Raw genomic sequence first — 144,179 nt, 5'->3', positions numbered from 1 at the left:
ATGCCATGTGCAATAATTAGGTTCAAACTTGCGTGTTGATTGCTATATGCAGATATGAAAAAAGTTTGCACAAGATATATAAGTTGTCTCTCAAACTAACATGATGACTTGCATGTGCTACTGAAGGAACCTAGATATTTAAAAAACAGTAGGCTAATATATTACAATAAGGAACTCCATGCTTTTTTCAAAGGATTGTCTTAAAATAATCCAGTGTTTGCTGCAGAGTGTTTTATGAGGCTGACAGCTCCATGCAATCCCTTGAACATCTGGCCCCACTCGAATACTGATTCACTGAAGCGTATCTTACACTGATAGTTGGAACAGCTATTCAAACACACTGGAAGAACAAAGGGGAGCTTTTCTCAAAGTATATTTGTTATCTATCTGTAAAATACAAATTCTCAATCCATATAATCAGCAACAGCAGCAGGCCTGGTCTATAGGAGTCCACATATTGGGAAAAGGCCTCCCTTATAGGAGACAAGTCGTCCCAGTCCTCCGTTTGACACACACATGCTATTTCTGCACAGTTCTTTACACAGCATACCAAAACAACATGTACAGTGAGGGAAAAAAGTATTTGATCCCCTGCTGATTTTGTACGTTTGCCCACTGACACAGAAATGATCAGTCTATAATTTTAATGGTAGGTGTATTTTAACAGTGAGAGACAGAATAACAACAACAAAATCCAGAAAAACGCACTTCAAAAAAGTTATAAATTGATTTGCATGTTAATGAGGGAAATAAGTATTTGATCCCCTATCAATCAGCAAGATTTCTGGCTCCCAGGTGTCTTTTATACAGGTAACGAGCTGAGATTAGGAGCACTCTCTTAAAGGGAGTACTCCTAATCTCAGCTCGTTACCTGTATAAAAGACACCTGTCCACAGAAGGAATCAAACAATCAGATTCCAAACTCTCCACCATGGCCAAGACCAAAGAGCTGTCCAAGGATGTCAGGGACAAGATTGTAGACCTACACAAGGCTGGAATGGGCTACAAGAGAAGGTGACAACAGTTGGTGCGATTATTCGCAAATGGAAGAAACACAAAATAACTGTCAGTCTCCCTCGGTCTGGGGCTCCATGCAAGATCTCACCTCGTGGAGTTTCAATGATCATGAGAACGGTGAGGAATCAGCCCAGAACTACACGGGAGGATCTTGTTAATGATCTCAAGGCAGCTGGGACCATAGTCACCAAGAAAACAATTGGTAACACACTACGCCATGAAGGACTGAAATCCTGCAGCACCCGCAAGGTCCCCCTGCTCAAGAAAGCACATGTACAGGCCTGTCTGAAGTTTGCCAATGAACATCTGAATGATTCAGAGGAGAACTGGGTGAAAGTGTTGTGGTCAGATGAGACCAAAGTCGAGCTCTTTGGCATCAACTCAACTTGCCATGTTTGGAGGAGGAGGAATGACCCCAAGAACACCATCCCCACCGTCAAACATGGAGGTGGAAACATTATGCTATGGGGGTGTTTTTCTGCTAAGGGGACAGGACAACTGCACCGCATCAAAGGGACGATGGACGGGGCCATGTACCATCAAATCTTGGGTGAGAACCTCCTTCCCTCAGCCAGGGCATTGAAAATGGGTCGTGGATGGGTATTCCAGCATGACAATGACCCAAAACACACAGCCAAGGCAACAAAGGAGTGGCTCAAGAAGAAGCACATTAAGGTCCTGGAGTGGCCTAGCCAGTCTCCAGACCTTAATCCCATAGAAAATCTGTGGAGGGAGCTGAAGGTTCGAGTTGCCAAACGTCAGCCTCGAAACCTTAATGACTTGGAGAGGATCTGCAAAGAGGAGTGGGACAAAATCCCTCCTGAGATGTGTGCAAACCTGGTGGCCAACTACAAGAAACGTCTGACCTCTGTGATTGCCAACAAGGGTTTTGCCACCAAGTACTAAGTCGAAGGGGTCAAATACTTATTTCCCTCATTAACATGCAAATCAATTTATAACTTTTGCGTTTTTCTGGATTTTTTTGTTGTTATTCTGTCTCTCACTGCTAAAATACACCTACCATTAAAATTATAGACTGATCATTTCTTTGTCAGTGGGCAAACGTACAAAATCAGCAGGGGATCAAATACTTTTTTCCCTCACTGTATCTAGCTTTTACAGTTTGGGAAATCCAAGCCACTTCAGTGTAAGCTTCTTTATGAGCTTTCTGTAAGGAAACGAAGAAGGTTGCTTCTCAAAAATAAGTATTTCCATGTCAAACTTAAATGGCTCTTAAGGATTCTATGCATTTGAAACATGCTGCAAATAAACTACTTAACCCTAATACGGGCTTCCTTTTTAGTTGTTACAGCAATGAATCAACAGCTGTCAGTGCTTCCCCTGGCCAGAATATAATGACTGAGTATAGAGAGAACACAGAGAAAGATAGTTTAAGATGGTTACAGGGGGTCATTGAGGCTGTTGTGGTTTTCTGGGTCAACCACTCAGTTTGTGGCGGTTGATACCCTATTAGATATTTAACATGGACAGAGATTCACTGCACTGCTGTTCTATTTGACCTTACTGAGCTCTGGGTGCTGCATTTTATTTATAGCAAGTTAAAACGTTGAGCAATCTCTGGCTCTGCAGTAGTTGTGCTCACCATGCTATAGTTTGGATCCTGTAATGTAAACTGCAGAACTATTGTTTTAACTGGAGGACTGACCCAAATCTTACTGGGAACATTTTCTCCTGCAGACATCCACATCCAAACAAAATCTGGGGTTCAATGCTGTGCAATAAATCGATAATCACCAAGGCAACGTCCCTCCTTCCAGCCCGACAGTGCTCAGGCAATTAGGCACTCTACATGGGAGCCCCCAGCCTCAGTCAATGAGCAGCCCGGGGTAAATCAGAATCAGTCACATCCAGGCTTATCTCATTTTCTCTGGGCACAGTGTCTCAGGAACTGCTGTAACCTTTACGTCCCGTGCAATTCAGAAAATGGTGCAGTTCACATACGTTGCATGTGTGTGGCGTTCTAAATACAACAGTTAAACTATGGTATGTGGTCGGCAATGTCTACACGTTCATGTCTCCAGTTAGAGTTTACTCATACCTGCTTAAGAGACTGATAATGCATGACACAGAGTATGATAGATGAATGTTAAGGGTGCTCCCCAAGTAGGGGGTTGAAGTTAATTGAAAATGGACAATCAGTCTGTCAGTTGTAGTGGCAACAGGTGCCTGCTTGTGTTGCTATTTATTCACAGTTGACTGGCATTCCATTTCAACAACACAAAGATCCCGGGTCTTGATATGTTTTCAGGGTTAAGAGGAAGTTGACTTACAAAGAAATCTGATGCTTTGCTTGACTAGAGAGGAACTGAAGTCTGATGCTATTACCAGAGCCCAGCTGGAGTCTCATTCCGCTGCTATGCTGCGTGTCATTTTTTTTTTCTCCCAGTGTCAAGTCTGCTGCCGTAATCTGCTTTGCTCAAGTTTGAAGCCCCATAGTTTGAGTGCAGCTATCGTCTGACTCCTGCCAAATTGTGAATGCAGCACAAGGAGACATTTAACAATGAAAGTTAGGACTTACTAAGGAATGTAACTGACGTGATATTTTTATTGTAAGTAAAAGGCATGGAATCCAACAATTATAGCTACTGATAAAACGCACATCGGTTGAAAAAAGAAGGAAGAAAAGTTGCCATGTGAATACAAACCCTTTCGTAATATTCTAATTGGAGCTGGAAAATGGATGACAAGATGTTTAAACTATTGTGAACACCAACACTGTTCACAGTGTAGGTCTTGATATACTCCTGATGGGTTATTTTTCAATCATCCTTGAGGACAGCAAAATGTTCTTGGGATGGAGTACCTCAAAAAGCCATCATCAGTCTTCTCCGTCTGTGACATGCTGAATGTTTACAACATGCTCTCATGTTAGACTGTTTAAATATGTCCTCATTTCATCAACATGTCATCCTCTCCAACCCACACTTCACAGCAGGATCAATTTTAATGCATCAGTTAAAGTTGAAATACTTTAAATCGCCTCTTTTTATTTACTGTTCTCATAATGTTCTCCCCTGCGAACTGTTGTTGGGCAGATTACATTATGTATATGTTAAGTCCTTATAAGATATGCAAAAATGAATGTTGATGGAAAAAATAATAAATGACAGCTTTGAAATGTATTCTGGAGGTTGACACATGACAGAGATTTCTGGTTTCCAGTTTTTCTTTTCTTCATCTTGAACTTTAGAAAGTGGCATTTTACAAATAAATTAAGCCGCCCATGAGTACAGGTTCGCATTTTTGTATTAGTGGATTGGTCAAAGTTTTAATTTGATCCCAGCCTTAGACTTTAAACCTATCCCAAACCCTGACCCTAACCCAGTTATACATGTGATTAACAGCAGAACTCAGATGAAGTGCATAAAGTATCATTCCTGTGGTATTCATACATCGATTTATTAATAATTGGTGGCCATTATTATATAATGTGACTGTTTAAATGTATTGTTTTTTATTATCGATACCTGACAGTGCCATGAGACAATTATTGGAAAACCACATGTGTAAATGAAAAAGAACAATGAAAATATTAATTAATTGGTATCAACAGGCACTAAATTAAATTAAAGTATTTAATGCTTTTCTGAGTCACTAGTAGTGGTCCCATCAATATTATGTATAGTTATACCAAATGGCACAACTTTATTGCTGACACCAGCAGACATCTCTAATCTATGCTTTGTCCTTCCTAAGAAAAAATATCAGCTACTTCTTTCTCTTTTCCCATCATTTTTCATAGTTGAACATTTCTTAGCATAACACGAAATAATACCTGCTGAGAATTGCTTTCAATTACTTTTCCTATGATCTGACAAATGACTTGTGTGATTCAACTGAAAAGACGAAAAGCACTTATTGTTTTGTGTAATAGTGTAAACGAATTATCTGAGAAGTTGCACCTTAGATCCTATTTTCGGTTCTTGAGTCAGCACTGGTTCTCGCCGAACACTTCCACGAATACAATCTGCAGTTTTCACAGTCCATTCCATAAAACAGATGGCCAGAATGGGTGTATACCAGACAAGTCATATTAACTCAATATATATAAAATACATCAGCGTTTTAGCATTTGCATGCTCAGGGGTTCTCTCCAGATGTTACGTGTACCAGAATGATTGTGGATTTTCTTTTTGACTGTGTCCATTTCCCTGAAGAAGCCAATGGAATTAGCTCCTGAAGGAAATCCAGCAGGCACTATTGAATTATTTTGGATCAACAAAACAAACACACAAAAACAATACTCGATTTGAATTGATTTGAGAGAGAGCAGGATTCAAAGGAGAATAAATGGGGAAAAACAACAGCAGGAGTGAAGAGCATTTGGGAGATTGTATGTTACCTAAATTGTTAATCATGATGTCCCTCGACTCAAAAATATCCCTTTACATCTGTTTAAGCTATTGAGGAAAACACTTAAATATGTCTAAGCTTCAGTGATAAGTGAATGAGAGGTATTCACTCTCATTTTTGAAACTGTTATTCAGTTAATCATTTAGTTTAATAAATATTGTTAGTTTAAGCTTTTTGTAAATCATATATTTCTGTGGCGTGGCAGTCAAAAACTTAAGTACCACTGAATCCTTTACAGTCTTCAGATTCAATATGTGCTCAACTATCTCTGAAGATATATCAATGATGCACATATGTTAAACTAAATGAATCTGTGAGTAACATTGTTTCCAATGAAGGGTGTGAATACATTCAACTACAACTTCACCAATTCTAATCACATAATTAAAAAAAATACATTCTGGAAAATGCCTGTATTTTCATATATTTGTGACGTATTGGATTTGCAGAAATCTTTTGTTTTATGTTTGTTATATATGAACTGTTACTGTGTCTGTGTTTTTGTTTCTTTATTGTTATATTCATTATTAAAGATGTTTTATGGCAAACTATGCAAACTTTCATAAAGTTGAAGACGCGTGGTGTGAGGTGACCTAATTCTGCAGTAATAATCATCTAACAGAGTTATCTAAGTGGGGCGACTCAAGGCAATGGCAGTAAAGCAAACCAGCACATGAAAATGGCTCATTTCCAAGGAAATAAACTCCACCTCTTTGTTTTAGTAGTGCAATTTTCTTGATTTTGACTGGTTTATCTCCCACTTCTCGAGGTTGTCAAATATACTGTGTGTCTGAAGACGTTGGAGATGTTGTGGTAAGAGTAACCTCAATATGAAATATGTTTGGTTTGTAAGACTTGATGATGTGCATTTGAAGTGCCATAAAACATCCCGAAACCCTCTGAGTGATTGAACATCACTCGGACATATCAGCTGAACAGCAGGAAATCTTTAAATGATTCAAAAACAAACTATGCTGAACTGTGTTTGTGTGGTGCCAACAGCTATCCACTATTTAACCCTGTCATGGGCTTTTCTAAAGTTTATGCAGTTATATACTGATTATATCTGCTTCTTAGGTATACAGCATAAAACATTGTCTTTGAAATCCCCCACCAAGGAGTCTGCAGTATGGGCCTCGTGTTGGCGTTTGGCTAGGTTTTGCACAGAGATTAATCTAATTGATAAAGTTTTACGTAGTTCCAAGGAATCAACACTTTAAGCGTGGACAGCCTGAGTAATGAATCCCACAGAAGTAAAACATTGAATACCATACACAAATCCTCTATATAATTAATTACATGTATAACAAGGTTAGGGATAGGGTTAGGGGTAGGGTTACTGACTAAGTTTGTGGTTAGAGCATCAGAACTCAGTGGAAGTGCAAGAGGTGTTCATGTTATTCCTGTGGGATTCACACATTCATTATTTAAGAAATAGTGTCCATTATTGTTAAGTGTTACCAACAGTTCTACTGAAGAGTGTCTTATTGGAAAGGCCAATACAATTAAATGTATTCCTCAGTATTAACAGTGTGGAAAAGGACAAAGCATACACAGAGCATACCCTTAGATAATATTTGTAATAATAATACATTTGTATTCTTCAGTCCCTCCTGTTACCCAGGCTGACTGCAGGTCACCGAAGCCACAAACCCCTTCTAAAATATAGAACTCTCCTACAGGATGATCAAGGGCCTTTTGCCAATTCTTTGGAGATAACAATCTCTCTCTCTCACCCCTTCAGCAGGGTGCTGGGACCAGGTGGCTGCAGCATCCATAAGAAAAAGAGTGTGGGCAGGCAGACACTAAACTAATATTTGTAATAATAATACATTTGGGTTCTTCGCTACAATTATTCCAGAATGACTGAAGTATATCTGAATGGCCTGCTATGAGATTTCGCCAGGAAAATACAGAATGTTGAAGGTGTGTCTTTCTCTATTTATTTACTGGTAACCGGATGTTCCATCAATAATCCTCCTGTAACCCATCCACTGCTCCCAACTAAATATTGTGACATGGATGACAAATTGCTAAATGAACTGGTGACTAAAGGCATCTAGCAACTCGCCCAGCACACTGCAGCAGAATGTCTTAGTGGTATCTGAGTTGCTGTGTTAGATGGGAATGTGATTGTTGGCCAGATTTATCACACAGGTACCACACATACATTTTTCAAAATAAAGAGACATAGAGACAGGCTGCTATTTATATTGTAGTGATTGCATAGATGAGATTATGTTCGCCTGAAAAAATACTTTCAATGGTATCTATTGATGAACTAACCTTTATTCGATTACACAGTTTGTTTTTATTATGATTTTTATGGGTAAGTAAGAAAAATATATAGGCTAACTTGTAATCAAGTACTTATTTTGCTTTCTTATAGCTTTTCTAATTAATGTTGTTTATACCCTGTAAACCAGGAAGAGATCATTAAAAAGATGCAAAGCTTAGTAAACAAGACCAAACTCTGCATATTGGAAATAAATACTTATTATTTCTATAAGGTTTCAGCATTGCCATGGCATGTCCAAAACTGTATTAACTGGATACCATAAAAAAATGTACAATTTCCCCAAACAGCAATAAAGTTTGATTAATGGTTCTTAACCGTTTTAAATTAAAATAACCTGTGAACTGTTAAACAGTTAAATGTGCTATTCTGTTGTACATTTATATTAAAAACTGCAAATACCATTCCCATGTTGATCATCTCTGCTTTACCATCACAATGTGAAATTACTATAATTTGTTCAATTGAGCAATATGGGATCTTAAAACAGAAATGTTTTAAAATGAAGCACTTTCCTTTACATAACATAAACTTCACTTTCCTTTTAACAGTTCTTAACTATGGTTAAGTGGGTGTCACATCAGTGCATAGAGACAAAGAGAATCCTTCATTCGGTACTTGTATGAAGTCAGTTGCATTCAAGTCTGCTTCAGTGTAAAAACATGTTTCCTCTATTTTATTTAAATGGTTTTTAGAAGCCTTAGAAGATAAACGAGTTATCTTTTAGAAATGTATAGAATACAGTTCATTGTTACATTGAAGATGTGTTCATCTCATGAATAGTAAAAGTAGGCATCTTTCCATACCTTAATCTGGTCTTTGTAAAGTAACATTTGTTAACGTGTTATTAACATGTCGTTACCATTGAGTAATGCTTAAACACCATGTTAATCTATTGTATCTGCTTTGTTATAAGACTGTAAATCCAAGATCCAATGAGACCTTACAATTCTGTTCATATTACCTATGCTGCAGTCATTGGAAACCAACAAACACAAATATTGTTACTTGCAGCACAACGACTGACTAACAGTGCAATCTCTTGGTTTTATTTTGGGGATATTGATGAAAAATGGTCATGAAAGATGTTTGTTTTGTTTATAATACCTGAAGGTCAGCATGAGCCGGCAATATGTTGCGCCTAGAAACTGATATCCCACTGATGACTCCCTGAAGCTATTCTTCAACACAGTTGTTTTAGAGCTCAAGAGGGATTCAGTTCATACCCTGTAATAAGTAGCTCACAAATTATTTTAATCAGTCTCCTTGTGTCTCTTTTTTCTTTAGGAAGGAAATCAGAGGCAGCGAAGTGTTAGTGTCTGAGCGCTCAGGTGTACAAATTAATTCAGAAAGTGTGAATGAAACTGAATTTCCCCACTGAGAAGCAATTCTCATGCCAGTGCCAGTGACTGAGCAATGGAAGAGTAAAAACAACAGATTACCATACATATTCACCATGTTAAACTTGATGTGGGTAATTAAGAGAAACTGACTCCCTACGATTATGTTTTCTTTGAGGAAAGAAAACTGTTTTCAACTAGTTGCAGCTTGTGTTGTGTTCGGCTAACTGAACAGATGCATTTTCTCACCTGAATAAATTTCATTACGTACATTTTTATCATTCCACTATTTTCTGGGAAAAAAAAGTTTCTGCATCAATTGTTAATTGTCAAGTTAATTTCCACAGTAAAATATAATATATGCGGTTTAATGGAGAAACTTCAATGCTTCCAGGATATGAAGCCAAATTCAATTGCAATGCCAGAGATTTGCAGCTTTTAATGTATCCAACCCCTTCATTGTGAGATTCTGTACAATTGAATTAAATTCCAAAATAATGTAATAATAAACAGAAAATTAATGAATATGGATTTGTCTGCAATCTACTCTTCTTAATCACAAAGTACACATATGCCATTCTTATGATATAATATAATATGTGTATGTGTCTGTCTATCTTGATACACAATACACAAGTATACAAGAGTTTCACTCTATTAAGAAGAAAATCTATCTTTCTCCATGATAATCTGGGATGATTGTAAAGGATAATGAATTAAAGTTATGAACTAAGAAAATATGTCTAAATAACCTTTCAGATATCAAAATGGAAACCCAGTTGAGATGTGTGTGAGCTGACATTTTGTTCAGTCATATTTAATCCTCTGGGTGCCTGCAGGTTTGTTCTTTTCCTGAAACCAGGCAGAGCTCTTGCTGTCTTGTCGGGCTGTCTAGAGACTGGCTTTCTTGAGCAAGCATGTAGTTTAACTGAAGAGACAGACCTCCATTTCAATTGATAAACAACAAAAATATCGCATTGAAGGACGGTCTGTCAAGCAAAAGGTCAATCTGGAAACTAAATGTGTCACTTCTTCCTAAACTTTAAGGAGTGCCACTTCATCAGTGGTATAAAAGAAAAAAAGAAAGAATGAAAGCACACAGACATATAAATAGATAGATATAAAATTTTATATTTTTCAATTACCCATGATGAGTAACTTTCAACAAAGTGTGAATTATGTGATCAATGATCTATAATTAAAAAGGTATGAATATATATCAATAGTGGTGAATGCACATATACAGTAAATGACAATATGTATATCCCACACAGGGTTAAAATTTGTCATTAGTGGTATACTGAAGCTCCTAGTGTGTGATCACCCATTAAACATAAGGATTTGCATGTTTAGTTTATAGTGACTGCCTTATATATATATATATATATATATATATGTGTCACTACATTAATATTTTATAGTAACACAACTGTCCAGACCTTCCTGAACCTGTCGTGTGAAATATTTCTTCACTCTTCAGTTGTACTCCATGCCATGGGTCTGGTAAGCCCCTCACTTTTCCCTCCAATCTAATATGTTATTCATTTTCATGTTTAAATTAGTAAGCACGTTGTGTAATGATTTTGATTAATGTATCAACTGTTGGAGAATGACGCGATTAAATAATACTTTCCCCATTTCAATGTATAACCTATTTTAAATTATTCCTATACTACACAATTTTTATTACCCAGAGATGAGTTTAATTACAATAAAGGTTTTAAGTATGAGTTCACTTGCTTCAGGACATGTTTGAAAGGTAGTTCATGAACTGACTCCAAGAATTAGAAATGTATGGCCTCCTTTTGTATTTTAATTGTAACAGCTTATAAACCTTTCAGCCACTTTATTATACCTTTGGTATGAGCACATTAAAAAATGAAAAATGAAAGATGTTTTAAACTGAGCCTGATTTTTACAAGTGAGTTCATATTTTATTTAAAATAATTTAAATAAAATGTTTTGAGTATTTTCCTCCATGTTACTTTACACTTGTTTTATAAAATACATTTACATTTAAATCACATTGTAGGTAGAATTATGAGAGACTGAAATAATGCAAGGTCACATTACACTAGCAGAGTGTTTCCACTGCTGCTTAAACATTACTTAATCATACTTTGGGTGCCAATTAACACATTTAGAAATGCTATACATTTATGTTTTTCTTATAAGTCTGGCATTTCTCCCGAACATGATATTTTGCATTGCGTGAGTTAGCATCCAGAGTTTCAAACACTAATGCTTGAAAAGGATTATTGAAGTCTTTGCAGTTGATGTGCACTTATGAAACTGATGAACAGCTACTCTGCATTCATATTATGTTGATGATAAAATAGCTTCAAATTAAAAAAAAAAAACATTGAAATTAATGTTTTGTACCCCAAGGCATTCCTTTATGTGCTGTCTAGTGAATGTTTACCTAAGTAATGTTTGCCTTAACAGTATTTGTTTTGACAACCACAAAATTAATCCTCACTATCTTGAAATGATCTGATTTGTACTGAAACACAGTTTTCACATTGAATTATAACAGCATTATCTCTTGTTACTTTGACGGATTTTTTATTTGGATCATATGAAAGCATACTTGAAAAAGTATCCATTTCCAAGCCACCTTAAAGCATGTTCATTGTCTCTTGAGAGGAGGGGGAAATTAAAAGGTTTGAATTATTTTATTTTATGTAACATAGTGGTAGAAGACAGTAGGTATAATCTTTATGTGGAGACAGTAAGCTTTAAAACGATGCATGTTGCAACTGAACAGCCAGAGGATCCATTAGTCAATTGACTAATGAACAGTATTCCCCATCTGCTCAGATAATAAGAGAGGCCCATTTGGAGGTATATTCTTCACATTAGCTATGATGTGCATAGTCACATTAGATATTAATGTATCCTTTTCATGTCAGAACTTATAAATATTTTTGTGGCAAAGACAAGCAAACCTAAACATATTAACGATCTGGTTTCAGTAAAACACCTAGACTCAGAACTCCTGCTGTTTATCACCAAGGAAACACAGTTGAAACTTTTCTACAATTAAAGATAATAATGTGCGAATAAAGTGGTTTCTAGTACTTCTAGAATCTGTGTTTAAGCCGCGTTCAACACCTGGCTGGATGTCTGCCACTAGCTCATATCAGATCAGTGGTACAGCAGTGTGAAATTACTATAATATGTGCTTTTACTATTGTGTAACAAAGCTGAGAAAAGTCTTGACATTTAATTTATTGCTCTTGATTTAGAAAAAATAGGAAATAAGTAAACAAACATTCCAAAAGCACACTTTGACAGTATTCAATTAATACAGTTTACTATATATAATATAGTTTACTGATTATAAGTAACAAGAAATAATATCAAGGATGCAAAAACAATTCTAAAAGTCTCAGCACTGACAACACATGTGGTTGTAATTTATATATATGTGGAATGGAAGCATGAAGCACAAATTAAATCATTGTTTGGATATTATATTGCCACTGGGACAATTGTTTGCATCTTGGTCCCCTAGATACTGCTGGGTAAGAAACGATTGCCTTGAGCTCTGACTGTACTCCCTTTGAAAATAGGCAGAGAAAGCTTGCCTGCCTACAGTACTGCACTGCTAAATGTTGAGGGAATTGGCAGGAGAGAGAAAATGCTCATTTCAATCCCCATATCTCTCCAGCTAGAGTTTGAATTGCCTCCAACTTTACATAAGGTCTTTCTTGAACCTAAAGTTACCATTGGAATGCTTTTATTTTTCACTCCCACCACAAACCCTAAGAGGTTCTCAAAGCAAATACACTCCTGCAAGAAGGACCCTGTTTCACTTGAAGGATTAATCCTCACATGTTTTGAGAAGCTACTGAATGGAAGACAGAAGGTCGTGTCAAATTCCACCAAAACTCTGAGAGCACGATCTTTGCTTCTTATACTTTTATGTGTGATGGATTATATTCCTTTTAAGATTGGCTTAAATTTATCCCATTAAAAAATCATGAAAATCTTGTGCACGTTGACCAAAGTGGTCACATTTTCAATAATATTAATTATTTCTATGTAAGAAATAAAATGTAATTGTTTGTGTAAAGGCAGTATCAACATACAAAGTGTCAACAACTCAGCCTAGTTGTTTTTGTAGACTTTTGCAATGTACAGTATATCTTTGTGTGTCAATACCTACATCAATATCCAAGCTTCAGTATCTTTTTGTCAAGGCCTACACTGATGGAAACGTACCCCAGCGCTCATGCATATGATTTCTAAAAGGTTAGCAAAATGGGAATATTTGATAATGAAAATGGGTTCATTATTTGGTTAATATGCTGATTTTAAATGTGCACACAACTTCCAGTAGACACACCATTAAACACACGAAACAACCAAGGTATCTGAATATTATGCTACATTTCCCCTCAGCGTGAATTGTTCTAAATCATAACTTTTTTATTGTATTTCATTTTGTACGAAGGGCAGTTGTGAAATGATATTGTGTCATTAAAGATTCTGAGAGAACAGACATGGGTTTTGTGGAAATGTGGTAGTCCTGTGACACCGCAGTTTAAATGTGTATCAATTATTTATCCCTGTGCTGCCAGGCTCCTGTGTATATGCAAAAGACTGAAATCCCACTGGAATTACTAAGAAACAGCAGGGAGTTTTGAGAGCCTGTGAAGATTTGTGTTATTCTAATAATGCCTCCCTGTTTACTCAGATGATAGAATATTTGTTCAGCTAAGAATGGCAAAAAAGAGAGAGATTTAAGTCCACATGGCGACAAAGCAGTTTCATTTATTTTGTTTGGTCTGTCTTTGAAAACGAACGTATATTGTACATTAATACTCAATAAAATATATGTATTTTTAACGGTAATATACATAGTTGTCTGTATGTCCTAAGGTCTCGTTTACATTTCATTAATACTGTAAGTATTTAGAACATTTCAGCAGCCTACTCTAGGTTTAGCGTTAAAAATCAAGCGTAATGCTACCAAACATATACAAACTCGAATCTGAACCAGGAGAGAGTGATGAAGAATGAAAGAGTCTGTAAACCTAAGCTTCATGGCAATATCCTGTCCCATAATGTCACCTCACACAACCATCTTCATTACTGCCAGCTATTCAGAGGGACTTCTAATATGCTGATATTTTAGTGTTAGAGAAATGGGCCTTAAAATTGAAATTATCCTGGATAAGAAATACATAATCTAATGAGGGAACAAACTTGTGAACAATCTGCCAAAAAACAGTTGCTAAAGTTGCTATAATTGATTTAATCATGTGTTGGGTGCTGCTTGTTTGAGAGCATGTAGGATTATTGATTTAATTCTTCCTGGTCTTCCTAGATCCTTTTCCTGTCCGACTTCAGAGTGGTTCCAGCTCTCAGTGAATTTGATTAGTCTGAAGCTGTGAATTATTTACGTAACCAGCATATTCATAGCACCCTCTGCCCTGGTCCCAAGCAATCCAACACCTAAAGATGGAGGTTCATACCGTTTCAGGTAATTGACCATGACTCGCCATTTGTGTTGGTGAATTCCCTTCCATTTAAGCCAAGTTTGTTGTATGTCCCATTGTATTTCTTTTCTGGACACCTCTGGTCACCAATATGAGGCAAAGGAAGTAGGATTTGGGGGGATTTATTTATGCCAATAATGCATTTCTGCATATCCAGTAATTCAGTAGCATTCTTTAATGCATCATCCAGCATTAATATTATTGGTTTTAGTTCATTAGTTCTGGGCCATTAAATCCTCACAAGCAAGGACTCCAGAATTAATGGATTCGTTAAATCTGCTGTTCATAATTAAAACTTCAATCCCATGAAGGAAACTGATAAAAGGTTTTAATCTTTGCTCTTCTGAAAAAGGCTACAATACACTCACAAATAAAGGGAAGTAATTACAGGGTTGTGCAAGCAAAGCAACACGCATGCATCCTTAGAGACTATATAAACAAGTTGGTCTGTTTCTTTTTTGTAATGGTCCATTCTGCATTAGTTATCAGTTGATAAAGCTGATTTACCATTAATAGAAGATTTGAAGATATAATGCATTCTCGTACAGTGTTTTTTTTTATGAGATCCATGACAAAAAAACACATTATTATACTATCCTCAGATCCATCTCCTGTGTTATGGATCCATTCCCTGAAAATACGAATCCCTTTGGAAACTCTTGGTACATCTTACGAGCAACCCTTGTGCTAAAACAAGCTTCTGATTATATATTTTGTCAAGACAGGTACTTCTGTTTGTTGTACTGGAGGGCTGCAACATATTTATTTGACATTGAGAATTCTCATATACAGGAGTTGGCACAAATAGGATAATTTGGAAGAGAATTGGTACATTTGCAGTATGTCCTCTGAAATATAAAGTGTTTTAACAGAAACCTCTCCTGGTGGTAATTGTTGACTGCATCACACAATCATTTCCTTTTAGACAGATTGCTTAACATGAAACAAATTAGAAAGCAGAGCTGAAACACTCAGGTTAGACATACTTCTCAGTTGTTTCAATTTCAGATATTGAGTGGAACACACCTCTTCAAATAATGTCCGTAATGTGCAATATCACACTGGAAACCATTTTTGTTAAATACCAGGATAAGAATTAAGTTATTCAGCTGGTATTGCCTTTCCCAAAGAAATGAGACAACACTTTTTTCCTCAAATTATTAATAGCCTGAAGCTGCCTAGACAACCAACAACAAGGTGATTGCAAGAGTTGCCTGAGTTCAAGAGCGGTGCGGCCATGACTGCTGATTGGCTATGCTTCAGAAATGATGTTTAGTGGGAAAGTGAAAACTTTGCCTGCTAGGAAAGCAGTGACAGCCAAGATGCTGTCATCAGCTCTGTTTTCCACACCTGAGTAGGCTGCTCCGCAGGGATTATTGATAGGCCGGAGCCGGAGCCGCAGGGAATTTGCTCAAAGGAAGCCATCAGTGTAATATCCGAGTACAGTCAGAGAGAAGGGACAAGACTTTTTTCATTATTTTACTAAAATATCAATATGTTTCAGAATAGGAGAGCTGGCAGTAAGGTGACCGAATTATGGTTATATATATATACCTTTTTTTTCCAGCTATAATAATTAACTTTTAAACTCCAATAATGAATAATCAAGTCAGTGGGGAATTGTATCAACTTTTTTAATGGATTAAATCTGGTTTCCGACAATTTTATTTCAAGTTTTTATCGTATACAATAAAACTGAGAAGAAAAAAATAAAAAGAAGAAATACATGCCCTTGTCAACTGTAGAGAAGCAGTCCCAGCACTATAAATGGTATTATAATTCACAGGAATTTGCCTGCTTGAGATTATGTACAGCATCTCTTTTAATTGCTCTATATAACAGTTTCAATATTTTATCACTGCTTCCCTTTGAAAGCTTTCTGGGCAATACAAATTAAGGGTAACGGACAAACTGTAAATCCTTTCTTCCTTAAAAACTAATGCATCAAAGAAGCTCCCTTTGGAGGCTGTAGCTAATTAGAGATGTGTGACAGCTAAGAGCAGTTTTAATTCTTCCCTGCCAGCTGCCTTATGATGCCCTCAGATGTCATAACCAGGGAGCTGATTTGTAATCTGCCCAGAGTCCCTGAAACCAGCAGATGCAGAGCTATTTTTAAAATGCAGTCACCAGAGTGAAAGGGTTAAATCAATAAATAAAACATCTCAGGAGCCAAAAGCTCTCCTTCCAGAAAGTCTATGGACATTGAGCATTTGCATCATATGGCAAGCACCGCTTTGCATTCTCTAATCAATAATCATTCTGGATGAAACCCAGGAAGCAATACTTGTGCGAGCCATGAATGATTCAGGAAACTTGGATAAAGCCTCCGATTCTGAAAATCGTTCAAATGCTGGGGTAACTGCAATAAAAGTAATGCTCTGCGCTTTTCCTGCTTATTTGGAAATCCATAGTCCAATGCTTTCTGGACGGATGATGTTCTCTTAGAAAAACGTCAGTGCCGTGGTCTTCCAAGGCAAGCAGCTGCGATGAAAACGTCTGAAGAGATAAGAGTCACACTGTAAAATAAGGGCTGCATATTTCTGTGTATGAATCCCACAGGAAAAACATCATACATGTAAAAGTTTACATTAGGGTTCGGGATAGGGTTACACTAGAGTATATACATCTGATTAATATGAGAACATCAGAGGCACACAGGTGTTGTTCGTGTGGTTTTATATACATTTATGTATTATTCATTGGAGGCCATTCTTTCAAAGTGTGACCCTTATCTCTTTAGAAGTGTTACAAAGCTAAGAATCTGTTATTGTTTCTTTAAATATTATTTGCAGTGACATGCTGTACTAACAATATCAGGGGAAATTCCAAGAAACAAAAATGTCATGAAGATTATTATTTTTGGAATGAAAAGATAAAATAAAAACAGAAATTTATTACTGAGGGACTGAATGCCGAAGGACATCTACATCCTCATCTTGATTGTCTTCTTATTTTTCTTATTTTCACACAATGTTGGGGATTATATTTGGAGGTTAAGAAGCTTTGGGGAACACCCACTGTTAACACAACACTTTGCAGTTTGTTTTCTCTTCTCAACTTGAAAAAGACTATCAGTCACCTGTTTACATTTGTGTGCTTTCTAATGCTTTGTGTCACCGTACATCTGACTGTGCTTAGTGTGTATTATCCCTGACTTCTATTGTGATGGCCCAGGTGGCTAATTGGTATATCGACAGATTGGAACACAAACCCTGACTTCCTTGGCCCGTACACAACCACATTACTGCATAGCTGAAGAACTAGCACAGAATCCCAGAGATTAACAGTTTGGCTTTTACTGATCTCGGCATCAGTTGTGAGTGGGATTCCAAAGCACAGCCCCCCCAGACACCCCCGGCACACACACGCATACATTTACATTTCAAGAGCTTCTTCTAACCGTAGTAGGAGAAACACAAACCTGAGTGAGAGGAGCCCAGAGAGAACATGACTTTCGTTACAACAATTCATTCCTGTCTTTGAGCCAAATGGGGTCGTGTTTGTTGTCCCAGAGGATCACGGTATGTTGGGTGAGCCACACATGGCACATGGAGTCAATGTTAAACCACAGACAAGATTAGGACCTTGTTCCCTATTTTGTGTGACAAATCGCCTCATCAGTTGGGTAAACATCCCACATTTGTTATCCCTGTGTCTTAAAAACTGCAAGCAGGAGTCTGTCATAACAACTCGACATATAACTATCTCTCTCTCTCTCTCTCTCTCTCTCTCTCTCTCTCTCTCTCTCTCTCTCTCTCTCTCTCTCGCTTGCTATAAAAATATAGCTAAAAATATTCTCACAGTGAGTAATTGATTAATTTGAGACATTATGGAGCATTACAACACAGCCAAATGTACATTTATTGGTACATGACTGCAGCAACAACTTTACTAATACCAGTACAAACTACAGCAGGTTTCTGTCTACCCTTCCACAACTACCTCTAATTGCACATCTGTGTTTTCGAGTGCTGGTAGGAGAAGCTCTTTCCAGCTTGTATGTTGGTGTCAGCCAGCATAAATATGAACGGATTTGTGACATATACAAATCATAATATATCATATGCCTAGCTGAAACTCTGCTGACATAGTTTAGGATAGTTAACAGGAACAGATACAGTACAGAGAACGGATATTGCTCTACCAGACGCAAATCAATATGCTTTTCTGTGAAGAAAAAATATATTTGGAATAAAACATTTGGAAGAAATCCAGACATCTGCTGCTGCAGCAGTCTCAGGGCCAGAAAGGTATATTTAATAAGGTAAGGCTAATAGACATTAACCTTTTTAGTGTCAGAAAAAGATGGCTTGAGGGTCTTTCAAATGAGGTCTTTAAAATCCTCAAGAGACCTGATCTCCAGCCACTACTTCAAGATCTGCACAGAGACCTGGAGCAGATCATAGATGTGTAAGTCTTTATATCCAAAGGTATAACACACTTCTTTTAACAGGAAAGGGTGAACTTTATACATCTGGTACAAAGCCATGTGATTTTGTGGGACTTTATGAAGCCATCCTAATGGAGCTTGGAGTAACTAGCTATTAATAATCTAGGACTTCATTAATAGGGCAAATGTCGACAACTCATTTAAATGCTAAGATTGTTAAATAGAGTAAAATACTCCATTCAGACAAGAAAAATCCTCTTGTAAGATAAAAAAAATGATGTTAGCAATAATATATCGAAGCTTTACCTTGCTTTGGTAAACATCTATAATAGTGTCAGCTTCAGAAAGGACTCTTGAAGTTGAATGTGAGTGATGTTAATTTTAAATGAAAGTAAAGGAGATCATTATAAATCAAAGAGCAAGGCAAAGTACTGATTGGGCCTGTGATCATTTTAAAAACTGCATCAAAACAGAACTTTCCCAATAAGAAAGAAAGGGAAATTGGAATAGTGTTGCCTGGACTAAAGTGGGATTCCGTGTGTTTTGCTGTTTATTTTTAGTTTACAAAGAACAGCAAAATGTACCTCCAGATGTGCTGAAAAGCATATTCTGCCTTTACTTCCTCCAGTGGGCATCACATACATAATTCAAATTCCCTTATTCGCCTGCTTTTTCTTGCCAGCTTTTCAAAGACAAAAAAAAAACACTTGACATGTGAAGTCTGGACACAACAAGTGAAAGGTTGCAGATGTTTTGTGTGGAGGTCATCAACCGAGCCCAGGAGACGGGAGAATACTGCGAGATACAAAGTGGTCTTGTAATGCAAATAACTCTTGAGTTACATAACATATTAACCCTCTACATTATCATGAACTAAACCAACATGTATTAGACTAAGACTAAAACATTTTCTTATACATACATACTTAAAAGACAGAATAGAACAGAATGACGTTAGACATAATTAAACCCTGACTTGAGATTTTACATTTATTTCCAATTCACTGGTGAAGACAGAGTACTGTCATCTTGTGAACTGTGCCAATTGAAGAGATAATCTTGGGTTAAGGTATGTAGGCTAGGCGATCATTTTGTCACCTGCTTTTTACTTGCCAGTAAAATATCTCATGATTCATCAAATTTGTGATTCCAGGAGCTCAGCAACGAAAAAAAAAAACTACTGTATAAATTTGCTAAAATTGGCTGCCCTTTTTTTTTAAGGTATATAATGTATGAGGAAGTAATAGAAATATTTCAGCTGACAAGTGCTGGTATCATAAAACATGCACTAAGCATCACTCACATCTTATAATAATATAATAAGATGCACTGATTTAGTTGGACATTCAGAATCAAACATTTAATACCCAAAAGATTACATTAGTCATCCCATTAGTTTATTACAAATTATTAAGAGAAAGACATTTGTTTTTATTGCTACCTGAAGTGCAATTAAAATGAAAGCTAGATGAAGAAGTGGATTGTTCTTGGACAATGGCGCCCCCTATTGATTCAGTTACACTAGAGTAATGCTCAGTGATTTTGAACATTATATATCCCCTCCTTTCCGCAGTTAAATTAGATGTATAATATAGAATGTCAGCTTTGAACAGGTTGTAACATACAAGATGCATTAACTATGCTGTGTGGTAGTCGTTATAATAATAATAATAATAATAATAATAATAATAATAATAATAATACACTTTCTGTAAATGCCCACATATCTGGATTTATTTCAAAATGTATTTGTTTGAGAACAGTTATGTGACACTAACAGAGTACCTCGCTCTGCATGTCATCTCCTGTGCTTCTGCTGCCACCTCTTCATATGTAATATCCTTTGAATGCCTGCTCCCCATGCAATTGTGGCGAGATCTTAATTGAGATCGTAATGTGAATCGCTGCTGTTTCTTACACACACACAGAAAATGCCTCATAAATTACTGGATCATTTCCCTGTGTCTACACAGAACACATGCGCTGAGCTTTATAAGATAATGCTCTCCAGTTTCAAGGGCCCATATAATTGCTAGAGCACAAATGCATGAATTGGTCACAGGGAGGTGCATTTTATAATGGCAAAGTAGCACAACGAAGGGAGTTTTTAATGCCCTAAACAAAACAAACAAAAAAGTACCTACTAGGGAATTAGCAGATTTATGTGTGTTCCCAATTTCTTAGTAAATTGAATTACTGAATTAAATCAAGTAAAAAAACTTTCAGTACACAAATGACAGTTCATAAGCAGCAGTGCATTAATAAAGATTTAATAGCACATTAATGGGTAATCTGTCTTGTATAAGCAGGCTTATCAAAAGCAAACATGCAACTTACAATGAGCATGTGAAGCTTATCTGAGCAATTTTGATGGGGATACCTGATACTGTATACAGCGGTTTACCTCAGAAAATGCACTGAAGTATTGTAATCTTAATTAAAAGCAAAAGTCTTTATGTGCAGCTTTGGAAGCTGGTTAGGGAATGCATCCAAATTAATTACATTTACCAGTATATTCAAAGGGAGGATATGGTGTTCTAGACTGGAATCCAACAGAGGGTTTCTGAAGTATTTGAAGGATTTCCAGTACATTACAAGAAACTGTTTCACTAGTTAGTAAATTAGTTGTGGAAACAAAAGAATAGCATAAGTTAGGATAATTAAACATTCACTTTCTATTCCCTAGCCATTTCTATTACTTGGAAAACATATCAATTGTAGGATATAGGTCTACATATGACAGTCAATATTCAAATGCCAAGACTAAACCGCTTGATCACTGCATAATCCCTCTTTATCCCATCCACCAGTATATCCAAGCACAGACACACACACAATTACCTCATCAGTGTTTAAGCATGATTTAGAATGTATTTACGAGACAGTTTGAGTAGGTCTCCAAACTACAACCACGCAACTGGTACCCTTGCATGATGTGTGTTGTGAGAATTATAAGAGATATTATCAGCCGTGTCGAAATATAAAGCTAGCAAAATATCATCTGTTTTTCATACATATTTGTCAGGATTAGTTAGGCCTTGACATGCTTTCAGGAGATGTATTGGTGTCACGGTTAAATTTAGTTCAGGTCAATTAAACCCAACACGCCTACACTCCCCTATAAACCAATTAATATTGCTGAGCATGTTTGGAGCTCTGTGATGCTGAAAGATGCTCTGAATCTCAGCAGAAATATGAGCGATGTTGCTTGTGACTTCCTGTGCCTTCTCCACAAGCCTTAAATACTAATAACAACTGATATATTACGGTCTTAAAACAAAAGGATATAATCACATAGCATCCAATTTATACCCGAACCATTGCATTCAAGCATTTGTTTGCACTTTCTTGGCAACCTTCCTGCAAAACGTGTTGACACATCACATCTAAGCTGCAAAAATGGAAGTAATGCACGTACTATAGTCTACTAACAGCTATAACATCAAGTTGCTTAACCGCATTTGATTACCGGACAGCATGTGCGCATCACATTCTCTCCATAACGGTTCCTCGTGAGCATCTTGTACTCTCTTAAAGCTTTGAAATGCATCGCAGCTCACTCTGCGCTTGTATGTGTCCGTGCAGACGTGGGAGAATCATATCATATAAATCCTCTTGTCGTATTAGTATACAATACAGAGATGCTTGGTTGGCCTGGGGTACCACAGCAGTCGTGTGTTTGTTGAGTCCAGGCTGTTTATTATTAGACCGGTCATTCGTTGCGTTTGACCAAAGAACTGAGATATTTGACTCTGTTGTGAATCTAAACCTCCCCCTGAGCGCAGTGCTGTAATCAGGAAGCTTCTGTTCTTGGCAGTGTTTCCAGGCGTATATTTCTTTTTGACAACAGAGCATTCAGATGCATGTCTCGGGCTCGTAGGCTGTAAGAACGTTCTTTGGATGTAGCCACAGTGCCGTCTCTTATTTATATCAGCACAGTTACCAGGCTTTCATAAATCTACCTGAGCTGATGATCCAGCGTTCACTTTGTGAGGTGCTGACCCATTGCAGAGCTTATCGGCACAACACATGTATCGTAGAGCACCTCTTCCTGGGGCCTGGAAAATCACCCTTTGCCCCTGCTTGCGTCTCTTTCTTCTAAGCCCCTCCGTGACCACACACTTCTGTATCTCTCAGACATGGGAGACAAAGGATTTCTGAAGTGCTGGCTGTGAGGAGGACCACCATTGTGTTTCTTGTCTCTCTAACTCTGCTTTAGTAATAGCCCGAGGACTTTCGAGTAGTCCGCGCCTAAGCATGGGAAAAGATGAAGCCTATATGTCTGAATTCTGAGTGCAGAGGGAAATTGTACGTCTTTAAATCAGATGGCTTTTAATTTCCAAGTGGCTTTGGCTGCGTGTTTGTTTTTTAAACCTTGCTGTGATTAATTCAGCGCACAAGGACTATGTGAATGTGATGTCTGCAACAGCACTTCAAATAAAATGATTGTTTCTCTACGATTAGCAAACAAGACTGACATGTCTCTGTATTTCTCTCCTAGTAGGATTGCACTAACTTTCAAATAATGTGTGCCACAAACTGTCAGCGTTATACTGTGCTAAACCAAGATAAGGCTTTTCTCATTAGAGGGGTTTCTACAAGGAAAGCAGAAGTCCCCAGAGTTTAGAAACCACGCTGTGTGTGGGGGGATGCTAAGGAATTGTGTAATTTCCAGAATATATTAGAATAAACCTGTTCTCAAATAGAAACTGTGTTCCAGACCTTTATGTATGTTTCATTAAGCGTTTGACTGTTAATGGATTGTACGGTAAATGCCAAAATAATCCCTCACTCTCCACTCTCCTTTCCAATAAAGACACCCTGGAGTTTCTGAAGTAAACACCTGGCGAATGTGAGCAGATCTTCATAGTGCCGTTACGGGTTTACAGCAGTCATTCGGAGACACGTCAGAAAAAATGAATCAATAGGAAAAGAAGCTAAGGAGGTTGATAAGTAATCAAGACTTTCCTTCTACCTCCTTTCCATGTGGGGAAAGAAAACAGGTCTGTGGGTAATGGTGTCTGCAGGAGCACAAATGGATTCTTATTAATCTGCTTTTCGGTATGAAACCTTATCTAGTGAGAAAGCATCAATTTTTGTGTTGTTTTTGTTGTCTCATTCTCTTGAGTAATTTAGCTGCCATTGAACTGACACCTGAATTATACCAGCTTTGATCTGGGTTGTCAGTTGCGACATAATTCCACCATGCAAGCCTTGCCATCCAGCTGCACCAAATTTTACTCATCACTAGCTTTCAGAGATTCAATAATGAACCTGCCAGGCATGGGGAAACAGACATGAGAGGTTTAACCAAGTAGGACATAATGGTTAATGGGTAATTGTTCTTCAATTGTTTGCTTGCACTCTGCCAATCTTTTTAAAACACGAAAATTGTTTGGGTTAAATAAATGATCGTGCCAAGCTTGGCTACTGCATTTTCAACAAAGGTGTCACTTTAAAATAGACTGCATCTGTTACAACCACAATTATACTAGCTTACTTTACACACAAATGTATTATCACGCCAGTTTGAGGTCAAATAGCCATTTCCACCAAAAGAATCGTTTTTTTTGTCAACAAATGTCTGCAGGTTTTCCACTTATATATTATATATGGGTGTATATGAGCTTCATACATTTTATTTTGAATTCAGCTCTTCATGTGCAGTAAGCTTTGGGGAATGTTTCCAATTACAATTACAAAGATGATGAGTCTTTTCATTTATTAATATTATTAGAATAAGATTTATGGCTAGGCCTTCTCAGAGGAAATACTTCATATGAGTGTTGAATGAAAATGACACAACTGACAAATGCGGGGAAGTGAGTGCGAATCAGGAACATAAACTGTTACTTCATTAGAAAGCAACATCTGATGTCTACGCCAGAGAGTCTAAATTAACATATTGAATTTGTTTCCTCCATTAGGCGTTTAAAGAATAATAGCTTCTTCTCACCTTGCAAAACAGAAAACAGTGAGGCAGAGCAGAGTAGCCCACTTAAGTCCAATTGGAAGCGAGTCATCAAACTGACAGTAATTAGCAATATTAATTTATTTGCCCATTGGATATTTTGGCCAGAGGAACGCTAGTTAACTGCATTAAACCTTGAACCAGCATGACTGGAATAGCAACACAAAGTATAAGCCAATGAAATGAATGAGATAACCACTCTATATGTATGGTAGCAGAGGACTATAGGGATTGCAGTTACTATCTCCATTTATGTGTGTGTGTGTGTATATGTATATATATATATATATATATATATATATACATATACACACACATATGCACATATAAGTGGAGATAGTAACTGCAATTATTATTAGCTATTATTCTTTAAACGCCTAATGGAGGAAACAAATTCAAGATATAAATATACAGTGAGGGAAAAAAGTATTTGATCCCCTGCTGATTTTGTACGTTTGCCCACTGACAAAGAAATGATCAGTCTATAATTTTAATGGTAGGTGTATTTTAACAGTGAGAGACAGAATAACAACAACAAAATCCAGAAAAATGCATTTCAAAAAAGTTATAAATTGATTTGCATGTTAATGAGGGAAATAAGTATTTGATCCCCTATCAATCAGCAAGATTTCTGGCTCCCAGGTGTCTTTTATACAGGTAACGAGCTGAGATTAGGAGCACTCTCTTAAAAGGAGTGCTCCTAAGCTCAGCTCGTTACCTGTATAAAAGACACCTGTCCACAGAAGCAATCAATCAATCAGATTCCAAACTCTCCACCATGGCCGAGACCAAAGAGCTGACCAAGGATGTCAGGGACAAGATTGTAGACCTACACAAGGCTGGAATGGGCTACAAGACCATCGCCAAGCAGCTTGGTGAGAAGGTGACAACAGTTGGTGCGATTATTCGCAAATGGAAGAAACACAAAATAACTGTCAGTCTCCCTCGGTCTGGGGCTCCATGCAAGATCTCACCTCATGGAGTTTCAATGATCATGAGAACGGTGAGGAATCAGCCCAGAACTACACAGGAGGATCTTGTTAATGATCTCAAGGCAGCTGGGACCATAGTCACCAAGAAAACAATTGGTAACACACTACGCCGTGAAGGACTGAAATCCTGCAGCGCCCGCAAGGTCCCCCTGCTCAAGAAAGCACATGTACAGGCCTGTCTGAAGTTTGCCAGTGAACATCTGAATGATTCAGAGGAGAACTGGGTGAAAGTGTTGTGGTCAGATGAGACCAAAATCGAGCTCTTTGGCATCAACTCAACTCGCCGTGTTTGGAGGAGGAGGAATGACCCCAAGAACACCATCCCCACCGTCAAACATGGAGGTGGAAACATTATGCTTTGGGGGTGTTTTTCTGCTAAGGGGACAGGACAACTGCACCGCATCAAAGGGACGATGGACGGGGCCATGTACCATCAAATCTTGGGTGAGAACCTCCTTCCCTCAGCCAGGGCATTGAAAATGGGTCGTGGATGGGTATTCCAGCATGACAATGACCCAAAACACACAGCCAAGGCAACGAAGGAGTGGCTCAAGAAGAAGCACATTAAGGTCCTGGAGTGGCCTAGCCAGTCTCCAGACCTTAATCCCATAGATAATCTGTGGAGGGAGCTGAAGGTTCGAGTTGCCAAACGTCAGCCTCGAAACCTTAATGACTTGGAGAGGATCTGCAAAGAGGAGTGGGACAAAATCCCTCCTGAGATGTGTGCAAACCTGGTGGCCAACTACAAGAAACGTCTCACCTCTGTGATTGCCAACAAGGGTTTTGCCACCAAGTACTAAGTCGAAGGGTTCAAATACTTATTTCACTCATTAACATATAAATCAATTTATAACTTTTTTGAAAGGAGTTTTTCTGGATTTTTTTGTTGTTATTCTGTCTCTCACTGTTAAAATACACCTACCATTAAAATTATAGACTGATCATTTCTTCGTCAGTGGGCAAATGTACAAATGTGTGTGTGTGTGTGTGTGTATATATATATATATATATATATATATATATATATAGAGAGAGAGAGAGAGAGAGAGAGAGAGAGAGAGAGAGAGATTAAATATTAAAAAAATGAAATATGTATGTATTTGATTAGGAATAAAAACAAATCTGTATAGGAGTACATGTAATTAATTCACAATACAGCAACAACAATGTAATTGAAAGTGGTAGCTTTCTCTCTTTTGCAATGTTTGATTGATTGGTTGATTTATTGATTGGGATATTACATTCCTCCCAAAAGTAAGCACTGAAGCAATATAACAGTATAATACTTTGACTTTACGAGAGTTGAACTGTATGAACTGGATTTCGATATTAAGGTGGTTCAGTGACTCAGTGACTAAAGGGCAAATGTTCCTTTGACACGGCACTTGGACAGTTGGTACAGGTGTCTGTAAATCATCACCTGTAGGAGACCCAGGGAAGGCTTAATGTGGTTCATTTAAGTGACTGATTAGTTTGATTCAGTAGCTGGGAGCTGATCTGGCCCTCAAGGAGCTCATCTGAAGAGCACTGCAGTGGGGGTTCGGTTAGGAGTCCAGGATCTTAGTTAACAGCTTAGAATTGATATTCATGATACAGTAATTCCAGGACAGGTGTCTCTTAGTGGTACAAGGATACTATTTACAGAGCGGATCAGTTAACAATACAGGGGCTCTTGTCATAGTCAGGGACTCTATTAACAACAGTGTTAAGCAAACAGTGTTGACCCAGTAAATATTCAGTCTGTCACCCTGCAACGCGGCCGGTCTGTGGCGGTCTGGGGCCGCAGCTGTGTTGTGCTTTGTTCTGTTCTCCTCTGTGCCGATGCATTCATCACTCGGAGTTTAAAGCAAGTGGAGCCAGAGGCCTCCTCTCTGGGTATGAAGCTCATTCATCAGGTGCACTGAAGTATCAATGTCTCTGAAATCCTCTGATTTGATAGAGAAAGGACTTTGTGTGACTTTGTGTTCTCATCAATACCATCTTGTGATGAGACTACAAGTCAAACAATTTTTTTATTAGCACCTCCCCAAGATACATAATTACAAAGAAATACGTTCATATGTGTATGTGTTTGTCTGTGTGTCTGTGCATATATATACAGCTCTGGAAAAAATTAAGAGACCACTGCAAAATTATCAGTTTCTCTGTATACACAAATGTACAGTTTATTATAGGGGAAGTAAAATATAATTGTCTTACTCTGTTTAATAGATCCTATAAAGAAATATAAAAATACATATCATTTAAAAATAAAACTGTATTTACGGATGGTGATGGAAAGAAGGTATCGCCTATTATGCAACACAAAACCAAGATAATTTTTACTTCTTTACAATCAGAAATCATGTTATTTGTGAGAATCTGATTGATGCCAAAATTATTATGTCATTTAATCATTTTCTTCAGGGGGTTCAAAGACTAAATTATGAACCTTGATTATTAAGAACAGACTGAATACAGAACAATCTCCCTCCAAGTCCCTCAAAGGGATACTTTTGAGATCATATGTATGTTTCTCTTCATGCCTTTTGCTTTATCTGAATTATTCTTTAGCTTAAAAAGAGTTGGCCATTAACACTGGAAAAAATATACATACATGCAGATACAAATCATGCCTTTATATGATAGCGTGCTTGTGGTCCGTGATCAAAAAATAATCATTTGCATTTAAAGCACTATTTTAACTGGGATATTAACGTGTTAATCTGATACTGGGTGTAATTATGTCCGTCCCCCAGTCGTTGGTCTGTTGTGTGAACCACATATTAAATAATTCCTTACAGGAAGGCCTGAGGAGTTTTAGCGCCATCTAGTGGACATTTATAATTATTATTTTTATTATTTATTTCTTAGCAGATGCCCTTGTCCAGGGCGACTTACAAAATATCAGAGCAATACAAAGTGCAATAACACAAACTGCACAATACAGTGCAGTTCAGGCATAATACATTTTACAAATTTAGACTTTACACAAGTGTATAGGAGATACAGTAAGCAATATATAAGGTCTTACAGCCTAGATTGTAAAAGCTGATACGTGCAGACAAGATGTTAAGTCAAATTTAAGAGCAAAGGGAAAGGGTGCATAGGCGAAATCAAAATAAACAATACAAGTGCTAGTAATGCAAAGGCAAGAGTATGACAAAACATTGTATAAGTGCAGTCTTACAGGGGAATGAATGACTAAAGTACTGTCTGCAGAGATGTGTTTTGAGTAAGCACTGGAAGGAGGTCAAGGACTCTGCTGTTTTGACTTCAGTGGGAAGGTCGTTCCACCACTTAGGGGCCAGGGATGAGAAGGAGCGGCTCTGGAGGAAGGGGAGTGGAGGGGAGGCAGAGTTAGTCTTCTGGCAGCGGAAGAGCGCAGTGGTCTGGAGGGGATGTATGGGGAGATGAGGGACTGAAAGTAGCTTGGTGCAGTGTGGTCGAGACAGCGGTAGGTGAGGGTCAGTGTCTTTAACTGAATGTGTGCCGGTATTTAGCATTTATTTAGCATAGCTGCGAGCTATTCTTCAGTGTAACTGTGTGTGTCCGGCACAGTCTTTGTCTGTATTCAGACATAAAGCGGCCATTAATTGTGCTATTAGCAGTCCTGCGAGGGAGGGATTGCCATCCTGACAGCCTTGTGTCATTCAATGCAACACAAGTGTGCACTGTCCTGATTAGTTACAGGTGGAGTATTTAACAGCTACCTAGACTTCTGTGCCAGCAGTCAGCGCCAGCAGCCTCAGTGCCCCCTTTCCGAAGGGCCCCCCTTCCAAAGGGCAGGGACTCGAGCTGCGGGACTCCAGCAAGGAGAAGACTGCGAGGAGACGCCGCACAGCAACAGCAAGAAGCCATGACGTTCTCTCCGATTCCCGTCCTGCTCTCTCCGTCTTCTCGGCGTGCACCTGCACACCATGGCTGCTCCCCTTCAACACTCTCTGTGACACCCATGGACATCTCAGACCACCACTTAATCTCCTTCTCCCTTTCTCTCCCCTCCCTCCCCACCCACTCCCTCTGTCATCTTCCACCATAATTTCCAATCCGTCTCCCCCTCCACCCTTGCTTCCACTGCCCTCACTCTCTTACCTTCCATTGACTGTTTTTCCCATCTGTCAACTGTGCTACCTCCTCTTTGTTCTCCTCCCTCATATCCTCCCTTCACTCTCTCTGTCCTGTCACGTCTCGTCCTGCCTGTCCCTCCCCTCCTCAGTCGTGGATCTCTGCTGTTCTCTGCTCAACATGAACTAGTCTGCGTGCCGCCGAACAGAAGTGGAAAAGGACCAAATTCCCGGCTGCCCTCGAACTCTACCGCTCTCTACTGTCCACACTCTCCTCCTCACTCACCTCAGCCAAGAAGTCTTACTTCAATCACTCTTTGAATCCTCTGTCAACAACCCCCGCAAACTCTACTCCATCTTCTCCTCCCTCATCTCTTTGCAGATGATTTTGCCTCCTTCTTCTCCTCCAAGATCACAGATATCCGCAAGCTCTTCAACAGTCCCCCCTCCTCTCCCATCACACCCAAACCTCCCACCGGCCAAGCTTCCTTTTCTTCATTCTCACCTCTCTCGGACTCTGAACTTTCCTCTCTCCTAGGTCACAAACCCACGACGTGTGCCCTGGACCCTCTCCCCACTCGCCTCCTCCAAGCGACCGCTCCTGATCTACTCCCCTTCATCTCCTCCCTCCTCAACTCCTTCCTCCTCTCTGGCTGTTTCCCCTCTGCATTTAAACAAGCTGCTGTCATCCCACTGCTCAAGAAACCAACCCTTCACCCCACCTCTCCTCAGAAGAGGAGCCTCGCCAAGTCACTTGATAGGTCTGGTCGTTGAGGTAGGAGGAGAACCAGGTGAGAGCAGTCACAGAGATTGCAAGGTCAGTGAGGCAGGACAGGACGATGGAGTGATTGACTATTTCAATTGCTGCAGAGAGATCGAGGAGGATGAGGACTGAGGAGAGAGAGGCCGCCCGAGCACAGCTGAGGGAGTCAGTGTCTGCCAGGAGAGCCGTCTCAGTGGAGTGAGCTGTGTGGAAGCTGGATTAACGTGCTGTAAGGTGTCTGGCACACTAGTGAGTGATGGGAAAGAAATGCATAAAGCTGAAGGTAGACAGCTTGAGGGTCTTTGAGAGGAAGGGGTGTAGGGAGACAGGGCGGTAGTTCTGAGGAGAGGTGGGGTCAAGGGTTAGTTTCTTGTGCAGTGGGATGACAGCAGCTTGTTTAAATGCAGAGGGGAAACAGCCAGAGAGGAGGGAGGAGTTGAGGAGGGAGGAGATGAAGGGGAGTAGAGGAGCGGTCGCTTGGAGGAGGCGAGTGGGGAGAGGGTCCAGAGCACACATCGTGGGTTTGTGACCTAGGAGAGAGGAAAGTTCAGAGTCCGAGAGAGGTGAGAATGAAGAAAAGGAAGCTTGGTCGGTGGGAGGTTTGGGTGTGATGGGAGAGGAGGGGGGACTGTTGAAGAGCTTGCGGATGTCTGTGATCTTGGAGGAGAAGAAGGAGGCAAAATCATCTGCAGAGAGATGAGGGAGGAGGAGGGGGAGGTGGGGCGAAGAGGGAGGAGAAGATGGAGTAGAGTTTGCGGGGGTTGTTAACAGAGGATTCAAAGAGTGATTGAAGTAAGACTTCTTGGCTGAGGTGAGTGAGGAGGAGAGTGTGGACAGTAGAGAGCGGTAGAGTTCGAGGGCAGCTGGGAGTTTGGACCTCTTCAGCAGCACACTGGAACAACAGATTCAAGAAACTGCTTTAAAGCAGCGCAGATTACATTTTATCTCCGACTACTCATTTAGTAGAAATTCACCTAAGATTGTATTGCCATTTCGAAAAGGATTGCAATTAACTATCAATGCACTCGAGTAAATATCAGAATACGTTTAGAGTGCTAGAAGTTCTTTTCATTGCCGATAACAGGGACAATTTAGTGTTTCATCCCAACCAACACAAATCATCAGTGTTTCAGTAGAAGGGACTCATGTTTTCAAAGAATGCTCTACTATTTGAAAGACATAATGATAATCATTCTACATTGTCATCCAAAAATGTGTCATTACATATTTAAGGAAAGGTCATGTAAAAATGTGATTTTGTTTGTTTATATAACAAATGTTGAGTGAAATGAAGGGTCTAATTGATGAGTAGCCAGAGATTTCTGTTTCATAATTCCACAGTGTGAAGAGGATATAAAGAAGAAAGCAGGTTTTTTTTTAAGCTACAGGCAAGTTTTTTCAGGCTCTTCAGGTTTTATTTTTTACCGTTTCCTCGAAAAACTAAAAAAGGATTGCTTTTTTTTCATTATTATTATTCCTGGGCCCTCATCACATTCAAACCACCATTGCATGCAAAATGTTACTCTGAGTACGATATTTATACATAAATTAATTACATGAATTGATACTTGAGGTGTCACGATGATTATTGAGTGTCTGCGGAGTGTAGTTAAACATGCTGCTTGTTAAGTCCTGAAAACAACAAAACGTGAACAAACGTGACAAACAGGTCACATCTTTCCTAGTTACAGTGGCTCCAATATGTGTTATTTTTTGTTATTTTTAAGGCTAGGTTCCCATTCTTTCTCTAAGGTAAGTTGTGTAACCACAATCCACCTACAATTACCAATTGTAAAAAAAATTAGAACATAGCCACTTTTCACTGCAGGTATTGGTTTCAATCTACTTTTATTTTAAAGGTGAAGAATGGTTTTCCCTCCTGGTCAAATATTTCCTGTTTTCCCATCCCTGAAACAAATCTGTTTTTGTACTGTTTTTGTATTATTATTATTCAGATTCAGGGCAATATACTTAATATAATAATGTAGCAAATAAGGAAGTCAGACTTAATTATCCTTCATCTGAAAAACAGTTTCCGCAAGTGCAAAATGCTATTAACATTCAGAGAGAACCGCTTAAATCAATCCCAAAGTTAAGCTGACAACAAACATTTTGTTGGGAGTAATTTTATTAGTAATTTAAATCTGCCAAATATACAGCCATTATGTTTTATCTAAATATCATTTATCACATTTCACTTACAAAAGTAGGCAATTATATCATTTAAATTGGATCTAAAAGGAAAAATAGCAATTACACAAGAATACTTTCCCCTGCATTTTTTTTTCATAAAGAAATCAAAAGAAAAGACTAATCATTCACAATCCAGAGACAGACACAGTCCGTGTAAAATAAATTCAGATGCCTAGGACAAAGAGGGTCAGATCAGACAGAATAGCAGTCAGACACAGCTGACACAAAGCTGCATATTCCAGAGAATACAACATGTGAGAGTCCAGGGCTCAAATTTAACTCAGTGTTCGCTTTATCTGGAACTTATAGTAAAGTAAGTAAAGGCTTATGAAGCTTTTTATGTTTTCAGCAGTTACTGAACACAAGAAAGCTTACGAAGAAGCGTTCGCTCTAGTTTTTTTAAACCAGCTAAAGTTCAGCCCTGTTCTTCGCAGTTTCTTAAAAGAAGGTCCAGTCCATTCCCAATACTACTAAAGTGTCTCCGTGCACTGCTTGCTGCATTTCAAAACTTTGAAACGGGTGCATAAGAAATCGGTTGCATGGCAGTAACAGCGAATACCATTCAAATACACAGGGAAAGTCCTTAGTCAATTCACAGCAAAAGGATCAACACACTTTTATACTGTATATGTACTTGAAAATGAAGGTTCACTACAAGAAAACATTTACCCAGCAAAACATACATGTCATGTAAATAAAAAGGATGCAGTTTGTTAAGCGTTACTATCTGAAAGACTGAAAATAAAGATCTGAAACTAAGCTGCAACAACTGCCCCCCCACCCTCCCGCCGATATACAGTATACACGTATTGTCTAGTCCTTTTATTTCCAATGTGAAAAGGAGTGTCTCATTTCCCCAGTGCACCCAGGTATTTAAGATGCTGCAATAAGACGTTTCACACTATCGAGTCAGAATTAAACAATCAGCTGTTAAGTTGCCCATAAACAATATATGTATATATATATATATATATATTTAGACTGAGTGATGGTGTCTTCGGATTAGATCAACAAAAATGGAAGATACTGCTGTAACTTTATTAAGTGCAGTGAGCACAGACACAAAAGACCAAATGTCCCCTCCATCTCTCCTGCCAATGGCACGACTGTCTCAAAACTCTCACTGCATCTTGAGCAACTTGGAGGAAATCAGTCCCGACAGACAATACAAAGAGAAACCTTTCAAGGATTACCAGAATCATAAGAAGTTTAGAAGTGCAATTTTAAAAGCAGCTTTAGAATAAAAATGTACTAACCTAATTTAAATTTCCAAGTCAAATATCAATTGCTCTTTTACTTTGGAAACTCAAGTTTTCTATAAAACCAGTTTTTCCTGACAAAGGTCAGAGTTCACATCACATGGTATGGTATTAAAAAAAAACGCCATTAAGACAGATTTCTGCTCAGGGAGGAAAGATTACATTGCAATACTGCCCAAACAGTAACTAAAACAGTCCTATCCAAGTTAAAATGATAAAATGCGATTGAGCAAACACTGTACAGTAGTTCATGCATGCATATTTGGATATGGGCTTTTATAAAAATAATCTTATTTTATCCCTTGATGTCCATTTACTCCAGTTTGCCAGTTTCTGCACTTAACATCAGTATTAAGACAATCAGCTTTGAGAGTCCAGTTTTGTGGACATTTCCTGATAGATACGGTACAAACAGCTGCCTTGAAAAGTCGCTCCTGCCCTTTAGTTAGTAGGGAGCAGAAACTATATTATGTATTTGACATAACAGTGGAGAAAAAAAACGAGGAACAGACACCCTATGAACACTTACTGTCACTCTCAAATAGATAAAAAAGAGTTTGTATTTAAAACAGAACGTATGAGACTTGAGTACCGAGTCGATAACAATCACAATAAAACTTATAATGTATGCTTTTGGAAGAAGAAACGAAATAAGGCAGTATCCAAACCCACTAACAGCACATTACTTGGATTCAGATAATGGCAATGTTAAAACTTGCTCACAATACAATTACATGTATGTCCATCTAGGAACACATCCATATTTTATCAAGTATGAATATGAACAGAAAAAAAAAATGGGCTTCCTGCCATTTCAGTACCAATGCCTAGACCAAATCAAAGCTTTACCCCAGCCAAGCAATCCAATTCTGATTTAATTTATTTTCACAAGCAATTTTATCTGCGATTTTTATTTGGTCTAGGGCAAAATGTGTAAGGATTTGTCTGACACTGATTTAATCTGGTGAAATCAAATATATACAATAATATTAATGTATTTTTAACTTGATCACCTCTTTTTGAATTAGGGTTATTAGCAGCCACATCTTAAAGCAAATAAAAAGGAGAGATACATAAATGATACATTTATGCCAAGTTATTAAAATCTAGGCTTATGGGGAAGTCAAACCTCAGGGAAGTTTCTTTTCTCTCGTTCCATTGAAAAGTTTAAGGACGAACATGGATAAAAACACCAGCTGAGTCGATCATATACCCAGGTACATGAAAACATCACTGTCTGCCTTTACTGGGGATAGAAATGTCAATCTAAATGATCAATACTTTATTATCAAGGTCTAGATTGAAGCCTCACTCATACCAGAAACTGAAACTGCTCCCTCTCTTAAGTCAGGTCCAACAAGAAAAACATATTGGAGAAGCTTCACTTACGGTGGTCTTTGAGGGGATTAATAATGCCTGAGCGATATCCACCTCTTAGTGCGGTGTCACATATAATCAAAATAAAGGCCCAAAACAAAGGCAGCACTTACACCTGCAAATTGAAATAATAATTGTCACATTCAATATGACCTGGGAAAAGGGCATCTGCTAAGAAATAAATATAAATTCAATCGATCTAAAGCAAACCTATGAAGTGTGAGGCGATGCAAAGATAAATAAATTAAAGCAACGCCGCGGTGGGTTTTGTGGCCTCATGATGGGACAATGCTTGGAGACAGAGTTGGGGGTTAAAACAAAAAAGTCTACCTTTGATGTGTATCGCCGCATTTCATTACATGTGACAGATCCTTCGGTATTCTTATCGTAAATGTGAAGGTCTGGAGAGATCTCATTTACCCTCAAACGCAAACGCAAAACTTCTCATTTTGGCAAAGTTTAGCTTCACGTGGGTCTTATCTAGTGAAATAAAGCATTCCTATCCTGTAGTTTAGTTTTAAAGTCAAGTCTCACTCCACGCTATATTCCTTACATATCACAGCAGCATGTTTCATCTAGTTACAGTAAAACAATTTTCATATTATGCATAAATATCCTAAATGATTAAAACCCATTCACATTCATATGATTAAAAAGAACGCCAGACATCTCTCGTTTCTTTCACCACCATCTTAGGAAAGTTTGGCTGAAGAACAGATGTAATCATTTTGGCAGTAAAACAAAAAACAAACGAACTATATATATATATAATGTTATGTTATATATATATTTTATATAAGATATCAACCCTATATACTGTATATTTACCATATGTGTGTATTTGGTAACTCTTGACAGAAATATAAATAAAAATGTTATGAATATATATATATATATATTTTAAAATCAGTAGTTTCTGGGATTTCAAAATGGAAAACATGTACAGTTTTCCATAAAAGTGTACTTAATCTAATTTACTGTGCAAGTCATGGTAATCCACTGTTTCTCACTGTCCCTCGAAGAGTTAACTGGTCTAAGTTAAGTTTCCCCCCCAAAAGTTAACATTAATGTGAATATGTATTAATTTACCTGAGTAAGATACGTATAAAATTAAACTATTGTTACCAGAAGTACAAAACAAGCACATGTAATACACAAAGAATTACAAACAAATTATGCATCAATGCTAGTGCAGATTTCTTTGCATGATGGCTCCTACTCGTTCTTAACTATTGGCCCCAGTAATCAGAAGTGCATCAACAAGACTGACAAACAAACAAAACCAAAGGAGTTTAATCACTCAGGATCTGCTGCAGCACAGAGAGCAAATTCTTCAGCCCGTAGATGTAGCCCTCATCTCTGGTGTTACTGGGAAAGACGTGGGCAAAGTCGATCATCCTCACTTCGACCTCACTGCCCGTCAGTGCCGCCACCGGGCTCTGCTTCTCCGGTGGGGGTTTGAGATCGTTGCCGTTGGGCTGCTCGAGCGAGATCTGAGTAGTGCGTTTCCACGGGCCATTGTCCTGCCTGGCGTTGCTGATCTCGGAGGGGATGTCGCGGTGATGGCCCTTGGAACAGCCTTTCTTGTGCAGCGCGTACAGGTTCGAAAGGCTCTGGCCGAGCGCGTTCTCCGCGGGGCCAATCACGCGGACGTTGTTGTTGAACTCCAGGACTTCCCCATCCGGCAGGGTCCCCTTGGGAAGCGCCGTCTCTACCGCCAGACTTCCCTCGACCCGCTGCGGAGCCGTTTGCAGAGGCAAGCCCTCGTACACGAAGAGCAAAGAACTTGCATAAAAATGTAACTGGCTCTGGCCCTCGAACCACTGCAGTATCTTTTGAACCTTCTGGATGCCGAGAGAGATGGCATCTTTTCTGAGGCAGCTCCCGTTGAAGAAGAATTTGGCTAAACCTAAGGGGGAAGGAGATCAGAAGGGTTTTGATGTTATTGCTGTTGTTGTCTAATTAAAACAAAACACGGATGCTGTTCAGGGTTAAAGTTTCCATCTGTGCATTTGAATTTAAATCCAAGCAGTCAGAAATACATGCTGTAGTGCAAGAACATGCACAGACAGAAGCAATACGTCAGGAAATAAAGTGGAAAGAAACTGCAACAGAGCATACACAATTCAGCAAAGATTTACAATGAAAGAACAGACTTTTGATCAAGCCGACATAAATGTATGTAAGTAATCTACAATAGAAGGGAATCCTTCCACCTAAATCAGGGATGCTTCTGGAAAGACAATGGGCGAATAATGGATGCAGTCTGTGGAGATCATCTGTTTTGCGTAGTGCTCTAATTACACCTATTTGAAATAAGATGACAAAGAACATCAATCCCTTGACAAACCGTCCATTAACCTACTTAAGCACATGTAGCTCTTACCATCTTTAATGGTTTCTTTTACTAAGCTTCTTCCATAGTGCTGGTCGTGGGTTTCATAGCTGTCAGTTCTAACATGATACACCTGCAGGATGAGAAACACACTTCTATTAGTTTAGTGATTATTGATCCTAGCAGTTTTGTTGTTTTTGTGGTTGTTTGTGATGTGAGATTTTAATAATCCAACTGGAAATGGTATTACTGGGCTTGTATGTTAGCAGAATTTGTTTTTTTTTTTAATCCTTGCAAAGGGTCTAGCAAGAATATCTCAGAATTATTTTGCATAGCAGGTTAATACAGAACTAGATGGAATCAAAGGTGGAGGTCTCCCTCTAGTGGACAACTTGACATAACGTGATGGCTGAGAGACGGCACGTTCTCTCTGCACCGACACGATCACAAGACAAATCAGAGAGCTTTAAAATTCCAGGGAGTATATGTAATTTTTGTCACACACACACAGTTCAAGTGCTTAAAATATACCTCAAAATCATAACTCTGTAGTAAAAGTGCAAGAGAACCCAAGATGGAAAACAAAAACAAAGCCGATTGAGTCAATTATACAAAAACAGATTCCGTGCCTGGTGGTCTGGGCCTGCTCTGTACTGGGCAGCGGTCCATTCCCTATCACAAGCATCAGTAGTGTGACTGATAGGTCACTATCACCCGCAGCCACACATGGAGTTCAAAGCTCTGGGCACCGCGCCCGCTCCGCCTGCACAACCGTCGCCTGGGGGTTCGAGAGGAGACACCTGCACCGCCCTCCCCGGCCCGCCTGCAGCTGCACTTCACAGCCCAGTGCACAACTGCGGTCTTTCAAAGTCCACCTACGTCCGTCACCAACTCGCAAAGGTCTTGCTCCCCTGTGGCAGCAATCCAGGTGTATTCAAATGCCACTCCAACACAGCCCCAAATCCCCAGAAAATGTCCCCTTTGAAAACTGAGCTTTTTAAAGACAGATTATGGTTTAATCGATCAGCAAGATTAGGCGTCATTTGCCAAGCGTTCCCAGCTCTCAGTCCTGGGATTTCTTAGAAAACAGCACCAGTCTGCCGTGCGTAACTTTAAGCACATCAGTGACAGCGATTAAAGTCATCAATCATCATCATGGCCCTTTAGGCTTTAGGTAAAATAGTAAAATATAATACATGTTTTCAGGCAATTTCCATGCAGCATTACCAAACATGAAATGTGTCACTATAGGGTGAAGTAGGAGTAGTGGCATGATTATATTTTTTGATTTATACGTAAAGGGATAAATTATATAGATGCAAGGCAGTATAGATCCTGAAGCTTGCACATACATTGATTGCATGCTTTCATGGCTCAACATTGCATAAAGAAATGAGAAAGGCAGCTATGCAGTTGTTACAGCATCAACAAGGGGCATTTCTAAACATTGAAACAGTACGAGTACATGCAAGTTCAGAGACAACTGGAAGGCACCCAATGTAACCAATTGGATTATATATATTAACCACAGAACAGCTCATGGATAGTCTGCTATAATAAACTGTAGAAATCTGAACTAATAGATTCAAGTACAATGCCAAAAATCTCATCCTCACCCTTCCTAATGAATAGTAATGAAGTTAATGCTTATGAACTGTTTTATACATTCACTTTTAAGAATTATAAGCTATGAAAAGTCCAGAACCTCATAGCTAAGACAGACAAAAGCCAGTCCAACAGAACTGAGAAAAAGCCAATTTAGACACTTTTGTAACCACTCTAGTGTGCTCTAAACCATTTTAATTATTCCAAATGGCTTTTTCCTCTCATTCACACTTTGACTAGGGCAGCTTTGAGGATTTTCTATACACGTTCTTTATGGACAAAGCCAGAAAAGAGGTGACATTAACCAACTGCACAAAAATAAAAAAATAAAACATAAAAATCTATGAAACACTTCTAGTACAAATAATACTGGACAGAGAATATCGATAACAAACCATTTAACAAGGGTATGAGCAGCCCACTGAAGTGCAACCTTCACCCTTTCAGCACACGGTATTGATTTTAACAGGGGTTGGTACAGATCAAATTGTGTTTGGATGCAGTACAGGAGCAAACGAGGATTACATTTCTGTACTATAGTTTGAGCAAATCATCATTGATGCGATTGGAAAAAACTACCAGGAAGTCATTCTGAATAGGTGGAGATTTTCTGACAGTTTTGTTTACAGACCCTTCATTGTTTCTAGTGCGACGTGTAAATAATTAATCCTGTATTGTAAAACCCACGATAATTATTAAGCGCATCGTAACAAAACTGCTCCTTTAAAAGTTCGATTCACCGGTCCCCACCCTGCACTGACCATTGAAACCAACATGGATGCGGGTTAATGTTTAATCTGCTCAAAACAGAAATGCCACTTTGAACACAAGTTTAATCCTACTGCTAGGGCCAGATTTAGCAACATCCCAGTGCTCTAACTCAGTAGGAAAGACACACTGTTCCCCACAATTAGGCACTGCAGGTTCATGATTTAAAAAACATGCTCTCGGTCCCTTCTGGTTGGCAGAAATTTATGCGAGCAGCTTCATGCAAGCTTTAGTGATTTTCCAATCTCCCCACATGTTGATGTGCTTGAAGTGCTGAAGTGCGCTGTGTCTTCTGACTCTAAGGAGGCACCAAAGCAGGTCTAATTGGGAGTGAAAAGGTCCCTGGCAGCACCAGCGTAAGGTCTAACAAGTTAGTCCAAACTCTGAGGCACACAAAGTCCTACCACAGAAGGTTACAATCCTGCAGACTGCAGACACAGGCACTTCACAATAATACATTTCGTTCCAGTTGTGGCAGAATGAAAAACCAGATCATCTGGCCCATGAAAACTAGACCTCTCTTGGCAAACAATCAGTTCTCGATGTCAGTTTGACTTCCACTGCGCTGTAGAGCACTGTCTTTGTACTGATTTATTTAACAAACCGTGTTTGTTCTGTGCTTTACACAGAGACAGAGAGAGATTCAGTCAGTCCCCAGTGCAGTTTGATGGCCTGGCTATTGAAGTGCACATAATCCAACTCAGCTCATTCTTCAAACTGAAAGGCTATGTGGAGGAGGTGATTTTTGTGGAGCTGGCAAAGGTATGGCGACATTATGTGTAAAGACACTGACTTGGGAAAGTGACAAGATAAGTGTTGGTATTTCCAGTGGAAAAACCCCAGCTTACCGGATGGAAGTACTTGAATTATCACTTTACTCATGTTTATTTACCGTAAACCTGAAGTCCTATACTTCATTTAACTGCATGCAGGAAGGGAAATACACAACGGATTGTGTAATTTAGGAGTACATTTATGCACACCTCACTAACAATTACTCATATGATTACTTTTTCCTGCTCTGAAATGAGTTAAGTACTGTGTAGCGAATGTAGCACCTCTCAATGCAATGCAGCACTTCCTAACTAGAGGACAAAACCTGATCGAAATATGCTGAAGCCAATCCAAACTTCGATTGATTTCTGCTGTGCCTGTTGAGAAACGTCCAGCGTGCGACTGAGTGGAAGTTGTCACTAGTGTTTGATGAGATCGTTAAAGAAGTACATTTAGAAATTGCAACACAAATCCTAATCGCTGCGATGCAAATAAAGATTAAACCGCTATACAAAGAAGAACAGTGACTTCTGCTCCTCAGTCTCATCTCAGACTTATTCCCTAAATGTTCTGCTGCCACTAATTTAAATAACTGAATTCAAACACACACACCCACAAATCACTGCCGCAGCGTTGTGATCATTGGTGGTAATTAACAAGAGGATTGCTCTTCTAAGCACACTGTATGGCAGGCTGGCTGCCCAGATCTCTGCAAAACATCTCTTTCTTATTTACATGCAGGCAGGAGCTGTGTGAGTAAGAAACAGATGTTCAGTAATGAGATTAAGAAGTGTCCATGTTGTGAAACAGGCTGCAGTAGAAAAGCAAAGGCCACACCTGATGACTGGAAGGGATTCGTTTACAAGAACTGCTTTAATATGAGCAACTTTTTATTTTTTTGGTGGTACCACATATACTATATATAGTATCTGCACACCGGGTGGCACATTTAATGAACTCCACTTAAAAAAACGCTAGTTATCCTGCGATGGACAGAAGTTCCACTTGTCAGCCCCAGAGGTCACGCTTGAACAGCGAGAATAACGAATTGTCATTAGCTGCCCTCACAAAACCGCTTTTCAAAGCAACACACAACACCTCAGCTGGAAAATAATGTCATTGGTGATGTTGGTTTGTTTCTGTTTTTCCTGTTGCTCCCGGATTTAACTGACCCTTCCTACATTCTGGGTGTTATTTGTTTTATTTTTGAATCTCCCACCTCCAATTACATGACACACTTTCACAGGAACAGAGAACAAACATTCAGGAAGTGAGCGAGGCACTTACCCTCATTCCCAGCACGAGGAAGCCAATCTCTTCCATCAGCGGGTACTTCTTGATCTGCTGGTCTCTCTTCTCCTTGGACGCGTAGGGGTCATAACTCCTCTGGCCTATCTTTACGTCCATAATGCACGGCTTGTTGAACTTGCGAGTCACATCTTCCAGCTTAAGGTACAGGTCTAGAGTCAGGTGATTGAAAATGGGGAGGGGAAGGCAGAGTGGGGAGAAAGAAGATGGTGTTTCAAGTGCAATGTGAAAAGAGAGAGAGCTACTAGCAAACCAACGCTGGTGTCACACTCGCCTAGACATGCATCACTAGAGAGAGTGCTGGGACAGTCTGGTTCAGACTAACAACGACAGCAAAGCATGAAAGTCAGGAAGATGCCCACGTGACCAGGACTGGAAATTCTCGTCTACAGGTGAAGGTGGAATAAATGAAGTAAGATGCGAAGATCAAGCACTGGTAGGTGTTGAAAACCAGAATTGTTTAAGACAAACCAATACAATCCAGAAACCTGCACAAGTATGTTGTCATGGTTTACCATTGGGAGCAACAGGAGGTGTCCATGTGCCGAAATACTTTGGAAGGTAGTGTTGAAGGTCCAGTAGGAAAGGGTCACAGCACTCTTCGGAATACACCTTAGAGAGAAGCAGACATAATCAAATAATGGCCTTTTATTTATTTTGAATAAGCACTTAAATACATTAAGAAGAAAATTGTGAATCAAGGAAGTGGTTTCAAACTAAGTATCATTTCATACACTTAGAAGATACCCGTCCGCAACACAGCATTGTTGCCATAGAGAGGGGGTGCAGGTGTCTGTCCACGGAGCAGAAAAACTTTGATATTATACTGAACTAGTATAACATCTGGATAAACCAATAGCAGATACCCTCAAAGCAGGCTGCCTGCATGCGCGTATCATTCATTTTGTTTGTCAGTAAAGCTCTAACGTTTGGATAAGGATTAACAACATTTGTATAATGGGGACAGAATGGTAACAGGAGTTATCTGTTGTGATTTTCTATCTCGGGAAGCTAAGAGTTCATTAGCCTATCGGGTACTGAAAAATAAGCACTAACCCAGTAGCCAGGCTGTAAAAGGTAGCTCAGGTCTAAAGTTCATTTTTAGATAAGATGTCTGAAGATTGAAGGGTATGTATACCTTTTCATAACCAGAGCACAGAGTACACAATGACATATCGTGTCCCACTGAGAGAATCTATTACTTTGCTCTCTGATTGAAAAATACAAGCTGCTCATTTTGTTTTCAGATGATGTCTACTACTTTTGACTTGAATGAGATTTTTCACTGAAACTAATAACAGTGAAGAGCATTTTTCATCTTTACTTAAGTAATGAAACAAGGTGGGTTAAGATGAGCTTCCCACAATGAATGATGTCTGAACAGTGCACTCCATGAACAGAAGATTATTTAATTAAGGCACAAAAACTGGTACTGAACTGGTCCACTGAATATGTAACTACAGTGCCCGTTTTATATTTTTAACAAGGATGCTATTGGCTTCCAATGGACGCAGTATCAGGTTTTAGAAAATACAATTTTAAGATCAATATTCAGATAAGATGATACAAAACCATAAAACACTGTAGTGAAATGTACATCAGTCATAACTTGTTTGGCATTTCTACCCACAAATGTGGTGGATAATTTAAAATCCGTAATATATACAGTTCTTCTCCAAATATGCAGTTGAAAAAAGTATTAAAAAAAGGCACTTGATTGAATTTAGCACATTTAAAGACTAAAATGACACATGGGACTGAATCACATTATTGCTCAAATAGTTTTTGAGGGACCAGCTGTTCCTAACCTAGTTCGTTTTATTTCTCTGATGTATTATACAAGCATAAAGAGTACTGTCCTCTTATAACATTATGGGCCAGGCTCTGCAATATGCAGCAAGGATGTGTTTCTGTGTTTTCTTGGAGACGGACTGTGATTTTGTGTTCCAGTAAACAACCTCTGAAGCCATTAAGAAACAGATGCTTTTCTGGTTTATACACCCTCTGTATACAGAACTTGTATACTGGTGAACTACACTGCATTAGGCTGTGCTTTTTCTGCCAAAACTAATAACATCTCCTAACACCAAAATAAGTAATTTATGAGTAGAACCAGCTGTGATTCACCATGGTCCCTTTGTGGCTTTAAATTATGCCATGCCTTGGAAATAATCATTCTCTATTTAATAAACTCATATGATTTACATCTTCAACATTTGAAAACATGGTTAGGAAACTAAATTATAATTGGTCAGCAGGGTTTCTATTTATATCAATCAAGTTTCCAGTAATGTGGATTTGATTCTAGCGCCTGTGGCTTGAAAAAATACCACAGAACACTTGTGCCTAATATGGAGAATGCGCTCCTCTATTCAAGCCACTGAATGGATAAACCACTCAGATAATTATTTCTTATGAAGGGGACAGATGATACATTGTTTGTGCCTTGCTCTGATACAATTACACAACTTTACAGCCATAAAGATCTCATATCGAGCTTTGTTCCAACTCTTGTAGAACATGCTGTGATCATGGACTCGAATCACAAAGACAAATGCCCCAACTCCCAATACAGCGCTGTCACTGCAATACTCAAATGAGTGGCTTCTCCCTTCAGTTTAACCGACTCATAAACCCTTCAGTAGTACTGGAAAAGAAATGGCACAGCGAACAAAGGCTTAGCACATCCATCTTTATAAGTTCTAAATGGACCCTTGAAATCTCTAGCAATTCCATTTACTTTTAGTACTATTACTCCCTGTAGAGACATTTACTAAGTGGACCTCTGTTACAGGAAGTGAAGGTCAAGGAGTGGTGGGCCTAAATCAGAATATTCCGATTCAAACAGTTTTTTCAATACTGCCTCGATTAGGGGGGGTACATCAACAGACCAGAAATGCAGCCTGAGGAGAAATTCCAAAGGAAGGAAAGAAAAAAAAACTCCAGGTGGTTTTACTGGGTTTTCCCCGACAATGCCTCATAGGCAAAAGTTTCAGAATAGTGCTGGGCAGTACATTCAGGAGCTTATGCATAACCTCCACAAACACATTGGCTCCGAAAGAGGACCCAGGACTCTACGACCAAGGGTGAAACGTGTGGGAACTACTCCTTAATAAATGATGGAACAACCTTGTTTCACAGACAGGGTGACTGCAGATGTCTACGACTCCTTCACAGCTTCCTCGATCTACTTGGGCACATGTATTTTCTCAGATACAATGACAAGGCACAGTGGTTGACTGTAGGATACTGTGCACATCTGGCCTAAAGTGCTTTGCTTTAATAACACTCAGCATGGAATGTACTCACATGTAACACGGCCACAAATGAGCTCAACCACAGGATGTTCAGCCATCTATGGAATGGCTCTGCACCTTCCTTATGTCTTTATTGTGTAGCCTGACCAAAGTGAATTTCGCCCTCCTGATGAAGCTATAGTTCGTTACCTTGCTGTAAAACTGCAGTTCCCTCGGGCCACGAGGAGGAGGTTGTAGCTGCTTTAAAACGGTGCCATCTGGATGCTGCAATATGCCTGTCAAAAGACATGATACAGAGATTAAAGCAGGATACATTTTGGCTTAAACACATCAGCTCCGGCAATAACGGAGTCCGCCACCTCCCAACGACCGCGGCAGCCGCGTTAATCATTTCATAAAGACTTCACTGTGAAGGTATTGCATTAATAGCATCCTAGTGAATCACAGTCATTATTTTAAAAGTCATTAGAGACCATATAGGTCTCTTCCAGTCCAATAGCTCAGCTCGGATTTTAATATATCTTATTTGTCTAGTCAAATTAGTCACAGACCGTGACGTAAGCATCCGACACCAGATTACACCCCACGCTCACTCTCCATTATGATTATTGATATAACTTTAGTACTCAGTATAATTTACTTTAAAGTAAGGTTACAAAACAAAAGTAAGCACTCAAATAATCAACAGTTTATCACCGCTTAGTTCCATAGTTCTTCCATGAGTAGTTATAAAAGATGATAATAAACAAATGTCACGGGAATATAGCTGCACTCAGTCAGGCCTGCTATTGGGGAACACTAAAAGCCGCCACATCCGCAACTAGCCTCACATACAGTGCTTCATCAACAAACACCATGGACAACAAAACTGTACAACAGCAGTTCCTGTAATAGTATTTAATCAGCCTCTGCTCAAAGCTGACTCAACACGGATATGTAGAGCTGAAAAAGCCTTACTGTTGTCAGAAACCATTCAAAGCAGCGCAGAAGACCAGCTTTGCATTGTCCAATCTCTCAAAACCGCTGAGCGCCTGCGTTTCGTACCAATCTGTGAAAAGCCTTCCTTGCAAATTGCAAAAATCTGCACTATCGGATCATTACCAATATCCCCTTTAGAGAAACCGATGCAAAAAGGAAAAGGGCCCATGACTTTGGGATTAAAAAATAACACAGCGTCAACACACAACGGTGATTATCAGGTGATGCTTAGCGATGCCGACAGGAGTCATGGCGGGTATTCACAGGTGGCTGCCAGACACCGAGCAGATTCGGTCATTTACACATCTCACATCTCCAGCACTTCATACAGAAGACCCCCCCGAGGTTTGCATCTCTCTCAGGCTTCAAAGACAAGCAGCCTCAGTGTATTGTTTTTGTTTATTTGGCTTTGCTCCTGGTAATCTTTTACGCATTCATCTTGACCATAATTACGCAGTTGTACAAACGAGCTATGTACCCAATTCCCTGCTCACAACCTAAGGGGTTAAAGGAGCTGGTCTCATCAATAAGGTCAAACTGGCCTTCAAAAGTCCCAAGAGATTGGCTTTCATTACTCCCACAAGCAACCCAACACAACCAGATGAAAGCTACAAATCAGACATGAAAGCTGCCTGAAGAAGATGAAACTGCCACCTCTTCGCTGAAAGCTGAAATGTTTGTTTACAGTTCGCTGTAAATAAAGCTGGCCTGCTATACAGTATTCAAGCACAGAGTCTAGACTAAACCAAGTAAATCACGGCACCTCACTCGAATCTGTCACATACCTTATTTCACACGCTATGATCGCTTTTTATTTGATTCTAGGCAATTTTCGCTCCTGAAATTACAGTGACGGGACTCTTGTGGTGTTGTGGTGTGGTTCTGTAAATCAGTGTTGTTTTAATTTAAAAGGAGAGAAGGGCAATGAAGGTGAAGGGAAGTTAAATTGTACTATAAACATGGTCTCAGATGTGTCCTACATAATACATAGAAACAGAAGACACGATCATTCATCTTCACCTCCGTTTTCATGTTCCAAATGAATATGTATCAAGGTTGAAGCAAAGGGTCATACGAAAAACACTGGGCGTTCATTAGGCAAAGAACAGTTTTCCATTTTCTGAAGAAAAGTGATTTAATAAAACCCAGACAGAGGTCAAAATTAGAAGTTTTGGGAATTCACTAAGAATGTGATCAAGAAAAAATTGTGTTTATTTGCAATCCCAACAACAATATGAAAAATTAATTACTAACTGAAATTACAGAGGCTTTCAACTGTGTTTAATGGTCAGTTTTATAGTGAGATAAACTAGTAATATTGTGTTTAGAATCCATGCTCAGCAACAGAATTTTGATTAAGCTTATTATTGTGTCAGAGAGGGTTATATTTCAATTTAAATATAAAAAGCCTGCATTGTTCAACTAACGCAAAAAAACAGGCCGACAAAATAATTTTAAAACCGAAATGTTCTAGTTACAGGGGTACCGACCCACTTCCTTGGGGAAATCGGCCTTCTGGTATTCAGTCCAAATGAGCTCTCGGTTGCCTAACTTTTAAAAATCCTTTATTGCATTTGTAGCGGAAACCGATTAAAATAAATTCTGATTAAGCACTTCAATTCTTTCAATTGAGGTGCCAACTAGGTAATACAGAGGTCAGTGAGAATACAAAGCAGAACCCTCTCTCCGGAGAAAAACCTGTGCCAAGTCATCTTATCTTTATTCCCATTTCAAGATTTTATTTGATTGTACAAAGAATGAAATGCCGACATTACTGGAAACATGCTGTGGAAACTGATGGAAGATAATGACAGTACAGTTGGAAGATCCTGCTGCTGACTCGCCAGTAGCAAACTGCAATGAACCGTTTTCTGGCTCTAGTCTTACCACAATAACAAGAATTTAGGCACGCCTGTATTTACATATGCTTAACATATACATTTTATATATATATATATATATATATATATGTGTGTGTGTGTTTTATTAACTTAACCAATCAGATCAATGTTGTCACACTTTACAAAAATGCTTTTTGACTGTGAGTGAAAACAGTGTCACAAGTTAAGTGTGAAATTGAGACAGAACTTTTAATTCAGTTCTTTATTAAGGGGTTTTGCAAGGAACAGGAGTTTATTTCTGCTGTTGCCATATCCGATAAGTGTAAACCGGGACCTCGTGTACTAAGAGTAGATAAACCGTGATGTTATTACCAGCTTTAATTGTTCCACTCCAGGATCTGTATTCGCTCACTGTACCAGAGTGCAGGACAAACTTCAAGGACAGAAATGTTATTACTATCACTCACTCCATATCACAGGAACTAACCAACCCCAACCAACAGTAATATTATAGGAGTTCATGTTAGCACTCACAATATGCCTTTTCTTTTTTCCACCTACAGAACAACACTAATATAATGAACCTACTGTCTATGACAACTAAACCACCTTCAATTTGCATAAGCAAATTTTGCAACCCCATGTCATTCACCTCATTGTACATCTGAATGTGAAGAACAGAGATGTTATGAATTCTGAATTAAAACCTTATAATACAGCACAGTTGTAAGTGTTTGAGCAGAAAGGTGGCAAAAATACCCAAACCAGTTACACAAGCTTTATACTCCTGTATTCTCCTCTCTACAGAAGGTCCTTCCCTCCCTGCGGGGTGAAATCTAGTTTCTTCAATTTCCTAGAGCGAGGGAACCTGTAATTCTTGCAATGGGGACCAGTTTCTTTTAAGAGTCAAGTTTTACAACTACATACAACCTTGTGCAAAAGCTGTGTTAAGTTTGTTTAATGTCTGAGGTTCATACTGTAAACACAGTGATTTCAAGTATTTCAAAGCTAGACACAAAACTTTGTCCTCTACAATATGATTGGTCAGTAACAGACCTTCTCTCTGGTTTGGTTCTGGAGCAGTTTAAAATAAGTTGAAGGAGATGGAACAAATGACTGATATAGGGCAGATGCTTCATTGATTTTTAGTTATTAATACAGTGCAAAGGTCTACTATGTTTTCACTAATAATATTTAATACAAAATAAGAAGTTTCCCAAGTTGACCTATAGTATGATCTATATTATATTCTTTTGAAAAGGGCATAGAAGGGTAATTGCATCCAAAGATATCCATCATATTCTGTAGCAAAGTTAACACAAGACTGATCTCTAGAACTGCATGCCAATGGAAAAAGTATTGAACCGTGAAGTCAAGTACCAACATCTTTATATATACAATAACTCCTGAGAACGACTCACTGTTTATACTACCTTATAATAACCAGTGTCTGTCTTACAAAGTCATAGGTTTCCAAACACTAGAGCAAAAAAGGGATTTTATTTTTTGGACTGCAACCTGAATATAAAATCAAAGCTACCGTGACCCAGTATTGGTATGGTATGCCTGCAGGATTAGAGAGCTATAGGAACAGAGAGTTTGGAAACAACCTGCCAACTATGGATTTACACTACTGAGTAAGCTATGAGAGAACACAGACATGTGACCTGTAACTGGCTGTGGGAATACTGAAAGCCACTTCTACATCTACACAGTCTACATCTTGGTAGAAACTTTCAAAACCAGGTCATGCAAGTCTTAATACACATGAGAATGACTGTTAAAGGTGCTCCCTATATTGCTCAATTTTCACCTAGCAGCTTTAATCTCGAAACCCTAGATACATGTTAGTAGCAGCAGTAATTGTCTCCAAGGTGACCCAATCTGGGTGTGTGTTTAAAGAAGCGCTGATATACCTAGGAGAGTGAATAAACAGGGCCATCACTGAACTCTGAACCTTACAATATAGTAACGTGTCACTGTCAGCATAAAATATTGCAAGAGCCAGCCACAGGTTGGTACAGTATCCGATCTATGCCTGAAAGGAACTATTGGACCATTGCTGTTAATCAGGTTAAGTGGTTTAACAGGAAAGTCTATTTCACACTCACTTGGAATACAGAAGGTTGTTTGTCATTAATCCTCAGCAGGAATTCTACAGAGCAGCCAGTTCCCTTTTTAAATAAACCCAATATAATAATAACCCATGCACAAAGTAGGCTACACCTCATGCATTGCCTTACACATGAGTTGAACAGCATCAACCATCCACAAAACAAAGCATGCGTGCCAGATCAGGGTCTCAAAAGCGTGAATTGTGTATAAAAATAAACTAAGCCAACAAGATCAGCAACAGAAGAGTTTCCCACTGACCTACTTTATCTATTCCATACTTATGCCCGGCCACTTGGTGGGAGAGAGGCACGCATCCATTCAGGTGCGCCTGGGGTCCATCCTGCGCCTTCTTCTTCTTCTCCATCCCCGGCCCCGACAGACCGCTGTCCAGGGTCACCATCTGGCTCTTGATCTCCAGCCTTCCCAGGGACAGGGACGAGTCCATGATCTGATGATGGGTTGACATGTTGGGCCAATGCCTGGGACCCGATTGCTGCTTCTTTGCGGGACAAACCAAACAAGACACGAACAAATAAAAACACCTTTCTGGGGCTGTTTTAAAAGGGCGGCGTGCTTCCAGCGAGGACGACAGATTTGAGATCAGCAGAAGCAGGCTTCATCCTGGGCATCATGGACGTGCAGCCATCAGATACCGAGTCCATATCTTAATGATACCATGTAACAAGGTCCCACAACCTTTCTGCGACTTGAATGGTTTTCACATCTTAAACAGCCACACAAAATACAGTCTGGCCACATCCCACTTCCTCACTGGGGAACGTCAGTACTCCTCCCCAGGGCTAATGTTGATGATAACTCCGAAGATCCTAACCGTCTGTCCGATTCGGCTTTAGCAGGCTATCTGACGTGATTTGCAAAACAAAGCATGGGTTATTTTGTGAGCTTTGATGCCCACTAACTATAGCTGCACAGCCCAGCATCAATAAACCGTGACATCTCTATTGAGGGCGATACTCCAGCTTGTTTCTTCTTGTAGCCCACAAACAAAATGCTTCCCGGTGCAATATCTCCTCAAGCCCCCCGGCTGCTCATATGCAAGAGGCGAGATCTTCACGACTTCTTTGATCGTGTCGGCGTCTGTGATCTCGCCCTAAATGTTGCAGTTAGTACGAGCTGGTGAAACAGACGACTTTCTCGCACTTGCGGCATTTCCACTACTGTCGCAAACACTCGCCCACTCTGGGGGAGCCTCAGAAGCGGCGGGTTTTCCAGCACTGTCGTAAAGCAGCTCGCCGCCGCCGCTGGGAAGTACGTGCGTGTTTTCTCGTTTGCGAGGGGCATGAAATGTGCAGTTAGTGCATTCAATCCTGTGTGGTCGGTCAAATATGTCGCATTCAACTGTTCACATGCATACGTCTGACATGAAAAATAATGTTTTTAATTGCGTGTTGAGATACATATTGCTAGGTATGACCTTAGCTCAGTGAATGTCCATATTCCTGCTTATTTAGTCATATCCAGATGTGGCTTTTGCAGATGTGTACATGGATTTCCTGCTGAAGGACGTGTGGTATTGTGCATCCCAGAGTTCACATACTGAATTACTTACAAAACCAAATGATTAAACAAAAACACAGATTTAAATAGGATTCTTTTAAAAATTAGATTGATCTTTGGAAAACAATTGCTGGCCACCACAGCTTCATAATACAAATTCAGTCAGATGTATGTTTCTTTTCTTATTCATTTCCTTCTACTGTTAATTTCAACAGCCTTGAATCATAGTATATAATGTAAAATACAAGTAATGCAATACAGATCATACTTTGGACTGAATTTCAAAATCTGCGTCTTAAATGTTGTGATTCCCAGATGATTTATTGAAAAATATGAACACAGTGTAACAGTAAACTGGATGTCAATCTTGTCACTGGGACAGGATGAAAATCTCAAAATTACTGTTGATGTGATTTCAGTATTCCCTTGTTAATTACATTAAATTAGCCTGCTGGACTGGAGTACACCCTGTTCTTGAAGCCTTAATCGTGATGTAGCAATTGTTTAGTCTTTTTACTGTAGTCAAGATGTAATCAGGATGGAAACATAAATTGGGGCACAGAGATAATTGTTTAAATGGAAAAACAACTTCCAAGATGTTGAAAAGTAGTTCGGCATATATCATTTCACTTGGTTCAGATTGCAAGTGCCTGTATTAATGTAGATAAATCTGATCTGGATTCATTCTGTTTCTATACACTATTCAATTAGAATTCATTTTTAGTATACAATTTTAATACTTTATGGTTGATGCCAGGGTTTCTAGTTTATTTATCTTCCTTGCATGTGCTTGGATTTGTTATACTTAATAAGGCTATGCTTCCAAAGAATGTCTTGAGAACGTTTTTAAGCCAACATTGCCAACTAAAGTTGGAAAGTATGAAACTATATTCATATCTAATTAAAACATTCAGTTCACTGTGAATTTTCTCACATTACCCAATGACATTTGTAGCTGCATACAATTATTTTGCCCACCGCAAGCTTGGTTCTCATGTTATTTAGACTGACCTCCTTATCAGCTTACAAACATTTAATTATGATGAACTATAATGTTTAAATTGTTCATGTATATACAGGATCCAATTTGTATTATCTGATCAGAACAGTAAATTACACAATATTGTCATTATTAAAGTTAATTAAAATTACAAAAGGAAATCTGATTTATAAATACAGGGATTTAAGCTACTAACAGGATATGAATGATCTCCGCCCTGTCACTAAGCATTAGATGAACATATTCAATGAACAAACACACAGACAAGTTTGCCGCCGAAAAGATTATTCAAGATTTGAATGCTAGTAAATTATTGAATTATAGATTTAGAATGCAGTTAAGGTGCCTATCACTGAATGTATTGCTACTTAAAAATACTAAATGGATTTGTCTGAGAGGAAGGTGGTGCACAAAAAGCATAAGAGGAAAAGAAACAATGACAATAACTAATCTAGATTAATCTGGGTTATCATTTAAATTACATTATTTTATGGCTATTTTTTGGGGGAACCAATATACACAACGGCATGTTCCGATGTTAAGCAGAATATAATTCAGTAGTTACTGCCACTGAAAGATAATATTAAAAACACACACAATCAAGCTGTTACAGGTGTGTGCAAGAAGAGCATTTCGAAACACATATTACAAATTCTATACAAACAAATGTTTATCTGAGGACAAGTACTGAGCTTCCTCTTTTTAGTTTTGAAATATGTGTAAGTCCATAGCATAGGGTTACTTCAACATTTTTTCAACAAGAGGAATACAATACCTTTTGAGTTGCAGAAAACAGCACAGCCCCCTCAGCTGGGTGATCACTAGAATTGCACTTTACATAGAACTGGAAAGTGATTCAGGGCCAGTTTTGACTTTCATCAATGCATTCTCTGGAACAAACCTATGGACAGGATTTGTCCAACAGTACATTTTCTGGATCCAGACTGACCATGTCATGGGGCATAAACAAACTGCAGCCAACTCTATAGTGCAGGCTATAATGTTTGACAGCATGTGTTGCTGAGATTGGAATAAAAGCCACTCTCTAGATGGAGTGTCTGTGTCTGTATACTAGATGGTGAAAAACACAGAGACATATAAATGTTCTTGACAGAAGCAGAGGTTAATTGAACTTAAATGGGAAATGATTTAAACATTTTAAGACACATCCAAACAGAATAATGGTTCACACTGACATATTATTTGTTGTTAATATTGTTTTGTTTAGAAAAGTAGTAAAATTGTAATCTATATAAATTCTCCATCACCCTGTCAATTAAGGGAAAACAAACCACTGGATAGATCTTACAGAATTCTATGTTTTTTTAATTAGAAACATACATGTAATTTTTTATTTTATTTTTTTACATTTTTGCCAAAGCATGAGAAAAGCAACATATCCTTACTGGAGCATTTAACATGCTATATGCATGGTTTATATTAAAATCCCATACCAATAAGGATTCAATCATTTTACTGAACAAATCATACACCTAAAGTAAACAATGGCTTGAAATAAACCAGTAAGAGTTTTTGAGAACACAAAGAAAACTGTAATAAACTCCTTTTATAAATAACAATCATTCATTAAATTCCACAAACTTGTCTTTTCGGATACAGTAATTCAACTAAACCTGTATGAAGAGGTACCCATATTGGCTCATTATCTATCCAACACTATGTACATTGTCGTGTTTTATACTGCCTTTTCAAATGCTGGTACCTGATGTGAAGCCGATGAGTTTTGAAAAGAAGGGTGCAATATTTAAGCTCAACATGCTGTCCAGTAATGAGCAGGATTAGCCATGACTGCCTAATGGTTACTGAAAAGAAAATACACAGTATACATTTAAGGCCACAGTTTCTTGTTTTGTTTTTTTACTTAGTTTTTGAGAAAGAAAACCCCTTATTCACAAAAATACACTTTTTCACAAATCAATCAAAATATGTAATTTGCTGTCATGTGTAGAGCATAACACAGTAGCAATTCAATGACTCTACCATACACAAAAAACAACAATGTACCAGTTTAGATTTAAAAAAAGGTCTGTAATAAATGACAGATAATTACAGAAATATAGTATGTCAGTAATTATATTGTAGTGTAACTGAACATTTATTACACACAACTGACCAATAATGCAATAAAGATTAAAGCCCTGAAATACATTAAGACCCAAAACATGAACTGTCGATTGCCACGATCTGACTGGTTAACAGCCAATTGTAAAGTGAAATACAAACCAACCAATCATTGATACAGTATTTACATTTTAAAGGAGGCTAGATGTACGCTGACCCACTTTGCTTCACAACTCAACAACAACATCATGCAGTTATTCCTGACAGTCTGCATTTTTAGGAAACAATGTCTAACAATAGACTTATATTCAGCTAGCTGGGTTTGAAAAGCATACGTCGCTTTTATTGTTGTAGTTTTCAATCATTTTACAGACTAACGTACAGTATAGAGCTGTTGTGTCAAGGTTATGATGATCACCACTACAGAAAAATTGTACCAATAGTATGATCTCCCATAAATCATTCACATTCACCATCTTATACCACTGGATCTTCTTAATCCACTATAATTGGCTGCCCAGGTGCTTTTTAAACAGATTAATAGATTTTGTTTTGCATCATCATTCATACCTTTCCATAATTATAAGGAGAGTGAATTTACTTAAATACTCAAGAAAGCAAATTCTGCAAATTGTTCTGAATGACGCTAGGGCAGCCAAATGGAAAACGTTGGATTGAGAAGATTCAGTAAAACAAAGTGGTCGGATCAAATGGTTCAATGCCAAATGGGCTGACAAGAAACGGGACATACTGCCTTATTTTAGCAGCTGCAAAATAAATAAATAAAATACATTCAGTATTTAAATAAATTGGGTCTGTACAGGTAGCAGATAGAACTTTTACTGTCAGTGAAATCTAGACATTCTGCTCCTCCATTTTTAGATAAAGGGAAGATACATTTTGTGGAAACTTAATAGAAAAAATGTCAATTGAGAATAACGCTCAAACTTCTTTAAAAACATTTTTCGTTCACATGGTTTACTGGTTACAGTTCACAGTGGTTTGCAAAAATTCTTTCCTCAGCTATGAATGCAATTAATCTGAAACAAAACACTTAAGAAGCCCCTCTTTGGAGAATTATGAAGACAGACCCGTTTTGAAAGCAGCTAAACAGACTGATACCAATGCCAAGACTACAGGTGACATTCCCATTTTTGATTAAACAAATAAATCAAACTTCACAGATTAAGAGAAACAATGATGTGCTACGGTACTGTAAATAGATCTACATTAGGCAGATACCAACCAAATATGTACACATTAGCACAGAGGGTCCTTGCAATTAGGTTTCAATCAGATTTATACATCTACAAGCAAACAATAGTGCATCTCAAGCAGCTTTCTTGGGAAGCGCATTTGTGATTTTTCAAGCTTCCTTTCTCTTCACGATGAGAGGACCAACGTTATCTCCGGTTTCTTCATTGTGCTTTGTGTGAGAACCATCACACAATGGGAACTAGAGTGAAAACAAATACAAAATATTAACAAGAATAGACATCCCACAAATCAGTACACAGCATTATTCTGACATGAACTTATGTACTATTACTCTGTAATATAAACACACATTGTATCAAATATATCATGAGGCTATAAAATAAATTGCATATACAACAATTCTAAAATATTTGTCTGCATTATAAACAAAACACAGTTTATAACCACAAAATTGTCTTCCCACAATAAATAAATGAATTATTTTTCTGGAGACTTTCTGTATAGAAATTATTTTGATTAGCAGATTATTTTATTGGCATGCAAATTTACAGGATTAAGGCTTTGTAAGGGTTTTATTTTGACATCACACTATCAAATCAAAATCTGTTTCACACTATAGCTGGCTGGCGAATTTGGTACTGCCTGCTTCAGCAACTCCCAATCTCAGGGTTTACAATTCACTCCTTGCGATTCACCTTCTTAGACCTCCAGCATCGGCAGTATACTGCCTTCTCTCCCAGGTCCTCGATGTCGAAGGCATGCACCACCTTCGGGTTGTCCTTCTGGATATCTAGGTTGACCCTGGCCTTGCAGCACTTATCCTTGGAGAAAAAGGTCTTATAGGCCAGGAAACCAATAGCTGCGGTCCCAGCGGCCAGAGAGACGGCTGCTAACAGCTCAGCTGGGGAGGACAACATGAGTGAAAAGTGAGATGACTACAGGTAATACCAAAATACCTGTTACTTGAAAGATTTCAAAAAGAAGCTACAATTTCCACAGTGACAGAAGAGTGTTTTTTCCCTGCACAATACCAGGCTAATACACATCAAGTCTGTCCCATTCCTTTACCCCACACTTCAGGCCTATTCTCTTTGTGGGGACCTGTTAAGAGACACCAAGACAGGTGGCAAAAAGGCATTGCACAACAGCAGGTGTAACATGGCCACATATCTGCTGAAAACCAGCTCTATCAGTTGTCACAGGGGTGCCAGTCTGCATTGTCTGCAGCCTGTATTATTCAAATGTGGCAGTTTTATTGGTTTCTACTCTTCTGAATACAAAACACTAGATATTACACAATATAGAAATCTGAAAACTGCAAGTCATCATATATCAAAACTTAAATTCTAATTAAAGCCCACTAAGCCTTTGGTGTGCACATTATTTCCAAAACCCTTGTCTTTTTAGTATATTAAAGGGAGTCTAAGTGACTAGCAATCCCGATAATTAAATTAACCAAACAATTTGGCCTGTGGGCCGACTATAAGGCATGCACATGTAATGCGTGACACTGTGACAAGATCACCTTGCCCGTGGCCTGCGCTCCACTGCTAATGATCTCGGATACTTTTCTCCTTTGATCTCTTCAGTAGAGAAAATGGTGGTGGGGGGCAACAAAGCAGGTAATACTGCATACTCCTTTTATCTTTCAACAAGTGCAAAAGCTATAGCGGTGGAAATGACCCAACTACGCCAAACCCCCCGTACCTTTGGACAGCGTCTTGCAGCTCATGTCTGCTCCTATGGTGTCCCAGCGCTCCTCGCCGTCTCCTTATCATAAGGTCAGCAGCGTCTAAAACATCCGCAGCGCCGCGCAGCCGGTCACATGACCCACCCTGTGACGCGGGCATGACGTAACAGCGCCCAGCCGCGGAGTTTCTTAAAGGACAGGGCAGACTACGAATCGACTAAAATGAACACATTCGTTTACTTAAAATATGTATCTTAAGCGCTATACTTTATATAAACGTAATTGCAATATAGGCCGAATTACTTCAATGCATAACGTGTGTGCAAAAGCTATTTAATGAATTAAATTATATATATATATATATATAATTAATCACATATCACATATATATTAATTTTGTGTGGAAGCAACCATCACTTAATTTAAAATATTGCTACAATTATAAATTACATATAGGGCCTATAAACTGTGTGGAAGTTTTTTTCATAATTAAAATACACAAACTGAATCATGAACAAGTCATTATGTATTTTAATTGATGACTATGATGGGTATATAAATATAATGTAAATATAATAATAATAAGTATAATTGGGTGCGTGTCTCCTTTAAGAGCGAAACCGACGCCTGGAAACTACAATTCCCACAATGCACCCGCCTTCATGCTTCCCTGAACAAAAAGCGGAAACAAAAGAAATCAAAAATCCTAAAACACACCCTTAGCGAGCGGCTGGGAGAAATAGAAAGTGTTTGGGCTGCTTCAGTAGAAAACATAGAAACGACACAAAACGACAGCGGCGACTCGTGTGAGGCTACCGGGCTTTGGTCGTGATGGCTTTGAAAAGAATACAGAAGGTAAGCGGGGAAATGTGGGCAAATCGGGACACAATACACACATCGCTGGCGTTTGGCTACAGTCACTCTCGCCTGCATTACAATGGTTGAACATCTAGAAACTACACCACAACAAAGGCCTTTAACAAAATGTCACCGTTTATCTGTGGACTGATGTCACAATGCTCGCTGGCGGAGCCGATACAAATGTAACCGGCTTCTTGCGTAGCTTCGGTTGGGGGGGTATATTGGGATTTAATTTGTTCTGCGGTAGATTGGATGAGCCTTTAAAAATAGTAAAGAATGTATATGGCTTTGGCTTGGTTTTACGATTGCAAGTATGCCATCGTTATTTTATTCCCAACGACGTCAACGTGGAGTATTTATGTATCTATACGCAGAGAGATCTGTGGATATCATTTTAGGTTTCACAATCGGGACAAGAGGAGGAAAAAAAAAATCCTAGCGACGTTGTTTCCTTGTACAACCCAGGGGTCATTTTTAATTTCGCTTTTGTTGTGCAGCAAATCGCATTGGCCGAGAGCTGCACATCCAGAGCAGCGTTTTCGTTACACAACCGAGCAACTCATATTTGTGTAACTGATTCCTGCTATAGCATTGCGAGTGTATTGATTATATTATTGAAATCGGCAGGGCGAGGGGGTTATTTTCCCCTTTTTGCTCCGCTTTGACGATCTGTGATGGCCCTGTATGTGGATGTATCGTATTCATTTGCAGCGTTTCCACTCTGCCCGGGAGAAGCCACTCATTGTGTGATTTTAATGGTGTTTTATAATATTTTTAGGCCTAACGTGGGGTTTTACCGCACATTAGGCCCAGATGAAAGGCTTTTGCTCACACGTGTTACATCTTTTGCTATGGGAGCTGCTTCTTAATATTAATGCCTGTGCTGTAATGGACTTCGCTATTTGTCCGGAGCATCCCTTCATTAAGCCATATTAGTATAGCCTACAATGGGTTTCTGGATGCTGTTGAGCGCAGTGCTGCCATGGGGGTTTTTAACTGAACATTTTAATGGTGATCCGTGTCCTAGTACGCAGGTGATGTCAGTATTGAGGCTAAACGCTCATATTATCTTTGCTTAACACATTATGCAACCATACTTATCATTTTCTGGGGTGTCTTTAGGTGTGTGTGGACAGCAGCGTGCTGTGCTGGTTCTTCCAGTCTAATCTAGACGTGACCATATGTTTTCCCAACCAGCAAAACGAGCGACAGCAATTTGTTTTAAGCCTGCATTTTTTGCGACTCGTCGGAGATGTGTGGGATTAGATAGCAGGAGGTCTGGTCTCTGGTGTTGCTGCATCGAGTCTGTGGGATCATGGGGATGAAGAGGGTCTGAACTCAGCCCCCATTACTGTCCTCAGACCTTATGCTTATTGGCAGTCTGACGTAACCAGCTGTTTTAGTGGTAGGCAGAGAGGTTCACCTGTGCATTGAAACTGCAGAATGATTTTTGCATACATGTACTTATTCTGGAAACCCATTATTTACAGATCTTGATCTATCTTAATGCTTTTATGATTTGCTTATATATGGTAGAAATAAAGCTGAAAAGACAGAAGGGATGTTATTGAGTGCCCAGTGCTCTTTCCAAGACCATCTATTGATGTGGGGTTTAGTTAATGTGGGTCTAGCTAATTTATTTATTTTTATAACCTGGATAAAAAGGTTTAATGGGATTTTTGGATGTGCCTTCCACTGTATTTACCAAGATCTGTGAGACTAGGGGCTGAATCTGTTACTGTGGGTTTTATGCAGGAAACGCATACTGGGACCTTGTAAAATTTGATAATTTTTAATTTTTTAATTTAGTTTTGACTGGAAAACACATTTCTTACCTAGGACATAATATATAAAAAACCTTATTGAAATCTTATGTATTTCTATATCCTTTACAGGGTTGTCTTTCCTGTTAATATGAATCCAAGCAAGCAGAATCAAATGTTTTATTTGGGAGTCCTTTCACCTGCTTTCTTTTGTAAGCTCAGGTTATAAATTGGGATTAATTTGTAACTTCAACATTTTGAATCATTCCTTGTGACATTTGCATATAGCCCTACTGGTCTTGTTATTTGCACACTTAAGCTTCTATCTCATTAAGTAAGATGCCTTTCAACATTTGAATGATGAACAGTAATAATCCAAATAAGTTAAAGTTTTTATTTTTTATTTCAGGAACTACATGACTTGCAAAGGGATCCTCCTGCGCAGTGCTCAGCTGGACCAGTTGGGGATGACTGTAAGTTTCATCTTGAGGTTTTTGCCCATTTTATTCCTCTGTAATCATGATGTGATTGTTTACATTTTTCTTTTTTCCTTTCCAGTGTTTCATTGGCAAGCAACAATAATGGGACCTGTAAGTATAGAGCCGTTTCCTCCATATAACCTCGGTTGTCCTTGCTCTTGCTGGCATGCATTTCGTTAAAAAGGGAAAAAGGACTGGAATAATGGGTGTATTGCCCTTAGTAGCAGCCTTTTTTTGCTTATGATGGTAAAGCTGCATGGAACTAGTATGTTGGATTGTGGCTGCGAAATATGGATAATGCAAAATGCACCCAAACATTGTCCCTTTTTTTTGCTAATTTGGGGAGGATTTATGGGTTTGGAGGGATTTATTGAGCTAGGTGCTGATATTTGAAGATTTATCTCGCATACAGTTATTGATCAGTGTGTGTTTTTACATTTGCATGTTATGCTTCTGAATTAACTATGAAAATGTGAAATTCTTGACCTGCACATTTAAACAAGGCTAAAGATTCACTCAGGGAAATTGGGCATGTCCTTTTTATACACGTTAATGTTAAAGTGCTTGTGATTTTAACTAACTACATTTAAGTTCAAGTATACATCTTTGTCAGTTAGATTAGTTTGTGGTGTCAAAATAACATGTATAGATGCGCACACATTTGTAAAAAACTATGATTTGGTATATATTTTGAAACACTATCATATTATATTGTTTTGTAATATTGAATTCCATGGCTTTTATTTTTTCTTCTCTTCTAGAGTGACAGCCCATACCAAGGAGGAGTTTTCTTTCTCACAATCCACTTTCCCACGGATTATCCCTTTAAACCACCAAAGGTTGGAAAACCCATGTGACATTTGCATTTGAGTTGAATTTAGTTTTTCTAGGGAAATATTCTTTTGATAATGTGAACCTGACCAAATGTCATACTTTTTCTTTTAACAGGTAGCATTTACAACAAAAATATATCATCCAAATATAAACAGTAATGGAAGTATTTGCCTGGACATTTTGAGATCACAGTGGTCCCCAGCACTAACAGTATCAAAAGGTAAGATAAAGCTAATTTCTCTATATGTGGGGAAAATAAACTATTTTTGATGGAAGTATAAATCCTCACAACAATGGTTAGTCCATATTTCATCATTTGATTTCAGATGTACCTTTCTGATGCATATACTTCTCTGTTCATGTTTTGGCACATTTACTATTTTCTACATTTCGTTATGTCCCCATAATACTAAGGTACACTTAGTTTAGCCAAGTGACATCTTTTTAAGGAAAGAGCATGCAACTATTGTGATGCAAATACTAAACCATACCTTTAACATGATCAACCTCCTGTATCTACCACACATCATGTGTGAGGCATTTAATGGCTGCCTTTGCTACAAACACACTAAATGTTTAGAGTGAGATCGACTGGCTGAAGCTAATCTCAAATGCCGTTGTCTCTTGTGTGGAATCTTTCTGTATATTGTTTAGTTGAAAATGCTATCTATACTGTGGTGTAAAAACTATTGAAAGTTGATGTTAGATCCTGTTTACATAAACAAAAGGAAATGGTTTGGTTGGCCTTAAAGCCTCATCAACAGTTCCTGTGACTGTAGTTCCTTACAGGACGTGGTCTTTGAGAATGACGTACTTCATGAACACAGTTAACGGAGTCTAACAGTTTTTTGCATTATAATTAGATTTGTTCGTATGTGGTAAAATCGTTGTGAATTTTGCTGATGTGTTTTACCCAGAGATGTTTGATGTCATCAGTAAAAGCATGCAATAGCATCGGCAATATTTAATATCACATAAGTGTAAAACAGATTTAAATTGTGCAAAATTGTGTTTACATGATTTCAAAAGTAGTAAATGTAGTAATTGTGTAGGGAATGTATTGGTTAGTACTAGGTGCAAGGCAGGAGTAGACTGTAGAATCTGCTGGTTGAGTTTGAACAGGAGTTCTGAGCAAGTGGCGAGGCACAGCAAGAGCAAGGAGCAGCTGCGTAGGGGAGGACAGGAGAGGGAGTATAGGGAGGGATGCAGCTAGAGGTAGGGGTGTGTAGTTAAATCTGTTACATAGTGCTCTAAGTAAGTAAATCAGAATTAAAGGTAAGATCTACATATCTGAATTTAACTTGCAAAAACCTGTTTTCCAGTTTTATTGTCCATATGTTCATTGCTTTGTGACCCCAACCCTGATGACCCCTTAGTTCCAGATATAGCACACATCTACAAGTCAGACAAAGAAAAGTGAGTACAGTTTATTTAACAATGTCAATTCAGTGTATTCTGAAATAAAACCTGTTTATTGTTGGTCGTATGCTGTTACAATCCATTTTAAATAGACACATTTAAGCACATTGCCAAATAACTTTATTGACTTTAGCTATTGTGTGTGTATTTTTCAGAAGTCAAATTTTCCTTCCTTTTTAGTTTGTTCTTTTAAATATCATGGCCTTAGTGTTTGTAATGTTAAATGAATCCCATTGCTCAATTAACCCAGACAGAAAAACAAATGGAAAGCTCATTAATATTGTATTTGTATCTTTTACCAGTTTGAGATTACATTACTTTAGGATGTTAAAAAGCTGGAATGATTTTGCTCTACTTAAGATGGATTACATTAAAGAGGTCAGCCGTCCCACCAGAGGGAAAACCCCAGTTTATCCACCTGTATGTATAATGAATGAATTCTGCTAATGATTTTTGTGATCTTTCTCTTTGCAGATACAACAGACTAGCAAGAGAATGGACCCAGAAGTATGCAATGTAAAGACCTAACAGAAGATTTTTAAGTCACAACGCACTGTAAATTCTAGAATCTAAAAAAGTTAAAATTAGGTAATATTATTGAACACAATGTACTGTTAACATTTATCATTAAAACAATTACCATAAATGAATGAAGATTTAGTATTTTACAGGAAAAGACTCTTGTCCAAAAAATTACATGAAAAGGTTTAACAGATTTTGTGCATTTCAGTCTTTTTTTTGTTTTTTTTTTTTTTTTCCTCCCTCATTTAGCACTTCTGTTTTTCTTGGTTTAAAAATCCCATTAAAACTAAATTGTAAAACAGCTCTTTTGCTGTGGTCACCCATATGTTTAGAAAAAACATTATTTACTTCATTAAAAAGTGTTTTCTTTTTTTCATCCTGTAGGTAATTTCTAATTTTTCTTCTAGAGATTTTTATTGTATAGTATAAATGCTATACTGAATCTATTTTTATTATTTTGCATTAAAAGTAAAAAAGAAATAAACCTGCAATGTTGTGAATTTGCTACTTTTGTCCACACTTCTGCCATGCATTACCTTTTGTTTTCCACACTTCGCAGCGTGTGTGTGTGTGTGCGTGCGTGCGCGTGTGTGTATATATATATAAAAATATAAAATATACTGGAATAGACTGGAAGATTTCCTTGTGTGACAGTGTTCAGCTTATGCATTGTTAGAAACCTCATCGGACCATTCTAATCTTAAAGTATATTTTACACAATGTACATGTAACATCTAGATTAAAAGGAAATGAGTTAAAAGGTTGATCACTTGGGTCATTTTACTATTTTCCTGTTTTTTGAGGTTTACTTTTTACTTGTGTGCAGAAAGCCAACTGAAAAAGTCCTATTAAATGTGATACTATGGGGAAATAAAGTTTAATTACCTGTGTTTACCTTGATACACTCAGGCATTTCTTTTAAATCAAAATTGTGGAGATGGTTTTAAAATGCATAGATGAGGAATAAAATCAGCTTGTCCCCTTGAAGTTGTGGGTGTTGGTACAAATGTCTAAACATGAAAGGAATACAATAGTTTAAATCTGACTTTGCCTTCACTGGGTTTCTGTGTTCCCTTCTGTGGGAGAAGAACTAAATGTGGGCTTCAAAGACTCCCAATAAATATTTAAAATGCTCTGGGCACATTTATTAGTTCAGTTGTGGCTCAGCTGCAACTTTAAGACATGTGGCCTCAAATGTTTTGAATGGAGGTCTTCTCATTTGCAGGACAAAAACTGGCATTTTGAATGAATGATTTGACTCCCTTTGTTTAAATAACTAAAATGTGGTGTTTAGCCTTTTTCATATATTCTTTGCTTTACCAGAAGCTTACTTTGAAAGGTCATTGCTTGTGCTGGGATGCTTTTTTTTTTTTTTCTTATGTAGTAAAATAAAGTATAATTTTTACCATGTAGAGCAGACTGGTGCCTTATTTATTTCTTGGCAGATGCCCTTCGCCAGGGCCACTTACAAAACCTAAGAGCAATACAAAGTGCAATAATACAGTACAGTTCAAAGCATAATGCAATTTACAAATTCCAGTTTAGAGAAGTGGATAGAAAATATGCAGATAGTCCTAGATAGTAATAGGGGTACTTATTGGAGTTTCACGATCTGTCTCTTTAGATTTCTCTCTCGTATATATATGCACACGTTATTAATCTAAGGTCTGATGTTTTATAACAGATGAAGTTAAATAAATTCGAGTGCATAATGCTAGTACATTTTATTTGTTCAGGATTTCTTGCTAGAGTTGCCAGCCTGTCAGGATTATCCCAGGATGTCTAGGAATAGCAGATTTATCTCCAGGACACTACTGGGGACAATTTAGGAGAGGTTTGGTTTAATAGATTTAAGGATGAATTTGGTTTATGGCTAGATTATGGATGCAGGAAAAGGTAGGAAGGTTCTTATGATTACATCCAGAGTAATATTTGAGTAGTTCAACTACTGGATTAAAATTAAATGTAGGGTTCAGACTAGGGTAAGGGTCTTATTTCCCAGTAACATTAAACTTCCTTTAGGTTGAGATTTTTATTTTAGCTTTATACACACACACACACACACAGACAAACTTGATAACCAATAACAACATTTACATTATACTTATGAATAATATTAAACCTCTATGATGTTAAAAACATGTGTGATTAAGCAATCCGCCGGTGTGTGTATTTTAATTTGAATGTGCAACTGCAGTGCTTTATCTCCGGCATCATGGCTACCGCGCTGTCGAAAGTGCTGCAGCGGAACCGGGGCTGACGCGTCGCTGGATGACCTCTCCCACAATGCTCTGGGACAATAACACTTCTGGGCGCCTTTGCTTGACGGAAGGTGGGGATAGTGTGTCGGATATATAGTGCTTACATGTAATTTTCTATTGTACTATATATCTTCAAGTATTGGCCAAAATGGTCTCTTTAATTTCAAGATGCGCCGGTTTATTTGGGAAATCCCTGGGGTTGTTGAGTAGCAAGTCCCTCGCAAGGTAAGTGTGCAGCCAGGTGGGCATGCAGTGACACAGGGTCAGCCCTCGTTAACTGTATATTATTATTATTATTTTTATTTCTTGGCAGACGCCTTTATCCAGGGCGACTTACAACATAAGTACAAACAAAGTCATCAATCATTACAAATTCAATGTAGCTAAAGCAGCAATTCAAAATACATTTTACAATATATGGACACAAGGTAACTGTACGTGATCGGCAGTAGTTGAAATGCAATATGCAGCTCCATGTTTGTTATAAATCATATATATTGCTAAGCTCTGCAGTATAACGTTGTCACTCATTTTGATAAGAAATTCATCATTTTCATTTTTGCTGGTTTTCGTGTATCACTTTCGATTCAGTAAACTCGGGCAATTGCTGAGTGCATTTACTGTAATCTCTTACATCTGCATTGCATGTTCAACTCAAAGCACAGTGTATTAGCTATACCAGGATCACAAGTTGATTGCTGTGACATGTTATTGAAACTGGTAGCATGTTAATTAACTTACCCAATTAAAACAAGCGTTACACACTTCTTAGTACTCCCCAAAAATATAGAAAACGTGTTTAACGTCGATTTAGATTATATGTCAGATGAGGGCACCAATTGCATCCCTTTATATAACTCCTGTTTAAAACCTAACTTATTTTGAAGGTGCACCTGTGTGGCTCCAGCAGTGAAATCTTTCAGCACCAGCAGTAACATCCCCCCCAAGAGACCTATGACCGGCTACCTGCGATTTGTGAAGCAGCAGCAGCCCATTGTCATCAAGCAGAACCCAGGTAAAGGACACTAAAGCAAAGACAAATACTGTTCTGCAGAGCTGCAATACAGACAAGAAACTATTTAAATGAGAGAGAAATCAAAAGAAACTCATCCCGAACATGCATCATGAATATATTCTGATTTAAAAAGGATCATAATATAATCTGATGATATTTGGACTTCGGTTCACTCATTGTATTGCTGTTTTATATATAATCTGTGTTGGCTCATTTTGTATCACAGGTGGAGTATTGTTTTTTCTGATTGACAAAGTGTCAGTTTAATGTGTTTGTGTTTGTCTAGACGTGAAGATTGTGGATATAACTAGAAAGATTGCACAGGCATGGCGGATGTTATCGCCTGAAGAGAAACGGGTAAGTTACTGTCAGTGTCAGAAATTATTGCACAGTGTATTGTTGGGGTTTGTTGCACTGCTATACCCTTGACAAAGAACACAAGATGGCTTTGAGGAAAGGGAAACTGCATCTCAGTTGGATACTTTATTTCTGAAATGTTTACTTAATTAATTCCATGTTCGTCATTTATAAATAAAGCTGTAGGCAGCACACTGTTTAAGGACCGTTACGTGGTTGTGCTTTTTCATAAACTCCAATGAAACAATTACAGGCCCGTTATGTTCATTTATGTCTTACCCAAGATACCTCCTATGAATTATTTTTCCGACAGCCATTCCAGGAGGCTGCCCTTGCCGCTAGGGAGCAGTATAAAGAAGAGGTAATGAAATACAAAGAACAGCTAACCCCTGCCCAGACTGCTGCATTGAAGGAGGAGCACAGACAGAAACTGGCTAAACGGAAGGCGATAAGGAAAAAGAGGGTATGCAATTCAAACTCATGTTAGAAAATGTTTGTATTCAATGAAGGAAGTGAAAAAAACCTCAAGGCTGTTATACAATGTTTAGATGTTTAGTTGTTGTTTTCCTGCCCATCTTTGACTTTCCTGTTCTTGGTTTCATTTCCAGGAGCTGACCATGTTGGGTAAGCCCAAACAACCCAGGTCTTCTTTCAATATCTTCATGGCTGAGCACTTTGAAGAAGCAAAAGGCGGGTCCATGCAGGTGTGGATTTGAATCTTTCAGTGCCATGGCACCAAAGTGGCAGTGAATCCTTAAAAACATATATACTGTATAGCTGTGGAATCTTCGTGAGAATAAAAATCACATTAAACTTTCTTTCGCTTTATTAGATGAAGCTGAAATCGTTAATTGATGACTGGCAGGTTCTACATGCTTCACAGAAACAGGTGAGTCTACCAAAGAGCAGTGCTGTTGAATCAGCATGCTGTTCACATCTCATTTATGGGTTTTACATTCTTTACAGCTCTGTTTTAAAAAGAAAGCGAAACTTGCACTTCTGTATATTCTGATTGAAACATTCTCATAATTAGAACAACAATCCAATAACCATGTTCTGTTGTGTTCTCGGGTGGTGAAAAGTTGTTTAAAATCCATCCAATTCATATTTATGGAATGATTTACTTGAAACCCACTGCAATTTGTTCTTTGTTCCTGAAAGGTGTACATGCAGCTTGCAGAGGATGATCGAATCCGCTACAAAAACGAAAAGAAGTCTTGGGAGGAGCATATGATCGAAATTGGACGAGAGGACCTCATTCGAAGGAAGAAAAGGCCCAAAGCTACTGCTAAATCAAAAGGAATAAATAAGCCTAAAGTGAAATCTATTAAAAAAGTGACTGCAAAGTCTGCGGGTGCTGGTTCTGGTACAAAAAAGGCTGGCGGTACTGGTTCTGGTGCAAAAAAGGTTGGAGGTACTGATTCTGGTGCAGGGAAATCAACAAGAAGGGTGAAAAAGGCTGAAGAATGATTTGCATAAACCGTACTCTTGAGCTATTTCAGAAATGGCAAAATACCGTCCAGTCTAAAAACGGCTCCACCAAAGGAGAGACTGTGTATCAATTAGCATTTTCCCTGGTAAGTAGTAATGCTTATCTTTGTATTAGTACTTGCGCTGGTGCAAGTAGTAATTCTTTTCTAAATGTGAAAAGGGTATTTTGTGGAAGGACTAGTGTGTGTAACATTCTGCCCATGTGCTAAAACAGGCAACAAAGTATTATTTTCCTTTTCCACCAGGAACCCAATAAAATGGAAGATGTCTACTGTGATGCAATAAAAAGATCAAACTTAAGATCAGTCAGAGAACTCATAAAAAGGATTTAATACCAACGGCAGCTTGATAGAACACACACATGTAATAAAACAACCATTGATGCATCGGTATAGTTGACTTGCTGTGTAGAGAATGTCTGTCATGTAAAAAGTTACATTTTGTATCTCCTAACCTGTTATTAAACCTTAAAATACATTTTTCTAAAAAAAAAAAAAAACACCTTTTCTAATCTATGCTTTCACAGTATAAGTAAGAATAAGTGCATGTACAGGAAATTCTATACAATGGAGTGCAAATGTAAATTAGCTTCTTACAAACAATTCTTCATACAAACGAAATATAAAATGCAGTTGCAGTAACAAAGTTTACAAATCCCTGAATGGATTCATGGAGATAAATTGACTTCCTTCAGAAGTGCTTCAAAGTCTGGAGAGCACACCAGCTTGTGTCTGACGTTTCCGAGGACGGTCATGTCACCAGTGAGGCCGTCGGACAGCCGGACGGACACCAGTTGCTAAAACGTATTATAACAAATGATTTTTTTAAAGATATCTAAAGAAAACTACTCCATTCTAGCATCATATATCTCAAAATGTCATCTCACCTGTAGAAATGAAAACGCTGCTCCTTCAGAAACATCCATTATGACCTCGCCCAGCGCCAGCTGAACTTTGCCGGATTTTCGAATCTGCACTTTCCCAATAAGTCCCTCAGAGAAATCTGACAGAGTGGGTGTGCTTTCTTTTCCTGCAGGATCCTATAAAATTGAGATTACTTGACATTAAACATCTTATTCACATGCCACAAAATGAGTATGTATAGTTTTTTTTTCTCATGTGGTGTTGGCACCTGGGAAACTCATTACCAGCTTCCTGAAGTAGATTTGAACGAATAAAGTAAATCAATTCCATGCATAGAAAGTTATTGTGTTAATGTTACAATGTGCTGCGTTTGGCTCCAGTCCTGAAGCTGTGGTAACGTGTGGGTTTTCATTTATAGTTCACTTCACATTCAGATACTATTATTAACATGTAGCAGGTGTGAAGGTTGTCTTACTGGAATCTTAAACGGCGCTGTCTGCTTGTCTTCGGATTTGCCATCTTTTTTTGCCATTTTATCAGCGCTTGTCGGCGTCTCTCCTGGAATGGTATCGGGGAGCTGAATGAACAGCAGCTGGTCGTCGTTAGACAGGCTGAGCTGCTGGAAGAGTTCAGCCACAGCCGGCTGTTGAGGGTTAGACACGGCTTTCACCCTTTGTGGATGTTTGTACTGCTGTGCACTGGATGTTTTTTTCTCCTCTCTGGGAGGTTCTTCCTTCACTGAGAAGCAAGGTAAATACAAGGCCATAGTCTGAACACGAGGAATACCGACAGAGAAATAAGACTTCTACTATATACAGTGAGGGAAAAAAGTATTTGATCCCCTGCTGATTTTGTACGTTTGCCCACTGACAAAGAAATGATCAGTGTATAATTTTAATGGTAGGTGTATTTTAGCAGTGAGAGACAGAATAACAACAAAAAAATCCAGAAAAACGCATTTCAAAAAAGTTATACATTGATTTGCATGTTAAAGAGGGAAATAAGTATTTGACCCCTTCGACTTAGTACTTGGTGGCAAAACCCTTGTTGGCAATCACAGAGGTCAGACGTTTCTTGTAGTTGGCCACCAGGTTTGCCCACATCTCAGGAGGGATTTTGTCCCACTCCTCTTTGCAGATCCTCTCCAAGTCATTAAGGTTTCGAGACTGACGTATGGCAACTCGAACCTTCAGCTCCCTCCACAGATTTTCTATGGGATTAAGGTCTGGAGACTGGCTAGGCCACTCCAGGACCTTAATGTGCTTCTTCTTGAGCCACTCCTTTGTTGCCTTGGCTGTGTGTTTTGGGTCATTGTCATGCTGGAATACCCATCCACGACCCATTTTCAATGCCCTGGCTGAGGGAAGGAGGTTCTCACCCAAGATTTGACGGTACATGGCCCCGTCCATCGTCCCTTTGATGCGGTGCAGTTGTCCTGTCCCCTTAGCAGAAAAACACCCCCAAAGCATAATGTTTCCACCTCCATGTTTGACGGTGGGGATGGTGTTCTTGGGGTCATTCCTCCTCCAAACATGGCGAGTTGAGTTGATGCCAAAGAGCTCGATTTTGGTCTCATCGGACCACAGCACTTTCACCCAATTCTCTGAATCATTCAGATGTTCATTGGCAAACTTCAGACGGGCCTGTACATGTGCTTTCTTGAGCAGGGGGACCTTGCGGTCGCTGCAGGATTTCAGTCCTTCACGGCGTAGTATGTCACCAATTGTTTTCTTGGCGACTATGGTCCCAGCTGCCTTGAGATCATTAACAAGATCCTCCCGTGTAGTTCTGGGCTGATTCCTCACCGTTCACATGATCATTGAAAGTCCACGAGGTGAGATCTTGCATGGAGCCCCAGACCGAGGGAGACTGACAGTTATTTTGTGTTTCTTCCATTTACGAATAATCGCACCAACTGTTGTCACCTTCTCACCAAGCTGCTTGGCGATGGTCTTGTAGCCCATTCCAGCCTTGTGTAGGTCTACAATCTTGTCCCTGACATCCTTGGACAGCTCTTTGGTCTTGGCCATGGTGGAGAGTTTGGAATCTGATTGATTGATTGCTTCTGTGGACAGGTGTCTTTTATACAGGTAACGAGCTGAGATTAGGAGCACTCCCTTTAAGAGAGTGCTCCTAATCTCAGCTCGTTACCTGTATAAAAGACACGTGGGAGCCATAAATCTTGCTGATTGATAGGGGATCAAATACTTATTTCCCTCATTAACATGCAAATCAATGTATAACTTTTTTGAAATGCGTTTTTCTGGATTTTTTTGTTGTTATTCTGTTTCTCACTGTTAAAATACACCTACCATTAAAATTATAGACTGATCATTTCTTTGTCAGTGGGCAAACGTACAAAATCAGCAGGGGATCAAATACTTTTTTCCCTCACTACTATAATATATTGTATCCCTTTTTTCAGTGTGCTAAACAATTACTGCATGTATGATTACACACAGTTTAATCTGAGAAAGTGTTATTTGGCTAATTGAGTTGTCTTCACACACAACACTGCTTGCATTTTCACCATTTATTGCAGTTCAGATGTTTTGTTACACAGTGTAAATATATTCCAATGTCACATCAATACTTACTGTTCCCAGTTGGCTCGTCTCCATTAAAAAAATCTATCGATTGATATAATGGAAGCTGAATGGGTCTGTTCCTTGCATCGTTTTTGAGTCCTGGGTCATCTAAAAACTGAAGAGAAATTATTACACAGTGAATGTTTTGAAAGTGGTCTTTTACCAACATAGAAATTGATATACAAAACTACTGTGTATTTCTTCTTTACAAAGCCATGAGACCAAGTTTTGGTTAATACGGCAGTCACTTTTCTCAGACCCATCTTTCCATGTGACATAAATTATAGCAGGACCATATAAACAAACATATTCAATATTTTTTTTAATGCATTATTGATTTGAACATATTGCAACAGATCCCTTCATTCCATAGATCATAATGCACTTCTTTGGAGCAAAGGAGGAAATTGTATTTTATGATTTTGTTTTAAATGTAACTCACATCGTCCCGTTTGAGTTTTTGTAAAATTTCACTCTCCTCCTCTTCGAAAGCATGCTTTTCCTTTTTAATGCATTTTAAAACGGGAGGCGGTCCACACTCACTCATGTCAGTACTGTCCCAGCTCCCTGAAAACAGTCAAACGTTTAGAGCATCTTTTACAGATCCCAAACAAAGGTCTGATGTGAAAGGTTTGAGGTAAAATGCTTGTCGGCATCTAATCAATTGCTGTTCATGTTAGTTTACCTATTCTCCTCATTGTATCAGCAGGACCTTGCTCAAATATAGAGTGCGACTGAATGGTTTGTGGCCGCTCCCTCCGTTTCCCTCTCCCATCCTTCTGTCGGTCTTCTTTCTCCCTCTTTTCCTTCTTTGGAGCCGTACGGGACTCTTCCCTGGGTCTGCAAATGTGCAAATTGACTGTTTAAAATATTACAGTAGTAATAATAGTGAAATATACTCAAAATGTAGTATACACACCTTATCAAGACAAATTTGGTTTGTGCATAAATTAATTCATATATGTTAACAACAAATACCAATTTAAAGACTGCCCAAACTAAATACATGACACTACATTCTTACTAATAGACCATTTAAACTAACACATCTTTGATTACATCCAGTCCTGATCCAAATCACAAAATGATTAAAAAGACACTTACTCATCTTTGTTTTTCCTAACGGAGTGTATATTTGGAACAAATGTTTTCTGTAAAAAAAACAACAACCAAGGTTTAATCTGCCCAATTAAACATCAATTAAATACAATCCAATTAAGTCTAATTGAAGCGGCAGGACTAACCTTTTTAAACCCTCCCAACGTCAGGTCTCTTGACCGTAGTGAGCTGAGTCTGCCTGGGGGAGGTGGGCTGAGAGACACCCGGCAGGGCAGACCTCTCCCCAGGGCAAAGCTCGGCCTTGAACCCGAGGCAGCTGAAGTACTCGGGGCATTATCCGAGTCAGACATCCTGCAAAGCATGCAACAGCGCACAGGGACAGGGCTTCAGAAAAATGACAGCATCCATCGTAACCACACATTGTACACTAACGATACACTTAAAAATGAAGATCTGACAAGCGCATGCAATAGGATGGGCATCTGTATGGGACATGCATTGGGCGCTTACACTGTATTAAACGGTACATCCAAATAAACCCAATTATAGGTAACAAAGAGCAAGCTTTTCTTTTCACACTATAGCCAGCGTTTCGTTTTGCAAAATAACGATGCTTGTTTAGCTACAGAATGGACTCTAGGTTGTTGAAATGCAACGGCATGCATATCACCGGGACAATGTTAACGAGCATATCAGCCTATTTGTTTTGCATGAAAAGTATGTATTGTTTTTGAAACATCCTCCATTTTGTTTCCATTAGACACAAAAAAGCATCGCCGTCTATTCAGACACTATTACAATTGAAATATACTGTTTCGCTTCGTACTAAAATATATCACATATATATTTTTAAATACACAATTGCACACATAAATACGTTATTGTTGTATATTACATACTGTCAGCTTGTCATCGGTACTGTTTATACTGGACTCGTCTGCACTTCCTGATGTGACCAGCTGATGCGCCCCAGCACGTAAACAGCACACCACGCGTCCCAGTGCGCATGTGCGAATGTTCTGTACTAGAGAATAATACAGTATTTGTAAGTGTTCACTAGCACAATAGACGACCCTTCGTTATATGGTTTTAATATGGCTTTATTTTGTATATTCTCATTTTAAAACGTTTTGCTTTCTCATATATTGACAAGATGGCACTTCATCATACCTTGTATTCAAGAAAAGCAAGGGGGTGTGTTCCATGAGAATAAGCAAGATGCACAACCGCACTATTTATTACTTCATTGTTACTTCTAATTATAATACTTTATTATTACATCTTTCTCACAAACCATTTAATCTGTGCTAGAACTATTGCTTTGGAAGTGGCAACTCGTCCACTGTAACTCATTTTAACGACATCAGCCATTTATTTCAATTGACACATGCCCAAAAATGTCAGATTCTTCATAATACAAGCTCTGAAACAAAATAAAATATCTGTAGCCGAATAAATGAATTACAGTAGACTACATTTCATGTCATAGCCCCTGTAGAGGTTATATTTTACCAGTAGGTGTCACCATAAGCTTTAGAGTTTGCTTTTCACTTAACTTCACTGCAAATAATGCTTGCTATCTTGTGTTGTTTCATTCTTCACTGTTTCTGCTGTTGTGTTCATACCAACAATTAAATTTACATTAGAACAATGATTAACTGAGATTAAACACACTCAACTATAAGTATAATATTAAAAAAAATACCATTAGACTTTATCATTGTGTAAAATAGCACTGATTATGTATATTTAAATGAAGGGCTATATTTAAAAAAAAAAAAAAAAAATATATATATATATATATATATATATATATATATATATATATATATATATATAGCAATGCATGTTAGAAATTGTACTTAGTTATAGTACTCATTAAATGAGTAAATCTGCATGCAATGATTTGTAGGCCTCATTCTTTATTCTTTTGTAAAACTTAACATAAAGTATTTCTGAAGGAGCTGCAAACAATCCCTCTCTGAACATTTTTTGTTAGCTCGGCATTATTGTTCAGCTGTCTCAATGCTAGGTTCCCTTAAGTTACAGGAGGAATTAATTCTAATCTGCCTGTTAGCGTTTGACAAGATGCTGGGGAAAGACCTTAAGTCTGCACAAGATGTTATACTCGGTGAATATAGATCAAATGAGGTTGTTCATAAGTTTGACATTCCTACAAATAATGATTTCAGACTGCAGTTAAATATTATGCCAAGTATTGTTATTCAGCAGTTTAAAAACACATGTTCAATCACTTTTCTGCTTCATTGTTGAAACCGTTTTTCTTGCTGTTGTAATTGAGCCCAATGTGGTTATGCGTTTAGGCATTGTTACATAAACCTCTTCAGCTCCAGCTGTCTAGTTTGACATGCGTTCACTTTTCTGTATATTCCCATATATTCATTCCAGCACGCCCCATGGAAATGCAGCCTTTCCCATTCCTCCTGTTATTATTGGTTCCTAGTGCTTCCCTCAAGAGCCGGATCACTTCCTCTCCATGGCAATTGAGAGTCTATTGCTTCCTTTATTTCCCATGCGGGGTCAGCCAATACAAATAAGTGCTGTTATCCGACACTCTTTGTTTCTTTTATAATAGTTTATGTGTCGTTTTAGTGAAAAACAATATATTTGGTGGACTTGGGAAAAGGTATCTAATTGAGTTACTTTGGAAGAGAACAGTTGAAATTGATCTTCTTTTCTCAAAATATTGAAAACTGCAGGCGGTGGTTGGTTTACTGAAATTATATATAGATTAGGCCAAGGAATTGAATGTATATGTCGTGTTATGTTGCTTCTAAATAAAATAAGACATCTCACAGACAACGCGCCAGTATGTATGACTTTTTAACATGTGCTTGAGCTTGAAATGGTTAATGAGATCTGACACCCACATCTGACAACTTCAAGAAAAGCTTTTAAAATGGGCAAGCTTGTCTTTTATCTATCCCACAAGCTACAGTGAATCACTTAGGGAGTCCTATTGAGAGGGAAGCCAGAGTGACTAATGCAATCTGAGATCACACACACACACACACACACATTTTTACTACCCAGTCTTTAAAATAAAGACAATCAGAGGAGTGACTCTGTGTGAGACTTCTAGATTTACATGCTTGTGTATTTGAAAAGTTAAACCATTATCAAAATGTCCTGAAGCGCCCAGCAAAAAGTAAAATAGCTGCAGTTGAATGCAAGTATCATTTAGTATTTGTTTATGTCCTGACTAGCAAGAACAGGTCATTGCCTTCAACTGGATGTGTTGCAGGGCATGTGATTGACAGCAAAGAATAATAGAATCCCCCTGAACTGAAGCATTGGGATGCATCGGCAAACTTGAGCTGTTTCATTAGTGCAAATTATATGGAGAGAGGTTTTTTTCCTTCTCTTTTTTTCTTTTAGGGCGGCGCTGTGCAGCTGGAGGAAGTGTAGCGCGCAGAGGGAAAAGTCAAAGAAAGTGTAAAAAACAATGAGTGGAGGCAGCCCGTCTCACATCCTGCCAGGAGAGAGGGATGAGCGCGGCTAGCCTCGCAGTCTAGTGCATGGTACAGCTGTGGCGACTCGTAGCGGTGCTCTGCCGACGCCATGGCCGCTCAGTGCGACTCCTTCAGCGGATACCTGCAGTCGGACGCGGGCTCGAACAGCGAGCGCAGCACCGACTCCCCCGCCCCCGTCTCCGAGGATGACTCCAGCGGGCCGCCGGCGCCCCCCGACCCGGAGTGGACCGAGGAGAGGTTTCGGGTCGACCGCAAGAAACTGGAAGTCATGTTACTAGGTAAAAAATAATGAAGTCAAATGCAGATGTCAGTGAGGTACAAAGTTTCAGTTTTTCTTAGTTTGTGGGGGTGGGGGTGCAAAACTACCCTGAACTCTCGCAGAGTGGACCTTCCGCTTCCACACGCACTCCTGAAGCAGTGCTGTTAAACCATCACATCGACCTTTTAAATAAATGCCCACATGGATGCATTGAGCGCGATACAAAGTTATCCCCGGCTGTGGCGCGTTTTCCTCCAAGATGTTTTACGCTTAAACCCAAGAGCGAAACGCACACAATAAAGCTGTCATTTAGCAGCTGAGCTTTAAACCGATATTTTGCGTTTACAGACATTAAGAGTAAAGTCATATATTGAGATGTAACGAAAGTGATACGTGGGTAGCTATTGTCGAGCTAGAAACATATTTGTAACATTTAACGTTAGTGCTTTACCGCGTTGTTGTTGCGATATTTGCTCATACCCCACTTTTCGGCATTATTGTATCCTGCCAAAAGTAATGTTGAAGCATTAAAAGTGTTGATGTTCCAATAACAAACTAAGCCAATACATATTTTTATTTCAAATAGTGTTTTTTTGTCGATTACCTGTATGATAACTTCATGTCTCCTACTCTTGCATTTCTCATGTGCAGTGGGGTGTAACAGTGTTGAGATTTGTTTGATGGATGAACACATTTATACAGTGCCATGAGTTTGACAGAGAAAGAGTTGAACACTTTCTTGTTAGGGGTTTCACATTTAAGATCTAGACTGTGCTGCACCCATTGACATTTAGCAATGATCTACACAAGACAATGATTAGAAATCTGTCTATAACCAGGTGTCTTTGTTAATTGTGTGAGTAAGTAGTTTTGCCACAATAGTGCATACTGTGTAATGTTGCAGGAACTTGCATCTCTAAGTATAGGGCAAGCTTAAGGACAGAAATGTAATCCAGTCTTGAAAACAAATGTTATTTTATAAAACCGTTGCAGTCAGATCCTTTAATAATTGAATAAGTCTCTTTGGCATTGGGTGGTACAGTGTGTCCGCTAATAGTTTGTCCACAGTTCAGGTCTGTGCATTGTGTTGTGTTGAGGTTCACAGTCCAATGTCCTTAGTATTTTTCAAGATCGTGATTTAGCTTGGTTGTGTCATGTGGCTGTTTCTCTAAGGAGAGTGACTGAATATGTTCTCCATGAATCACTCCGAAGCATGCCACATCCAGTTTGGCAACGTTTCTTTTTGTTGCTCATCAAAGATGTTTTTTATTTTATTTTATTCGAGTTGCGTTTGCATAGTATAATCTCTCTTGACCCACATAGTGCTTTAATACAGCTTAAATACATTGCCCCCCTAAAAATAAATCTCTTAATAAAAGTGACACATTGTAAACCCCCCTCCCTCTTCGACCCACCAAGTTGTGTGGATCATATTCTCCTTCTGGAGTCTCTGAGAATCCAGAACCTGCAAAGTTCTTATTTTTAAACCTTTTTTTATTAGCTTTTTAAATGTGGTGATTCTGATTACCTTTTGGATTTCAAATCCGATTCTCCATGTTATGAATCTTGACTGAACCTTTTTTGTTTCCATCATTTATGTGATTGTTCAAAATGGGTCTGTGATTAGGTCGTTTTTGATCATGACATTTTAACTCTTAAATTGCGTTTGATTGATTTGTACTTCAGAGGATTGTTTTGGTTGAACGTTTTATGTCAATTTTCTTTGGCCAATCAGTTATGTTGTGAACCAAATCACAGAATCCATCATGAGTTTCATGCAGTACTGTGAAAGGTCTTATTTTTAGGTCAGTTCCTTATGAATATTTTCTTTTGAGTGTCATCAAATGTTTTATTTTGTCAGCTGTTATTCAGAATAAAAGCTTAGCTCCAGACCATATGGAGGCATTAGTGTGTTCTATTCTGAACGTATATAATAGATGCACAATGATGTATATTTAGAATTTGAACTTAAATAAATATCAGTTTAAGTGGGCGTCCCATGCGACCTGTGCACATCCAGACGGTTCTCCTCTGCTGTAACGACTAAAGCCAGAAATGTCTGATCTGGTACTTTTCTAACTTGATGTCGCTACAAACAGAAAAGCCTCAGCTGACATGGCTAATTACATAATCATAAAACATTTTAACATCACATTTCCTATGTTGTGTGGGTCATGTCCTGTTCAACATGCATTGTATTACAGACGTTTATTGATACAAGTTTGAATCCAGACACTGTATGGCTCTTATATTTGTCTACAACAGGAATGTAGTGACCACTTCAGTATATTAAGTACTTTGGTCAGTGAAATGTAATGGAAGAAGCAGAAGCCAAAAGTATGCACGTATGTATTTGAATCCATAAAACTTGATCATTTTCAATCAAGTTTATTCCTTCTAAACTAGGATCTATTCCTTGCCGTGGCTGTTATGCACATTGTCTGTTTTGATTCTGGTTGTATACAAACACATTTCAAGTGTGAGCTGGTCTGCTTCCATGACACTGTTTTTTACTTCCTGTTTTGAAGTAATTTGTGAATAGAAATGGATTTTTCATGCATTCAGTGAGCAGGCTAGTTATTTTATTACAATCCATTTAAAAAAAAGTGCTATACTTCTATTATAGAACATTAGAATAATAACTGGTAGAAATCCAATAAGGATGAGTGTGTTTTGTGTTATTCTTTTAACTTTTCCCATTCTTACATATGTATGTGCCAAAGGGCTGGGTTTGCATACTGGCAATTTGTAGTTGTTTTACTTTAAGTTTTTCAGAATTTAAACTTTACAAAATGTTTTGTATAATGCTCCTACTTCAATTTGATCTGTAAAGTTCTAAGGATGTTATCATATATTTACCACCCTATTTGTGTCCATATATATTTTTTCCAATGTCAATATGTAATATGTCACAGGAGGTGTATCTTGTCTTCATGTCTTATATTTTTTAGGTAATTCCTTCAGGATATTATAATTCAAGGCATGGTAGTGATATATTTTGAAGTTTTGCCTTTCGATTGGTTGGTCTAATAAATGCTTCATCTTTTGCACAGTTTTGCACAGAATTTTGAATGAGGTGATATACTTTATCATGGTACTGAAAACTGATTTATCTTTCTACTGAAACCTTATTCACATGTATTTATTCATATATATATATTTTTTGTACCTTATGTTAAGACAAAGAAATAAGTCATGGTACTTCTCTGGAGAAATGAAAAGACAGTCAGTTATAACTTGTATATATAAATAATGAAACATTTTGCAGAAAATTGCAAAACTATGCCATACTTATGGATGTATTGTTTTTTTTTTTTAACAGTAACTAAACATATTAATCTTCAAACCTGTTTGTTTATGCAAAGTTTGTATTAGATTGAAATACAAATATAACTGATATTCAGTCTGTTCTTTACTTGGCTAGTATATAAATAATGATTTTTAAATAGATGGGAACTATTTCCACCATATGAGTTAATTTGTACAAGAAATACTCTTGATCACTTCAGTTTTGATTTGTAAAGTAGTAAATTGACCTTTGACAGTTCCATATGATGCATCCAGATTTTGCCTGGTGAGAAAATGTAGGTCTTAGATGATCATGCTCTTCAAAATGAAAGTGGTTAGGGATGTTACCCTGAGTTTGGAAAGTTAAATCTTCCAGGGTTTCCCTTATGACACATGGAATTGTCCTTTTTAAAAGCTGGTTTTGTCCACAGAAGGGGTTTACAAAGCAGGATAATCTCACTGTCATCCCTTTTGCTTTTGTAATAGTCCACACCTGCTCAGTGATATTTGGGATTTCCAGATGTATTTGAGTGTTAGATTGTAGTCTTTATAAATATTATAATGGTAAGCTTGTTTTCACTGCAATTAATTATTAATTAGTTTGTTTCCTCTCAATCTGCAGTCTTGTTAGTAGTTAGAAATCATTTCATTCTTGCCTGTACCAGAGTTTGGTTCCTTGTTGAATATCCTATACATCAACTAGACAAATGTCTAGAAGTTTGACTATATTGAGCTGATTTTGTTTACTTGAGCTTCCTGCAGATTCACTTGGCTTGTCTTCTCCAATTTCATGGTCATAACAACCCAGGGATGCGATGGCACTGCAACAGGCTCGCTTTTGCCATGAGCCTTTTGACTCTCTCTCCCAGTAACCTCTGCAGCAGCCTCCCGCAGTGATTGGCATCCTTTATTGCACCACGCTAACATAGGCAGTTCAGTTTTGAAACCACCATCACAGTCATCACTATGAGCATCTGAACTGTACAGCCGAAATAAGCAAGAAACCAGCTGTGTGTGTGTGTGGGGGGGTAGATGGAGTGACAGTAACAGACCCAGGTACATTTCAGAGAACTGTTACAAACTCCTATCCAGGATTTGTCAAGTTGCTGAAAAGGATCTTGGCCGGTATCTTGCACCCATCCGGGTCACTGTGGCAGTAGTCACGCTTCATCCTGCTATAATGATTCCTCCAGATATTCCTCAGTTGCCGGCGGTCTCCAGTGTGTCCAGTCACTGCCTGGGCATTTGAATCATATGGTAAAATACTTTGATTGGCCACCTATTATGCAGGTCTTAATTATTGCTCTCCAAATTTTGGAGGTAATAAAAAAAAATAAAAAGTGTGGATCTTCCACTCCGCATCTTATGGAAAACCCTTTCCTTTGAGTGCATAAAAAATTCTCCATGGTAACCAGCAAAATATACATATATATTTTTTTTTAACTGAACTTGTAAATCATAGAGATTTTTTTTAATTTAAATTCAAAGGAGATGTAATGACAAATGATTTGCTAACTGTCAAACAACTCAATCGCATATAGTTTGTGATCTGCAGTTTATGCAAAAGATTGAAATTTATTACAACAATTATAGTGGCTTTTTTTTAAATGACCTCAACATGGGGTGGACATAAATCTTGACCAAGTTCTGACCAGCTCCATTGTTATCCTTTCCCAATCTGAACATCCACATACCCACATGTGTCTCCAGACTGTGGATGGATCTGTACTGGGACTAAATTGTTGCTAAATTGTCTTTTTACTAATATCACTTTGTAAAATTATATACATTTGTTTTTATTTATTATTATTCTTTAAATACTCGTGTGTTGCCCAGCGATCAGCCTGAATGCTGTAGTTTCTTTTGGATTTGTTATGATTAGGGATTTACAATTTTAACCTTTTGTTCTTCCTGTTTCTGTGATAAGATATTTTATAGCACACGCTCATACTGCCAAGCGAGAATTAAACTAAATGATGTGGAGTGTTTATGCTTAAACAAATGGCATGATTCCAGCAGTGTTCTGTAAAACTATTTGGCTACAGTCCTTCACACTGATTCAAAACAGCATCAAGACATTTGAATATATTTTTTAAATCTTGTAGCCGTATTGCTTATTCTCTAAGTTTCTCTGATGTAATTTAAGGAAGATGACATTTAATCTTGTCAAACAAAAATATATTGAGTGTACTTTGAAAATGTTCATGTAGAATGGTAAGAAATGCAGTGGGTTTATATTTTTAATTTACACATGCAACAACGGGCGTTTCCAAAGTACAGCTATACATCACTGATGATCAGTGTTTCCCCATGAAATTAGCATAGGCATGGCGGTCTGTTACTGAATTGTTGAATTGTTGGGGGGTTAACCATAGCGAATGAGGGTGGTGGGTGGAGCATTTGTGCTTGTTTTTAATTTGTTTGTTTTCTCTCCATGTTGTTCAAGGGAGGTATAATCTTAGGGGTAGCATTGGGTGATGTCAGGCTTGCCAGTGTAGCTCTGGCCTGTCAGACAGATTTCTAACAGTCCTGTTGGGCAAACAACCACCTCGGCCTTTCAACATCTAACGGCTTTAATTGGAGGCTTCTTAAACTTTTTAATTTTCAAGAGAAGTGGGTAGGAATCTCAATTCTTACCTTATTTTGAGGATATTTGTATTAATAAATGTTTTAAGTTAATTTGTTCCTTTTTTGTTTCCCTGATCAAATTGGTTCAAGAGAGTGCAGCTAGTCTTTCATTAAATGCATCAAACTGCTGTGCAAAGGGGGCCTTCTGGGTTTCCCCGTTTTATTTATTTATTTATTTATTTATAGTGAAAATACATTAAAAAAAAATATATATATATTGGGCCCCTTCCACCATCAACCACCATCATGGCCCTATTATTTAACTTTATTTAGATGTAACAAAAATGCTAGTGTTCACCAAACAAATTACACAGTTTGCCAGCCAACCCGCTGGCATTGACTACATTGTGTGTTATTTTCTTATGTTTAAAGGGCTTCTGGACACTTTTCAAATAACTCTGTGATCTAATCAGCGATCACTAACATCTCAGCTGACATTAACACGTCTCTCAATTGGGGCACTTCAAACTGCGCCAGGCTACATCTCTGACTGTGATCCTGCAGGTGATTAGTGTTTCAACCCACGCCCCCCCCCCCGTAGTAGTAATGGTAAAGTTGAGGTTTATTTTCTTGGATGTGTTGTGGAACTCCATGGGCTGTATGTGTAATTATAGTATATCGCACGATTATATTTAAGTGGTGAATGAAATTGAAGAGAAGGAAGAAAATTGTACCAAAGTTCATGGAGAGGTACATGCAGTTTGCTGCTCATCTGAAATCCTTTTTGGCAGTATAGGTCTTCTCCAAATATGCATAATTTATGTAACTGATATTGAGCACCTTGGTCAAGAAGAATTTACAGATAAAAATGAAAAAGCTTCAGAATTTGAATAGTCCACGAGAATGGAAAAAGCCTTCTAAAATGGTCATTGAGAACTTTTAAAGAGTCAATTGAAATGCATAATGTTAAGAGAACCCAATACTGTTTCTGAAGTATTTGAATACCAGTGATCTGAAGAAAGATAAATGGCAAAAAGACAAAATTCAACAACCTTAATCTTAAATAAGTCTTAAATATTCCTACTGTGTAGTTCCATGAAGGTCACATTTTTAAGTTCTCAGGTCTTGTTGAGCACAGGGGATTTGACTTCTGGTCTGACTCACTTCAGCTGGGTGGTGCGGAATTTGCTTGAAGTGGGTTTTCTCTGCTGGGGGTGGGTTAATCTTTAACAGGCCCACATTCCCACTCTAAGACAACTTCATATAGAAGAGCATTGATTTTTACATTACAAATTACATTTAAAGACCATGTTTGCCTGGGATATCAAAAATAAAAATGCTAGCACTATCTGCTAGGGGTGGGACGATTTATCGTGTATCGATGAATTGGGATACTTCACAGTACGATACAAACCACCATTCATGTACCGTGCATCGTGATGCATTTAAAATCTTTCATATTTTGAGACCTTCCAATTATGATTTTAAGAAATGGAAACATGACTCAACTAACTTTTCATGTAGGCTACTTTTTTATGAATATTTAAACTTATTAATTAGATATTACTTATAGTTTATGCTGAATAAATAGTTTAGTACTTATGTGCTTATTAAAACAGATCTTTCCTTACAACACAGTAAACATAATTTTATCAAGCTAAAACTCATAACCCAAGAACTAGTTTACATGCAGCTGTGACTTAAAATTCAAAGTAGTGTACTATTTGTGATTCATATATATGATTTATTTTGAAAATGTTTATATAATACATTTTGAATACATCTGCAGACATGAGTTTTTCATTAGTGTCATATGTATCGTATCGTGGATGGTGTATCAGGTTTCATATTGTATTGTGATTTTAGTGTTCTGTCTCTATCCATCTAACTTTGAATGTGGTTCAGTTTTAGAGGCCTTAAAATAATATTTCCCACCTTTGGAGACAGGCTAAGCAGTGTGTACAAATGGCTTATAAAAAAGTATTTTGTGAAGAAAGGACTACCAGTATTTGTTATTTCTCTTTTTTTCTTCTAAATGTAAAGTCTGACAACTTTTTTTTTTTTTTAATGTCACTAATATCTACTGCTACAGAAGCACCATATGTGTATGTTATGTAATGTATTTAATCGTGACTTAATTAAAATGGGTAATAAATGCTGGATGTACAAATATTATATCAACAAAAGTTACGCTTGAAAAACACAGAACACTGAACAGGCCTCAACAGACAGTTTAATGAGTGTCTTTCTTTTTTAATTAAATTAATCAATCCTGGCCTGATTTGTTTTTAAGTATGCCCTATGTGCTTGACTGGTTTTTGGTTATTTAGGAATGACAGATTTAGATTTCAGAGCGTAAGTGATTAAATTGAGCAGTTAAGCATGTCTGGCAGATATTGCAGATGGCTTACAGAACGCCGGACTTTTAGTTCTGTTCTTACTGTCCTCAGATTGATGTCCTTAGGTGCCTACCTTTCATATAGTCAGAATGGCACTGGGAACAACTCCCTCCACCTGCCAAGCATGTACCAACACTGTCCAAGCATTGGATAATGGATTGTATTATCTTTCAATGTCTTGACCTTATTCGGCACTATAGAAACCCCTCCCCCCCCACCCCCCCCAAGACCATTAAAGACTTCTCTGGAGATTTGCATGGATGAGCAGTGTTCTGTTCAGGTACTGGGTGTTTCATCTCTTAGCCTTCACTTACCTGAAAAAATCTGAATAGTACATTTTATTTTGTAAAGTAACAAATACTGTGTCATAGGTAGTAGACAATCCACCAACCAGTGTGTCAGACTAGGAAGTAGTAGGACTGTAGTACTCTGGAATTTGCATTCAGGAGAGGTAGATAACTGGTTAATGATAAAAGAGAGCTCTTGAACGTGTACCTCGTGTATAGCCTGTGGCAACCTAATACATTTCTCCTTGAATTAAGGGTACGGAAATGCATGTTCTTAGAATTCACAGAAAGTACTGGATTGGTTGTGCAGCATACTGAACAGATTTAAGAATTGCCCATTTTGTGAAAAGCTCCTGATGATCACTAATAACAGGTCCACTTCACATTAAGGTGTTACTTGACTCTGTATCCCACCCAGTGGTCCTAATTGAAGGAGAGGACAAAAACAAAAAAAACAAAAAAAAAGTTAACTGTTATCTGCTCAGAATTGTAATGCAAACATTCTCCCCCAAAAAACTTCCTCAGGGTAATTGGAATCTAGTGATTTTGCCATTCACACAGAGTTCACTCTTCATGTCCTGCCTAATTTTATCACATCATTTTTAGGATTTCTCAGCCTTATAGTTCACTGTGGTGAGTATACACCGACAGCCAAGTCTCCATATAATGTATTGTTCTACTCTGTTTATGCTTTTGTGTTTTCAAAGAGGGCAATACAAAATATTGGGATGCATTCAAACAAACAGACCAACCAAAAGCAAGAAAACAAGTATCATGCTTTCATCAACATTGTGACCCACGTAGCACAACCCAGCGGCACTCCATGTGATAGAATAAAAAAGAAAAATGAGATGTTATTGATAATTAGAAACAAGGAGTTTGTTTCCACCCAGCATTGCACAATAGGCTTGGTATAAGGCAAGCAGTTGTCGTGATGACTAAATGAGTTGGTGCTATCTGGGATGTGGGTATCTGCCAGGACTTTTACAGCAATATTACCTGTGCAGATCATATAACAAAACAGCAACAGATCTTAAGATTTGTTTTCACCCATACAAGGACCTGCCAAAAATGAGCCCTTGGCTTTTTATAATGCAAGATACTCTACTTGCAGGTCATCTGGTGATATCTTGTTTTGGTCTTGATGTTGTGTTAGCCCTGCAGTTTTATGTAACAATGCCCTTAAACGATAATGAAATGTATATATTTTTACTACAGCAAAAGTTGTAATGGTTGTGCTAAAACCTCAATAATTTAGCCTCTTATCTTCAAGGTGAAATGCAACAAATTCCTGTGTTTGTGGACAGAATTTTGGTTCTTTTCACTGGTTGTCATTGGCTTAAATATTACTTTCCCAAGGTCTTTACAGATTGAATAGTATTTCAACTTATCATGGTTTTGGCTTTTGCGCTGCTGCAGTGCACATTCCTCAAAGCTACATGTAATCTCTGCCTTTCCTGGAAAACAATTCGACCAGAAGCCATGTTTGGTGCCACGTCACTCTTCTTGTATGCATTTTCTGTTCTGATGTTAATTGTCACAGACACCGCTAAATGGAACAAAATGCTTGTTAAAAAATGTTTACGGACAATTCAGGAAATGTGCGCAGTGATAAGCAAATCGCATGGGCTTTGAATGAAAACCTCAAGATTAATTAGTCTGTGCATCAGTGCTTTTTGTTAATTTTGTATCACTATTTTGTTTTTGCCTGTCAAGCTGGCATAGTGAGGGTTTTACAGAGTAAGTCTCACTGCTTATTCAAATTTCTCGGTTATGTACTGTTATCCGTACGAATCTTGCCCTTACCATGCAGAATTGGGAGAATCTATTCTGTTCTGCCTTGGGCTGGTGTACTCTGTGTTATGAGATCCTCTTTAACTTAATACAACAATAAACAACTTCCACAGTGGCAGCCTGCCTTGGTAGAGAGAGGACCCAACTTTAAAATTGATACCAAAATATACAGAATGCTCAAGAGCAGTGAATTCCAAATGGTTTTCCAAGTGTACTCATCTGAAGATATTTGAGCATAGTAAGGTTTTTTATTATTTCATGTACTATGCTAATTAGATCATTTAACATTTGTAAGGAAATGATAAAGTTGTTTTGGATTGGATTGAATGCTCTGGTAGCTGTAAACTGTTCTAAAATGCTCCCAACACCCAAAAGCCTTTGCTATTTAATGATTTCATTGTGTAAGAATATTGCAGTATGTTTTACTTCTAGATTTTATTGTGTGTGAAGGTATGTTTAACTTCCTTTTGGAAACATGAGTAAGTTTAAGCAGAGGCTGCCAGCTGAATTGCTATGGCTACAGTTTGGAGGATAACAGTGCATTTCCTACCTGAGAAGGCCCTAATTATCTGTTTATCTGAAGCCTTCAAGCTCTGGTTTGGAGCCCTATATGCTTGGGAGGCAAAAACGTTTGAATGTAAAAAATTATTTTTTATTTCCAATGTAAACAAGACTTTGATTTTAAAACTGAAATGTTTTCTACCATGAAATACTAATACTCCCCTTGGCAATCTGGAAAGCAGCATATTGATGTAATCCAGTATTTCACTCTGGATCACCCAATATGCATGACCTTGAAGTCACCATAGCAGTCTGACCTTAAGTAAGTGTTCTTGTAAGCTATTAATGCTTTTGGCTATGCATTCAGGGGAGGCTAATACTTTTAGGTGGACTATGAAATGATGTATGTGTGGTGTTCAATACTTAATCTAGAAACCAATCAATTGTACTTCGATATTAACGTGCATTAGATGTTTTTTGAAAGTTGAGTAGTTGTAAAATCTGATACACTGTGTCTGAGCTATCGGGAACTATATACTTTCTTTGTGTTTTTGAAAACTTATTTTACCATATGCTTTCAATTTGCTGTTTGTGGTTAGAGTGGGACCTAGTAAAGAAAACGCATTTCCCAGATTACAAAGCCCCCACAAAGAAGAAATAATACTCGTATATATTCCTTCGTGCTGTGTATTTAAAGTGTAAATAAGATGTATGTTTTTTATATTGCCAAATAATGGATGCTTCAGTTTATAGGCCTATAGATTAAATTGTTTCCAAGCGGTAGTTTTCATTTTGTTAGTCTTTTTTTTTTTTCCTTACCGACTCATATTTCTGCTCATGACATGGTTTAAAATCTTGTTGGGCCCGATCCAGGTTCTCTAGAGGAAACTACATGGAATGTTTTTCTTCTTTTTTACCCCTCTGAAAAAGATCCTGGTAATTCTGTGGTATCCTAAATTATTTTTTTAAGGAAAACCTAAAGGAATGAACTAATCGGACTGATTCCAGAAGGGCTGAAACTGGGGCAGAAATTTAATGATGATTTTGCCACATGACCAGGAAGGCCCCGCCCACACATTCATGCTCTGTTTAAGTTTGGCATGTTATTTCATTTTGCTCAGCACAATTAGTTTCAGAAACATATGGGTATAATTTTCAGAATACAAATATAAATTGTGTGTTTCATACTTCTTGTATCTGAGGGTCATATTTCACCAAATTCCTGTTTCACTTGCAATCTTAGGCAAATGTTTTTTAAAAAGGCCTACTTGCATGCAATTTTGTATTGGCATTAACTATTTTAAACTCTTGATGAAAACAAACCTTTATAAAAAAACACTGCAATTTCCTATAGCACATTGTGGAAAACTCTTATTTGGGAACATGTTTCTTTATATCACCTTTATTTTCAAAATGATTGGCTTAACCCTGTTTCCTTTTGCATGGTCACCTCACTGTCACGGCCACAGGAGGGCGAGATGCGCTGCTCATTGTCCTCCGGGTTGTCAGGCCAGTCTCACTGCTCACAGGGTTAATCCGTAGTGTACCAGTGCATCTCTGGAAGATGAACATTCAAGTCAGCCAGCAGAGTTAACTGTGATTGTCAGATATTTCTCCCCTCAAATTTTCTCAATGAATAAAGGAGTCTGGGCCAAAGCTGTAAAGACAAACCATCTTCCATGCCTTGCAGACCATCCTTTCCATCATTATTTTAAAGTTGTGTCAAGGCTTTGGGGGAGAGAAGGGTGAAATCTTCATCCTTTCCTTGTCAACGCAGTTTAAAAGACTTTGAGAGGAAGTGACTGCAGTGTGGAATGTACTCGGAGCCGCTGGAAGGGGGCCTAGGAGACCGAAGAGGGTTGCTGAAAAAGTGTTAAGCTCCGTAAAGTAGTAGCACTGTCAGATCAAATGTTTGGCATATGACAATCTTCACATCTACACCGTAACAAGGCCAATTCACTTAATCACTTTTATGGTTCGTTTACCTCTGCAATTTTCTAAAGACCAAGACTATCTACTTTTCTTGACCACACTATTTGCCCATCACCACAGTTTGGGCTATGAAATTCAAGAGATCGGTGCCATTGGATCTTTGATGTAATGTCATTTTCTTTTAAACCTGCTTACTACTAACAGTTGAGTTTGGTATACACTTTTTAGTTTAACTGTTTTAGGAGTGCTATTACATTTTCCTTGACTTGACCTTTTACCAGGCAGTGTGATTTTAATTCTTGCATAAATAAATAAATAAATAATGCAGAGTATATTGGTCATTTGTATACTAAGAGCAGAAATGGACAAACTTGTGTGTTTGACCTTATATTCCTTTAATGTAGGAAGTCTTGAAAGACCTGAATGGACAGTTCTCATTCCTCACAATGGTTAATGTTCACCAGCTGTTTCAAAGATTTACTTTAAACAAGAAAATAGGGAAAGAATTGGCTCCAAACTGCTTCTTTGTTTTGACAAGAGAGAGAATTGGCCATAACATGGGGAGCCAGCTCAGATCCTATGAGATGTGGGTTGCAAGAAAGAAAAACAGATGTATTATTGTTTTGTTGTGATGGTAAACCAGACAAAACTTAACATTTAGTTATGGTAAAGAAGTTTAATCTTATCTTTTACTATCTAAGAACAGGACTTTTCGCTGATGAATGTGTTGTTTAAAGTGACAGTATATGTGCACCAGAGGAGTTACTTTATTCTCCCCGGTTCAATATGCCACTCACACTTTGCAGTGGCCTTCCGTCTGTTAAATTTAGTTTGGCCTGTTTTATTGTGGCCATGCTGATGAACTATTATAAACCTGAATGGTATGGCAGGATTTGCTTTCCTGCTTAGTGGCTAAGTAGATTAATTCCACACAACTAGGAATTTGCTGGAATGAAGTGGCTGTATTAACTGGAGTTCTTTGGTTAAATGGCCTTTGTCATGCTTCAGTTCACTGAAATGGTTGTGACATTTTTTCCCAAGTAACTTCCATCTTTGTTATCAAAATGTTTCATGTAAGAATTTTCTAATACATTTTCTTGTTTGGAAAACTTTATATTTCTGTGAATAACCACTTGTCTCGTATGTAGCTCTGGACTGAATGCGCTCTTGGAATTCTGTACCGTAATACTCTCACTATTTGTTTGCTGTGTACTTTTTTATTCTATGAATTTATTGTAACTGTAAAACAAAGAGGAACCGTAATGTAACTGTAGAAATTAGGCCCCATATAGAATGAAAATCTGTATTTAACTCTAAAAGCTGGTTGAAAGCTGTATTTTTGTTTGTTTGTTTGTTTGTTTTGTTTATTCATGGAAAGCAATGTAATTTGTCCAGATGGGCCTGTATGTAAACATCAGCATGGAAGCAGATTGTCTGTTAATGCTCTCAGTCTTAATGTTCGGCTCCCTCTGACATGCATCTGAAATAATAACTTAAAACCAGAGCCTCTCCTGCTGCTTAAGAGATGATTATCAGTAAGTTATGATTTCATTCATGATTTAAACTCCCTAGTTGTATAAGTTATAACCTAAAGTTACTGTTACGAGGCAGCCCTTCTTGTCAAGTAGATGGAGTAGGGATTACTGTTCACAAATGCAGTTAATTCTCTTCAATAAATTAAATTGCATCTTGAGTTTGGAAGCTACTTTAAAAAGAGAGTTTCATAAAACTACAGTTATGGCCACCTTGTACGGTTATAACCTAATTGGTGAGTAATTTTGTAATCTGTGTTAAGGAGGGATATCTGTTAATGAAGAGGCGCACTGTTATGCTGAGTGTTATGTCCAATTTAAGAACTTGAAAGTCCCCAATCAGGAAGGTCTAGTAGGTATAATAATAGTTTGTTGTTCCAGTAAGGCATATCACTGCTGATTCAGTAACCCTGAGCTAAAGGGAGAGCGATGAAACCTTTTGACCTGGTGACTCTCATGGTCTAGTCCTGGACACCCCGCAATTGGTGACTTTTCTCAGACTAAACAAGCTCCAGCTGAGTCGGTTTAAAAGCAACAAAACTGTTCTGTGTGCCTTCAGCATTTGTTTCCTTTAAAATGGGATTAAGGTTGCTGGCCAAATAAAACAAAACAATCAGTAACACTGTGTTTTTTGTTTTATTGGAGGATTCATGCTCTCTCCTATAGTCAATGTAAATGGATCCCTGGACAATGCAGCTGGAGAGAGCTCAGCACTGTTTTAGATGACACAATAGCATTGCCCTTCCTATAAAAATTGTATTTCCTCATATCCACCAAAGGAAACTTTCTTTTACAACAAACAAATGATTAAACAACTGTTTAAAGTGTTTAACTTAATTAATGAATAATAATGCTCTAATTTATAGTTTTCTAGACAACCAGAAAGTTTACATAAAGCAACCCACCTTTTTGTTTGTGTGTCAGAAAATAATTGCTTTATTACTTGGGGAAACAAGAATTGATTTTAGTAAATAAACAGAAATTACCTTTTACTTTATAGAGTACCTTTCCTGGCAAGCAACCTTAAAACTCTGTGCAGTACAAGAAAAGAAAAGGCTTGAATATTCAGATTCCTTGACCTACATTTATTTTTTTCCATGCTTTGATTTTTTTTATTTTTTTATTTCTTTCTCTGTTGATATCTGGTTCTTGTATCGTGGTATGTTACAACATACTGTTACAATTAAACAATTATAAGAACTTGCTTACACGTAGGATTTTATTTTCTTGAATGTGATGAAGTTTTCACAGAGAAAATATTATCGAGGCCCAGGAGTCTGGAGGAAACCTGTATTTTATTACTTAAGAAAATACAGGCAGGAATTGAATTCCACAGGTCTGCCTAACTGTGATGTTATTACCCATTCCTGTAGCACAGGCACCATAAATTACCTTAAAAATATACATCTGGGTAGTGGAATACATATTGTTTATTTAATTTTAATTATCTTTCACTAATAAGTACTCCTTCATATTTCTTTCTGGCTTTGTTGATTGGATACGTTTAAATTCAATCTACAACCTAGAAACCAAGGTCTAGATCTAAACTACAACCCATACATTTGATGTATGTTTTTATGTGGATTTTTATCAAAAACACATGCTTGACTGTTCTTCTGTGTTGTCTGTGAAAAATTAAAATATAAAGGGTTACAATACCTGTGTAATCAAAAGCTCATTGCCAGTAATTATGCAGCATACAATAAGGTTAAGGAGAATGACTAAATGTGTACATTTTATTTGAAATGGAACAGAAAAAAGCCAGATAGTTATGGCCATTCATTTAATTATAGTCTCACCTCATTGATATGCTAGCCTTACTTTTATGAAAGAGGATCAACTGTTGCTATATTCAGCAGCCTTGTTCCAATAAGGCCCCCAAAATGTCCGTGCTAGTTGCAGAAAAGGTGGTGCTTAGTTTTTTTCTAAACCCTGTGTAATATCTGCTGTTTTCAATTGGCTAGAGTTTATGTGTTTAAAAAACATCAGTCTATTCGTGCATCTTTACATAGGCAGCATTTCCATTACAGCCTCACAAAAATAAATGACATATTTTCAAGCTATTATAAAGTCAGCGAATGTAGTTTTGTTGGAACTTCGCAGCTCTTTAAAGCAGTGCAGGATTACACATCTGCAAGTTTGTTTCAGTGTTGCCAAGCAACGGTAAACAGTTTCCCTGGGAGGATCGGTTCAGCGAAACCGGCAGCTGTGAGGCGCATCCTCCGCAGCGCAGCAACACTGAAGGAGATGGGGGGTGGGCTAGAGGGGGAGAAAGCAACTGGACACATTGCATTCAGAAGAAGAAACAATACATGCAATAGATGCTCTGCAACTAAAGTAAAATAAATAAACCCTTTCAAAAGCCTTGAGGAACACTTGATATCTTTTATATTGTGCCATTTACAAGTAAATTTAAATTGCCACTGTATGGCTATACTAGCTAGCTTGCTCTGCTGTGTACAGACTAGGGACTGATACCTCTTCTTGGGTACTGGGCCTAGTTTCCTATGTCCTAGATGTTTTTTTCTGACATCAGAAATGCTCACCTACTGGACCTGTTTTAGTTTTTAGTTTTTAATTCATTTTTCACACTGGTGTCCAAACCAGTAATCCACTGTGCAAACCAGTGATAAACAATAAAGCCACATTTGACTGGAACTCCTCTTTATATGCAGTCGTGTGCAGGTGCCACTTTTGATGTTATTAAAATATATATATAATTATAGCAATAATCTGTTCAGCACTGTATTAATCAAGGGGCCATACAAGTTCAGTATCATAATAAACATGTTGCTTTATCATTATTATTATTTTCCTCCATTAAGAAGCATCTAGTTGGACTGTTCTGTTAATTGAGGAGGTTGAAGGCCAACTGATGTATGTATGTCCTGCAGTAAATGTTATGATTTTCTTTTTCTTGCATTAGCTTAACAGCTAATGTAGTACAAAGTTGGAAAGTGATGGAAAATAAACCTAGTGGGCTATTATGATAAGATATTAACAATACTTTTTAAAGACCAAGTTGGAAATTGTTAGTATAATTAAGTGAAAACCTGAATATTTTTAAATATGGCGATATTTTGACCATTTAGAGGCAGCTGCATTATGATAATGGAAAATAAAGTATAAAGCATTCGTATTATCCTAATCAAAGTTGAAAGTGTGCTCTCAATAATTAAGTTAATTGTTTTTTCATAGTCTCTGTGTTTAATTTTGTTTTGGTCTCCCTATTATTTTAAAAATGAAACGTACATAAAATAAAAGCTAGGTTTTGGCTGAAATCAAAATCCTCCTTGCTAGAATTTTAAAGCAAACATTAAACATCCTGTCCAAAAGTTTTGCATTTCTGTGCTTTTGACAGGGCGGAGTAAGTATTTCATGATTTTCTTTCTTCTTTCCCCAAGCCATGTTAAAAACCATGTACATAACTCAGACTACTGGGTTCTCCGGTTAATGATTGAGGCTCTTTGAACAAAGAAGCCAGTATCTAATTGATAGATAGCCAGTTAGCTTTACCAATCGCAGAACTCATTTTGTATGCCTTTCAGATGAACTTTGGAGTTCCGCTGTGGTCAAGGAAAGAAAACATGCCCAACGCATCTAAAAACGTTACAACATAAATAAACAAGTTTTTGCTCCTAACAGCAGCTGTTCCTATCTTCAATCATTCAACACCAGGCATTGCCAACAGTGTTTGTTTTTACTGAACATCATGTCACTAGATCTGACCAGAGGTGGAGTCATTTCTAAATGGAATTGGAACTGAATGCATCGGAATTCATGAATTTAATTTCAATTAATGAAATTTGTATACACCTAGATTTTAGAGTTGTTGAAATAAACAACACAATCAGTATAGCAATAATATACTTATTTGTAGTGTTATTAGGAATGATAGGAGTGGGAGTGTGTTCTGTAGCAGTGGTACTCTATTGAGCTGTTCATTCAATTTACGAATATGTCCCCCATCCCCCCCGTTAGTGATAAGCCCATACTAATTATTTATTTCTTAGCAGACACCCTTGTCCACTAATACATCCTTTGTACTAGTAGGACTATGACTGCATGCAAATATAATTCTTAACCTGGTATGCCTGTGCTGTTCATTTATCAGTCTGTGGTCAACTTGTTATACATGATGTTATCTGAAATGGTTTCATTTAATGGCATTCTTTAAGATGTCGGTATGAGGTCTTTGATTAAACATTTCTGAGATCACAGAATATTTAACTACAATAATAGATTCCACAGCTATCTGTATTTACTTCCAGGTTTATGTGAGCATAGTTGTAAACTTCAAGGCTAAAAAAAGCAAACATAACAAATTAAAATATTTTGGAGATGATGGTATTGTACTTTAACCGTGCATTTATGGGAGGCAGATAACCTTCTGATGTAATGGGTTATAGCCTCAGGTTTCTTTTAAAAACAGCAAAGCAGTATCACAGAATCAAGAATCAAGATTAGGAATATTTTAGGTATCAGGGTATTCAATTAACATATCTGCATGAATTGAGGATTTGGGTGTTTAATGTGAAGTTAGAAACATTGCTCAAGCTGAATTTAAATTTTAAGGTTACAGGTGAAGGTCAGAATGGTCTCCAGGTTATATTTAGGTTGTGTAGATAACACTATTTTGAGAATTATTGTCAGAATAAGTTAAATGATCCAATTAGGGCCATGTGTTTGTACGAGCTAGGGTTAGCATTAAAGTCCCCAGTAAAGTTAAGCTTGTTTTAAGGTTAGGGCTGCGTTTCTACTGATTTACTTGGATCATGTGTAGATGCTTGAAACTTTCTGCATTGAGGATAAGACTGTTCTTTTGGCTTAAAATGGGCATGTAACCTACTCATGTAATACAGTGGGTTACAGTATCGCATCTCTCTTTCTGCTCCTGCAAAGAGATTATTCATGCCTTAGGCTAATAAATTGGCGAATCTCTAGGTATTGAGTATTTGGATGCATCTTTTTATGTTTTTAAATTCATGATGGTTAAGGAAGTTGAATATCTCAATTTAGAAACTTTGCCCAAGCTAACTTTTGATTTGGAATAAAGATGAATGTAGGAATGGTCTTCAGGTTACTTTTAGGTTGTTTAGAGTGGATGATCTGAAGTAAAAAAAAAAGTTACATAATGCATTAAAATGAAGGTGAATGATCCAATTATCTTGGCTCTTGTTAAGGTTAGTGTTGTTTCTCTGCCGGGTGTATATTTGTAAGGGCCATTCCTGTGCTTTTTCTTCCTTAATATTTCCATTGTGGTTTTGGTGGCTAGTTGGCTGATTTTACTTTGGGTAAATGATAGCCAAGATCACCTCTGACTCAGCAGTACAGAATGAGCTTCAAGGCAGCAGCAGCTACACTGGTTAATATTTTTCCTTCTCTATTCTTGCAGTATTACTTTCAGTTCAGTCCTTGTTTTCATATCGCAATCACTACTGCTGGCTCTCCTTACTCTGTATAGTGTATTCTTTTGGAGATTTGTTTTTAACTCCCATGACCCGTGACTGTTTTGATTTTGCTAAGTGCGGGCTCCATTATGCAAACAGCTATCCAGCCTGCCCCCATAAGGCACCTCACAATGCTTTTCTGTTACAGATACGCATGTGAGTGCAGCTGACACTTCTGCCAACAGGATTTTATCCCTGTGTTGGAAGTCCTGAGCATATAGCATATATCCCTTCGAAATGCCCTGTAATGACGTAATTTGTTTGTAATCCATCCAAATCCCCCTGCAAAAGATATTTTGAGCTTTGTCTTTTAATGCATTCTAGTCTGAGACAATTGTTTTCTAAGTCTTCTTTCACCAAAAATATGTCTGCTTCGATAATGGTAGTCAATATTAGGATTATTCTGACCGCATAAGTTAGAGCAAATATTTCTAATAGACTTTCAGTGCAAGGCACTCGGTTGATCTAGGCAGTGTCTGGGTGGTACAATGCACCTTCCATTCCTTGATGGTTGACTACACTGTGCTCACAGGGATATTCAGAGACTTCGATATTTTTTGTACCCTTCTCCTGACCTGTGGTTTTCCATGATTTTTATCCCTGACTTTCTTTTGAAGTTCTTCATGGTCGAGTCTTTGCTTGAAATTCACTACCTGACCAAGGAACCTCAGACAGACGGGTCTTTTTATTCTGAAATCGTGAGAACCACTATTCTGGAACACAGGTGGAGGCCATTCAATTAATTGTGTGGTTTGTTAAGGTCATTTTGTGCACCTGAATTAATTTAGGTTTGCCATACCAAAGGGTTTGAATATCTATGCAATCGTGGGTTTTTCAATTTTATTTCATATTAATGATCTATTTACTTTTCTTTTTGTTTTTGCTTTGAATGTATGGCTTTGGTTGTGTATTCACATGTATTTCTACTTCTATTTCATGACTTCAAGCAATAAAATATGAAAACTATGAGAGGGTCTAAATACTTTTGCATGGCACTGTATAGCAGGGATGTTTAGATTAGGGATCGGATCAGGAATATTGTCATGTTTTCCTCCACCTGCTGTTTTTAATCTTCATTTGGCACGAAAACATAATTTTTGTATGAAGTGCGTTTGTGAACAACAAAGGGCTATTAAACCACCCACAGGAAATGTATAAAGATTAATTAATTATCTGTGGATGAGCTAATGATACGTGGAAAAGCTGTGTTTATAGTGCACTTAACATTTTTAACGTGCAAAATGTAGCAAATGTGTCAATTGTTTTCTTTTTGTGGTCTTTGTTTTATTTGCATTATGAAAAATGTATGCACACAATGAGGACAGCACTGGGAAAAAATTAGACTGATTTAAATCCTTCTAGCCTCCCTGTTGATTTTGACAAGACATTTGGAAGATTTCTTTCAAGATTTATCCAGCATTAATACTATTTATATTCCCTCTAAATGCATCAACCAAGTTAAAGTGAGAGAAACCCATCTACGGTCCTACTGCACATACCCGTAGTCCTACTACTTTGTTCTTCAGCTTTTACAGCTAGATTGAATGAAGGTAGAAATGGCCTAACTGTTATGTTTAGGTTGTGTAGAGAGCAGTGTTTCAAGTAATTTAGTGAAGTTAAATGTAGTGGTCAAATTAGGGTTATATTTTGGTCCAGGCTATGTTAGGGTTAAAGTCCCCTGTAAATATAGACATTTGTTAAGGATAGGGTGGATGTTTTTTTACTTGGTTATCACAATTGTTTGTAGATTTCTGTGGGCCTCACTTGACATTTTGAATGTGTCTGTGGTTGGGATTCAGGTTTACTAGTCATCTCAACTCTAACATATGCAATTTATCTACTGTATTTGTGCTTCATTTCTGACATAGTCCCCTTGATTCCAGCCCATTTGAAAATACTCTACTGAATTAAAACAAGACCTCAAAGCCCATGGGTATGAAAATGATGCAACACATTTACAAACACTTATTATATTAGACCAAAGATCTTTCCTAATTGAATCTGATGCAGGAACACATTACAAGGGTTTCTGTGAACTTCTGTGAGTTGAGCGAGAATTAAATAATGTAAAGGACAACATGTTGAAGGCTGGGGGAGATTGATGCTGTGCCTCCGGGGGACCAGTTTCCATGCCTGGGCTGCTTTGTGCGAGATGTGCTCCCTTGATAACATTGTTGTCCTGGATACCCCAGGATTTATTCGGGAACACTTGAGATCAGTTTCAAAAGTTAAAAAACAAGAAGACAAAGCTTCCTCTGAGTGTGAGCATTCGCAGCGATTGGACACTTGTTTTGGATTCCTGAAACTGATCATTAAACTGATGGATTTACTAGTTAAAACCACTTGCATCTCTGTCTGCCTGACATTATTAAGACTTAGAAATGAAATGTTAACTTTTAGACCGTTTACCATAGAAACAGGTCTCCATGGTTTTTATAAATAGGTTTTCTAATTAGCTTTTCAATGGAGGGTTTTTGGCAGGGAGCATGTCTTTTCATCTCCTATAAGATGTTGACTTTCTCACCTGCATTACACCCCTTTTGAATTCATCAAGTGCCATAACCATGTCATTTAGCACATAACATACACCCTATAACCACAAGTAAATCTATGCAACGTGCACCATTTGATGACCGATCTTTGATGAGCTGTATATTACTAATACTTGGATGTTTCTGGTTTCATCCTGCATTGCGGTGTCTGAGTATTAGCTGCATCTTGTAGTCAACATACTGTGTCATGCCACCTTGCCCAAGGTTGAAGGGGTTGACAGACACGTTCTTTATTACCTGCCTACTTTGGTGTTGTTTTCAAAGAGGCATGTTGTCAGTAAATGTTAACATTTTAGCCCTCAGTTGGTGCTCGGCCTCCCCCTTTACAAACACTGGCACTGCAAAAAGTGTTCCTTTTGTCTCTGTACTAAAAGGGTTGTAAACGGACAAATTTAATTTTAATTGTTGTAAGGTTATGAGACACATTCTTGCTGACTGTTTCACCAAGCACACACGCCTTCCCATGAGCCAGCTGCAGACGGCTATCTGTGGGGGTGTAATTATAAGCATATGTGTTAAACATAGTCAATAAAACTATTAAAGTCAAAGCCCAGATGTGTGTGTCTGGGTTACTTGGATAGTCGAATAGTTGATTAGAAGTGCTTTTTATAGATAAAGTAAATGCATTTTTGATCGGCTTCCCTAACCATTTGCTTTTTTGGAATGATTGTCCAAAAAACTCCTAAAGCATACAGAGGCCAATATTTGTATAAAACATTTAGAAAAATGCCCTTTTCTTGTTTGTTGGTGGACTCTTTAGCAGCTGCAACACCCTACAGAGGAGTTAATAGACAATTTAATCCTTTAATTCAACTTAATTCTTTTCCATTACAAAATAATATATAGTACAGGAAGAAGGGACATTCCTTAAAGATTGAGGGGGAACTTTTTTTTTTTTTGTGTCTACTTCTCCTTTTTGGAATATTGCTTATGAAATTGATTATAGCCATGTATCGGTGCAATACGATTTCGGAGGAATTCCATACCTCGATAACGATATCGCAAAGCACAAATATGAAATTGAAATTTTAAGATTAAAGCATTTTATAAGATGGATTAAGATGTCATTTTTTGTATTGAAGACCCTGTTAAAAAGATATAATGTAGTCTACTTCCCACTGAATCCTGTTAGGATTTTGAATGTAGGAGCAGATATGGTTATAAATCTGAAAAGGAATCCCCCGTCGCATGAAAAACCAATTTCATCGCCCCCTGAAAACATTGAAACTATTTATACAGGGCTTCAAATAAGGGAACCTCCCATTTTTCCTTAATGACTGATATTGTAAAATAGGCTCCTGATCTTATAACCTCTCTGTGTAAATGGCAGACCACAATTCTTGATGTTTGTAATAAAATAACAGTATGTATAAGTTAAAACTACATTAGGTATGTGTAAAGGAAATGAAAACATTAAGACTTCAGCAAAATTATCTGGCCACCTCTGTGGTGTTTGTTTTGCTTGGGCCGGAGAGAAAGTGGAGAGAGAGAAGAAATGTGTTAAAAGTATCTTCTAACGGGAATTTCCAGGGAGTGCAATTGCAACATGTTTGGAAGGCGAAGGAAACGCAGGATGAATGCCTGCTATATCCATTCCTCTGCTGTGTATTAATTAATGAAAGATTTTAGTAAGAGCAGGTCACGCAGATGGGTTTTGAGGTCCAAAGAGAAAAATGTGAATGGCATTGTATCATTTGTCTGAAAGGTAACTGAAATAAGTTAATTCACTCCCACAGATGCCACGTTGCAGTTCTGCAAAATCGTCTTAATCACAATGATAACTTGGAATTCAAATGCTGTAATTCTAACCATTCTGTGGCAATATAATGCATGAAAGTTGAATCACCTAAGACCAAGGATTCTTGTATTACCACTCAAACCTTAACAAACTACCTTTATGACTGCATTTATTTGGAGCCATTGGGAAGAATGTTCATTGATTGCTTGAAAACCAATGCTGATTTTTGTTACTCAATCATTTTGAGAGGTTTTCCTAGTTCAGTTAACCCATAAGCTTTGAGATGAGGTTATCTGGGAGCAGTACAAGTCATTGCATTGAACAGGGTGCACATATCACCATTGCAGTCCCAGGTCAGCTGTAGATCATTATTGCTTGGGCATCATTCTAGACTTTCCGTTATTCACGGCCTGAAAAAAGTTGTATTTAAAGCTTTGAGTATTTTGCCACATTTCATTGCTTACCATGCTCATGTTTTCATAGGTTAAAGGGAAAGAGAGAGAAAATCTTGTGCTTAAGGAAATGTTTTTTAAATACAAACCTGGCTTGAAGTACATCTAGACACAGAGCTACTTATTTTAGTATTCCAGAGATGCTGTAATTAGCCTGGTGCTCATCTGCATAATGACAATTGGGCTTCAGAAATGGAGGTGGAAAATACTGTATAGCATTAAAATATAATTGTTTTATGTTAAAATGTGTTGTGGCGGCAGTTAAGGCCTACTCGGGTAAACCAGCAGCGAACTGACATTATTCATTTAATTTCAATTACTATGAATGTAATTGCCTTTCCAATGGAATTTTACACTATCTTAGTTTTAAACCTTTCAGAAAAAGAAATGCTTGAAGTGGTATTGAGGTCTTGTTCACAAGTCCTTTGAATTAGTATGGAACAGTATTCATTTTTAAGATTTAAAAAAAAACAAATGTAGATATAAACAAGATTATTTTCTCATGTGGTTCAGAACCAGAAATGTGCCAAACACAATACCCACAGATGGACGTGGAAAGTTTAGATGTTTTAAATGGCCAATTATGTGCAATTGCAGGTTATCGGTAATTGATGCCATTAAATATCTTCATAAATATTTAAATCCATTTAAAATAGCTCGATCTCAGCTGTTCATGATTGAATGATTTGCCATTGCTATTCTTTTATTAATTAGTTTTTTCAATTTGTGTTTGTTCTTTGCAGCTGCCACAGAGGGAAAGGTTAATGGTGGGGAGGATTTCTTCCAGAAGGTGAGATGGACCTGTTTTTCTTTACCTTGTGAGATGAGAATGAAAAACATCTATGCAAAAGATATTGGTAAAATATTCCACAGAAACAATCAAATCTGCAAATCAAAATCAAATCAAATTTTTATATAGATTTTTGGAAAATGTCAAATTTACAGATTTCCTTCCTTACAGATTCTTCTTTCCAAGTATGCCTTTAATTAATATTAATTTCATCTTGAAAGTCTTGTGGTAGCTTACATTTCTCACCATTTGGAAACATTAATGAATAATTGTTCTTTTGGACAAGTTTTCACTTTGATGTGATCGACTCTGCTTGTTCGGACTTAGCACATTTCCTTACAGGATGGCTCACAAAGGCAGTGATCAACTGCTTGTGGGTCTGGCATACGTACATTTGGTTTCAGCCCAACGTTGCAAGAATAGCAGAAGAGAAGACGGCTCTACTTCTCTTTTTGAACAAGCCAAGGAAAACTGCCTTTGCCTTGTTTTCATTCCTTTCTAGGGTTTAGAAAACGGCTTATAGGGAGAGCAATTGGAAGCTTGGCAAAATGTGGAAAAATATATAAATGCATGTATGTGCAGCCAGACAGGTCTTTGTAATGAAGGACAGGGAAGCACTGCACTCGGTATGAAATTAACTCCAGGTGACTGCCTGGAGACTGTCCTCAAAGAAACCTGTTTTTTGTAAGAAAAAAAAAAAAAGGAAACTTTGAAAACGAAGGAAATATTTCAGTTTCGCTGAAATGTGCAGCTCACTCCAAAGTAGTTCCATTTGTGAAAACCATAATATCATTGGAAATAAAAGAAAACATAAATGTATTGGAACTTTATTTTAGTTACCTTGGTACATTTTATGTGAATACTACATTCTGTTGCTTTATCCTCAGAGACTTTAAGTGCAGAGTGTATCAGACATTAAAGCAAGGTTATGTACATTTCTGCACTTTTAAATAAGTCCTTTCCACAGATGTTTATTTAATCTCTCTCTCATTCTCAAAGACATTCATATTTCTTTGAATACAATTCCTAATTTATAGCACTAATAATGTGCCAGATTTTTTCAAATTCACTACCCAGCGGGTGATGCTTGATTTATTAATTTTCTTCTAGCTATAGAAGCATATATGCAAAAATATACAGGACACAGGAAGAGATACCATAACCTAAAAATTTACTGAAATTAATGACATCCTTAGATGATGGGGCTAATATATAATTCCATGTAAAATGATTTAAGATTCTGAAAAATGGCATATCTTGCTAGATCATTGTTTTACTGCTGAAATTGTTAGTGCCCTGAAATTATATACTTCATTATTAGCCATTGTCAGATGTGGACAAATGTGAACCCAGACATTACAAAAGGAAAAACATTGAAAATGTTGATTATTTCAGGCAAAGCATCTATTTCCTGAGTTACTTAACCGATTGTGTGACTTTGTGTTTACACTGCTGTCAGCTATATAGGATACATCTTTGGTTCTGTTCCAGGTAGGAGCACATTTCAATCACTAGTGCAAGACATGGTTTAAAACATTGGATTATAATGGTGCTGATAATGTAGCAGAGGAAATTACGTGTTTCTGGGTTTCTCGATGCTCTATGCTCATTTATGACAAATATGCCAAAATTTGTTTTTCATCGGGGATACAAATTACATGTTCTCTCTTCTTTCCTACTGTGAAGTGGTAGAAGCATGTACATTTAATTAAGCTGCAAAGCACTGGCAGTGGTGGGGTCACAGGTCAGACTGATATCGATTTCTAAGATATCTGCAGTTGAGTGTTTTTGTGGTCTTCTCTGCATAAAATAATGCTTCACTTTCCAACTGTTGGAGTAAAATTATATTATACTACAGAATTTTTTTTTTCATGTTGTTTCTCCATCCTTAGTTGTAATAAGGTTGTATTGCAGTCAATGGAAGGTTTTGCATACTTGGGGAAAGATTGAAACATACAATCGCCTAGTATACCTCAAGTATTCGTGGCGGACCATCTCTAGTTGTTAATAGGCCATAAGTACTAAGTTGTTATTCCCCACTTCAAAATGCTTCCAAATGCCCATCATCGATTTGTACAGCTATGAGGAATCAATGCTTTATTAAAAACATTTTAAACAAATAGTGTTCGTAACAAAACATTTATTTGCAACAGGAAGGACGAAATTAAAAGCATATGTGCTGAAAGTTTGTGGCTCCTCTACCAATTGCTTTTTGCCTGCTGAAACAAAGATAGTCTCTAAGTACTACTCAGATTTTCTTGGCACATTCTGTGATGGAGATCCTTGTGTGTTCTTGCATAAGTATTTATTTACTTTCAAATGCAAGAACAATACAGTATGTTACTACATAAAGACTTGATTTTGTGTGAACCCGGATGCCATGGAGATGTTTATAATAAACAATCAGATTGTGCCTTATTTGCACATTGACCCTCTTATTTGGTTAAATTAAACATTTAGGTTTTCTGTACCACAGTCTTTATAGAGCATAGAGCATTTCAAACACCTTTCCTAGGTGTAAGAGGACTTCAGGAAACCCATAGGTTTAAGGTAGCTGTGCTCTCTTATGATTGAGATTTACCCTCCTATCAGTGCTTTCTTTGTTTCTGCTTCTGTCTCCTTATAAGGTACTTGTAAAAGAGAGATAAAGCAGAACAATGCACCAAGGAGTGGGGAAATATGGCTTCAGGTTTAAAGTTACTATGCTTAATGAGCCTTAGCTTTTCAGAGGCTGCGCACCTCTTTTTGCATTAACACATTTATGCTGTAGTTCTGCATTCTCTGGATCGTACTTAATTGCCTGTGAAGACCAAATGCATAATCCCTTTTTCTTGGCTCCCATCAAGTGCTCAGCAAAGTCTGTGCAAGAGAGCAGGGATTGATTTTAATTTAAGGTGCATCTGTTTAGCTCATGTACAGTTTTACAGTAGTAACTGCATTTAGAACGCATTCTGTATCTTGTAAGGTAAATGTAGGTTTGATAAGTAGGCAAAGTCTTTATTGCATCTCCTTCATATTACTTTGATCTAATTAAGATTCCTTCATACTCGATGGGGATGAAATGTAAGCAGTTTAAACAGCTTGGAAGTGGTGTCCTCGATGGATTATTTTGTTGTGTAGATTGGAGTGTTTCTGTCACACAACCCTGGTTGTGGTTTTACAAAGCCTTTGTTGTCCATGATGGTAGGCTTTCTTCCCTGTATTCCATTCTGTAATTTATCTATCTATGGATTTAAAGTTTGTATCCTTTAAAACCTGAGATGTAGAAAAATCTTTCTTTACATGAAATATGAATCACTGCGTTATGTTACTGAGATATGGAGTTGACTTCTTGTTGATATAGGCAAGTAGTTCAAAAAAAGTTGTTTCTTGTATGACATGGATAAAATTTCCCCTAATTTAACAACACAAAAATGTTACATGTTGTTTGTGAAGCACCTTGAAGTCTGTGTTCATGGGAACAAAGTATCTTGGATCGTTTCCTACCCACCCACTCACCCCTCTTCATGGCAAAGCCTTCTTGAGTAGCTGTGTAGTTGTGTCATGGCAAGATGTATGACGATTTTGGCCTTAAACATAATGGCCATGTGTTTTAAGTTCAATAAAAAAAAAAAGAAGAAAGAAATCAGCCAATGAAGAGCACATGGAAATTTGTTCTTGTGTTCCTGGATATTGTTTCTCTATTTGGTAGATAACTTGCTCATTCTCTTACTCACTGTCTGCCTCTCTTCCGTTTGGAGCTGTAATAAGCTGGTCTGCCTGTGAGAGTTATTTTTGACATGTAGTCTCGTACCGAGTGGTTTCCAAATGAATTGGCAGGATTTTTCCAACACTGGGATCATACAGTGTAATGCTGGATTTTTTTTTCCCCGTCACCCTTAGTGTTTACTATGAGAAGCATGTTTGTAGCCGAACTGCATTAATTCTGCATCTCCCTGTTGGGTCTGTATTTCATATCATATTTTATTGAGGCTTAGACACATATTTTGAACATCACTGCTGTCTTCCAGCTGTGTTTTGTTATAAACAATGCCCATGTGAACTATGATCACATGTGCTTACAGCATAAGGGATTGTACTTTTTTTTTTATCCTGCAGATATGATAGTACTTTGTGTGTGTGTTACAGCCAATTCCTCCCAATATGGCACATTCATTGGAGCTGACAGAGTTTTAACATTAAATGGGAGGAGCCATACATGCAATATGTTCGCCAATCTGTGAGACTGCATAGGGGTTCAGTTGCTAAGGTGCGTTGTAAAGAATAATGTACAGATATTGAAGGGTTTGGGGTCATGCCAGAGTAGGACCCAGACCAGGTAGGCCAGTGACAGAGAGGGCACTGCAAACGCTGGACCATGTGAAGACAAACCAGGAAGTGTTTATGCTTCTCCAAGAGATTGATTTTAAATCATGTGACAGATCATTTGCAACAGGATTAGAGGTCAGAAATGTGGACAGTTATTTCTGTTGGAGAAAGTTAATGCCTATGAAAGCAATTTTGTAAATGTTTAGATATTTGCACCCGATATACAAACCATGTTAAGTGTTTTTACATACAGAATTTGCTAAGTGATATTCATGACATTTTCCAACCTTTCGAGATACGTTACTTTCGCCATGCTATTTATAGTTCTTTCTCAAAATGGACATTCTGGCTTTATTGACGTTACTGATTCCTTCCACATTCTTCTGTATCAGACTTGGCAGGTAGACCCCTTTGAATCTCATTTGGATTTCGTTTTTTATAGAAACAGAGATGGAATAGGAAAAACAAAAAGATTTTCAGTTCCTGCATAATCTTTGGAGTTGGTTAAAGGCATTTCCTTAGTGATTTTAGCTATAAAATATAGAGCATCAGCAATTTTGTGGCTACTCTGTATTCTTTGAACTTAGTGGAATAGTTGCACCCAGATTCTACTTAGCTTTTATTTCTTATATGTAACAATACACAATTCTCTTTGCTGTGTTTTTTTTTTTTTTTTAAACATACTTTAACTGGAATGATTTCCTATCTTTACAGACCATCAGTATATACAGTATGTCTACATACTGTAAGGACAGTGTTTATAAAGTCCTAGCAGAAACAAACCATACTGTATATAGTAAATTTTGTAATAGGGGGAAAGAAATCAGGGAACCCAAAGCACTTCAAAGCTCCAGCTGTACCAACAATCATCCACTGAAGTGTGGGGAGCGGTGCAGGAAACAGACTTCAACCCAGCCTCTGTTTTTAATGTTAATTCTCTTAGTAATACACAGCAAGTAATAAGGTCTATTATCCCATATTCGATTCCCTGATCCACAGCTGCACGTCTGAAGTTATCGAGTTAAATATGTCAAGCACAGGAGAACCTAAACCTGCCATACACTAACACTGCCAGACATGAATAGTTTGAACTTCTCAACTAGAATATATGTTTTCAAGGTATTTTTTTGCCTGATTATCAGCATTACCCTTAAAACTTAAGATTCATGCCACCACCCTTTGTGGCCGCCACTACTCCATAGGTGTGATGTTCCTAACATGTATGTTTACCAATCATAAGTTTAACATCTATATACTGACTATGTTTTCTATGAAAACAAAATTGATTTGTACAGCACTTAAACTTCTGTTATGGTTACTAGTGTCGTTTGGAAAAATATATCATAAAATCTATGATCTATAAACTCCTGCTCTGACTGTTCTGAGCAGGTCCTGGAGGTGTGTGGTCTGTCTGCAAAGAAGGCATGTGAATGATCCTGCCAGGAACAGCAGGCACCCCAGTTTAGGTGGAGTTTTCACAGGGGTACATTTATGGAAATTTGGAGGCTGACCCAAGTCCCCGTCAAATACCCTCATGGGTCAAATATCCCCTTTTACATGGTTTAAAATTGATTTATGAAGTTTAGAGTGCTAAGGGAAGCTGGTGCAGACTGCAAGGAGGCCTAGGTCCACAGAGAGGCACATGGGTAATATTGGTGCCCACCTGATACCCATTCAAGACTTTTTCCAAATGCCTTCATAGTCTGTGAATGTTTGTGTCTTGTGTTAAGATAGTTCCTTATCACAATGTACAGTGAAACGCTACCTTCACAATGTGAGCCATTCAGAGCAAGGTGCCAGGTGCGCTATCGTACTCAGTTGGCTGCATTAAGTGATGAAAGCAGAGGGCTTTGCAGATGCACAACCTCCTGGCAGGATGCGTGGATGCAGTCAAAGACCATGAAACCCTATGGAGGAACTAGCCTACTTTAATTCCTGGTGCTTTCAGTCTTGCACATAAAAATATATAGTTTTATTAAATAGAATAGAAATAGAATTCTACCACTTTGTGTTATTTATCCACAACCCCATAAGTTTTAATTGAAGTTGGTATACATTCCTAGCTATGTAGGTTTAACAGATGTATTGATGACGATATCAATTGTGTATGTGATGATGTTTTTACTTTCTTCATGACGGTACTTTAGACGAGACTGCCCATAAGTGACAAACGCATCAGTCTCGATTTCAAATGAGTTCCACAACTGCAATTAAAATTGCTTTAGCAACTGCATAATTGTTACAATAATACAAACTACTCTATAGATCTGGAAAGAATGACTTCATCATACACATTATGTGTCTGAAAAGTGTTATTGAGTAATGTTTTGCAGTTGCATCTTAAGACTTGACTTGAAGTGCCTCCTCTGAAAATAAACTGCAGTCCTCTGAAATATACAATAGGTTGTTGAATGTTGAAAATTGTTTCAATAAAGCAGGGCTTCCGTATGTGGCTTTATAGCGGTTAATGTTTCTCACATTCAACAATGAAATACAGTGCCACATTCAGAATGTTTCATGTAAATTATTTCTGCTCCTACCATTAGAGAAAGATAATACTTAAGGTTTGGTACTTTGGCTGAATTCTACATTGAAATACAAGTTTACAGGAATTTGTTTTAGGTAAACTTTTATATAAAAAGCTCTCGTTCAGCTCGGAGTACTGAATTAAAATGCTTTTTGAACATATACCAATGAGGAGTTTTGGCAAAGTCCCCATCAAAGTGTGCAACAAAAATCTCTCGCTTAGTGTCACACAAATGCCTTCCTCTCTCCTGTAGCTATGATGGTGAATGTATGGGACAATGTAAACATGAGATAAGAAGTTTAATTTAAATAGAAAACAAAATGGCCCAATGAAACCTTTAAAGAAACAATTGTCATGGCTTACAGAAAGTCTGTGGCCCACAGTGTGTAGTCTGGGACACCAGCACACATGTTTGCAAGAATGAAAACTATATAAAGATCCCTTCTATATAATTGTAACTTGCCATGGTTTTGAATTTTCTGGAAATGGATGGCTTGTCAAAATATATCCTTTAAGTTAGTGAACCAATTTTGTTTTCTTCTTTTTAATTCAGTACCGGTGTGTTCGCTATCAACAGTGACCAGTTATGCAAAGAAGGAGAAACAAAAAGATTGCACGTCAGTAACACCAGAAGAAATGTACTGTACTGTCCTGTACCATCTCATAGCAGCCACAGTAGATTTGCGTCCAACTTGAGATGTAGGAGACGCATAAGGGACGGCTACTATAGTTGTGTAGCAGTCTGTTTGTTGATTTATATCTGTGCTGTCAGAGCTGAATGCGAGACTCCACTCCTTTCATCACAGCCTCTTAAACCTGCATGTGTGGAGTACAGCTGAGCTCTACACAAATACTTCCACTGAAAGACACAACAGTACGCATACACATTTTAAAAAGAGTCTTTATCATCAGTAATCCGCAGAGATGATTTCCAGCTGTATGCTCCTCTTGGGCTGATTAGATAAGTGCCACATTCACCACGCCTGTTCCAGGGCAACCAATTGGAGTATATTGGAGGATATGGATACTGTCTCTATTTGAACCAGAACTGTGCTGTTCTGTCTTTGTTCTACAATTTGGGATTTTTAGTTTAAACACAATTTAAAAAAACTAAAATTGATAGAATTTAAGACCTGTTGTACAGTGTACAGTTACTTATGTGCCATTCACACTCTCCACAAGATCTCTGTGACTTAAAACATACAGGTGGTTTGCATTTAATTCCCTGTGTTGAACTATTCATTCCCCATGTCAATGTTCAGGAAGCAGGAAAAGGTGAGCAGACTCTGAGTATACATTAAACATTACAGTGCACCGTGTTCTGATAGACCTTTGCATTGTTGTTTTGCAGTGAATTCATCCATATGTTCTTGATTAGGTGTTGCAGCTACATCAGGCCATTCAGGACTCATTACAGTAGACATTTTTCAGATGTTTGGAAATAAGTGACGCAGGTCTTAAAAAATGGGAAATTGTAGCCATGAGAGAGTATTGACCTGACCAAAGTTATTTAGCAGAAAGACAGGCAGAATTTATAAACAACTAATGGGTATCCACAGGCGTATTTTGTGCATTAACAAACCACTTTCATCAGTGTTCAAGAGGAATTTCCAAGCTGAGGAGAGCTGACGTGAAACACTGTGCATGTTGAGCTGATTTAGTGTGCTTCTTTCAGTTTACAAGGCCTTAGAAAATTCCTCAGGAAAAGGGCTTGATATTATAACGCATGCCATCCAAAGTCAACAGAATAAGAGAATCTTAAAGTGGCTGACATATGCACTTAAGAGCAGGATTCAGACTTCATTGTTTTACTCTTTGAGTCATTAACCACACCTAATTAAGTATAAGCAATACTTTTTTTTTTTTTTTTTACATTGGCTTGACATTATTCTCCTAAATTCCTAATTCCTGCATTTCCTGGATTTTATTCATCCTGTCTCTGTCTTCTACATACATTCCAAATAACTTAATTCACCATTTTGTGTGTCCTGTTTCAGGGTGTAATTTATAGCAGTTTCCCCCCCAATTTGATCCACTTCACTTTTAGATTCTCGTTTCCATTAGTTGTTCTACTGATTGACTGCAGAAAATTAGGCAATATGTGGGGAGACAAAGTTTTTTTTGTTTTAAAAGTGATTGTATTATCAAATTGATTTGCCAGCTTCACCATTTATGTACAGTTGATGTAGAATATTATATTCAGTGATCTGACGAACATTTGTTTTAAATTATGTAGTGGCATTGATTAAACTACAGGTAGACATGAAGTTATTTTTTCAAAATCACAATTAACTCAGCATTTGCATGTTAGCTTTGATTGGCTTAAGCTTAATGTCAAAATATATTGCAAGTGGACTGCTTGTCTGTATAACTTACTTGTTCATAATGTAATGTATTCCCCTGTATTTTATTTTTGATTTGCTCTATATATAACTACTATAACATACATGAAAGAAACCCAGCATAACAGTTCAAAATAAATTGCTGCATCTCTCACAAGAGACTGTCCAGTGAAGTGATTTCAGGAACGGTGCCATGAGGCGTATCTTGTTTGTGTTGTGAAGGAGTACAATGTCTATTCTGTGATTGATTGCTGCTTACTATAGACCTTAAACTGTGCTGCTCTCCGGAGACAATAGGACAAGTAATACTTTGCTGGTTGGTACATTTCTGCGGTGTGTGTAGAGAGGAAAAATGGATGAAACCCACTCGCAGATCTGGCAAGAAGCACAAAACAAACATGGTCTTTAACATGGTGCTTACAATTGTTTTTAAACTGGTTTTGTACCAAATGTTTTGCAACTTCGTAATACTAATAAGTCTGAATGTGGGTGTCCTGGGATATAGGGTTTGATTTCTAAAATATTGTTCAAGAAGGAAATCCTTGAATGCCATTGTACAGGACCTCACCAGTAGGCAGGTTTGTATGTGAAACTAACTCCCAAATAGACAAAAAAAAATTAACAATTTCTGGTGACCAGTTAACATTTTGTGTAGATATATATATTTTTTTATTCCAGATGTACAGCACATTAAACTGATAAATCCAGAATAAAACGATAGCCAGGAAAATATCTTGTAGATTTCTCCAGGTATTGCAAAAATCAGTTTTTAAAACCGAAGCAAATTACTCTTCAGATAGTCTTGTATATTAAAGTCTTTACAAAAATAACAATTTCTGAGCCAGAATTAGTTTAAAACTAATACATCAAATTCTTTTGGCTCCCAAGATAAATGTTATATTTCTTTTCAAAGGCCAAATAAAATTGTATATGATATCTTGAGTGGTCAAATTATCCACCAATTTCAGGTCAGCATTTTTTGTTTTGTTTTGTTTAAGCCTCATTTCTTTCCCTTCCTTCTACAATACATTTTTCAGCAAAGTCCTAGAAACCTGGCATGGCTGTACATTTCATCAATGATAGAATATAAACCAGTGCTTGGCAGAGAGCTGCTTATTTGTTCAAAATGTGATAATCACAAATTCCAATAATTCTCATTGCACAAGAAGGTCAAAAATGTAATTGCAACTTGGCAGGTATTTCATTCGATAAATATTAATTCTTATCTGTTTTTAAAAGTGTCACTCTGTCTTTCACAGGTCATGGAAGAAACAAAAACCCAGATCGCATGGCCTTCTAAATTAAAAATAGGTGCCAAGTCTAAAAAAGGTAAGTTTTTTGTTTGTGATCTCTCTTTTCTGAATGGACTTTTGTCCTGAAGAATTCCTAACTCTGTTGATTAACAGCTGGAGCATTTCCTTGTGCTGCTGCAGCTGCAGAGGTTGTGTTTGTAGCTCTTCTCTTTCCCTACAGACCTGGCATTTAGTCCAGTGTCTGTTTGTTTTTTAGCATGAGTTTTGTTCTTAAAATGAAAAGATTATGGATTATGTTTTGTTTACTGCTATATATTTATTTTGTTTCTTGAAATCAACATCCTTACACTTATATTGTAGATTCCTTTAAGGAATAAGTGTATATATATCAGTTTGTGTGTTTGTACACCCCTGGTCACTTGTTTTATTCTCACACTGCGGCTCTGTTCCAAATCTCTCTGTGAATCTGATTGATTGATCATTTCCGTGAAAGCACCACTGGATATTGGTTTGTGTCTGAAGCTTAATGTTTGCTCTGGCCTTATTGGCCACTGTGACTCCTCAGCCACACTGATGTCTCTGTGGCTAATCTACCCACTATATGAAGGTCAATGAATTTAAACACTTATACCTGTCGAAAACTGAGCTCCATCTAGACATGTCAGTGTTGCTGTATATCAAATATAAAAATGAATGAGGAAATTGAATGGGAAGTAATGATTAGCTTCTTTTTTTACTTTTGAAATCCCTCAGGCTTGAGCATTGCTTTAGATTTCATTCCGTTTCAGTGCTGTATTTTTAAAATGCTTTTTTCAAAATATGGCATTAAGATTAGTCATGCATTTACTGCTTTGTGGTAGACTGTTGAGATCCATTTTGAAGTAGAGAGAGCATCTCTACCTGTACCTATCTAGCTACCCAATGGTTTTCCGGCCGGGCAATAAGTGATTCAAAGTTAATTATATTTGTATTTTAATTATGACAATTTCACACCATTTATTTATAGATATGTTATCAATGACTAACCACTATACACTTTGGTATTTTGAACAAGGATCAAGGAAAATGCAATTAGAAAGAATTTGAAAACCTTAAACATCCTGACAACTTTCATTTGTTTGTAACTGTAATTGGCTTAATTTGAAAAAAGTAAATACCCAAATACAAACAAATATATGAATAATAATAATAATCATAAAAACAAAAACCTTTAAGAACTTTACCTTTTTCACATTCGGTTTGATTTGGAACTCGTAACGCTGAATTAAAGCTGTGTATTAGTGTGTGAGTAGTGTTTTCAATGCATTACTGTTTCTGTCTAATCTCAGAAACTACTGAAACACAACTGTCCTGTTTTGTGCCTTGAGGGGGTGCTGGTGTACCTTATGACTGACTGTAAGATATCAAATGAAAGGAACACTATTGGTCTGTATTACAGTAAAAGTTTTTTTGGCAGCGTTTCAGTAGAGTCTGATGGATTTAGCTTCCTTTGATAATTTCTGGTGTATACTTCACCCTGATTTATGACCGACTACTTCCTTTAACCCAAGGAAGAAGCTCTCCATTTTCAGACCACTGTAATTCCCTTATAAGTAACTGACATCATTAATTCTTCCTCATTTCATAATCATGGCACAGAAGAAAGGAGCAAGGATGAAACTAGCTCAAATATTTTGCTGACAAGATTCGTTAAACAATTCTGATTGATTTCTTGGCTGTATTCAAAATAGAGCTATCTGTACTGCCAGCTCCACAAAGCAAGTCTAATGACATAATTGTTCAACCTTAACATGTAAATTACAAAGTAATTCTATATGGATTTATCCTGTGTTAATTTCCTTCATTTTAAAATTTTAAATATTGTTTTAGGATAGTTTTGAAGGCTCTTTCATATGAAGATATTACAAATGTTAACTGAAATCGAAGTTGGGAAAACATTTCACAGAGATTATTCAGAAATAATGACCAAAACTGCCCCCCAGGAACGGATCTCTTCGCTATCAACAATAACAACATCAAAGAAGCACGACACATTTTTTAATAAACTGTCAAATGTGAGGATGCCCTTAGCGCTGAAGTTCACAAGTGTCATGAATCGCTTTCCATCAGGCCATTTCGAGGATCAGAGGTTATTTAAATAGCTATAGATTGAAGCCCGTCATATCAGTTGGCAGACAACCCCAAGTGTTACTCGAAAAGCAGCAAAATCCCTCGTGAGACACTGTTATGTAAGCCACTGTGGTTATCTGGTGACTGCATGCTTCAAAAATTTGAGCTAATTAAAAATTGAAAACAAAACAACTTATTTTCCTCTTGCATACAGTCACAACGGTACACCACATGAAAGTTTAATGGGGAAATTAGTTTTGCTCTTTGTCAGCTCTTGATTTCACTGCATAATTGTACAATAATTAACTTATTAAAAAAAATGTTATAAGATTTGAGGAGGAGATCAAATATACTTTTTTGTTTTTACATCAAAGTTTTGTAGAACTGGTTTGCCTTCATATTCTGGTCCCTTTCAAACTCCACTTTGCTCATGGTGATGGTGTCTAGAGAATGAAAACTTTATGACCTGTTGTGAGTAAAGCGTTTGAATGGCAGAGGGAAGAAGAACCCAGGAAGGTCGCTAGTAGTGGAATTATTTTACTTTGTGGAAAGGCCCACTTTCTTTTGTGCAAATTTAACCTTCGCTGTAATGCCATCTTGGATTGGTTAATCTTTATAACGGCAATGTGTACAGAGGAAGATTAATTAAGCAGACCCTGCGCTGCTTTGATCAAGTACCCATCCAATAGATAAGACCTTGCAGTTTGCATGCATGTCGGCTGATATCTGAATGTATCCATTATTGCGTGAATACCATTTATATACTTGACCTTAATTATCTGGATACATCTGGATTTTTGGCTTCAGCTGAAACATGGCCAAACAATATTAGTCAAGGGTCGGTGATACTGCTGAGAGGACAGGTTCATTGGCCAATTTTACATTTATTTTTAGCTTTCGTGATAATTGATATTTCCTTCTCAAACGGTCCAGTCTCTAGATCACAGTCCTATCCATTGCTGTCAAAGAACCATGAGTGATATTTGTATTTTTCTATTCAAAGGCATGTTGCGACAGCTTGCCTGGTGTGGCACCATTAGCGGCTGTGTGCTGAAGCCTGATAAGACCCCTCTGAAAGGACATGAAAAGAGCTGCGTCCTCTTTACCCAGTGATATCTCTGAAATTCAGGCAGCCATCTATCGGAGTCCAGTGCTTGGGATTTGAACATTTGTAGTGTTAACCGTGACCTGACCAAACGCTAGAACCCATGTGGTGTTTTTTTTTTTTTAAATCTATGCAATTTAACCCACAACTAGAAAGGGCATAGCAGCCCACCTTGACATTCAACTGTTGCTGTTGGTTTCAAATTTGTATTCTGTAGTTTTTCTGTGATGTGTGTCTTGTATAGCATGAGTTGTAGAACTAAATGTTGGAAACCACTACCTGCAGGACACTAGAGAGACCAACCTTCAGGAGCGACTAGAGTTGTACATGAATCATTTTCACCTGTGAGAGCAAGGTTAAAAGTATTTTAATGGTGCCTGGGTACAACTGGCCTTTCAGTTATTCAATTTCCTTCTTTTAATTCTGGTTTACATGTTGAATTCCTTGAAGAAAGATAATTTCCTTGTTGCACAAACCTAATGGTGGAATTAATGCCATACATTGAGAATGCACAGACACATGCCTGAAAATGCTGAAGCTGAAGGTTTCAGGTAAACTTGGTAAGCTTCAAATTTCCTTTTAACAGAAATGGACAGCATAACTCAGTTGTGCAAAAACCCCTTCGAGTCTGGATCACAGTACCATAAATAATAAAGGTTGTTTCTATTTTAACTGAGAGTTAATTTGAAATTCAAAACTGCACCACTGTGGCTTAAAGAGAGGTACCGCATATCTTGAGTGATAGTGTTACTAATCAAAACATTTTGAAATTCAAGATAGGAAAGTAGGTTTAGAGAGAGAATGCTAAAAACTTGAACATGTTGTAATCTAAGATGCATAACAGTCTCATTTCACCTTTAGACCCCCACGGAAAAACGAATGCTGACTTATTTGTTGAAGGAACAAACTCTCTTCACACACTGTATGGCTGGGGGTGTTAGGGATGGTTTTAAATAATTATTGTGAAATGTTTTGGATAAATGTGTTCATTAAGAAAAATCTGAAGAAGCAGATTAGTCCCACCACCTTAAAAAAACAATCAATCCAAAAACAACAATTGTTTGATTTTCTTATTAGCAAACAAAAGTACTAACTATCCCTTTTTCACAATGTTTCTTTGATTTGAACTTTTGAAAGGTTATGTAATATATAATTACACTTTCCTTTTAATGTAGCATGATTAATTCAATACATAAGCCCTCAGGGTAAGAAGACACTTTAACAAACGAGCTCTATGTATTTACTGTATTACAAAGCTAGTGACCTCAGAAGTTGCTTTATAGAAATACTTTATTCAAGATGGACTCTAGATTGCAGACGTCTTTCACTGTTGCTGTGTTGTGTCGATGCCAGTCACTGGTTTTGATTCAGTTCTTGACATTTGCAGTTTAATTCACTTCAGGGTGACATTTATACTTTTTTTATTTTATTTATACTTCCATAAGTACAGCACTTTTGAAGTGAAGAGAGATCTCTGCTAAACTAAATGAATAATGTAGAATACAGGGCACCAGCATGGGGTAATGCACTATAAGAACGTAGTCTGTACCACAGGGGTTGTTTACCTTCTTGCACTTACAGATCCTCAAGTTTATATATTTCACCCCATTTATATATTTTCAAAAGACTCCAGCAGCAGTTTGATAGAGAGAGAGAAACTTTATTTTGGCTCATGCAGGGCAGCAGTCGGGTTACTGGCAAATTTGAATCATCAGCTGCTTTTCAGGAGTCACATCACAGTAGTAAAAAAATAAGTAAATGTTTTGGATGCTGCCCTATGAGCTCCCAGTTATCAGACCCTGGGGAACGCCTCAATCTTTGATTATAAAGGATATTATTGGGGGTCTACTTTAATGATATGTTTAATGCTCCTCAGACCCTCCACAGACCCCCTGGTCCTACTGTACCATGTACCCCAGTTGAAAACCCTTGCTTTATGTGACATTGACAATTTCTGATAGGGCTTAAATGGGTAGTACATTTCCAAATGACAGCCAAAAGAAATCCCTTGAATTAAACTGCATTTTGAGATTCAAGCTTCATGCATCACCCTTTACAAGCACAGAGAAGACTACAGGCTTCTTTGAGGATCTGTGCCAGGTCAGTGTACTTCAGCCAGACCGAAGTTTCAAAGATTTGTAATTGGATTCAGCCAGGGAACTTACTTGTCTTAAATTCCTGGCACTTCAAATGGTACCACAGGATATTCGGAGCCTGCAGATGAAAGGAGCTTGATTTCAACTTCGTCACAAATCTGTAGCTCCCACAGCCCATAGCCCGATGCTGGAAACAATATGGAGCTCCTAAACTATGAATACCATAAAAAGTACATGATTTTCTGTGGGGAAACAACCATCTGACATTCAAAATCAAAAGATTGTTTTCATTCAGTTAACATCTTTAGTTACAAGGCATTATACATGATATATTATTCTGCTGAAATGGTCTTAACCAGTCAAAGAGCCTTATAATTAACACAAATCTATGTGCATGAAGCAAAAGCCAAAATATACAGCTGGTTTTCTTGAATGAGATTACAAATTATAACAATACATATAACATTAAGTGAGTTATTTACAGAAGTTTCCGGTTTCAAAACCTACCAAGTAGTTCAAATGAGAATTTTTTTATTTAGTTCTGAAGTTGTGATCTATTACATTTTACATCTACTTTCCTGTTTGTAAATCCAATAATGTCTTCTCTAATTTAAAGTGTTTTTTTTGTTTAGTTTTTCAGTGGAACATCTGTAAATACATGAATATTTTCTCTCATGGCTGAATACTTGTATCTCCCTTTCTCCCATTCGTCAGTAAAGTTTGAAAATGACAGTTCCATCCAAACAAGACTAGTGCTTTCAATTTGTAATCTAATATCTTGAACACTTAAAAAAATGTACACAATTGGAAAATAAAATAACTTTCCAACTTTTTAAATGTTTTTTTTGTGAGTGTTGGGGGATGGTTATAAAAATTAATTCCTGCAATTGTCAATATCACTTCTCACATTAATATCAGAGCCATTAAACTTACATTACTGGGACGGAGTTGTCGACACAAACCTAAAAACCAGCAGGCTGACTTTTGTAACATATTTGTTCCCCAGTATTCTTTGCCAAACCAACTTGCACTTGCCAATAAATCTACACCCATACCCAGAAATTTACAACTAGACTAGAGTGGAAAGCTGTCGCTAATCGCTGTACTCTGACTGAAGTAAAACCTTTGGGCAGCAGCTGTGAAAACAGAGACTGGTCTGCGCCACTGTGGGCTTATCTCACTTTCTTCACGGCATGTCTAATTTGTGTGCTTTGGTCTCCATGACTACATGTTAGGCAGCTGACTCATGCCGCTCGGTATGTCCCAGCGTCGAAATCCACGAGTGGAAAGGGAATTTAAGACTCCTTGCATCTACTGAGGCCTTCTTCCTTTGTCAGCAGAAATACAATTAATCAAAAAATATATTTAAAAAAAAAAAAAATCTCTCCGCCTTCCCAGGGGTATAAATTGCCAGGTCTGACTTTGTTACAGTCTGACATGGGCTTTTAAAAGCACCGCAGTCAGATGGTTTTTCTTGACTGTCCCCATGACAACCTCTCTGTCGGCGCAGGTATTTTGTGACGGCTCGGCTGCACATTTCGAAAAAGGCAAAATTCTTGCTCAAATCCCTCCAGACCTCTCGGGATCAACTTCGGAAAGAATTCACAGACCAATATGGGTTTTGTTTCTTGACCTTAAGTATTACACCACCCGGCCAAATGATTAGAACAATTCGACCTTGGCTTGGAAAAAATATTAATTGATTCTATTATAATTATTTTTAGTTTTTATTAGTAGTGGTAGGAAGGGGTTTTGTTTTATCATACGTTTAATTATCTGGCGTCTCTGTGTGGTATAAGAGGCACTCTAGCTATCAAATTGACCAGCATCCGCATGTGGTAGCTTTTAATTGACCTTGCAAGCACTGGATACTCGATTTCCTATTGCTAATCACAGAAGCATGTGGCCCGTCTGCCCAGAGGAATGTTCTTGCATTAGTGGTTCTAATACATTTTCTCTTGAAGGAATTGAAATGGTTAAGTGATCAGTACTAGAAATGTTTTGACCTTAAATAGTGTGACGGTTTAACATTTTAAATGAATATTAGACCCAAACCTCACAGAGGGATGGGGGGGGTGTATTTTCTGTACAATAGGTTTTAAATAAAAACAAGTAATGCTTTTCTGTGCCTTCCCACTGGTATTCATTAATTACACATTACCTACTATTAGAATGACTGTTTGTCTTATTTCATTAGACTAAATAGTGTGGAGCCTGCTAAAAAGTCTTCTTTCAGTTCATATATCTATTACATTAGTATACAAATTCACTGACTGACTGACTGAGCTGCATTTCACTCATGACTTCGCATGGAGGGCAAGAAGAAGCTCTGTGAAATGTTTTCATCCTTTTCCTCTTGTTACTATTTTAATGAGCAGGACATCAGCTAAACGCTGATGAATTCCACAGCCCTAAATAACTCATCTCACAGATATGTTTGTAGCGGTTGCTTGTAAGTTCTCTATAGTGTTTTCCTTGGGATGATGTTTGCTTAATTATTACAGCCTGCTTTTTGATTTACAGACTCATTTTGGGCGAATGATATAAATTAATTTGACTTTGGTATTTCATGCAGTAGGGATCGGGCGCTACAGCCATAATGCTACATCCCAGGGAGCCAAATCTAATAGGAACAAGCATTTGAAACTGATGTCAAGAGGAATTTGTTTTTGAAAAATGTGTGCGTGATGCAATAGAAAGAAATTGAAAGCTAAATGTGCCTAATAAAAATGTATACTACTTCTTATTCTGAAAGGCAAGCTTTGGGATTTGTGGGAGCAGTATTGCTATGGTATCTCTAAGCTGGAATGTCCTTTGTTTAAAAACCACCAGCAAATCTCGTAATCACTCTTAAAGTCGAGGTAAATTCATCAATAGTAGTTTAACACGATTCTTCATGTATATAAACATTATTAGAGCGGTTTTGTTTTTGTTTCTTTGTGTGTGTTTTTGTTCTGGACCCGAAGAGACCCGTTTGTGTACATAAACCTTCTGCTTTAGTTCAGTACAGTATGTCTGCACATGGCTGTGCAACAATTCAAAGTATGTCATAGAAAAACAGATTAGCTTCCTGCTTTGTGAGGAGTGCAGCCAGAGTGTGGCCCAAACGGTCCAGAGCAAAGGGATTAATTGAGGGTGAAATGTATGTTTATTTATGCCCCCCCTTCCCCCATATTCACTCGCGCCCACACAACTGACAGATAATATGTATGCTATTCTTATGTGGTATGGGTTATTCTTTTTCATATGCAGTCAAAGCACGAAAAACATGTTTTATATTAATCTAATTTCTCTAAATTACATTCACATTATTCAGACTAAAATGAAGTTCAGAAAAGGTAGATGGAATAGGCCTAATTTGGGTTTTATTAAAACAAAACAAAAAACATCCAGAAATACAATAACTGTTTTTAAATGTATACCTGCTGTATCCCATAAGTACTTTAAATAGCCACAAATGTACTTTTTCAAATCAGTGATAGTGATCAAATAAATGGGGCACTAAATATAAGAATGAGGCTCGGAATTTCCTGAAATTAATACTGCATTGATGCAAGAATCATAGACTGATAGTAGTTGTGTAAGAGAAGTCTATCAGATATAATAAATAGAGTCCTCTCCTCAAAATGCGGCCTGTCTTTTTCCCTTTCGTGGTTCTCGGGGCCTTGTGAAGGTGATGAAATTCAGTATAGGTTTGTTTACATCTCTAGGCTGTTTTTCACACTGCATGAAGCAGAACCTTGTGGAGACCCTGCTCTTCATGAACTAATCCACTGCGGACCTCTCCTGCTCCTTAATCTCGAGGCTATAAAACACACTGTCATTACCCTCACATTTCTGGAAAACACTTCCCCATATTGGCATTCCACTCACAGCAGAGCACCCGGTGCTGGAACATAATTAAATTCTCCCTATACTCTAGCTCCATCGCGTAGCCATTGTGCATTTCCTTTTCGCTCTCTGCATACATTGTGCTCACAGGTCACCTCCATTGAGGATAGTTCCTTGATTTGTAACACACAACCTTTGCAATAAGTAGACCTCATGGGTCATCCCGGTGAATTATGTGAGCAAAGGTCTGGATAAAGATCATTGCTGAAGAAAAACAGTGATACTCTGAAATTGGTTCGTTTTTTTATTTTTTGCATTTGTGCTTTTGTTTGGTTCATATTTGTGGATCAAAACGGAATAAGGGTTGTCAGACAACATTCTTTTATTCCCATGTCCTCCATTCATAAGTTTGAACTTTAAAATAAATGTCATGTCACTACTGTTTATCAGTTTAATTTAGCCAGTGAAGTAAACTGTTTTTCAAGGAAACTCAGCTAGTTCAGCATTCTTTGGCTCAAATTCCACAGGTACTTTAAATTGAACAGGAAAAGCTATTTTTAAAATCACAGCTTATTAATTTAAATATCCATTCCTAAAGCCATGAAGACTCCTGGGATGCAGTTTATTGGCAGGCTGTTTCCCAGCTGTGTCAAAACAAAGTAAACACCATAACCTGAGCAACAGAGTCTGCTGGCCCCTGGCTATCAAAGGAGAACGGCAGTGTTTTTTTTATTGCTGTATTTTTATGAGCCTACACATGGATGCAAATAAAGGAGAAAATTTGCTTTTACTACGTTGATGGACCTTTCTCATTACCTTTATCGTTACCTCCATGGAGAACTGTTGAGTGATTCGCAGGTCAAGCACACTCCTCAAGTGTTGGAATATACTGTCTCTGACGCCATATTTGATCGCTGGCTTTATTCTTTGAAACTTAACAGATTCTTGATTTGGAAGGTTACAGATTGTAAAACTAAATGGATGTGTGTTGTATTTGCTTATTTGTTTAGTACAAAGAGGTATTGCTGGCAAGTCTCTGAATTTGCCACTGCCATGTTAGATCATATTTCAGAACGAAGATAATGACCAATTAGTTAACGGATGGAATTTGCCGATGCAGAAGTTGAAGTCAACTCGTACACTTAGAAATGTTGTTATGTACGTTGTCATTACTGTAGATATTGCAGAATTGCTCTACAAAAGAAGAAATAGATTTCATCCCTGTGTAACCCTGACATTCTCTTGTCAGAGATTCCTCAGTCCAGTTACTGTAAAGCTCATCGACCTTAAATCAGTGCCCCGGTAGATTTTGGGTGAGGTTGTAAATCATGGCTATGTACGCTGCTTGTGACACAGCAATTCAGGCCAGGATGCACAGCAGCACACTCTGCTGGTCTGAAGGCACTCTTTTCGAACTCTCGTTTGATCTGATGCCCTGAAGTTACTTAAGCAAAGAAATGTATTTAAAATATATCTATATAGTAACCCCTTTATAGTTTGCTGTATTCTGAATACTTGCAGATGTTCATGTGCGTCAGATAGTCTCTTTAGCTTTGCATATTGTTCTAATCTTCATTTCTGTCTTAGCGAGAGCAGAGCCAATGTTTCTTCCGTATCTGTTTCTTATCTTTAGTTAAAGTAAATTTCATAATGGTATTTATGGTGGACAATACAGATAAGCGTGCAAGGTTCGGTCTGCTGCAGCCAGTACGATTTCCCAAAAACGATGAGAAATGTAACGGATTTCAGCTTGTATTTACTTTTTAAGATTAATTTTAGTCACATGATATTAAACCTTTGTGTTGACTGCGGAGATGGACCGTACAAGCTTTTGGGAATTTGCAGGAATGTGTGGGCTTCATTTACATACCAATTCAACATCTCTGTGTCCTGATTTGACGTTTTGCCAACTTTTCATATTTTCAGCCTGACATCGCTTTAATGAACTTCCCTTAAGGGGAAACCAGAGTCTGATGAAGAGCAATTACTTTGACATGTTAGTTTCTGATTGGTGGTTAAGGCATCAAATGATCAAAATGATTTCAATCATGCTTATAATTTCACAGAGTTAACGTTATGGAGAACTGTATAGGAATCCAATCATTTTCCACTCGTCAAGCGTCTAAACCATGGCGTCTACAATATGTACTGTCCATTTGGAACATGTGCTTTTGGTCTTTTATGTAACGATTGTTGCGTGTGTTTGTTTGTATAACATCATCGTCAGTTTTAGAGAAACGTTCAATAGTCCATATATATGAGACTGATGTTTTGATTAGAAAACAGTTGGGAGTCATGCTGAAATGACACAATATGTGGCTTTAAAATATTCCAACTATATTGATAATTGGTTTCTGTCTTTTTTTCAGATCCTCATATCAAAGTTTGTGGAAAGAAGGACAACGTAAAGGAAGCAAAAGAAAAAATAATGTCTGTCCTCGACACAAAAGTGAGTTTGACAAAACTCACGGATAATTCCTTGTTTAGCATATAGAAATGATTTGGAAGTTGACCAGTACTGGAATACCATTCATGTTTTTTCCAATGTGAAATAAGTCAAATTTAAAGATGGTGTGATATTTATGATTGTGAATTAAAATCACTTCAGTCAATTTTCAATGCAAGCCCATGACTTTGTTACAAAGCCAAGATCACTATTGTAAGTGTGGAGCTTGCATTAAAAGGGTGCGGAAGTTTGGTTCATAATTTTTAATGGCAATGAGTAAGAGATTCCTTAGGTTTCACTATAACAGCAACAGCTGCGGAATCCATGGCATACAACTACAGCTTTGTCAAGCAAGCTGGAGTGATTGTGGGGTCTCTCCTTCCCTGACATACCATTCTCCAGTTTTGTTGTAAATGTAAATTGTATAGTCCGGAAAAATCTTCCATAAGAGAATTTCATATTCAAAATTACACACAAAATGTTTCAAAATGTGTTACACACACATTCAACGTGTTTAAAATAGTGCAATGCTCGTACGATATACCTTATAGCCACAGAGGTAAGGAATGTCATTGAAGTGTTAAAATAGCTTCTGTGATACAAATGTGGAAACAATTGGCAAGGTTGTCCATGTATCTAGTAAAATTGTCCGTCAGTACATTTCCACATTGTTCACCTACAGCATTACCTACTTACTTTGTCGCATGCTATATGTGTGAGTATTTAATACTACTGTAGGGCTACTGTAATCTTAATTTGATTTAAAAGCAAATTCATGGTAAAGCCGTTCCTTGGCTCATCGCTTACTATTAAAATTGTCACCTCTTCATTTTGAAAATACTTTTTGGATCCTTCCAAGCTTGTGCCACAGGAGAATTGAGAGATTTATTTCTCATTTGTGTAGCTACTTCTAATTTTCAGTGACAGTTCAGTTTCAATTCCCGCTAGACAACCCAATGAAGTTGCATCACTGAAGCGTAAACTGAACGAATTTTTGAAGTCCCTTCAGATGCTAATGTTTCTCCTACATTTACTCAGAAGCCAAGCCTCAATATTTTTTCCAGATTTCTTCTGAAGCAGGCTTTTCCAAACATTTTGCATTTTTTAGAGGTGAACCAGCGAGTCCAGATGTTCAGGCTCTGTCATGCAACCTTTTTTTATTTTGCATTATTTAAATATAGCAGGACAAGTATTTGCCTTTTTTTTTGGACCAACATCTGTCTCATGTTTCCCTTGAATAGAGCAACCGGGTGACCCTGAAAATGGATGTGTCTCACACAGAGCATTCCCATGTGATTGGAAAAGGGGGCAACAACATCAAAAAGGTTATGGAGGACACTGGGTGCCACATACATTTCCCAGATTCAAACCGAAATAACCAGGCTGAAAAAAGCAACCAGGTTAGTGTCAAGTGTGTATATTTTACCATTTAGTTTTTTCAGTTCTATTTTGAACTTCTTGACACCTGTCCATTTCCAAATAAATGGTTAAAAAAGACAATTAATTTTTCAACTCATGAAAACCACACCTACTCTAATATGTTTAATGGAGGTGCTAAACTCAGGATACTGCACTAACAAATTCATAAGAGTAATTACATAGGCACTTATTATTTTATATTCACCGTCGTTTTAACATTTTACTGCAGACACACAAAGTGATTTGTCATTTTGAATACTTAAGAGCCCCCGCAGTTAAAAACACTACTAAGCTACCACTTCATGAAACTTGTAGTTGAAGGTCAATTTATTTATCTTTGGTTGAATAAAAAAATGAAAAGGGCATGCCGGTATGTATGCTAAGCTGTGGGAGAAGGAAACCTGTGTAATTGCTTTTGAGGTATTTCTCCTGACTTGATGAAGTGGTGAAAGTTTTTCTGGTGGTGTGAGGCTCTTAAGAATGCCAAGAGCAAAAGTCCCTCCCTTTGACTGGTCCCCCTTTGAATTCAACCTACTGCTGATATAGAAAGGGAGACTAGTGGTGCTGAAAGAAAATAGGACTGACTAAAAGCAGTATTTAGGAAATTCAGGTTATCAGGGGGGAAGCGGGGGGGAATGAAACAGAATGATCAAGTTCATAGTGCAAAAACATGTATAAAAGTAATAAAAGTAAAATTAAAATGCGTAGCTTGACGCTAAAGATATTTACCTGAGTTACTAAATCTTTTTTGTGTATTAATTGTACATACCCAAATGTTTCTTAGTTCTTCTTAGTTTTTAAACCAAAATAGAAAATGGCCCAAACATTCTGTATAACTTCCTTATTGGTGTCACCTAGTAGACAATCAAATGTAGAATGATTTTATTCAGCAGCCAAGAAATTTTAAAATCATAAATTCACGTAAGCAACGGTCATAAACTTAACGGTATCGAAACGAGGCTGTAAATTAGTATGGTACGGCTTTGTGGAGATCCATGGATGAAGGAGCTTCCTGCAGTTCACCACCGTCTCTCTCTCCTCAGGTGTCCATCGCAGGCCAGCCGGCTGGGGTGGAGGCGGCCAGGTCAAGAATCAGGGTAAGTCCCGGCTGCACCTCCGTAACAGACACCGATGCTTTGTGTTGGATGTATAAATATTAATATTAAAGTCCTGTATTGTATGAGTGTTGCTGGGTATGAAAACAATGCTTGTTGCGCTGCATTCAGGGCTTGTCACAAGGATCCTCAATCTCCATGGCAGCGCAAGCAGTAAACCTCCCCTGACATGTTTAATGTTCTTGATGAGATTGATGCAGGCCTGTAGTCTGACACCAGTCTGACAGATCTGTCTGAATCTATTTGAAGATTCCTGCTGCAGCGCCCCCTGCTGATCATTTGACAGGCTCACAACCCAACTGTCTATGAATATTTAGTCCCACAGTGTGTGAGCAGGCAAATGGAAAAAAACATTTTTGTGGTGGTCTGATTGAGATGCTTGGTTGTATTAATAAAAGTATGCCAATTGGATGTAAAATATACATGTATTCTAACAATAATTGTGTTTAATTAGATGGCAAATATGTATTTTAGCTAGACAACGTTTAAAGCAAAACTCTTCTTGAGGGTTTATGTGAGAGGGCAGCTTGAGAGTTGAATGTTAATCATACGATCCTCAACATATGGTGTGGATCAGTGAGGCAGTTTGAACAATGTAAGCTGGAGACTTGCGGTTTCCCCGTTTCTATGGGTGTTACTGTTCCACTTGTGTAATTTGGTACTGTCCAGACTCTGCTTATATTTCACCATCATCAAAATTCCTGACACGTGCTTCCTCTCGGAGGGGACCAAGAATAACAAGCTGAAGTGCTCGACATTTCTGAACACTTTCACAGGCAGCAGAATGCAATTAATTTTTTTTTTTTCTGCTCTAAAATATATAAAGCAGCAGATTATAGGTTCTCATCACAGAGACTTTGCCCTCTACTCACCATTGAATTCAACAGTATGTAACACATTGAGGCAATTTGCCATTCTCCCTTTATTGTGTGACCACTGCACGGAAGATACAGTTGCAAATCTAGTTCCAAGCATGGAACTTTTTCCATTCTCCTCTTTGACAAGGGAGTGGTTTTAAGGCTTTTTTAAATATTTTTTTTTACTGACCCCTAGTGGATGGAAATTAACAAAATGGTCTTGTCCTTTCAATGCAGTATTTCACATCATTAGATTACATTAGATATGTTATAAATACAGTTTTAAGTACAGTTTGTATATTGTATAATAGTATATACAGCACTACACTTACAAATTCAGTTGATTGTACAGTTTATTAAATGGCAGGACCGAAACGGGTACACGTGCAGTATAGAATAACGTGCCGTTTCACATGTAAAACATGTCATGTATATTTTACTCGTCTTGAGGTCATTAGCTTAAACATTCAGTTTGTAATCTTTCTCTTTTCATCTTTGGGTATGAACCACTGAAGCATTTTACAAGCCCAGCCAATATCTGTGGGAGTAATGGGAAGATGAACTGTGAACCATCACAAATATTGCGATTACCCCTTATGAGCTGTTTAGAGTAGACTTTGAAAAAACAAACAATCACTGATCTAATATATCAAAACAAAACATCACAAAATTAAAGACAAATACATGTGGGGCCTTTTTAGCATTTTAATGTACTGAAATTGTAGATGTCATTATTGTAGAACTCAATTACCATATTCAATGTGTTTGACATGCATACTTTAATAACCAGGGAATTAATGAATAAAACCAGTTGTCATGGTGCATAAGCCCAGCTATGTAACCTTAACCCAAGAGCCGCACTCACTGGTTGCTGAAGGCTATGCTCTCAGACCAAGTTTAAGAGCTGGATTCTCATTATCAGAACGGTCGCACATTTCATTATTTTAAACTTTTAAGTGTCTGTCTTTTTGTTTAGATTTTTACTTCCCTGGAAACAAAAGTCAGTCCATAACATATGGGATCCATCATAGTTTCATTTTTTTGGTTACAGTAATTTAAGCTGTTTACTTTTTTTCTGGCAGACCGGGATCACAAAAAATGTGTATGTGTATATATACAAGCAAACTATCTTATTTATGACATGAATAACAGTAAGCATTCACCAATTCAGTAATAAAAAATAGGATGATGTACATTTTCTTATTTACATTTTACTTCGTGATTATTTTTGCAATATTATAAGTGTCTTTATTTTCCCTCATATTTTTAGGAACTGCTTCCCTTGGTGCTGATGTTTGAACTACCAGCAATAATCCAGCTTAACCCCGACCCCAATTCCCCCACAGTGCAACACATATCTCAGACCTACAACATTTCAGTGTCTTTCAAGCAGCGATCAAGACTTTACGGGGCTACTGGTGTCGTGAGGGGGTCGCAAAACAACACCACTGCTGTCAAGGTAGGTGCATTCGTTTCCCTCTGATTCAGTTAGTATCGGTTGAAACCATTCAACTTCTAGAACTGGAACATTAGGTAAACGTTTTGTGTTAAATGTAGGAAAAGCATAACTCGGAGAAAAACATAGAACATCTTCTATGTTTAGTTTGGTTTTCAGCACTGCTGTATTTTGGGCTAAGTGACCTTAAGTATGCTAGCTCGGCTTGATAATCAGTGGGCAAGGAAAATGCTCTTCTACAGCTTTCAGTCTGCTGTTGATATTGCATCGAAGGCTTAGAGCAGTCAGTGGTTTAAAAGTATGTGCGGTATGTTGTGAGAACTGCGGTGGAGATCGGCTTGCCAAAACCAAATTCAATAGCTGTAAGAGTAGGAACGTGAGCGTAACCTATTTTTTCATTATCATAATTTTATGTTGAATGACTAAATGTAAACTAAAGGAACCACTAGAAAAAAGTTTGAGAAAAAATTAAATGTGTATATATGTGTGTGTGTGTGTGTGTGTATATGTGTGTATATATATATATATATATAGTAATACAAATCCACTGTAAACTACAGCCTGCAAAAAATAAAGATTCCCATGTTCAGTTGAGATCTGGTGAATCAGGATTGCATGCCTGATGTGTCATGAGTTTAAACGTCAGCTCTGCGGTGTCTGTGTTGTAGAGGGGCACTGCCCTCCTGCTGGAGCACCTAGCGGGCAGCTTGGCCAGCGCCATCTCCGTCACCACCCAGCTGGATATCGCCCCGCAGCACCATCTCTTCATGATGGGCCGCAATGGCAGCAACATCAAACACATCATGCAGAGGACTGGAGCCCAGATCCACTTCCCCGACCCCAACAACCCACAGAAGAAATCCACCGTCTACCTCCAGGGCACCATCGACTCGGTCTGCTTGGCGAGGCAGTATCTCATGGTAAACATAAACACGGAAACGGTCTCGGCAAATCAGAGTGGAGGCTGGGGGCATTCCAGCACCGGCCCCCGTGTGTCATCGTTTACGCTTAATCAAGTGATTCTACAGGAAAATCAAATGAATGTGTAAACAGAGGCTCTTTCTGCAGGGACACGCACGCCTAGAGTGCTTAACTCTCTCGCTGGATGAAAAGAAAGTGATTATTTTTCCTCTAACGGCCTCGGCACGTTTTCCTCAGTTAGACCATTCCTGAGAATCTGGACCATTCCCCACACTGTCGGCACAAACTTACAAACCCATTGGCTTAGGGATAAAAGAACAACAATCTTTTCACATATGGCAAATCTAAAAAGTGGTTATTTCAGAAATATCTGTGCATTCCAAATGTTCAAGTATAATTGCTCATCTCTTCAGCATGACAATCTGAACAAATCTAGATGATAATGCAGTGTTGAAAATTGTAATTTTATGGTAGTAAAGCAACAGTGTATTTAGCCGTGATAATACCACAGCTTCTTAAAGGAAAGATCAGTGGTGTTTGATAGTTGAGGACTGCCTCATTGGCAGATACTGCATGTGTTTTTCCCGCTTTCCACAGCTTGGAAGAAAGGCCCATCTGTTATTTTATGGTTCCTATTTATACAATACCTGCTTTGTTTCATATGATGAAAGGTCATGTTGTAACTTCGGTTTACTGCACGCAGAAGGGTTTGAGAGGATGTTCGGGTACCAGATGTTTCTGTGTTTCAGGGATGTCTTCCTCTTGTGCTGATGTTCGATATCAAAGAGGACATTGAAGTTGAGCCCCAGTGCATCACTTCACTGATGGAGCAGTTGGATGTCTTCATCAGCATAAAACCAAAGCCCAAGCAACCCAGCAAGGTAATCCCACACACTGACTGAGCAACTGATAAACCCAACTCTAAATGGAGATATTAACCATCCTTGAAAAACAAAAATTATAGTCATGCATATAGATTTCAAACAGCTCTATATGCCCAATTCAGATCAGCTAGTTCTCACATTTTTACTGGACCAAAAGAACTCCAAGACAATTGGGGGGTGAGTCAAATATTTGCATGTTCATTATGACTAATTTGCATAAGTTAACCTCTCTATAGATTTAAGAATTAAGTCTGTTTTACACAGTCATGATCTCAAAACTGCATGATTGTTGACCAGCTAAGTAAAGATTTTATTTTCATTGCTCACATTTTACATTAAGACTACATGGTTCTTCTCACCGTTTCCCAACATTTCAGAGAACCCAAATGTGTTACTGTGGCCTGCCTGTGAGCACTTGAACAGGGGGGGAAATATTTTCTGTTTTCATCAAGGGCCTGCTTCACAACTGTGAAAACAATTACTAATTCACAGATTTCCTCTGAAGTGGATAATTTGCCTGCATTTTAGTCAGAAGTGGTATTAATAGGACTTGATAGTTCAAAGTTTGGGATGGGATATTTTCACAGGATACAAGTGGCTGTTTAAAAATGGCAGACAACAAAGAGAGAACTCTTTGAATTAATGTGACACATTGTTTAGTACGATCCAATGATATTTACATGTTGGAAGAATGTATACAAACTTTGAATATACATTTTAATCTGGTGTTGTATCATGTTTCTCTGCAGAGGTATCCCATTCAGTTCTCAATTCCATTTTTAATTATAATGATACCATACCCTATAATGTTTTGAGAATAAATTAATTAATATTGCCATATATTAAGCTTATCTGTTTTGTGTTAAAAGCATCTTTGATCAGGGAGGTAGTGATATAACTCAAAATTGCCAACCTCACTGCATTTTCTACTTTGAGAAGTAGGGTATAATGCATCAATTTTCTCCTTTTCATCAATGCTGTGTAATGCTGCATTGTATAAGTCATTATGAACTCCTCGCATTACTGTGTACAGATGCAGTCATAACTGTGGTGGTTGTTTCGGATCAGGAGGGTTCAGCATAATTTGTACCCATTCTCTTTCAGTCAGTGATTGTGAAAAGTGTGGAAAGGAACGCCTTAAACATGTATGAAGCAAGGAAGTTTCTCCTGGGTCTTGAAAGCAGTGGCGTCACAATACCGACCAGCTCGGCTTCCACGGTCATCTGTTCTGTCGGACTGGACATCTTGGCTTCAGCCGGCCTGGGGCTCACAAGCCTGGGTAGGAAAATTGACTTTGCTTTGGACTGGGTCTCCAGTGTACTGTCCTGCAGTGAGTCTTGTTTTTCCCCTCTGCTTGCATATCCAGTCAAAGTACTCCCTTGAGATTGCTTTTCAGTACATTTAAATGTCACTTGCTTATTTATTGTCACGTGTTAAGCTTATAACAGGGATATTTACGTTTGCAGTAAAAAAAAAAAAAAAAAAAAAAAAAAAATCTCCTAAATATATATTTGTATTCTTCTAGGCCTCTTGGGGCCCACAGGACCCTCTGTTAACAGCTCTTCTGCTCCAAACTCGCTGCTGAATGCACTCAACAGCACAATCAGCCCCCTGCAGAACGCCAGCTCGGGCACACCGAGCCCCACGCTATGGTCCACATCGCTTGCCAGCCCGACGAGTACACCAGGTGAGATAGGGCGGTGCTTGGAGGTCATTTTTACAGTAAACTGTAAAATAGAAGTAGTGTAAATGGTTAAGCAAGCCTTTTTATGTTTTGTTTTGTAGATTGTAGAGTACTCACGAATTTGCCCGTCTTCCTTTTGCTTTGTTGCAGGATTCTCGTCACCTTTAATGATCCACCCAGCCACACAGGCCTCCCTCACGAGCATTTTGCTCTCCGGAGTCCAGGGTTATGCTCAGAACACCCCCTCTCCTCCCCCAGGACTGGCCCCCATCGACACTCAAGTAAATGGTGTGCCTGAGTGTGGCAAAACTCCCCCCTCCCTCAACGGCCACATCAAGGTACCAGCTTTGCTCCTCAGACTAGGCTTAGTGCTCTGCAATTGTGGATTTACCCCCCTGCTGACCATTTGAAGTCTGTGAGAAAACATTTCTGCATTTACAGAACCTCCAGTTCTAGGCTTCATTTACTTCAGCAGTACAAATCAATCTATCAATCAGAGCCCTTCAGGGGGGAGGTGCCTTGTCAGTCCTTAGTGGGAAGGTGTCTCATCTATAACTTGAAGACAAAGAGAATTTGTGATCAGCTTCTGATAATGAGATGCTGTGGATAATACTGAAAAGGGGAATGGGGATAAAATACACAGTCAAAAGTTTTAGAAGACCCCCATTTTTCCAGTGAATAACCTGAAATGGTACAAAGGTAAGTGGTAAACTACCAGAGGTTAAAAAATAAGTTTGGGTTACCAAAAACTGAAAAATAATGTACATTTCAAAGTTATATACTGTGTTACTACAGCCTCTTAAGCATGATTTGACAGTGTTACGTGCAGCTCCTGTGCATAGAAGTTACACTGTATTCCTACAAAGCACATGTTGTTTGTAAGATTATTCTCTTTGCTACCAGCGCTTTTCATTCTCAAACACATCCGATTTACAGTTTCCGTGTTGCCCGCCGTCATTCAGAGCTCAGGGGTAAACAAGCAGTCTGCTACGGGAGGCAGTCAGACAGTCACAGATCACTGTTTTGATTGGATTGCTTTGCAAATAGGCTCGTTTTGTTCAGAGCAACCTAATAATTAATCCAGTATATATTATTTGATGTTCTATTAAACGCAGAGACGTTCAGATCCAGTTATGTACATTGGTTGTGTATTAGTAGACTGTAAACAGTTTTCCATCTTGACATTTTGTGCTCTCTATGGGTGTGTGTTGCTTCTACCAAAACGTGGACGGTCTTGTTTTGATCAGTAGACTGTCTGATTCCAGAATATGTCATAATTGTCAATATTTTCAGAGATTTTTTTATTCCTACTCAGACCAAATACCCCCTCACCACCCCATTTCAGAATGCAGAGGGGAGGGCGTAAATACCGAGGGGGTATAAAAACCACATTTTTCACATCAGAGAATGCTTCACATCGTTTGGAAAGCTGAGAGTCTCAGGTTTTATGGGATACCAAACACTTGGCAAACACAACAGTGAATAGTACACATTAAAGAGAAGCACATGGATTTGGTGCCCAGAGGGGTTTGTCAGCTTAAGGGGTTACATTTTGTTAAACTAAATGATTCCATTCTTTATTTTGTATCTCCAATTGTTTATCTGTTCTATGCTTTAATTTCAGAGTACATTGAGACATTAAACTGCATAAATTTCAATAAAGACTGGAAAAATTGAGGGGTTGTGAAACTTTAGACCGGTAGTGTACTTTTATACACTCACTGGTGGAGTGGACACTTTTCCTTAATTAGGCTATCGACTTGGATCTGAAGCTGCTTTGGTAAACTGTCCTGACCTAAAGGAAAAACCTAACTGGGTGCTGACTCTTAAGAGCATTACTGAGCTCGGCACTCAGGCCGTACTAAAGTCCTTGTTTTTGTTTTTTTTGATGGCAGCATCCCAGCTCTGTGTACAGCAGGATATCCACATCCTCGCTGGCGGATAAAGTCCTGAGCCCAAACCACAACGATTCTTCTCAAGAGGGCGGGGGACACGGTTCCACAGAGCCACACTCCGGGAAACCGGACCCCGATGAAGGTAATGTGGCCCTCTTAGAGTCGGAAGCCATATCTTAACCTTGTGAAATGTAAACGTTACTACTGTAGCTGGTCTTCCTGTAATTATACACTCCCAAGTATCAAGTGTGTTTGATTTGATCTGGGTTTCATCAGGAAGCTAGCTCTCTTTTAGCAGGTTTCTTTGTCTTCTGACAATGATTTAATTGTGGATTTTCATAATGACGCTCATTAGGAATATAATTATGGTATGCTTACTGAGGTTTATGCTGGACCCGGTCTTCATCTCAGAGTGTTTATTATTGCTTCCGAGGGAAAATCAGCTGTGTGTGTGTTTCAGGTTCAAATGACGCGTTTGTGGAAGTCGGGATGCCAAGAAGCCCGTCCCATTCTGCTAATAGCAATGAACTGAAACAAATGCTGAGCTCTTCGAAGACCTCTACTGGCAAACGACAGGCAGTGGAGCTTCTGCAGGGGACCAAGAACTCCCACCTCCAGTAAGTACATTGACATCCGGGTGGAAAAAAAATACAGCAATTGACCTTTTAATGATTTTGTAAGTTCTTCTTATTATTGTTGGCTGCTTACTTTGTTAATCTCCAAAGATGCATTTTTATTTCCATTTAGTATAAACTTCTCTCTACATTCTTTGTAGGAATTTGAGTCCATTTAATAAAGCTTTTCTTATTGTTTTTTTCCAGTGCTGGATGGATACATGTTCCTCAATGTATCCTATATCTCAATTTATTGGGTACTTTAAGTCATGCAACTCAAGTGTTATTAGCCAAACTGTTAGTTTTGACAACAAGTAATAATAAATACCAAATTGTAGTGTTTTTATTACAAAATATAACTGCCCTGTAAAGCTAGTGTGTCAGTGTGTGTGCGCTATACATTTGCAAAGTGGAATTTGCTGACCAGTGTGCAATGAAGCCGTCAGAATGAATCACTGTCAGTCACCGTGCTGCTAGACTTGATAGGCGCTCGACTGCCGGGGGCGAGAGGCCTTTGCCTGCCTGTAATTGATTTTGAAAGTGAACTATACAGGTCAGCTCTTGTGGTGTAATTGCTCATTTCCAAAAAAGCCTGTCTCCCAATGTTGATATGAATCTTCTTAACTATGATATCTTAAATTTGAGTCAGTGGGACTTCGGGGCGTTTGCTAATGTTTGTTTGTGTGTGAGTCGTTGCGTTTTAGTGTCCCACCCTGGCGAGGGCTGTAAGATGCTGCCGTTACTGTACAGGGATCTTGCTAAGAGTCATGACATCTCTGTCAACACACGGGACAGGCGAAGGGGTTGAAATTTGTGCCTTTCAGGGGCATTAGGACGGAGCTCTTCTCTTCTCCTCTGAGGGGGGTGGTTGTGATGGTGTGTGCAGTAACGAGTGCTGTCGTTTCAGCACGTCCGAGTGCCTGCTCTCCGACTCTGAGTCGAGTGCGTCCGACAGCCCGCTGACCGATAAGAAGGCCCCGGGCAGTGAGCGCGCGGCTGAGAGAGCGGCCCAGCACAGCTCCGAGAGGATCCGCCTGGGGGCCCCGTCCTCCTTCCCGAACATGCAGGTACTCACTGTGAGCACCTCTCCTTACTCCTCCTTCCCCAACAAGATACAGTATTTCATTAAAAGACCAAAGTATTTTCTCTTGTATTCTGAAATGACACATAAATTAGCAATGTCTTACACTACTTATTATTTTATAGTTATGCATAGCACATTGAATTATTGATGGCTAAAGCTATATTAGTGTCCCATTTCTAATGTGATTGACAGTTTAAAAGATGATTATGGAGGGAATCTTTTGGAAATGAATCCGTTTTTCTTGATTTGTGATTTATAAGTTTAATATGAGGGTCTGTGTATTCAGGCGGTACGATGATGAGTCTTGATAAAGGGTCATGCTGGGTTATGATGTTAATATTTCTGCTATTTTTCAAATGAAATGACTTCATAACCAGTTCTGTTCATTAGAACTTTAATTATCTAGAGCTATAAAAATACATTTTCAATCAAATGAGGCTTCTTGTGTTACCGCTCTCCCAACATTAAACGTTTTTTACTTTCTTTCTAGGCAGGTCTTCAGCTCATACTGATGGAAAGGATATCTTGAATCTAAACATTTTCTCCTTTTGATTTTTCCCTTTAGGCATTTGACTATGAACAGAAGAAGCTTTTAGCAACCAAAGGTAGGCGGTGAGCTTGTGCATTGCGTCATTTATTTGGATCCCATAGATTACTCGAATCATCTTCCTCCTGCAAACTGTTACATTTGTACAGAACTTTCTTGGTCTCCGTGTATTTGCGTCAGACTTCATCTATTTTTGTACGTATAAATATTATAGAACATGAAACATAAACATGAAATAGTCATGAACTACCACACACAGCTGATTCTAATTAACAGGAGCTGCCAAGTGATATTTCTTCTGTAATTACCGCAATGAAGATGCGTGGCTTCCGTTCCCAGGATGATGGTTGTGCTTGTTGTTACTTAGCGATGCTGAAGAAGCCCGTGGTCACAGAGGTACGGACCCCCACCAACACGTGGAGTGGCCTGGGCTTCTCCAAGTCGATGCCTGCCGAGACCATCAAGGAGCTGCGCAGAGCTAACCATGTGGCCTACAAGCCCACCATGTCAACCACTTACGAGGTACGCCATGAACAGGAGTCCCCATAACCGATGAGTTAGCTGACTTGGTTTAGTCTTCCTCTGTTGCATGTAAATTCAGCTGAAGAATATTTCATGCTGTAAGATTAAGAAGACTGCAATCTCATCAAGACCACCCACCTACCCTTTCCTCTTCTGTTTTTGAGATAATATAATTTGAAACTTATTATCCATACATGGTTTTGTTTCCATAAAATATAAATATATCTTTCATATCTTTGTCATCCAGCAGGGCTCTCCTCTTTCCCTGTCACGCTCCAACAGCCGGGAGGGCGTGGGGAGTGGGAGCGACTCCGACAACTGGAGGGAGAGGAACGGCGGCGTACCGGTGGCTCACTCCGAGTACCCAGCCTCTGTGGGCAGCCCGAAGAGGAAGCAGAACAAATCAGGTGAGCATCATGTGGACTAGAAATGTATGTTTAAGACGAATATGTGCCGAGATGAACCGAGACGGCAGTGGCTTACGTGCACACACTGACTGGGGGCCTGGTTTGATTTCACTGTGTGCATGAGCACTGCGGTGGAAAGGAGCCAACACTAGTCAATTAGTGTAATTGCTATGTAGAGGCTTACTACCTCACAGTGGATCATTAATATTCAGCACAGATGGAACTGGAAGTAATCGGCACTAAAAGCCGGCGCTACAGTAAAAGTACCCCATAATGTAGGAGCCCGTCTGTCAGGATCGGCCTGATTTGTGCCACTGCATCTTTGTCATAAATGAAATGCTCTTCCTTGTCTTCCAGCTGAACACTATCTCAGCAGCAGTAACTATATGGACTGCATTTCATCAATGACGGGAAGCAACGGCTGCAACCTGAACAATTCCTTCAAGGGATCGGACCTTCCCGAGCTTTTTAGCAAACTGGGCCTGGGGAAGTACACCGACGTGTTTCAACAGCAAGAGGTTGGTATTGTTATGTAAGAATCGGAAGAATATCTAATGCACTGACATCAGTTTACTGTGTATTCACCTTACTCTTTCTGTGTCCAGCCTGAGCACAACATCAGTTCTTTAAAGAAGATTATATAAGTAGCAAAAATAAATTGGTAGCAGTAATTAATATTTCCAAAGGACTGGAACAAACATCTTTTTTATGTCATAGAGGGCAAATTCAGAGGTTTACACTTATGTAGTTATGGTAGTTTTCAAAAAAAAATCTTTGTGGTTTTCAATAAGCTCTCTCCGTTTGTGTTTGTGTTAAAGAATACGACCAAACTTCTGTATCTGATTATCTGTGTAGATTGACCTTCAGACATTCCTGACGCTGACGGATCAAGACTTGAAGGAACTTGGCATTACCACGTTTGGTGCTAGAAGGAAAATGCTGCTTGCAATCTCAGGTGTGTATGACAACAATACCTTTCTTATATTAAATCGTTATACAAGCTAAACCACTTGCTACCACATTCAAATCAGGCATTTGTACTTTTTTTCCTTTTTCCTACGGACAGATTTGCAATCCGGCCAGAAATGTTTAATTGGATCGTTGTGAACTGACGTATACCTACAGCTTTATTTAGCGTGGTACATAACAGCAGGTTGGCAGGCAGAGCTGGATTATTTATTTTGGATGGTCCTACATCTTTCATGAGACAGTTTATTCTTCAGCTGTTGCTACGGCCTCCAAGCAAATGTCTTAAAACACAAGGCACATATAAAACATCACACGAGCTATATTTAGAAAACATTCAGAAAACAGACAGAGGATGACTTGGCTGTTGTAAGGGATTGAGGTCACGACTCTAAACAGGCCAAGAAAGTCAGTGCTATTCTTCTGTAACATTGTAACTCGCCAGCTTAGCAACGTAGTGTTTTATTGGGTTAATTCACATGGGACATCTAACTTTAAAATTCGATCAATGTTTGACACCTATTGTTTTCAGACAATTAACAATAATTACAGGTGCTCATGGAAATGCCTGTGCTTCTGGTCGATTGATTTTAGGCCAAAACAAACTAGGTGGTCTTCAAATGTTTCACTGTTGGCACTTTCTGTCCTTGGTTGTTGGCCGATTCTAATTCCAGTCTGTCCAACTTTTTTTTTTTTCTCTCCACATTTGCACATTATCTACAGCAAGCTTTGGGAATCACAGGGTCTGTGCAATCCAGATTCACTTCAATTTGACATACTACATGTAACTAACTACCATTCCACATTGAAATGCTGCCACATCTGGTTCACATGCCATGCTGGCATAAACTGACTATAACTTGCTCTTCTATATCTTATGCAGCCAGTGGTAATGTTTCCTTTGGTATTGTATTGTATGTGTTTTACTATTTTTAGTTCAAATGACATTGAATAATCTTCCTCCTACATGTCAAGCATACTTACTTCTACCTACCACCACTAAGTACGATATACAAAAATGTAAACAGTTTTTCATTCGTTTAAAGCCAGTGCTTTAGGATACTTAGATTTTAGAGAGCGCTTGTAAATGATGTTAGTTTCGTTTTTGGTTTGTGCCTTGATTTTATTTTTAAAGCTAGAACAAACAGGATTAATTCTTAGTTATGAAACCCTTATCAAATCGCCAAATGTTTATGTAAGAACGAGATATGAAAATGTGAATCCCTCGCAGCCTGCAGAAATACAGAGGAGTTGTGGCCAGCCTTAATGATTACAGGAATGGCCGAGGGCTGGGGATTATTTCTCTGTGGTGTTCAGCTCTGTTGTGATCTGCTCTGATGGGATCTTGAGCTAATAAAACAGGACTATCCTTGGTTTTCTTCTTCGCTTTTAAGACCCGTCCAAAATCTCTGCCTAATTTAAATCTATTTTTTGTATCCTTGCCAAGAAAGAACGCAACCATAGCACAGCCCTTCTGAGAAGCAAAGCTTTTAAAAGTTGGATGGAATCTCATCTCATCTCATTTCATCTCATTTCATGTTATTGCCGGCGGGAAGCTCAGTTACGTTCCAACACTTGACAGCCTAATGGTACACACATTTTATGACTAATTCTCACATGGTGAAAAGCGTAACGTTCTTTTGATTCTCCAAGCCAACCACACCTGATTTGAAGTAGGTGTGTTCAGGGGAAGGAGCTAAATGAATCTGCTGATTTGTGTGGACTTAAATCAAGTCTTTCTCTCCATATCTTCAGAATTAAACAAAAACCGAAGGAAACTCTTCGAGCCCCCGAATATCCGCTCCTCGTTCCTGGACGGCGGGGCCAGCGGGCGTTTACCACGTCAGTTTCACTCGGACATTGCCAGTGTGAGTGGTCGCTGGTAGTCCCCCTCACTCTCGCATAGCCAGGATGGATCGTATGGAAATGACGTCAACTCAAGTGCATCTTAACCCTGTGGACAGCGTCTACTGCACAGAGCCATTAGCACTCAAGAGTTTGGATGTTAGGGACCAAAGTCTGCCTAATGTTTAAGTGCTTGTGCCAAAAAAAAAAAGATAAAAGAAAAAAAAGGAAATGTATAAGGAGGAGAAAGCACTCTTCTGTCTGCAACTTGTAAACACCAGACATGGTGCTGCAGAAGGCCCTGTGTATTGAGATGATTTTAGTTGGTATGAAGTAACAATATAATAAATGCACTGTCATATATTTGAAGGAGTAGGCAGAATGCTTCGTAAAATCATCTTATGGTATTATTTATGTGCGTTCCTAGTCTATTGTTAGGTAAAGTTATAACAACCCTCTGCACTTTAAGAATATTAGATATGTTGCCTGTGGACATATTTCTCTAATCTCCATTTTGTTTTTGTTTTCTTGTTTTTTTTTTAGCACTTACAAGACATGGGTACATGGCCAAATGTAAGCACATTCTGAAGTTATTTTTGATATGTATTTGCAGGAAATGAATGTCATTATGGCAGTTTCATCGTTATCAAATGAAAGAGCTCTCAACGGATGATATTTTGCCGTGTTTATTTTTGGAACCTTCGACTGGGTCCCGTTCTTTGACAGTTTCAAGAATACTGCAAAATATTTTGAATTACGTTTTATTATTTTTTATTAATCAGTTTTTATTTCAACATTAGTTTTAAAAGTATAATTTGTTTAAATGTAAACCTTTTGTTATGTTTAATCTTGGTTGCTTTTTCTTTTAATGAAAATCTGTTTGCAATTCATGAGTGTTTCCCTCATTTTATCAAATATGTAATCCTAGTGGAAATCTACAGAGGGGGGTACCCGAGTGTCTGCTAAGGCAGGGGGTTACCCTCGGTCTCTGGCCGCTCACTCTGCTCATTGCTGCGCCAGTAACACGATGTGCCTTTTGTACCATATCTCAACTTAACATGACATCTGAGGGTTTCCTGATCTGAGCAATCCCCAGAATCTCATTTCTGCATTTCGAGTTTGTTACTTATCAGGACTGGAATTCTGTGCACTATAGAGGGGCAAGATTTCTTCTTAGACTTCTCACTTTTTCATTTCATGGAGATGTAAACATTTTTTGTGGCTGTTTTTTTATTATTTCATGATTTGGGGGGTTGTATGTGTGTGTGGGGGTGGGGTTTACTGGCACATTGTCAGCCAGAGTTTGCAGACGTAGTCCTTCTGCCTCACTTTTCTCTAGTGGAAAGCACCGGAAACACGGTGAGTATACAAGGCAGCAGAGTGGGTGCTAAAGCTCGGTTTAAAACATTGCATAATACGCCTTTTAATGAAAAATCTAAGTCCGTTCATTTTTGGGCAGCGTAACCAAGTGGGCACTATGTGACTATATTAAGATAAGTCATTCTTGACTCACCGTTTATACATCAGCATCAAACAACGAATTGTGTAGCTGCAGGCTTTCATTATTGTGTTTTCATCAGATGTATTAGTATAAAGAAAATGTCTGATTGGAAAGAAATGGATTAAAGGATCATTTAAGCAGGATGTTATTCTTAAACTGTGAATTATTTTTTCATGATATGGAAATGTTTTGCCAGTTTTACACTTCAACGGTTTCTGAAGGGATGTTTTGCTGTTAACGTTTATCATCAAGTGCCTCCTAGTTCCTCACGAAAACCTCCAAGTAACCTTTTGGGTTCCTTCACAAATGAAGGAATATGAAGTATTTGTACTGTTTCATAAGGTACAGACATTGAAATTGGATGTAAACCACTGAAGAAATCTTTGTAACTAGCTTTTGTAGTATCAAGAAATATGTTTAGTATATTCATGCTTTGATGTTATACAAATGTTGAGTAAGTCCTATTGTGTAAGAAATAGGTACACCTGTACAGGAAGGAATTGCACAAAAGGATTCAAATCTATGTATTTTATTACATTTAGCTACATTTTTTTTTTCAAGTTACAGTAGGACATGCATTGATGTTCTTCAGTAGATTGTACAGTTTTTCACACACGAGGAATACAATTGTGGTACTGCAGTCCATCTATGTGTTATATTTGAATTAATTGGAACTGAAATGCAATCAAAAAATAACATGTAATTGTAAAATCCCTCAATCATTCACTTGGGGATCAAAGTTATAGTCTAGAGCTGAAGATCACATTAGAAACGCAAATTGGTTTTGCTTTAACTTGCACTTTCTTACAAATACCTATTATGTGGGAAGTTGAGAGGTTGACTGAAGTGTTCATCTAAAGCCATTCGTTTGCAATTCCTAAATATTTCTTGCTTAAATGAATAAAACCAAACATGTTCATGAGTTTGAAGTTCATGTGTTTCTAAAAAATAAAAAATAGTCTGCTTTGGGGTAATTCATTCCTCAAGGTTTGCTTTTATGAATACTGGGTTTGCGAGATCCTGAATTATGCATTTTTTCAGCAACATTTTGGAAAATGTTATTTTTTTTTATTAGACTGACAATTCTCTTCTTGTTGTAGTAGAACGTTTCCCTTTCCCTAAAGGGGGGGATATTGGAACTTATTTTTGTCTGGAATGACCTTTTGACCTGGATAAGCAATATTGTAAAAATGCACCAAAGTTAAATATCTCCCATAAATAGAGAGAAAAGATTCAGACACACAGGGCTGCACAAAAGGAAACACTGGAAATTACACAATTTATGTTAGAAAAAGGGAAATTGGCAATATCATTGTTCATTATTGCCTTAAATGCACATCATGCACAGTTCATTTGAATCGGTAGCAAAAAAAAAAAGTGCCTTTTGAATATCCTTTTTTATCTGTAAATATATCAGATAAAATTGTATTTTTGTGGCGTTGGTGTTCTTTAACGGCAGAAATGATTGTTGTGAAATGAACAGTCTGTAAAAGCATATACCTTTCAATACTAATTACCAGCTTTATTGCAAAATAATAAATGCATACAAATCTCTCCCTTGCCCCATGTGTATCATGTACTCTGCAGGTGTGATGTGTAAACGGTTATTCTGAAAGAATTGTTCATGCAATACATGTCTCCAGTGGCAGTTTGTTTCTTCTGTTTGCCAAAACCTCATGTCCTTTCATTCCTCAATTTGTTCCTTACTTTACAGGTTTCGGTGTTTTGACCAGACACAGACTGAGAGAAATTCACGCACACACGCACACGCACACACGAGTGAAGATTCAGGAATCCAGCCTGCTAGTATTCTGTTCAAGTAGTAATAACGTGTCAGTGGACACTGATTCTTGTACTAGAGGATAGCTCAAAATAACTCAAAG

General features: G+C 38.0%; 6 protein-coding genes across 11 annotated transcripts; 3 read left to right on the top strand and 3 right to left on the bottom strand.

Moving 5' to 3' along the window:
* Positions 1-36,802: 36,802 nt before the first annotated feature.
* ipmkb (inositol polyphosphate multikinase b) lies at positions 36,803-51,681 on the bottom strand. Its single transcript, XM_066692880.1, has 6 exons — positions 50,765-51,681; positions 45,762-45,847; positions 42,831-42,927; positions 42,295-42,467; positions 37,912-37,993; positions 36,803-37,434 (listed from the first exon to the last, which is right to left on the bottom strand). The coding sequence occupies exons 1-6, from the start codon at positions 50,970-50,972 to the stop codon at positions 36,818-36,820; spliced, it is 1,263 nt and encodes a 420-aa protein (XP_066548977.1). The 5' UTR covers positions 50,973-51,681; the 3' UTR covers positions 36,803-36,817.
* A 2,642-nt stretch (positions 51,682-54,323) lies between these two features.
* Positions 54,324-58,160, bottom strand: cisd1 (CDGSH iron sulfur domain 1). The gene is made up of 3 exons (XM_066693855.1): positions 58,032-58,160; positions 57,020-57,225; positions 54,324-56,562 (listed from the first exon to the last, which is right to left on the bottom strand). Exons 1-3 carry the CDS (start codon positions 58,054-58,056, stop codon positions 56,473-56,475), a joined length of 321 nt encoding a protein of 106 aa, XP_066549952.1. The 5' UTR covers positions 58,057-58,160; the 3' UTR covers positions 54,324-56,472.
* A 536-nt stretch (positions 58,161-58,696) lies between these two features.
* On the top strand, positions 58,697-65,304 carry ube2d1b (ubiquitin-conjugating enzyme E2D 1b). Of its 2 annotated transcripts, none has more exons than XM_066693854.1 (7): positions 58,697-58,869; positions 61,048-61,111; positions 61,197-61,228; positions 61,879-61,956; positions 62,066-62,171; positions 63,274-63,367; positions 63,845-65,304. In XM_066693854.1, exons 1-7 carry the CDS (start codon positions 58,846-58,848, stop codon positions 63,888-63,890), a joined length of 444 nt encoding a protein of 147 aa, XP_066549951.1. In that variant the 5' UTR covers positions 58,697-58,845; the 3' UTR covers positions 63,891-65,304. The 2 variants fall into 2 exon arrangements, with proteins under 2 accessions (XP_066549951.1, XP_066549950.1); XM_066693853.1 differs by lacking the exon at positions 58,697-58,869 and adding an exon at positions 59,016-59,057.
* Positions 65,305-66,182: 878 nt separating this feature from the next.
* On the top strand, positions 66,183-69,523 carry tfam (transcription factor A, mitochondrial). Its single transcript, XM_066693199.1, has 7 exons — positions 66,183-66,378; positions 67,041-67,168; positions 67,455-67,525; positions 67,839-67,988; positions 68,134-68,229; positions 68,358-68,414; positions 68,687-69,523. Exons 1-7 carry the CDS (start codon positions 66,302-66,304, stop codon positions 68,993-68,995), a joined length of 888 nt encoding a protein of 295 aa, XP_066549296.1. The 5' UTR covers positions 66,183-66,301; the 3' UTR covers positions 68,996-69,523.
* On the bottom strand, positions 69,323-74,513 carry LOC136715820 (DNA-directed RNA polymerase III subunit RPC4). 2 transcript variants are annotated; one of them, XM_066693198.1, is made up of 9 exons: positions 74,426-74,513; positions 73,712-73,877; positions 73,572-73,618; positions 73,153-73,307; positions 72,910-73,034; positions 72,477-72,582; positions 70,355-70,617; positions 69,903-70,055; positions 69,323-69,812 (listed from the first exon to the last, which is right to left on the bottom strand). In XM_066693198.1, the coding sequence occupies exons 2-9, from the start codon at positions 73,874-73,876 to the stop codon at positions 69,684-69,686; spliced, it is 1,143 nt and encodes a 380-aa protein (XP_066549295.1). In that variant the 5' UTR covers position 73,877; positions 74,426-74,513; the 3' UTR covers positions 69,323-69,683. The 2 variants fall into 2 exon arrangements, with proteins under 2 accessions (XP_066549295.1, XP_066549294.1); XM_066693197.1 differs by lacking the exon at positions 74,426-74,513 and having other exon boundaries at positions 73,712-73,888.
* A 2,417-nt stretch (positions 74,514-76,930) lies between these two features.
* Positions 76,931-143,850, top strand: bicc1 (BicC family RNA binding protein 1). Of its 4 annotated transcripts, none has more exons than XM_066692955.1 (22): positions 76,931-77,298; positions 102,516-102,562; positions 112,999-113,068; positions 124,503-124,582; positions 125,821-125,979; positions 127,042-127,095; positions 129,241-129,429; positions 130,095-130,346; positions 131,097-131,228; positions 132,336-132,510; positions 132,757-132,918; positions 133,066-133,253; positions 134,811-134,952; positions 135,271-135,427; positions 136,332-136,500; positions 137,074-137,113; positions 137,423-137,577; positions 137,828-137,984; positions 138,342-138,502; positions 138,840-138,939; positions 140,706-140,818; positions 141,339-143,850. In XM_066692955.1, the coding sequence occupies exons 1-22, from the start codon at positions 77,109-77,111 to the stop codon at positions 141,381-141,383; spliced, it is 2,937 nt and encodes a 978-aa protein (XP_066549052.1). In that variant the 5' UTR covers positions 76,931-77,108; the 3' UTR covers positions 141,384-143,850. The 4 variants fall into 4 exon arrangements, with proteins under 4 accessions (XP_066549052.1, XP_066549051.1, XP_066549054.1 ...); XM_066692954.1 differs by having other exon boundaries at positions 137,825-137,984; XM_066692957.1 differs by having other exon boundaries at positions 76,932-77,298; positions 136,332-136,491.
* The last annotated feature ends 329 nt before the right edge of the window (positions 143,851-144,179 follow it).

Source organism: Amia ocellicauda, chromosome 20 (assembly GCF_036373705.1).
Source record: "Amia ocellicauda isolate fAmiCal2 chromosome 20, fAmiCal2.hap1, whole genome shotgun sequence".
Taxonomy (NCBI): domain Eukaryota; kingdom Metazoa; phylum Chordata; class Actinopteri; order Amiiformes; family Amiidae; genus Amia; species Amia ocellicauda.
The sequence above is the reverse complement of the archived record's forward strand: the minus strand, read 5'-3'. Positions and strand labels throughout refer to the sequence as shown.

What these genes read in the sequence shown, in the direction of transcription:
- ipmkb (XM_066692880.1), bottom strand. Translation starts at nt 50,972, where the DNA reads ATGTCAACCCATCATCAGATCATGGACTCGTCCCTGTCCCTGGGAAGG. An exon ending in GTATGGAATAGATAAAGTAG is followed by an intron (nt 45,848 to 50,764) that starts GTCAGTGGGAAA and finishes GTCTTTTGACAG; the next exon opens with GCATATTGCAGCATCCAGAT. An exon ending in ACCTCCTGTTGCTCCCAATG is followed by an intron (nt 42,468 to 42,830) that starts GTAAACCATGAC and finishes ACCTGACTCTAG; the next exon opens with ACCTGTACCTTAAGCTGGAA.
- cisd1 (XM_066693855.1), bottom strand. Translation starts at nt 58,056, where the DNA reads ATGAGCTGCAAGACGCTGTCCAAAG. An exon ending in CTGCAAGACGCTGTCCAAAG is followed by an intron (nt 57,226 to 58,031) that starts GTACGGGGGGTT and finishes TGTCCTCCCCAG; the next exon opens with CTGAGCTGTTAGCAGCCGTC. An exon ending in GATGCTGGAGGTCTAAGAAG is followed by an intron (nt 56,563 to 57,019) that starts GTGAATCGCAAG and finishes TTTTCACTCTAG; the next exon opens with TTCCCATTGTGTGATGGTTC.
- ube2d1b (XM_066693853.1), top strand. Translation starts at nt 59,031, where the DNA reads ATGCTCGCTGGCGGAGCCGATACAAAT. An exon ending in AAGCAACAATAATGGGACCT is followed by an intron (nt 61,229 to 61,878) that starts GTAAGTATAGAG and finishes CTTCTCTTCTAG; the next exon opens with AGTGACAGCCCATACCAAGG. An exon ending in ATCCCTTTAAACCACCAAAG is followed by an intron (nt 61,957 to 62,065) that starts GTTGGAAAACCC and finishes TTCTTTTAACAG; the next exon opens with GTAGCATTTACAACAAAAAT.
- tfam (XM_066693199.1), top strand. Translation starts at nt 66,302, where the DNA reads ATGGTCTCTTTAATTTCAAGATGCGCCGGTTTATTTGGGAAATCCCTG. An exon ending in AGTAGCAAGTCCCTCGCAAG is followed by an intron (nt 66,379 to 67,040) that starts GTAAGTGTGCAG and finishes CTTATTTTGAAG; the next exon opens with GTGCACCTGTGTGGCTCCAG. An exon ending in AGGCGATAAGGAAAAAGAGG is followed by an intron (nt 67,989 to 68,133) that starts GTATGCAATTCA and finishes TTTCATTTCCAG; the next exon opens with GAGCTGACCATGTTGGGTAA.
- LOC136715820 (XM_066693197.1), bottom strand. Translation starts at nt 73,888, where the DNA reads ATGCTTTGCAGGATGTCTGACTCGGATAATGCCCCGAGTACTTCAGCT. An exon ending in AAAAACTCAAACGGGACGAT is followed by an intron (nt 72,583 to 72,909) that starts GTGAGTTACATT and finishes ATTTCTCTTCAG; the next exon opens with TTTTTAGATGACCCAGGACT. An exon ending in CAGCGCCGTTTAAGATTCCA is followed by an intron (nt 70,056 to 70,354) that starts GTAAGACAACCT and finishes TCAATTTTATAG; the next exon opens with GATCCTGCAGGAAAAGAAAG.
- bicc1 (XM_066692954.1), top strand. Translation starts at nt 77,109, where the DNA reads ATGGCCGCTCAGTGCGACTCCTTCAGCGGATACCTGCAGTCGGACGCG. An exon ending in AGCCCAAGCAACCCAGCAAG is followed by an intron (nt 131,229 to 132,335) that starts GTAATCCCACAC and finishes ATTCTCTTTCAG; the next exon opens with TCAGTGATTGTGAAAAGTGT. An exon ending in CCCTCAACGGCCACATCAAG is followed by an intron (nt 133,254 to 134,810) that starts GTACCAGCTTTG and finishes TTTTGATGGCAG; the next exon opens with CATCCCAGCTCTGTGTACAG.